This window comes from Schistocerca nitens, chromosome 2, assembly GCF_023898315.1.
Source record: "Schistocerca nitens isolate TAMUIC-IGC-003100 chromosome 2, iqSchNite1.1, whole genome shotgun sequence".
NCBI lineage: Eukaryota > Metazoa > Arthropoda > Insecta > Orthoptera > Acrididae > Schistocerca > Schistocerca nitens.
Window position 1 is genome coordinate 1,138,812,147 of NC_064615.1, and position 144,179 is coordinate 1,138,956,325.

Consider the following 144,179-nt stretch of genomic DNA (forward strand, 5'->3'; position numbering starts at 1 on the left):
TCCCTAGAAACGTATCTCGATTTAGAAGGACAATGCAGGGAATCCAGAGTATTTTGTATGGACGCAGATTGTGTGTTAATTCGTCAATGTGAGGGAGCGAGGGATGCAGTAAAGGAGGAATAATGCATCGGAAAAGAGATACTCGGAACCCCAAAGAAAATCCTATCGTTTCCGTAGAAACGTATCTTGATTTAGAAGGACAATACAGGGAATCCAGAGTATTTGATATGGACGCAAATTGTGTGTTAATTCGTCAATGTGAGGGAGCGAGGGATGCAGAAAAGGAGGAATAATGCATCGGAAAAGAGATACTCGGAACCCCAAAGAAAATCCTATCGTTTCCGTAGAAACGTATCTCGATTTAGAAGGACAATGCAGGGAATCCAGAGTATTTCATATGGACGCAAATTGTGTGTTAATTGGTCAATCTGAGGGAGCGAGGGATGCAGTAAAGGAGGAATAATGTATCGGAAAAGAGAGACTTGGAACCCCAAAGAAAATCCTATCGTTTCCGTAGAAACGTATCTCGATTTAGAAGGACAATGCAGGGAATCCAGAGTATTTCATATGGACGCAAATTGTGTGTTAATTCGTCAATGTGAGTGAGCGAGGGATGCAGTAAAGGAGGAATAATGCATCGGAAAGGAGATACTCGGAACCCCAAAGAAAATCCTATCGTTTCCGTAGAAACGAATCCCGATTTAGAAGGACAATGCAGGGAACACAGAGTATTTCATATGGACGCAATTTGTGTGTTAATTCGTCAATGTGAGGGAGCGAGGGATGCAGTAAAGGAGGAATAATGCATCGGAAAAGAGATACTCGGAACCCCAAAGAAAATCCTATCGTTTCCATAGAAACGTATCTCGATTTAGAAAGACAATGCAGGGAATCCAGAGTATTTCATATGGACGCAAAATGTGTGTTAATTCGTCAATGTGAGGGAGCGAGGGATGCAGTAAAGGAGGAATAATGCATCGGAAAAGAGATACTTGGAACCCCAAAGAAAATCCTATCGTTTCCGTAGAAACGTATCTAGATTTAGAAGGACATTGCAGGGAATCCAGAGTATTTCATATGGACGCAAATTGTGTGTTAATTCGTCAATGTGAGGAAGCGAGGGATGCAGTAAAGGAGGAATATTGCATCGGAAAAGAGATACTCGGAACCCCAAAGAAAATCCTATCGTTTCCGTAGAAACGTATCTCGATTTAGAAGGACAATGCAGGGAATCCAGAGTATTCCATATGGACGCAAATTGTGTGTTAATTCTTCAATGTGAGGGAGCGAGGGATGCAGTAAAGGAGGAATAATGCATCGGATAAGCGATACACGGAACCCCAAAGAAAATCCTATCGTTTCCGTGGAAACGTATCTCGATTTAGAAGGACAATGCAGGGAATCCAGAGTATTTCATATGGACGCAAATTGTGTGTTAATTCGTCAATGTGATGGAGCAAGAAATGCAGTAAAGGAGGAATAATGCATTGGAAAAGAGATCCTCGAAACCCCAAAGAAAATCCTATCGTTTCCGTAGAAACGTATCTCGGATTAGAAGGACAATGCAGGGAATCCAGAGTATATCATATGGACGCAAATTGTGTGTTAATTCGTCAATGTGAGGGAGCGAGGGATGCAGTAAAGGAGGAATAATGCATCGGAAAAGAGATACTCGACTCCCAAAAGAAAATCCTATCGTTTCCGTAGAAACGTATCTCGTTTTAGAAAGATAATGCAGGGAACCCCGAGTATTTCATATGCACGCAAATTGTGTGTTAATTCGGCAATGTGAGGTAGCGAGGGATGCAGTAAAGGAGGAATAATGCATCGGAAAATAGATACTCGGAACCCCAAAGAAAATCCTATCGTTTCCGTAGAAACGTATCTCGATTTAGAAGGACAATGCAAGGAAACCAGAGTATTTCACATGGACGCAAATTGTGTGTTAATTCGTCAATGTGAGGGAGCGAGGGATGCAGTAAAGGAGGAATAATGCATCGGAAAAGACATACTCGGAACCCCAAAGAAAATCCTATCGTTTCCGTAGAAACGTATCTCGATTTAGAAGGACAATGCAGGGAATCCAGAGTATTTCATATGGACGCAAATTGTGTGTTAATTCGTCAATGTGAGGGAGCGAGGGATGCAGTAAAGGAGGAATAATGCATCGGAAAAGAGATACGCGGAACCCCAAAGAAAATCCTATCGTTTCCGTAGAAACGTATCTCGATTTAGAAGGACAATCCAGGGAATCCAGAGTATTTTGTATGGACGCAGATTGTGTGTTAATTCGGCAATGTGAGGGAGCGAGGGATGCAGTAAACGAGGAATAATGCATCGGAAAAGAGATACTCGGAACCCCAAAGAAAATCCTATCGTTTCCGTAGAAACGAATATCGATTTAGAAGGACAATGCAGGGAATCCAGAGTATTTCATATGGACGCAAATTGTGTGTCAATTCGTCAATGTGAGGGAGCGAGGGATGTAGTAAAGGAGGAATAATGCATCGGAAAGGAGATACTCGGAACCCCAAAGAAAATCCTATCGTTTCCGTAGAAACGAATCCCGATTTAGAAGGACAATGCAGGGAACACAGAGTATTTCATATGGACGCAATTTGTGTGTTAATTCGTCAATGTGAGGGAGCGAGGGATGCAGTAAAGGAGGAATAATGCATCGGAAAAGAGATACTCGGAACCCCAAAGAAAATCCTATCGTTTACATAGAAACGTATCTCGATTTAGAAAGACAATGCAGGGAATCCAGAGTATTTCATATGGACGCAAAATGTGTGTTAATTCGTCAATGTGAGGGAGCGAGGGATGCAGTAAAGGAGGAATAATGCATCGGAAAAGAGATACTTGGAACCCCAAAGAAAATCCTATCGTTTCCGTAGAAACGTATCTAGATTTAGAAGGACATTGCAGGGAATCCAGAGTATTTCATATGGACGCAAATTGTGTGTTAATTCGTCAATGTGAGGAAGCGAGGGATGCAGTAAAGGAGGAATAATGCATCGGAAAAGAGATACTCGGAACCCCAAAGAAAATCCTATCGTTTCCGTAGAAACGTATCTCGATTTAGAAGGACAATGCAGGGAATCCAGAGTATTCCATATGGACGCAAATTGTGTGTTAATTCGTCAATGTGAGGGAGCGAGGGATGCAGTAAAGGAGGAATAATGCATCGGATAAGCGATACACGGAACCCCAAAGAAAATCCTATCGTTTCCGTGGAAACGTATCTCGATTTAGAAGGACAATGCAGGGAATCCAGAGTATTTCATATGGACGCAAATTGTGTGTTAATTCGTCAATGTGAGGGAGCGAGAAATGCAGTAAAGGAGGAATAATGCATCGGAGAAGAGATACTCGGAACCCCAAAGAAAATCCTATCGTTTCCGTAGAAACGTATCTTGATTTAGAAGGACAATACAGGGAATCCAGAGTATTTGATATGGACGCAAATTGTGTGTTAATTCGTCAATGTGAGGGAGCGAGGGATGCAGAAAAGGAGGAAAAATGCATCGGAAAAGAGATACTCGGAACCCCAAAGAAAATCCTATCGTTTCCGTAGAAACGTATCTCGATTTAGAAGGACAATGCAGGGAATCCAGAGTATTTCATATGGACGCAAATTGTGTGTTAATTGGTCAATCTGAGGGAGCGAGGGATGCAGTAAAGGAGGAATAATGTATCGGAAAAGAGAGACTTGGAACCCCAAAGAAAATCCTATCGTTTCCGTAGAAACGTATCTCGATTTAGAAGGACAATGCAGGGAATCCAGAGTATTTCATATGGACGCAAATTGTGTGTTAATTCGTCAATGTGAGGGAGCGAGGGATGCAGTAAAGGAGGAATAATGCATCGGAAAGGAGATACTCGGAACCCCAAAGAAAATCCTATCGTTTCCGTAGAAACGTATCTCGATTTAGAAGGACAATGCAGGGAACACAGAGTATTTCATATGGACGCAATTTGTGTGTTAATTCGTCAATGTGAGGGAGCGAGGGATGCAGTAAAGGAGGAATAATGCATCGGAAAAGAGATACTCGGAACCCCAAAGAAAATCCTATCGTTTCCATAGAAACGTATCTCGATTTAGAAAGACAATGCAGGGAATCCAGAGTATTTCATATGGACGCAAAATGTGTGTTAATTCGTCAATGTGAGGGAGCGAGGGATGCAGTAAAGGAGGAATAATGCATCGGAAAAGAGATACTTGGAACCCCTAAGAAAATCCTATCGTTTCCGTAGAAACGTATCTTAGATTTAGAAGGACATTGCAGGGAATCCAGAGTATTTCATATGGACGCAAATTGTGTGTTAATTCGTCAATGTGAGGAAGCGAGGGATGCAGTAAAGGAGGAATAATGCATCGGAAAAGAGATACTCGGAACCCCAAAGAAAATCCTATCGTTTCCGTAGAAACGTATCTCGATTTAGAAGGACAATGCAGGGAATCCAGAGTATTCCATATGGACGCAAATTGTGTGTTAATTCGTCAATGTGAGGGAGCGAGGGATGCAGTAAAGGAGGAATAATGCATCGGATAAGCGATACACGGAACCCCAAAGAAAATCCTATCGTTTCCGTGGAAACGTATCTCGATTTAGAAGGACAATGCATGGAATCCAGAGTATTTCATATGGACGCAAATTGTGTGTTAATTCGTCAATGTGAGGGAGCAAGAAATGCAGTAAAGGAGGAATAATGCATTGGAAAAGAGATCCTCGAAACCCCAAAGAAAATCCTATCGTTTCCGTAGAAACGTATCTCGGATTAGAAGGACAATGCAGGGAATCCAGAGTATATCATATGGACGCAAATTGTGTGTTAATTCGTCAATGTGAGGGAGCGAGGGATGCAGTAAAGGAGGAATAATGCATCGGAAAAGAGATACTCGACTCCCAAAAGAAAATCCTATCGTTTCCGTAGAAACGTATCTCGTTTTAGAAAGATAATGCAGGGAACCCCGAGTATTTCATATGCACGCAAATTGTGTGTTAATTCGGCAATGTGAGGTAGCGAGGGATGCAGTAAAGGAGGAATAATGCATCGGAAAATAGATACTCGGAACCCCAAAGAAAATCCTATCGTTTCCGTAGAAACGTATCTCGATTTAGAAGGACAATGCAAGGAAACCAGAGTATTTCACATGGACGCAAATTGTGTGTTAATTCGTCAATGTGAGGGAGCGAGGGATGCAGTAAAGGAGGAATAATGCATCGGAAAAGACATACTCGGAACCCCAAAGAAAATCCTATCGTTTCCGTAGAAACGTATCTCGATTTAGAAGGACAATGCAGGGAATCCAGAGTATTTCATATGGACGCAAATTGTGTGTTAATTCGTCAATGTGAGGGAGCGAGGGATGCAGTAAAGGAGGAATAATGCATCGGAAAAGAGATACGCGGAACCCCAAAGAAAATCCTATCGTTTCCGTAGAAACGTATCTCGATTTAGAAGGACAATCCAGGGAATCCAGAGTATTTTGTATGGACGCAGATTGTGTGTTAATTCGGCAATGTGAGGGAGCGAGGGATGCAGTAAACGAGGAATAATGCATCGGAAAAGAGATACTCGGAACCCCAAAGAAAATTCTATCGTTTCCGTAGAAACGAATATCGATTTAGAAGGACAATGCAGGGAATCCAGAGTATTTCATATGGACGCAAATTGTGTGTCAATTCGTCAATGTGAGGGAGCGAGGGATGTAGTAAAGGAGGAATAATGCATCGGAAAGGAGATACTCGGAACCCCAAAGAAAATCCTATCGTTTCCGTAGAAACGAATCCCGATTTAGAAGGACAATGCAGGGAACACAGAGTATTTCATATGGACGCAATTTGTGTGTTAATTCGTCAATGTGAGGGAGCGAGGGATGCAGTAAAGGAGGAATAATGCATCGGAAAAGAGATACTCGGAACCCCAAAGAAAATCCTATCGTTTCCATAGAAACGTATCTCGATTTAGAAAGACAATGCAGGGAATCCAGAGTATTTCATATGGACGCAAAATGTGTGTTAATTCGTCAATGTGAGGGAGCGAGGGATGCAGTAAAGGAGGAATAATGCATCGGAAAAGAGATACTTGGAACCCCAAAGAAAATCCTATCGTTTCCGTAGAAACGTATCTAGATTTAGAAGGACATTGCAGGGAATCCAGAGTATTTCATATGGACGCAAATTGTGTGTTAATTCGTCAATGTGAGGAAGCGAGGGATGCAGTAAAGGAGGAATAATGCATCGGAAAAGAGATACTCGGAACCCCAAAGAAAATCCTATCGTTTCCGTAGAAACGTATCTCGATTTAGAAGGACAATGCAGGGAATCCAGAGTATTCCATATGGACGCAAATTGTGTGTTAATTCGTCAATGTGAGGGAGCGAGGGATGCAGTAAAGGAGGAATAATGCATCGGATAAGCGATACACGGAACCCCAAAGAAAATCCTATCGTTTCCGTGGAAACGTATCTCGATTTAGAAGGACAATGCAGGGAATCCAGAGTATTTCATATGGACGCAAATTGTGTGTTAATTCGTCAATGTGAGGGAGCGAGAAATGCAGTAAAGGAGGAATAATGCATCGGAAAAGAGATACTCGGAACCCCAAAGAAAATCCTATCGTTTCCGTAGAAACGTATCTTGATTTAGAAGGACAATACAGGGAATCCAGAGTATTTGATATGGACGCAAATTGTGTGTTAATTCGTCAATGCGAGGGAGCGAGGGATGCAGAAAAGGAGGAATAATGCATCGGAAAAGAGATACTCGGAACCCCAAAGAAAATCCTATCGTTTCCGTAGAAACGTATCTCGATTTAGAAGGACAATGCAGGGAATCCAGAGTATTTCATATGGACGCAAATTGTGTGTTAATTGGTCAATCTGAGGGAGCGAGGGATGCAGTAAAGGAGGAATAATGTATCGGAAAAGAGAGACTTGGAACCCCAAAGAAAATCCTATCGTTTCCGTAGAAACGTATCTCGATTTAGAAGGACAATGCAGGGAATCCAGAGTATTTCATATGGACGCAAATTGTGTGCTAATTCGTCAATGTGAGGGAGCGAGGGATGCAGTAAAGGAGGAATAATGCATCGGAAAGGAGATACTCGGAACCCCAAAGAAAATCCTATCGTTTCCGTAGAAACGAATCCCGATTTAGAAGGACAATGCAGGGAACACAGAGTATTTCATATGGACGCAATTTGTGTGTTAATTCGTCAATGTGAGGGAGCGAGGGATGCAGTAAAGGAGGAATAATGCATCGGAAAAGAGATACTCGGAACCCCAAAGAAAATCCTATCGTTTCCATAGAAACGTATCTCGATTTAGAAAGACAATGCAGGGAATCCAGAGTATTTCATATGGACGCAAAATGTGTGTTAATTCGTCAATGTGAGGGAGCGAGCGATGCAGTAAAGGAGGAATAATGCATCGGAAAAGAGATACTTGGAACCCCAAAGAAAATCCTATCGTTTCCGTAGAAACGTATCTAGATTTAGAAGGACATTGCAGGGAATCCAGAGTATTTCATATGGACGCAAATTGTGTGTTAATTCGTCAATGTGAGGAAGCGAGGGATGCAGTAAAGGAGGAATAATGCATCGGAAAAGAGATACTCGGAACCCCAAAGAAAATCCTATCGTTTCCGTAGAAACGTATCTCGATTTAGAAGGACAATGCAGGGAATCCAGAGTATTCCATATGGACGCAAATTGTGTGTTAATTCGTCAATGTGAGGGAGCGAGGGATGCAGTAAAGGAGGAAAAATGCATCGGAAAAGAGATACTCGGAACCCCAAAGAAAATCCTATCGTTTCCGTGGAAACGTATCTCGATTTAGAAGGACAATGCATGGAATCCAGAGTATTTCATATGGACGCAAATTGTGTGTTAATTCGTCAATGTGAGGGAGCAAGAAATGCAGTAAAGGAGGAATAATGCATTGGAAAAGAGATCCTCGAAACCCCAAAGAAAATCCTATCGTTTCCGTAGAAACGTATCTCGGATTAGAAGGACAATGCAGGGAATCCAGAGTATATCATATGGACGCAAATTGTGTGTTAATTCGTCAATGTGAGGGAGCGAGGGATGCAGTAAAGGAGGAATAATGCATCGGAAAAGAGATACTCGACTCCCAAAAGAAAATCCTATCGTTTCCGTAGAAACGTATCTCGTTTTAGAAAGATAATGCAGGGAACCCCGAGTATTTCATATGCACGCAAATTGTGTGTTAATTCGGCAATGTGAGGTAGCGAGGGATGCAGTAAAGGAGGAATAATGCATCGGAAAATAGATACTCGGAACCCCAAAGAAAATCCTATCGTTTCCGTAGAAACGTATCTCGATTTAGAAGGACAATGCAAGGAATCCAGAGTATTTCACATGGACGCAAATTGTGTGTTAATTCGTCAATGTGAGGGAGCGAGGGATGCAGTAAAGGAGGAATAATGCATCGGAAAAGACATACTCGGAACCCCAAAGAAAATCCTATCGTTTCCGTAGAAACGTATCTCGATTTAGAAGGACAATGCAGGGAATCCAGAGTATTTCATATGGACGCAAATTGTGTGTTAATTCGTCAATGTGAGGGAGCGAGGGATGCAGTAAAGGAGGAATAATGCATCGGAAAAGAGATACTCGGAACCCCAAAGAAAATCCTATCGTTTCCGTGGAAACGTATCTCGATTTAGAAGGACAATGCATGGAATCCAGAGTATTTCATATGGACGCAAATTGTGTGTTAATTCGTCAATGTGAGGGAGCAAGAAATGCAGTAAAGGAGGAATAATGCATTGGAAAAGAGATCCTCGAAACCCCAAAGAAAATCCTATCGTTTCCGTAGAAACGTATCTCGGATTAGAAGGACAATGCAGGGAATCCAGAGTATATCATATGGACGCAAATTGTGTGTTAATTCGTCAATGTGAGGGAGCGAGGGATGCAGTAAAGGAGGAATAATGCATCGGAAAAGAGATACTCGACTCCCAAAAGAAAATCCTCTCGTTTCCGTAGAAACGTATCTCGTTTTAGAAAGATAATGCAGGGAACCCCGAGTATTTCATATGCACGCAAATTGTGTGTTAATTCGGCAATGTGAGGTAGCGAGGGATGCAGTAAAGGAGGAATAATGCATCGGAAAATAGATACTCGGAACCCCAAAGAAAATCCTATCGTTTCCGTAGAAACGTATCTCGATTTAGAAGGACAATGCAGGGAATCCAGAGTATTTCATATGGACGCAAATTGTGTGTTAATTCGTCAATGTGAGGGAGCGAGGGATGCAGTAAAGGAGGAATAATGCATCGGAAAGGAGATACTCGGAACCCCAAAGAAAATCCTATCGTTTCCGTAGAAACGAATCCCGATTTAGAAGGACAATGCAGGGAACACAGAGTATTTCATATGGACGCAATTTGTGTGTTAATTCGTCAATGTGAGGGAGCGAGGGATGCAGTAAAGGAGGAATAATGCATCGGAAAAGAGATACTCGGAACCCCAAAGAAAATCCTATCGTTTCCATAGAAACGTATCTCGATTTAGAAAGACAAAGCAGGGAATCCAGAGTATTTCATATGGACGCAAAATGTGTGTTAATTCGTCAATGTGAGAGAGCGAGCGATGCAGTAAAGGAGGAATAATGCATCGGAAAAGAGATACTTGGAACCCCAAAGAAAATCCTATCGTTTCCGTAGAAACGTATCTAGATTTAGAAGGACATTGCAGGGAATCCAGAGTATTTCATATGGACGCAAATTGTGTGTTAATTCGTCAATGTGAGGAAGCGAGGGATGCAGTAAAGGAGGAATAATGCATCGGAAAAGAGATACTCGGAACCCCAAAGAATATCCTATCGTTTCCGTAGAAACGTATCTCGATTTAGAAGGACAATGCAGGGAATCCAGAGTATTTCATATGGACGCAAATTGTGTGTGAATTCGTCAATGTGAGGGAGCGAGGGATGCAGTAAATGAGGAATAATGCATCGGAAAAGAGATACTCGGAACCCCAAAGAATATCCTATCGTTTCCGTAGAAACGTATCTCGATTTAGAAGGACAATGCAGGGAATCCAGAGTATTTCATATGGACGCAAATTGTGTGTTAATTCGTCAATGTGAGGGAGCGAGAAATGCAGTAAAGGAGGAATAATGCATTGGAAAAGAGATCCTCGGAACCCCAAAGAAAATCCTATCGTTTCCGTAGAAACGTATCTCGGATTAGAAGGACAATGCAGGGAATCCAGAGTATATCATATGGACGCAAATTGTGTGTTAATTCGTCAATGTGAGGGAGCGAGGGATGCAGTAAAGGAGGAATAATGCATCGGAAAAGAGATACTCGACTCCCAAAAGAAAATCCTATCGTTTCCGTAGAAACGTATCTCGGTTTAGAAAGATATTGCAGGGAACCCCGAGTATTTCATATGCACGCAAATTGTGTGTTAATTCGTCAATGTGAGGTAGCGAGGGATGCAGTAAAGGAGGAATAATGCATCGGAAAATAGATACTCGGAACCCCAAAGAAAATCCTATCGTTTCCGTAGAAACGTATCTCGATTTAGAAGGACAATGCAAGGAATCCAGAGTATTTCACATGGACGCAAATTGTGTGTTAATTCGTCAATGTGAGGGAGCGAGGGATGCAGTAAAGGAGGAATAATGCATCGGAAAAGACATACTCGGAACCCCAAAGAAAATCCTATCGTTTCCGTAGAAACGTATCTCGATTTAGAAGGACAATGCAGGGAATCCAGAGTATTTCATATGGACGCAAATTGTGTGTTAATTCGTGAATGTGAGGGAGCGAGGGATGCAGTAAAGGAGGAATAATGCATCGGAAAAGAGATACTCGGAACCCCAAAGAATATCCTATCGTTTCCGTAGAAACGTATCTCGATTTAGAAGGACAATGCAGGGAATCCGGAGTATTTCATATGGACGCAAATTGTGTGTGAATTCGTCAATGTGAGGGAGCGAGGGATGCAGTAAATGAGGAATAATGCATCGGAAAAGAGATACGCGGAACCTTAAAGAAAATCCTATCGTTTCCGTAGAAACGTATCTCGATTTAGAAGGACAATGCAGGGAATCCAGAGTATTTTATATGGACGCAAATTGTGTGTTAATTCGTCAATGTGAGGGAGCGAGGGATGCAGTAAAGGAGGAATAATGTATCGGAAAAGAGATACTCGGAACCCCAAAGAAAATCCTATCGTTTCCGTAGAAACGTATCTCGATTTAGAAGGACAATGCAGGGAATCCAGAGTATTTCATATGGACGCAAATTGTGTGTTAATTCGTCAGTGTGAGGAAGCGAGGGATGCAGTAAAGGAGGAATAACGCATCGGAAAAGAGATACTCGACTCCCAAAAGAAAATCCTATCGTTTCCGTAGAAACGTATCTCGTTTTAGAAAGATAATGCAGGGAACCCAGAGTATTTCATATGGACGCAATTTGTGTGTTAATTCGGCAATGTGAGGGAGCGAGGGATGCAGTAAAGGAGGAATAATGGATCGGAAAAGAGATACTCGGAACCCCAAAGAAAATCCTGTCGTTTCCGTAGAAACGAATCCCGATTTAGAAGGACAATGCAGGGAATCCAGAGTATTTCATATGGACGCAAATTGTGTGTTAATTCGTCAATGTGAGGGAGCGAGAAAAGCAGTAAAGCAGGAATAATGCATTGGAAAAGAGATCATCGGAACCCCAAAGAAAATCCTATCGTTTCCGTAGAAACGTATCTCGATTTAGAAGGACAATGCAGGGAATCCAGAGTATTTCATATGGACGCAAATTGTGTGTTAATTCGTCAATGTGAGGGAGCGAGGGATGAAGTAAAGGAGGAATAATGCATCGGAAAAGAGATACTCGGAACCCCAAAGAAAATCCTATCGTTTCCGTAGAAACGAATCTCGATTTAGAAGGACAATGCGGGGAATCCAGAGAATTTCATATTGACGCAAGTTGTGTGTTAATTTGTCAATGTGAGAGAGCAAGGTATGCAGTAAAAGAGGAATAATGGATCGGAAAAGAGATACTCGGAACCCCAAAGAAAATCCTATCGTTTCCGTAGAAACGTATCTCGATTTACAAGGACAATGCAGGGAATCCAGAGTATTTCATATGGACGAAAATTGTGTGTTAATTCGTCAATGTGAGGGAGCGAGGGATGCAGTAAAGGAGGAATAATGCATCGGGAAAGAGATACTCGGAACCCCAAGGAAAATCCTACCGTTTCCGTAGAAACGTATCTCGATTTAGAAGGACAATGCAGGGAATCCAGAGTATTTCATATAGACGCAAATTGTGTGTTAATTCTTCAATGTGAGGGAGCGAGGGATGCAGTAAATGAGGAATAATGCATCGGAAAAGAGATACTCGGAACCCCAAAGAAAATCCTATCGTTTCCGTAGAAACGTATCTCGATTTAGAAGGACAATGCAGGGAATCCAGAGTATTTCACATGGACGCAAATTGTGTGTTAATTCGTCAGTGTGAGGGAGCGAGGGATGCAGTAAAGGAGGAATAATGCATCGGAAAAGACATACTCGGAACCCCAAAGAAAATCCTATCGTTTCCGTAGAAACGTATCTCGATTTAGAAGGACAATGCAGGGAATCCAGAGTATTTCATATGGACGCAAATTGTGTGTTAATTCGTCAATGTGAGGGAGCGAGAAATGCAGTAAAGGAGGAATAATGCATTGGAAAAGAGATCCTCGGAACCCCAAAGAAAATCCTATCGTTTCCGTAGGAACGTATCTCGGTTTAGAAGGACAATGCAGGGAATCCAGAGTATATCATATGGACGCAAATTGTGTGTTAATTCGTCAATGTGAGGGAGCGAGGGATGCAGTAAAGGAGGAATAATGCATCGGAAAAGAGATACTCGACTCCCAAAAGAAAATCCTATCGTTTCCGAAGATACGTATCTCGTTTTAGAAAGATAATGCAGGGAACCCCGAGTATTTCATATGGACGCAAATTGTGTGTTAATTCGGCAATGTGAGGTAGCGAGGGATGCAGTAAAGGAGGAATAATGCATCGGAAAAGAGATACTCGGAACCCCAAAGAAAATCCTATCGTTTCCGTGGAAACGTATCTCGATTTAGAAGGGCAATGCAAGGAATCCAGAGTATTTCACATGGACGCAAATTGTGTGTTAATTCGTCAAAGTGAGGGAGCGAGGGATGCAGTAAAGGAGGAATAATGCATCGGAAAAGACAATCTCGGAACCCCAAAGAAAATCTTATCGTTTCCGTAGAAACGTATCTCGATTTAGAAGGACAATGCAGGGAATCCAGAGTATTTCATATGGACGCAAATTGTGTGTTAATTCGTCAATGTGAGGGAGCGAGGGATGCAGTAAAGGAGGAATAATGCATCGGAAAAGAGATACTCGGAACCCTAAAGAAAATCCAATCGTTTCCGTAGAAACGTATCTCGATTTAGAAGGACAATGCAGGGAATCCAGAGTATTTCATATGGACGCAAATTGTGTGTTAATTCGTCAATGTGAGGTAGCGAGGGATGCAGTAAAGGAGGAATAATGCATCGGAAAAGAGATACTCAACTCCCAAAAGAAAATCCTATCGTTTCCATAGAAACGTATCTCGTTTTAGAAAGATAATGCAGGGAACCCAGAGTATTTCATATGGACGCAATTTGTGTGTTAATTCGGCAATGTGAGGGAGCGAGGGATGCAGTAAAGGAGGAATAATGGATCGGAAAAGAGATACTCGTAAAGCCAAAGAAAATCCTATCGTTTCCGTAGAAACGAATCCCGATTTAGAAGGACAATGCAGGGAATCCAGAGTATTTCATATGGACGCAAATTGTGTGTTAATTCGTCAATGTGAGGGAGCGAGAAATGCAGTAAAGGAGGAATAATGCATTGGAAAAGAGATCCTCGGAACCCCAAAGAAAATCCTATCGTTTCCGTAGAAACGTATCTCGATTTAGAAGGACAATGCAGGGAATCCAGAGTATTTCATATGGACGCAAATTGTGTGTTAATTCGTCAATGTGAGGGAGCGAGGGATGCAGTAAAGGACGAATAATGCATCGGAAAAGAGATACTCGCAACCCCAAAGAAAATCCTATCGTTTCCGTAGAAACGAATCCCGATTTAGAAGGACAATGCGGGGAATCCAGAGAATTTCATATGGACGCAAGTTGTGTGTTAATTTGTCAATGTGAGAGAGCGAGGTATGCAGTAAAGGAGGAATAATGCATCGGAAAAGAGATACTCGGAACCCCAAAGAAAATCCTATCGTTTCCGTAGAAACGTTTCTCGATTTACAAGGACAATGCAGGGAATCCAGAGTATTTCATATGGACGCAAATTGTGTGTTAATTCGTCAATGTGAGGGAGCGAGGGATGCAGTAAAGGAGGAATAATGCATCGGGAAAGAGATACTCGGAACCCCAAGGGAAATCCTACCGTTTCCGTAGAAACGTATCTCGATTTAGAAGTACATTGCATGGAATCCAGAGTATTTCATATAGACGCAAATTGTGTGTTAATTCTTCAATGTGAGGGAGCGAGGGATGCAGTAAAGCAGGAATAATGCATAGGAAAAGAGATACTCGGAACCCCAAAGAAAATCCTATCGTTTCCGTAGAAACGTATCTCGATTTAGAAGGACAATGCAGGGAATCCAGAGTATTTCACATGGACGCAAATTGTGTGAAATTCGTCAATGTGATGGAGCGAGGAATGCAGTAAAGGAGGAATAATGCATCGGAAAAGACATACTCGGAACCCCAAAGAAAATCCTATCGTTTCCGTAGGAACGTATCTCGATTTAGAAGGACAATGCAGGGAATCCAGAGTATTTCATATGGACGCAAATTGTGTGTTAATTCGTCAATATGAGGGAGTGAGAAATGCAGTAAAGGAGGAATAATGCATCGGAAAAGAGATCCTCGGAACCCCAAAGAAAATCCTATCGTTTCCGTAGAAAGGTATCTCGGTTTAGAAGGACAATGCAGGGAATCCAGAGTATATCATATGGACGCAAATTGTGTGTTAATTCGTCAATGTGAGGGAGCGAGGGATGCAGTAAAGGGGGAATAATGCATCGGAAAAGAGATACTCGACTCCCAAAAGAAAATCCTATCGTTTCCATAGAAACGTATCTCGTTTTAGAAAGATAATGCAGGGAACCCCGAGTATTTCATATGGACGCAAATTGTGTGTTAATTCGGCAATGTGAGGTAGCGAGGGATGCAGTAAAGGAGGAATAATGCATCGGAAAAGAGATACTCGGAACCCCAAAGAAAATCTAATCGTTTCCGTAGAAACGTATCTCGATTTAGAAGGACAATGCAAGGAATCCAGAGTATTTCACATGGTCGCAAATTGTGTGTTAATTCGTCAATGTGAGGGATCGAGGGATGCAGTAAAGGAGGAATAATGCATCGGAAAAGACATACTCGGAACCCCAAAGAAAATCCTATCGTTTCCGTAGAAACGTATCTCGATTTAGAAAGACAATGCAGGGAATCCAGAGTATTTCATATGGACGCAAATTGTGTGTTAATTCGTCAATGTGAGGGAGCGAGGGATGGAGTAAAGGAGGAATAATGCATCGGAAAAGAGATACTCGGAACCCCAAAGAAAATCCTATCGTTTCCGTAGAAACGTATCTCGATTTAGAAGGACAATGCAGGGAATCCAGAGTATTTCATATGGACGCAAATTGTGTGTGAATTCGTTAATGTGAGGGAGCGAGGGATGCAGTAAAGGAGGAATAATGCATCGGAAAAGAGATACGCGGAACCCCAAAGAAAATCCTATCGTTTCCGTAGAAAAGTATCTCGATTTAAAAGGACAATGCAGGGAATCCAGAGTATTTTATATGGACCCAAATTGTGTGTTAATTCGTCAATGTGAGGGAGCGAGGGATGCAGTAAAGGGGGAATAATGCATCGGAAAAGAGATACTCGACTCCCAAAAGAAAATCCTATCGTTTCCATAGAAACGTATCTCGTTTTAGAAAGATAATGCAGGGAACCCCGAGTATTTCATATGGACGCAAATTGTGTGTTAATTCGGCAATGTGAGGTAGCGAGGGATGCAGTAAAGGAGGAATAATGCATCGGAAAAGAGATACTCGGAACCCCAAAGAAAATCTAATCGTTTCCGTAGAAACGTATCTCGATTTAGAAGGACAATGCAAGGAATCCAGAGTATTTCACATGGTCGCAAATTGTGTGTTAATTCGTCAATGTGAGGGATCGAGGGATGCAGTAAAGGAGGAATAATGCATCGGAAAAGACATACTCGGAACCCCAAAGAAAATCCTATCGTTTCCGTAGAAACGTATCTCGATTTAGAAAGACAATGCAGGGAATCCAGAGTATTTCATATGGACGCAAATTGTGTGTTAATTCGTCAATGTGAGGGAGCGAGGGATGGAGTAAAGGAGGAATAATGCATCGGAAAAGAGATACTCGGAACCCCAAAGAAAATCCTATCGTTTCCGTAGAAACGTATCTCGATTTAGAAGGACAATGCAGGGAATCCAGAGTATTTCATATGGACGCAAATTGTGTGTGAATTCGTTAATGTGAGGGAGCGAGGGATGCAGTAAAGGAGGAATAATGCATCGGAAAAGAGATACGCGGAACCCCAAAGAAAATCCTATCGTTTCCGTAGAAAAGTATCTCGATTTAAAAGGACAATGCAGGGAATCCAGAGTATTTTATATGGACCCAAATTGTGTGTTAATTCGTCAATGTGAGGGAGCGAGGGATGCAGTAAAGGAGGAATAATGCATCGGAAAAGAGATACTCGGAACCCCAAAGAAAATCCTATCGTCTCCGTAGAAACGTATCTCGATTTAGAAGGACAATGCAGGGAATCCAGAGTATTTCATATGGACGCAAATTGTGTGTTAAATCGTCAATGTGAGGGAGCGAGGGATGCAGTAAAGGAGGAATAATGCATCGGAAAAGAGATACTCGGAACCCCAAAGAAAATCCCATCGTTTCCGTAGAAACGAATCCCGATTTAGAAGGACAATGCGGGGAATCCAGAGAATTTCATATGGACGCTAGTTGTGTGTTAATTTGTCAATGTGAGAGAGCGAGGTATGCAGTAAAGGAGGAATAATGCATCGGAAAAGAGATACTCGGAACCCCAAAGAAAATCCTATCGTTCCCGTAGAAACGAATCTCGATTTACAAGGACAATGCAGGGAATCCAGAGTATTTCATATGGACGCAAATTGTGTGTTAATTCGTCAATGTGAGGGAGCGAGAAATGCAGTAAAGGAGGAATAATGCATTGGAAAAGAGATCCTCGGAACCCCAAAGAAAATCCTTCCGTAGAAACGTATCTCGGTTTAGAAGGACAATGCAGGGAATCCAGAGTATATCATATGGACGCAAATTGTGTGTTAATCGTCAATGTGAGTTAGCGAGGGATGCAGTAAAGGAGGAATAATGCATCGGAAAAGAGATACTCGACTCCCAAAAGAAAATCCTATCGTTTCCGTAGAAACGTATCTCGTTTTAGAAAGATAATGCAGGGAACCCCGAGTATTTCATATGGACGCAAATTGTGTGTTAATTCGGCAATGTGAGGTAGCGAGGGATGCAGTAAAGGAGGAATAATGCATCGGAAAAGAGATACTCGGAACCCCAAAGAAAATCCTATCGTTTCCAAAGAAACGTATCTCGATTTAGAAGGACAATGCAAGGAATCCAGAGTATTTCACATGGACGCAAATTGTGTGTTAATTCGTCAATGTGAGGGAGCGAGGGATGCAGTAAAGGGGGAATAATGCATCGGAAAAGACATACTCGGAACCCCAAAGAAAATCCTATCGTTTCCGTAGAAACGTATCTCGATTTAGAAGGACAATGCAGGGAATCCAGAGTATTTCATATGGACGCAAATTGTGTGTTAATTCGTCAATGTGAGGGAGCAAGGGATGCAGTAAAGGAGGAATAATGCATCGGAAAAGAGATACTCGGTACCCCAAAGAAAATCCTATCGTTTCCGTAGAAACGTATCTCGATTTAGAAGGACAATGCAGGGAATCCAGAGTATTTCATATGGACGCAAATTGTGTGTGAATTCGTCAATGTGAGGGAGCGAGGGATGCAGTAAAGGAGGAATAATGCATCGGAAAAGAGATACGCGGAACCCCAAAGAAAATCCTATCGTTTCCGTAGAAACGTATCTCGATTTAGAAGGACAATGCAGGGAATCCACAGTATTTTATATGGACGCAAATTGTGTGTTAATTCGTCAATGTGAGGGAGCGGGGGATGCAGTAAAGGAGGAATAATGCATCGGAAAAGAGATACTCGGAACCCCAAAGAAAATCCTATCGTCTCCGTAGAAACGTATCTCGATTTAGAAGGACAATGCAGGGAATCCAGAGTATTTCATATGGACGCAAATTGTGTGTTAATTCGTCAATGTGAGGGAGCGAGGGATGCAGTTAAGGAGGAATAATGTATCGGAAAACAGATACTCGGAACCCCAAAGAAAATCCTATCGTTTCCGTAGAAACGTATCTCGATTTAGAAGGACAATGCAGGGAATCCAGAGTATTTCATATGGACGCAAATTGTGTGTTAATTCGTCGATGTGAGGAAGCGAGGGATGCAGTAAAGGAGGAATAATGCATCGGAAAAGAGATACTCGACTCCCAAAAGAAAATCCTATCGTTTCCGTAGAAACGTATCTCGTTTCAGAAAGATAATGCAGGGAACCCAGAGTATTTCATATGGACGCAATTTGTGTGTTAATTCGGCAATGTGAGGGAGCGAGGGATGCAGTAAAGGAGGAATAATGGATCGGAAAAGAGATACTCGGAACCCCAAAGAAAATCCTATCGTTTCCGTAGAAATGAATCCCGATTTAGAAGGACAATGCAGGGAATCCAGAGTATTTCATATGGACGCAAATTGTGTGTTAATTCTTCAATGTGAGGGAGCGAGAAATGCAGTAAAGGAGGAATAATGCATTGGAAAAGAGATCCTCGGAACCCCAAAGAAAATCCTATCGTTTCCGTAGAAACGTATCTCGATTTAGAAGGACAATGCAGGGAATCCAGAGTATTTCATATGGACGCAAATTGTGTGTTAATTCGTCAATGTGAGGGAGCGAGGGATGCAGTAAAGGAGGAATAATGCATAGGAAAAGAGATACTCGGAACCCCAAAGAAAATCCTATCGTTTCCGTAGAAACGAATCCCGATTTAGAAGGACAATGCGGGGAATCCAGAGAATTTCATATGGACGCAAGTTGTGTGTTAATTTGTCAATGTGAGAGAGCGAGGTGTGAAGTAAAGGAGGAATAATGCATCGGAAAAGAGATACTCGGTACCCCAAAGAAAATCCTATCGTTTCCGTAGAAACGTATCTCGATTTAGGAGGACAATGCAGGGAATCCAGAGTATTTCATATGGACGCAAATTGTGTGTTAATTCGTCAATGTGAGGGAGCGAGGGATGCAGTAAAGGAGGAATAATGCATCGGGAAAGAGATACTCGGAACCCCAAGGAAAATCCTACCGTTTCCTTAGAAACGTATCTCGATTTAGAAGGACAATGCAGGGAATCCAGAGTATTTCATATAGACGCAAATTGTGTGTTAATTCTTCAATGTGAGGCAGCGAGGGATGCAGTAAAGGAATAATAATGCATCGGAAAAGAGATACTCGGAACCCCAAAGAAAATCCTATCGTTTCCGTAGAAACCTATCTCGATTTAGAAGGACAATGCAGGGAATCCAGAGTATTTCATATGGACGCAAATTGTGTGTTTATTGGTCAATGTGAGGGAGCGAGGGATGCAGTAAAGGAGGAATAATGTATCGGAAAAGAGATACTTGGAACCCCAAAGAAAATCCTATCGTTTCCGTAGAAACGTATCTCGATTTAGAAGGACAATGCAGGGAATCCAGAGTATTTCATATGGACGCAAATTGTGTGTTAATTCGTCAATGTGAGGGAGCGAGGGATGCAGTAAAGGAGGAATAATGCATCGGAAAGGAGATACTCGCAACCCCAAAGAAAATCCTATCGTTTCCGTAGAAACGAATCCCGATTTAGAAGTACAATGCAGGGAACACAGAGTATTTCATATGGACGCAATTTGTGTGTTAATTCGTCAATGTGAGGGAGCGAGGGATGCAGTAAAGGAGGAATAATGCATCGGAAAAGAGATACTCGGAACCCCAAAGAAAATCCTATCGTTTCCATAGAAACGTATCTCGATTTAGAAGGACAATGCAGGGAATCCAGAGTATTTCATATGGACGCTAAATGTGTGTTAATTCGTCAATGTGAGGGAGCGAGGGATGCAGTAAAGGAGGAATAATGCATCGGAAAAGAGATACTTGGAACCCCAAAGAAAATCCTATCGTTTCCGTAGTAACGTATATCGATTTAGAAGGACAATGCAGGGAATCCAGAGTATTTCATATGGACGCAAATTGTGTGTTAATTCGTCAATGTGAGGGAGCGAGGGATGCAGTAAAGGAGGAATAATGCATCGGAAAAGAGATACTCGGTACCCCAAAGAAAATCCTATCGTTTCCGTAGAAACGTATCTCGATTTAGAAGGACAATGCAGGGAATCCAGAGTATTTCATATGGACGCAAATTGTGTGTTAATTCGTCAATGTGAGGGAGCGAGGGATGCAGTAAAGGAGGAATAATGCATCGGATAAGCGATACACGGAACCCCAAAGAAAATCCTATCGTTTCCGTAGAAACGTATCTCGATTTAGAAGGAAAATGCAGGGAATCCAGAGTATTTCATATGGACGCAAGTTGTGTGTTAATTCGTCAATGTGAGGGAGCGAGAAATGCAGTAAAGGAGGAATAAGGCATTGGAAAAGAGATCCTCGGAACCCCAAAGAAAATCCTATCGTTTCCGTAGAAACGTATCTCGATTTAGAAGGACAATGCAGGGAATCCAGAGTATATCATATGGACGCAAATTGTGTGTTAATTCGTCAATGTGAGAGAGCGAGGGATGCAGTAAAGGAGGAATAATGCATCGGAAAAGAGATACTCGACTCCCAAAAGAAAAACCTATCTTTTCCGTAGAAACGTATCTCGATTTAGAAGGACAATGCAGGGAATCTAGAGTATTTTATATGGACGCAAATTGTATGTTAATTCGTCAATGTGATGGAGCGAGGGATGCAGTAAAGGAGGAATAATGCATCGGAAAAGAGATACTCGGAACCCCAAAAAAATCCTATCGTCTCCGTAGAAACGTATCTCGATTTAGAAGGACAATGCAGGGAATCCAGAGTATTTCATATGGACGCAAATTGTGTGTTAATTCGTCAATGTGAGGGAGCGAGGGATGCAGTAAAGGAGGACTAATGCATCGGAAAAGAGATACTCAGAACCCCAAAGAAAATCGTATCGTTTCCGTAGAAACGTATCTCGATTTAGAAGGACAATGCAGGGAATCCAGAGTATTTCATATGGACGCAAATTGTGTGTGAATTCGTCAATGTGAGGGAGCGAGGGATGCAGTAAAGGAGGAATAATGCATCGGAAAAGAGATACGCGGAACCCCAAAGAAAATCCTATCGTTTCCGTAGAAACGTATCTCGATTTAGAAGGACAATGCAGGGAATCCAGAGTATTTTATATGGACGCAAATTGTGTGTTAATTCGTCAATGTGAGGGATCGAGGGATGCAGTAAAGGAGGAATAATGCATCGGAAAAGAGATACTCGGAACCCCAAAGAAAATCCTATCGTCTCCGTAGAAACGTATCTCGATTAAGAACGACAATGCAGGGAATCCAGAGTATTTCAAATGGACGCAAATTGTGTGTTAATTCGTCAATGTGAGGGAGCGAGGGATGCAGTAAAGGAGGAATAATGTATCGGAAAAGAGATACTCGGAACCCCAAAGAAAATCCTATCGTTTCCGTAGAAACGTATCTCGATTTAGAAGGACAATGCAGGGAATCCAGAGTATTTCATATAGACGCAAATTGTGTGTTAATTCGTCAATGTGAGGAAGCGAGGGATGCAGTAAAGGATGAATAATGCATCGGAAAAGAGATACTCGACTCCCAAAAGAAAATCCTATCATTTCCGTAGAAACGTATCTCGTTTTAGAAAGATAATGCAGGGAACCCAGAGTATTTCATATGGACGCAATTTGTGTGTTAATTCGGCAATATGAGGGAGCGAGGGATGCAGTAAAGGAGGAATAATGCATCGGAACAGAGATACTCGGAACCCCAAAGAAAATCCTATCGTTTCCGTAGAAACGTATCTCGATTTAGAAGGAGAATGCAGGGAATCCAGAGTATTTCATATGGACGCAAATTGTGTGTTAATTGGTCAATGTGAGGGAGCGAGGGATGCAGTACAGGAGGAATAATGTATCGGAAAAGAGATACTTGGAACCCCAAAGAAAACCCTATCGTTTCCGTAGAAACGTATCTCGATTTAGAAGGACAATGCAGGGAATCCAGAGTATTTCATATGGACGCAAATTGTGTGTTAATTCGTCAATGTGAGGGAGCGAGGGATGCAGTAAAGGAGGAATAATGCATCGGAAAAGAGATACTCGGTACCCCAAAGAAAATCCTATCGTTTCCGTAGAAACGTATCTCGATTTAGAAGGATAATGCAGGGAATCCAGAGTATTTCATATGGACGCAAATTGTGTGTTAATTCGTCAATGTGAGGGAGCGCGGAATGCAGTAAAGGAGGAATAATGCATCGGAAAAGAGATACTCTTAACCCCAAAGAAAATCCTATCTTATCCGTAGAAACGTATCTCGATTTAGAAGGACAATGCAGGGAATCCAGAGTATTTCATATGGACGCAAATTGTGTGTTAATTCGTCAATGTGATAGAGCGAGGGATGCAGTAAAGGAGGAATAATGCATCGGAAAAGAGATACTCGGAACCCCAAAGAAAATCCTATCGTTTCCGTAGAAACGTATCTCGATTTAGAAGGATAATGCAGGGAATCCAGAGTATTTCATATGGACGCAAATTGTGTGTTAATTCGTCAATGTGAGGGAGCTAGGAATGCAGTAAAGGAGGAATAATGCATCGGAAAAGAGATACTCTTAACCCCAAAGATAATCCTATCTTATCCGTAGAAACGTATCTCGATTTAGAAGGACAATGCAGGGAATCCAGAGTATTTCATATGGACGCAAATTGTGTGTTAATTCGTCAATGTGGGGGAGCGAGGGATGCAGTAAACCAGGAATAATGCATCGGAAAAGAGATACTCGGAACCCCAAAGAAAATCCTATCGTTTCCGTAGAAACGTATCTCGATTTAGAAGGACAATGCAGGGAATCCAGAGTATTTCATATGGACACAAATTGTGTGTTAATTCGTCAATGTGAGGGAGCGAGGAATGCAGTAAAGGAGGAATAATGCATCGGAAAAGACATACTCTTAACCCCAAAGAAAATCCTATCTTATCCGTAGAAACGTGTCTCGATTTAGGAGGACAATGCAGGGAATCCAGAGTATTTCATATGGACGCAAATTGTGTGTTAATTCGTCAATGTGAGGGAGCGAGGGATGCAGTAAAGGAGGAATAATGCATCGGAAAAGAGATACTCGGAACCCCAAAGAAAATCCTATCGCTTCCGTAGAAACGTATCTCCATTTAGAAGGACAATGCAGGGAATCCAGAGTATTTCATATGGACGCAAATTGTGTGTTAATTCGTCAATGTGAGGGAGCGAGGGATGCAGTAAAGGAGGAATAATGCATCGGAAAAGAGATACTCGGAACCCCAAAGAAAATCCTTTCGTTTCCGTAGAAACGAATCCCGATTTAGACGGACAATGCAGGGAATCGAGAGAATTTCATATGGACGCAAATTGTGTGTTAATTTGTCAATGTGAGGGAGCGAGGTATGCAGTAAAGGAGGAATAATGCATCGGAAAAGAGATACTCGGAACCCCATAGAAAATCCTATCGTTTCCGTAGAAACGTATCTCGATTTACAAGGTAAATGCAGGGAATCCCAAGTATTTCATATGGACGCAAATTGTGTGTTAATTCGTCAATGAGAGGGAGCGAGGGATGCAGTAAAGGAGGAATAATGCATCGGAACAGAGATACTCGGAACCCCAAGGAAAATCCTACCGTGTCCGTAGAAACGTATCTCGATTAACAATGACAATGCAGGGAATCCAGAGTATTTCATATGGACGCAAATCGTGTGTTAATTCTTCAATGTGAGGGAGCGAGGGATGCAGTAAAGGAGGAATAATGCATCGGAAAAGAGATACTCGGAACCCCAAAGAAAATCCTATCGTTTCCGTAGAAACGTATCTCGAATTAGAAGGACAATGCAGGGAATCCAGACTATTTCATATGGACGCAAATTGTGTGTTAATTCGTCAATGTGAGGGAGCGAGGGATGCAGTAAAGGAGGAATAATGCATCGGAAAAGAGATACTCGGAACCCCAAAGAAAATCCTATCGTTTCCGTAGAAACGTATCTCGATTTAGAAGGATAATGCAGGGAATCCAGAGTATTTCATATGGACGCAAATTGTGTGCTAATTCGTCAATGTGAGGGAGCGAGGAATGCAGTAAAGGAGGAATAATGCATCGGAAAAGAGATACTCTTAACCCCAAAGAAAATCCTATCTATTGCGTAGAAACGTATCTCGATTTAGAAGGACAATGCAGGGAATCCAGAGTATTTCATATGGACGCAAATTGTGTGTTAATTCGTCAATGTGAGGGAGCGAGGGATGCAGTAAAGGAGGAATAATGCATCGGAAAAGAGATACTCGGAACCCCAAAGAAAATCCTATCGTTTCCGTAGAAACGTATCTCGATTTACAAGGACAATGCAGGGAATCCAGAGTATTTCATATGGACGCAAATTGTGTGTTAATTCGTCAATGTGAGGGAGCGAGGGATGCAGTAAAGGAGGAATAATGCATCGGAAAAGAGATACTCGGAACCCCAAGGAAACTCCTACCGTTTCCGTAGAAACGTATCTCGATTTAGAAGGACAATGCAGGGAATCCAGAGTATTTCATATAGACGCAAATTGTGTGTTAATTCCTCAATGTGAGGGAGCGAGGGATGCAGTAAAGGAGGAATAATGCATCGGAAAAAAGATACTCGGAACCCCAAAGAAAATCCTATCGTTTCTGTAGAAACGTATCTCAATTTAGAAGGACAATGCAGGGAATCCAGAGTATTTCATATGGACGCAAATTGTGTGTTAATTCCTCAATGTGAGGGAGCGAGGGATGCAGTAAAGGAGGAATAATGTATCGGAAAAGAGATACTCGGAACCCCAAAGAAAATCCTATCGCTTCCGTAGAAACGTATCTCGATTTAGAAGGACAATGCAGGGAATCCAGAGTATTTCATATGGACGCAAATTGTGTGTTAATTCGTCAATGTGAGGGAGCGAGGGATGCAGTAAAGGAGGAATAATGCATCGGAAAAGAGATACTCGGAACCCCAAAGAAAATCCTATCGTTTCCGTAGAAACGAATCCCGATTTAGACGGACAATGCAGGGAATCGAGAGAATTTCATATGGACGCAAATTGTGTGTTAATTTGTCAATGTGAGGGAGCGAGGTATGCAGTAAAGGAGGAATAATGCATCGGAAAAGAGATACTCGGAACCCCATAGAAAATCCTATCGTTTCCGTAGAAACGTATCTCGATTTACAAGGTAAATGCAGGGAATCCCAAGTATTTCATATGGACGCAAATTGTGTGTTAATTCGTCAATGTGAGGGAGCGAGGGATGCAGTAAAGGAGGAATAATGCATCGGAACAGAGATACTCGGAACCCCAAGGAAAATCCAACCGTGTCCGTAGAAACGTATCTCGATTAACAATGACAATGCAGGGAATCCAGAGTATTTTATATGGACGCAAATTGTGTGTTAATTCGTCAATGTGAGGGAGCGAGGAATGCAGTAAAGGAGGAATAATGCATCGGAAAAGAGATACTCTTAACCCCAAAGAAAATCCTATCTTATCCGTAGAAACGTATCTCGATTTAGAAGGACAATGCAGGGAATCCAGAGTATTTTATATGGACGCAAATTGTGTGTTAATTCGTCAATGTGGGGGAGCGAGGGATGCAGCAAACCAGGAATAATGCATCGGAAAAGAGATACTCGGAACCCCAAAGAAAATCCTATCGTTTCCGTAGAAACGAATCCCGATTTAGAAGGACAATGCAGGGAACACAGAGTATTTCATATGGACGCAATTTGTGTGTTAATTCGTCAATGTGAGGGAGCGAGGGATGCAGTAAAGGAGGAATAATGCATCGGAAAAGAGATACTCGGAACCCCAAGGAAACTCCTACCGTTTCCGTAGAAACGTATCTCGATTTAGAAGGACAATGCAGGGAATCCAGAGTATTTCATATAGACGCAAATTGTGTGTTAATTCTTCAATGTGAGGGAGCGAGGGATGCAGTAAAGGAGGAATAATGCATCGGAAAAAAGATACTCGGAACCCCAAAGAAAATCCTATCGTTTCTGTAGAAACGTATCTCAATTTAGAAGGACAATGCAGGGAATCCAGAGTATTTCATATGGACGCAAATTGTGTGTTAATTCCTCAATGTGAGGGAGCGAGGGATGCAGTAAAGGAGGAATAATGTATCGGAAAAGAGATACTTGGAACCCCAAAGAAAATCCTATCGTTTCCGTAGAAACGTATCTCGATTTAGAAGGACAATGCAGGGAATCCAGAGTATTTCATATGGACGCAAATTGTGTGTTAATTCGTCAATGTGAGGGAGCGAGGGATGCAGTAAAGGAGGAATAATGCATCGGAAAAGAGATACTCGGAACCCCAAAGAAAATCCTATCGTTTCCGTAGAAACGAATCCCGATTTAGAAAGACAATGCAGGGAATCCAGAGAATTTCATATGGACGCAAATTGTGTGTTAATTTGTCAATGTGAGGGAGCGAGGTATACAGTAAAGGAGGAATAATGCATCGGAAAAGAGATACTCGGAACCCCAAAGAAAATCCTAGCGTTTCCATAGAAACGTATCTCGATTTACAAGGACAATGCAGGGAATCCAGAGTATTTCATATGGACGCAAATTGTGTGTTAATTCGTCAATGTGAGGGAGCGAGGGATGCAGTAAAGGAGGAATAATGCATCGGAAAAGAGATACTCGGAACCCCAAGGAAACTCCTACCGTTTCCGTAGAAACGTATCTCGATTTAGAAGGACAATGCAGGGAATCCAGAGTATTTCATATAGACGCAAATTGTGTGTTAATTCTTCAATGTGAGGGAGCGAGGGATGCAGTAAAGGAGGAATAATGCATCGGAAAAAAGATACTCGGAACCCCAAAGAAAATCCTATCGTTTCTGTAGAAACGTATCTCAATTTAGAAGGACAATGCAGGGAATCCAGAGTATTTCATATGGACGCAAATTGTGTGTTAATTCCTCAATGTGAGGGAGCGAGGGATGCAGTAAAGGAGGAATAATGTATCGGAAAAGAGATACTTGGAACCCCAAAGAAAATCCTATCGTTTCCGTAGAAACGTATCTCGATTTAGAAGGACAATGCAGGGAATCCAGAGTATTTCATATGGACGCAAATTGTGTGTTAATTCGTCAATGTGAGGGAGCGAGGGATGCAGTAAAGGAGGAATAATGCATCGGAAAAGAGATACTCGGAACCCCAAAGAAAATCCTATCGTTTCCGTAGAAACGAATCCCGATTTAGAAGGACAATGCAGGGAACACAGAGTATTTCATATGGACGCAATTTGTGTGTTAATTCGTCAATGTGAGGGAGCGAGGGATGCAGTAAAGGAGGAATAATGCACCGGAAAAGAGATACTCGGAACCCCAAAGAAAATCCTATCGTTTCCGTAGAACCGTATCTCGATTTAGAAGGACAATGCAGGGAAACACAGTATTCCATATGGACGCAAATTGTGTGTTAATTCGTCAATGTGAGGGAGCGAGGGATGCAGTAAAGGAGGAATAATGCATCGGATAAGCGATACACGGAACCCCAAAGAAAATCCTATCGTTTCCGTAGAAACGTATCTCGATTTAGAAGGACAATGCAGGGAATCCAGAGTATTTCATATGGACGCAAATTGGTTGTTAATTCGTCAATGTGAGGGAGCGAGAAATGCAGTAAAGGAGGAATAATGCATTGGAAAAGAGATCCTCGGAACCCCAAAGAAAATCCTATCGTTTCCGTAGAAACGTATCTCGATTTAGAAGGACAATGCAGGGAATCCAGAGTATATCATATGGACGCAAATTGTGTGTTAATTCGTCAATGTGAGGGAGCGAGGGATGCAGTAAAGGAGGAATAATGCATCGGAAAAGAGATACTCGACTCCCAAAAGAAAATCCTATCGTTTCCGTAGAAACGTATCTCGTTTTAGAAAGATAATGCAGGGAACCCAGAGTATTTCATATGGACGCAAATTGTGTGTTAATTCGGCAATGTGAGGTAGCGAGGGATGCAGTAAAGGAGGAATAATGCATCGGAAAAGAGATACTCGGAACCCCAAAGAAAATCCTATCGTTTCCGTAGAAACGAATCCCGATTTTGAAGGACAATGCAGGGAACACAGAGTATTTCATATGGACGCGATTTGTGTGTTAATTCGTCAATGTGAGGGAGCAAGGGATGCAGTAAAGGAGGAATAATGCATCGGAAAAGAGATACTCGGAACCCCAAAGAAAATCCTATCGTTTCCATAGAAACGTATCTCGATTTAGAAGGACAATGCAGGGAATCCAGAGTATTTCATATGGACGCAAAATTTGTGTTAATTCGTCAATGTGAGGGAGCGAGGAATGCAGTAAAGGAGGAATAATGCATCGGAAAAGAGATACTCGGAACCCCAAAGAAAATCCTATCGTTTCCGTAGAAACGTATCTCGATTTAGAAGGACAATGCAGGGAATCCAGAGTATTTCATATGGACGCAAATTGTGTGTTAATTCGTCAATGTGAGGGAGCGAGGGATGCAGTAAAGGAGGAATAATGCATCGGAAAAGAGATACTTGGAACCCCAAAGAAAATCCTATCGTTTCCGTAGAAACGTATCTCGATTTAGAAGGACAATGCAGGGAAACAGAGTATTCCATATGGACGCAAGTTGTGTGTTAATTCGTCAATGTGAGGGAGCGAGGGATGCAGTAAAGGAGGAATAATGCATCGGATAAGCGATACACGGAACCCCAAAGAAAATCCTATCGTTTCCGTAGAAACGTATCTCGATTTAGAAGGACAATGCAGGGAATCCAGAGTATTTCATATGGACGCAAATTGTGTGTTAATTGGTCAATGTGAGGGAGCGAGGGATGCAGTAAAGGAGGAATAATGTATCGGAAAAGAGATACTTGGAACCCCAAAGAAAACCCTATCGTTTCCGTAGAAACGTATCTCGAATTAGAAGGACAATGCAGGGAATCCAGACTATTTCATATGGACGCAAATTGTGTGTTAATTCGTCAATGTGAGGGAGCGAGGGATGCAGTAAAGGAGGATTAATGCATCGGAAAAGAGATACTCGGAACCCCAAAGAAAATCCTATCGTTTCCGTAGAAACGTATCTCGATTTAGAAGGATAATGCAGGGAATCCAGAGTATTTCATATGGACGCAAATTGTGTGCTAATTCGTCAATGTGAGGGAGCGAGGAATGCAGTAAAGGAGGAATAATGCATCGGAAAAGAGATACTCTTAACCCCAAAGAAAATTCTATCTTATCCGTAGAAACGTATCTCGATTTAGAAGGACAATGCAGGGAATCCAGAGTATTTTATATGGACGCAAATTGTGTGTTAATTCGTCAATGTGGGGGAGCGAGGGATGCAGCAAACCAGGAATAATGCATCGGAAAAGAGATACTCGGAACCCCAAAGAAAATCCTATCGTTTCCGTAGAAACGTATCTCGATTTAGAAGGACAATGCAGGGAATCCAGAGTATTTCATATGGACGCAAATTGTGTGTTAATTCGTCAATGTGAGGGAGCGAGGGATGCAGTAAAGGAGGAATAATGCATCGGAAAAGAGATACTCGGAACCCCAAAGAAAATCCTATCGTTTCCGTAGAAACGAATCCCGATTTAGAAGGACAATGCAGGGAATCCAGAGAATTTCATATGGACGCAAATTGTGTGTTAATTTGTCAATGTGAGGGAGCGAGGTATACAGTAAAGGAGGAATAATGCATCGGAAAAGAGATACTCGGAACCCCAAAGAAAATCCTATCGTTTCCGTAGAAACGTATCTCGATTTACAAGGACAATGCAGGGAATCCAGAGTATTTCATATGGACGCAAGTTGTGTGTTAATTCGTCAATGTGAGGGCGCGAGGGATGCAGTAAAGGAGGAATAATGCATCGGAAAAGAGATACTCGGAACCCCAAGGAAACTCCTACCGTTTCCGTAGAAACGTATCTCGATTTAGAAGGACAATGCAGGGAATCCAGAGTATTTCATATAGACGCAAATTGTGTGTTAATTCTTCAATGTGAGGGAGCGAGGGATGCAGTAAAGGAGGAATAATGCATCGGAAAAAAGATACTCGGAACCCCAAAAAAAATCCTATCGTTTCTGTAGAAACGTATCTCAATTTAGAAGGACAATGCAGGGAATCCAGAGTATTTCATATGGACGCAAATTGTGTGTTAATTCCTCAATGTGAGGGAGCGAGGGATGCAGTAAAGGAGGAATAATGTATCGGAAAAGAGATACTTGGAACCCCAAAGAAAATCCTATCGTTTCCGTAGAAACGTATCTCGATTTAGAAGGACAATGCAGGGAATCCAGAGTATTTCATATGGACGCAAATTGTGTGTTAATTCGTCAATGTGAGGGAGCGAGGGATGCAGTAAAGGAGGAATAATGCATCGGAAAGGAGATACTCGGAACCCCAAAGAAAATCCTATCGTTTCCGTAGAAACGAATCCCGATTTAAAAGGACAATGCAGGGAACACAGAGTATTTCATATGGACGCAATTTGTGTGTTAATTCGTCAATGTGAGGGAGCGAGGGATGCAGTAGAGGAGGAATAATGCATCGGAAAAGAGATACTCGGAACCCCAAAGAAAATCCCATCCTTTCCATAGAAACGTATCTCGATTTAGAAGGACAATGCAGGGAATCCAGAGTATTTCATATGGACGCAAAATGTGTGTTAATTCGTCAATGTGAGGGAGCGAGGGATGCAGTAAAGGAGGAATAATGCATCGGAAAAGAGATACTCGGAACCCCAAAGAAAATCCTATCGTTTCCGTAGAAACGTATCTCGATTTAGAAGGACAATGCAGGGAATCCAGAGTATTTCATATGGACGCAAATTGTGTGTTAATTCGTCAATGTGAGGGAGCGAGGGATGCAGTAAAGGAGGAATAATGCATCGGAAATGAGATACTCGGAACCCCAAAGAAAATCCTATCGTTTCCGTAGAAACGTATCTCGATTTAGAAGGACAATGCAGGGAAACAGAGTATTCCATATGGACGCAAATTGTGTGTTAATTCGTCAATGTGAGGGAGCGAGGGATGCAGTAAAGGAGGAATAATGCATCGGATAAGCGATACACGGAACCCCAAAGAAAATCCTATCGTTTCCGTAGAAACGAATCCCGATTTAAAAGGACAATGCAGGGAACACAGAGTATTTCATATGGACGCAATTTGTGTGTTAATTCGTCAATGTGAGGGAGCGAGAAATGCAGTAAAGGAGGAATAATGCATTGGAAAGGAGATCCTCGGAACCCCAAAGAAAATCCTATCGTTTCCGTAGAAACGTATCTTGATTTAGAAAGACAATGCAGGGAATCCAGAGTATATCATATGGACGCAAATTGTGTGTTAATTCGTCAATGTGAGGGAGCGAGGGATGCAGTAAAGGAGGAATAATGCATCGGAAAAGAGATACTCAACTCCCAAAAGAAAATCCTATCGTTTCCGTAGAAACGTATCTCGTTTTAGAAAGATAATGCAGGGAACGCAGAGTATTTCATATGGACGCAAATTGTGTGTTAATTCGGCAATGTGAGGTAGCGAGGGATGCAGTAAAGGAGGAATAATGCATCGGAAAAGAGATACTCGGAACCCCAAAGAAAATCCTATCGTTTCCGTAGAAACGAATCCCGATTTAGAAGGACAATGCAGGGAACACAGAGTATTTCATATGGACGCAATTTGTGTGTTAATTCGACAATGTGAGGGAGCGAGGGATGCAGTAAAGGACGAATAATGCATCGGAAAAGAGATACTCGGAACCCCAAAGAAAATCCTATCGTTTCCATAGAAACGTATCTCGATTTAGAAGGACAATGCAGGGAATCCAGAGTATTTCATATGGACGCAAAATTTGTGTTAATTCGTCAATGTGAGGGAGCGAGGAATGCAGTAAAGGAGGAATAATGCATCGGAAAAGAGATACTCGGAACCCCAAAGAAAATCCTATCGTTTCCGTAGAAACGTATCTCGATTTAGAAGGACAATGCAGGGAATCCAGAGTATTTCATATGGACGCAAATTGTGTGTTAATTCGTCAATGTGAGGGAGCGAGGGATGCAGTAAAGGAGGAATAATGCATCGGAAAAGAGATACTCGGAACCCCAAAGAAAATCCTATCGTTTCCGTAGAAACGTATCTCGATTTAGAAGGACAATGCAGGGAAACAGAGTATTCCATATGGACGCAAATTGTGTGTTAATTCGTCAATGTGAGGGAGCGAGGGATGCAGTAAAGGAGGAATAATGCATCGGAAAAGAGATACTCGGAACCCCAAAGAAAATCCTATCGTCTCCGTAGAAACGTATCTCGATTTAGAAGGACAATGCAGGGAATCCAGAGTATTTCATATGGACGCAAATTGTGTGTTAATTCGTCAATGTGAGGGAGCGAGGGATGCAGTAAAGGAGGATTAATGTATCGGAAAAGAGATACTCGGAACCCCAAAGAAAATCCTATAGTTTCTGTAGAAACGTATCTCGATTTAGAAGGACAATGCAGGGAATCCAGAGTATTTCATATGGACGCAAATTGTGTGTTAATTCGTCAATGTGAGGGAGCGAGGGTTGCAGTAAAGGAGGAATAATGCATCGGAAAAGAGATACTCGACTCCCAAAAGAAAATCCTATCGTTTCCGTAGAAACGTATCTCGTTTTAGAAAGATAATGCAGGGAACCCAGAGTATTTCATATGGACGCAATTTGTGTGTTAATTCGTCAATGTGAGGGAGCGAGGGATGCAGTAAAGGAGGAATAATGGATCGGAAAAGAGATACTCGGAACCCCAAAGAAAATCCTATCGTTTCCGTAGAAACGAATCCCGATTTAGAAGGACAATGCAGGGAATCCAGAGTATTTCATATGGAGGCAAATTGTGTGTTAATTCGTCAATGTGAGGGAGCGAGAAATGCAGTAAAGGAGGAATAATGCATTGGAAAAGAGATCCTCGGAACCCCAAAGAAAATCCTATCGTTTCCGTAGAAACGTATCTCGATTTACAAGGACAATGTAGGGAATCCAGAGTATATCATATGGACGCAATTTGTGTGTTAATTCGTCAATGTGAGGCAGCGAGGGATGCAGTAAAGGAGGAATAATACATCGGAAAAGAGATACTCGACTCCCAAATGAAAATCCTATCGTTTCCGTAGAAACATATCTCGTTTTAGAAAGATAATGCAGGGAACCCAGAGTTTTTCATATGGACGCAAATTGTGTGTTAATTCGGCAATGTGAGGGAGCGAGGGATGCAGTAAAGGAGGAATAATGCATCGGAAAAGAGATACTCGGAACCCCAAAGAAAATCCTATCGTTTAAGTAGAAACGTATCTCGATTTAGAAGGACAATGCAAGGAATCCAGAGTATTTCATATGGACGCTAATTGTGTGTTAATTCGTCAATGTGAGGGAGCGAGGGATGCAGTAAAGGAGGAATAATGCATCGGAAAAGAGATACTCGGAACCTCAAAGAAAATCCTTTCGTTTCCGTAGAAACGTATCTCGATTTAGAAGGACAACGCAGGGAATCCAGAGTATTTCGTATGGACGCAAATTGTGTGTTAATTCGTCAATGTGAGGGAGCGAGGGATGCAGTAAAGGAGGAATAATGCATCGGAAACGAGATACGCGGAACCCCGAAGAAAATCCTATCGTTTCCGTAGAAACGTATCTCGATTTAGATGGACAATGCAGGGAATCCAGAGTATTTTGTATCGACGCAAATTGTGTGTTAATTCGTCAATGTGAGGGAGCGAGGGATGCAGTAAAGGAGGAATAACGCATCGGAAAAGAGATACTCGGAACCGCAAAGAAAATCCTATCGTTTCCATAGAAACGTATCTTGATTTAGAAGGACAATACAGGGAATCCAGAGTATTTGATATGGACGCAAATTGTGTGTTAATTCGTCAATGTGAGGGAGCGAGGGATGCAGTAAAGGAGGAATAATGCATCGGAAAAGAGATACTCGGAACCCCAAAGAAAATCCTATCGTTTCCATAGAAACGTATCTCGATTTAGAAGGACAATGCAGGGAATCCAGAGTATTTCATATGGACGCAAAATTTGTGTTAATTCGTCAATGTGAGGGAGCGAGGGATGCAGTAAAGGAGGAATAATGCATCGGAAAAGAGATACTCGGAACCCCAAAGAAAATCCTATCGTTTCCGTAGAAACGTATCTCGATTTAGAAGGACAATGCAGGGAATCCAGAGTATTTCATATGGACGCAAATTGTGTGTTAATTCGTCAATGTGAGGGAGCGAGGGATGCAGTAAAGGAGGAATAATGCATCGGAAAAGAGATACTCGGAACCCCAAAGAAAATCCTATCGTTTCCGTAGAAACGTATCTCGATTTAGAAGGACAATGCAGGGAAACAGAGTATTCCATATGGACGCAAATTGTGTGTTAATTCGTCAATGTGAGGGAGCGAGGGATGCAGTAAAGGAGGAATAATGCATCGGATAAGCGATACACGGAACCCCAAAGAAAATCCTATCGTTTCCGTAGAAACGTATCTCGATTTAGAAGGACAATGCGGGGAATCCAGAGTATTTCATATGGACGCAAATTGGTTGTTAATTCGTCAATGTGAGGGAGCGAGAAATGCAGTAAAGGAGGAATAATGCATTGGAAAAGAGATCCTCGGAACCCCAAAGAAAATCCTATCGTTTCCGTAGAAACGTATCTCGATTTAGAAGGACAATGCAGGGAATCCAGAGTATATCATATGGACGCAAATTGTGTGTTAATTCGTCAATGTGAGGGAGCGAGGGATGCAGTAAAGGAGGAATAATGCATCGGAAAAGAGATACTCGACTCCCAAAAGAAAATCCTATCGTTTCCGTAGAATCGTATCTCGTTTTAGAAAGATAATGCAGGGAACCCAGAGTATTTCATATGGACGCAAATTGTGTGTTAATTCGGCAATGTGAGGTAGCGAGGGATGCAGTAAAGGAGGAATAATGCATCGGAAAAGATATATTCGGAACCCCAAAGAAAATCCTATCGTTTCCGTAGAAACGTATCTCGATTTAGAAGGACAATGCAAGGAATCCAGAGTATTTCACATGGACGCAAATTGTGTGTTAATACGTCAATGTGAGGGAGCGAGGGATGCAGTAAAGGAGGAATAATGCATCGGAAAAGAGATACTCGGAACACCAAAGAAAATCCTATCGTTTCCGTAGTAACGTATCTCGATTTAGAAGGACAATGCAGGGAATCCAGAGTATTTCATATGGACGCAAATTGTGTGTTAATTCGTCAATGTGAGGGAGCGAGGGATGCAGTAAAGGAGGAATAATGCATCGGAAAAGAGATACTCGGAACCCCAAAGAAAATCCTATCGTTTCCGTAGAAACGTATCTCGATTTAGAAGGACAATGCAGGGAATCCAGAGTATTTCATATGGACGCAAATTGTGTGTGAATTCGTTAATGTGAGGGAGCGAGGGATGCAGTAAAGGAGGAATAATGCATCGGAAAAGAGATACGCGGAACCCCAAAGAAAATCCTATCGTTTCCGTAGAAATGTATCTCGATTTACAAGGACAATGCAGGGAATCCAGAGTATTTTATATGGACGCAAATTGTGTGTTAATTCGTCAATGTGAGGGAGCGAGGAATGCAGTAAAGGAGGAATAATGCATCGGAAAAGAGATACTCGGAACCCCAAAGAAAATCCTATCGTCTCCGTAGAAACGTATCTCGATTTAGAAGGACAATGCAGGGAATCCAGAGTATTTCATATGGACGCAAATTGTGTGTTAATTCGTCAATGTGAGGGAGCGAGGGATGCAGTAAAGGAGGAATAATGTATCGGAAAAGAGATACTCGGAACCCCAAAGAAAATCCTATAGTTTCCGTAGAAACGTATCTCGATTTAGAAGGACAATGCAGGGAATCCAGAGTATTTCATATGGACTCAAATTGTGTGTTAATTCGTCAATGTGAGGGAGCGAGGGATGCAGTAAAGGAGGAATAATGCATCGGAAAAGAGATACTCGACTCCCAAAAGAAAATCCTATCGTTCCCGTAGAAACGTATCTCGTTTTAGAAAGATAATGCAGGGAACCCAGAGTATTTCATATGGACGCAATTTGTGTGTTAATTCGTCAATGTGAGGGAGCGAGGGATGCAGTAAAGGAGGAATAATGGATCGGAAAAGAGATACTCGGAACCCCAAAGAAAATCCTATCGTTTCCGTAGAAACGAATCCCGATTTAGAAGGACAATGCAGGGAATCCAGAGTATTTCATATGGAGGCATATTGTGTGTTAATTCGTCAATGTGAGGGAGCGAGAAATGCAGTAAAGGAGGAATAATGCATTGGAAAAGAGATCCTCGGAACCCCAAAGAAAATCCTATCGTTTCCGTAGAAACGTATCTCGATTTACAAGGACAATGTAGGGAATCCAGAGTATATCATATGGACGCAATTTGTGTGTTAATTCGTCAATGTGAGGCAGCGAGGGATGCAGTAAAGGAGGAATAATACATCGGAAAAGAGATACTCGACTCCCAAATGAAAATCCTATCGTTTCCGTAGAAACATATCTCGTTTTAGAAAGATAATGCAGGGAAACCAGAGTATTTCATATGGACGCAAATTGTGTGTTAATTCGGCAATGTGAGGGAGCGAGGGATGCAGTAAAGGAGGAATAATGCATCGGAAAAGAGATACTCGGAACCCCAAAGAAAATCCTATCGTTTAAGTAGAAACGTATCTCGATTTAGAAGGACAATGCAAGGAATCCAGAGTATTTCATATGGACGCTAATTGTGTGTTAATTCGTCAATGTGAGGGAGCGAGGGATGCAGTAAAGGAGGAATAATGCATCGGAAAAGAGATACTCGGAACCTCAAAGAAAATCCTTTCGTTTCCGTAGAAACGTATCTCGATTTAGAAGGACAACGCAGGGAATCCAGAGTATTTCGTATGGACGCAAATTGTGTGTTAATTCGTCAATGTGAGGGAGCGAGGGATGCAGTAAAGGAGGAATAATGCATCGGAAACGAGATACGCGGAACCCCAAAGAAAATCCTATCGTTTCCGTAGAAACGTATCTCCATTTAGATGGACAATGCAGGGAATCCAGAGTATTTTGTATCGACGCAAATTGTGTGTTAATTCGTCAATGTGAGGGAGCGAGGGATGCAGTAAAGGAGGAATAACGCATCGGAAAAGAGATACTCGGAACCCCAAAGAAAATCCTATCGTTTCCATAGAAACGTATCTTGATTTAGAAGGACAATACAGGGAATCCAGAGTATTTGATATGGACGCAAATTGTGTGTTAATTCGTCAATGTGAGGGAGCGAGGGATGCAGTAAAGGAGGAATAATGCATCGGAAAAGAGATACTCGGAACCCCAAAGAAAATCCTATCGTTTCCGTAGAAACGTATCTCGATTTACAAGGACAATGCAGGGAATCCAGAGTATTTCATATGGACGCAAATTGTATGTTAATTGGTCAATGTGAGGGAGCGAGGGATGCAGTAAAGGAGGAATAATGTATCGGAAAAGAGATACTTGGAACCCCAAGGAAAATCCTACCGTTTCCGTAGAAACGTATCTCGATTTAGAAGGACAATGCAGGGAATCCAGAGTATTTCATATAGACGCAAATTGTGTTTTAATTCGTCAATGTGAGGGAGCGAGGGATGCAGTAAAGGAGGAATAATGCATCGGAAAGGAGATACTCGGAACCCCAAAGAAAATCCTATCGTTTCCGTAGAAACGAATCCCGATTTAGAAGGACAATGCAGGGAACACAGAGTATTTCAAATGGATGCAATTTGTGTGTTAATTCGTCAATGTGAGGGAGCGAGGGATGCAGTAAAGGAGGAATAATGCATCGGAAAAGAGATACTCGGAACCCCAAAGAAAATCCTATCGTTTCCATAGAAACGTATCTCGATTTAGAAAGACAATGCAGGGAATCCAGAGTATTTCATATGGACGCAAAATGTGTGTTAATTCGTCAATGTGAGGGAGCGAGGGATGCAGTAAATGAGGAATAATGCATCGGAAAAGAGATACTCGACTCCCAAAAGAAAATCCTATCGTTTCCGTAGACACGTATCTCGTTTTAGAAAGATAATGCAGGGAACCCCGAGTATTTCATATGGACGCAAAATGTGTGTTAATTCGTCAATGTGAGGGAGCGAGGGATGCAGTAAAGGAGGAATAATGCATCGGAAAAGAGATACTCGGAACCCCAAAGAAAATCCTATCGTTTCCGTAGAAACGTATCTCGATTTAGAAGGACAATGCAAGGAATCCAGAGTATTTCACATGGACGCAAAATGTGTGTTAATTCGTCAATGTGAGGGAGCGAGGGATGCAGTAAAGGAGGAATAATGCATCGGAAAAGACATACTCGGAACCCCAAAGAAAATCCTATAGTTTCCGTAGAAACGTATCTCGATTTAGAAGGACAATGCAGGGAATCCAGAGTATTTCATATGGACGCAAATTGTGTGTTAATTCGTCAATGTGAGGGAGCGAGGGATGCAGTAAAGGAGGAATAATGCATCGGAAAAGAGATACTCGGAACCCCAAAGAAAATCCTATCGTTTCCGTAGAAACGTATCTCGATTTAGAAGGACAATGCAGGGAGTCCAGAGTATTTCATATGGACGCAAATTGTGTGTGAATTCGTCAATGTGAGGGAGCGAGGGATGCAGTAAAGGAGGAATAATGCATCGGAAAAGAGATACGCGGAACCCCAAAGAAAATCCTATCGTTTCCGTAGAAACGTATCTCGATTTAGAAGGACAATGCAGGGAATCCAGAGTATTTTATATGGACGCAAAGTGTGTGTTAATTCGTCAATGTGAGGGGGCGAGGGATGCAGTAAAGGAGGAATAATGCATCGGAAAAGTGATACTCGACTCCCAAAAGAAAATCTTATCGTTTCTGTAGAAACGTATCTCGTTTTAGAAAGATAATGCAGGGAACCCAGAGTATTTCATATGGACGCAAATTGTGTGTTAATTCGTCAATGTGAGGGAGCGAGGGATGCAGTAAAGGAGGAATAATGCATCGGGAAAGAGATACTCGGAACCCCAAGGAAAATCCTACTGTTTCCGTAGAAACGTATCTCGATTTAGAAGGACAATGCAGGGAATCCAGAGTATTTCATATAGATGCATATTGTGTGTTAATTCTTCAATGTGAGGGAGCGAGGGATGCAGTAATGGAGGAATAATGCATCGGAAAAGAGATACTCGGACCCCAAAGAAAATCCTATCGTTTCCGTAGAAACGTATCTCGATTTAGAAGGACAATGGAGGGAATCCAGAGTATTTCATATGGACGCAAATTGTGTGTTAATTCGTCAATGTGAGGGAGCGAGGGATGCAGTAAAGGAGGAATAATGCATCGGAAAGGAGATACTCGGAACCCCAAAGAAAATCCTATCGTTTCCGTAGAAACGAATCCCGATTTAGAAGGGCAATGCAGGGAACACAGAATATTTCATATGGACGAAATTTGTGTGTTAATTCGTCAATGTGATTGAGCGAGGGATGCAGTAAAGGAGGAATAATGCATCGGAAAAGAGATACTCGGAACCCCAAAGAAAATCCTATCGTTTCCATAGAAACGTATCTCGATTTAGAAGGACAATGCAGGGAATCCAGAGTATTTCATATGGACGCAAAATGTGTGTTAATTCGTCAATGTGAGGGAGCGAGGGATGCAGTAAAGGAGGAATAATGCATCGGAAAAGAGATACTTGGAACCCCAAAGAAAATCCTATCGTTTCCGTAGAAACGTATATCGATTTAGAAGGACAATGCAGGGAATCCAGAGTATTTCATATGGACGCAAATTGTGTGTTAATTCGTCAATGTGAGGGAGCGAGGGATGCAGTAAAGGAGGAATAATGCATCGGAAAAGAGATACTCGGAACCCCAAAGAAAATCCTATCGTTTCCGTAGAAACGTATCTCGATTTAGAAGGACAATGCAGGGAATACAGAGTATTCCATATGGACGCAAATTGTGTGTTAATTCGTCAATGTGAGGGAGCGAGGGATGCAGTAAAGGAGGAATAATGCATCGGATAAGCGATACACGGAGCCCCAAAGAAGATCCTATCGTTTCCGTAGAATCGTATCTCGATTTAGAAGGACAATGCAGGGAATCCAGAGTATTTCATATGGACGCAAATTGTGTGTTAATTCGTCAATGTGAGGGAGCGAGGAATGCAGTAAAGGAGGAATAATACATCGGAAAAGATATACTCGGAACCCCAAGGAAAAGCCTACCGTTTCCGTAGAAACGTATCTCGATTTAGAAGGAAAATGCAGGGAATCCAGAGTATTTCATATAGACGCAAATTGTGTTTTAATTCTTCAATGTGAGGAAGCGAGGGATGCAGTAAAGGACGAATAATGCATCGGAAAAGAGATACTCGGAACCCCAAAGAAAATCCTATCGTTTCCGTAGAAACGTATCTCGATTTAGAAGGACAATGCAGGGAATCCAGAGTATTTCATATGGACGCAAATTGTGTGTTAATTGGTCAATGTGAGGGAGCGAGGGATGCAGTAAAGGAGGAATAATGTATCGGAAAAGAGATACTTGGAACCCCAAAGAAAATCCTATCGTTTCCGTAGAAACGTATCTCGATTTAGAAGGACAATGCAGGGAATCCAGAGTATTTCATATGGACGCAAATTGTGTGTTAATTCGTCAATGTGAGGGAGCGAGGGATGCAGTAAAGGAGGAATAATGCATCGGAAAGGAGATACTCGGAACCCCAAAGAAAATCCTATCGTTTCCGTAGAAACGAATCCCGATTTAGAAGGACAATGCAGGGAACACAGAGTATTTCATATGGATGCAATTTGTGTGTGAATTCGTCAATGTGAGGGAGCGAGGGATGCAGTAAAGGAGGAATAATGCATCGGAAAAGAGATACTCGGAACCCCAAAGAAAATCCTATCGTTTCCATAGAAACGTATCTCGATTTAGAAAGACAATGCAGGGAATCCAGAGTATTTCATATGGACGCAAAATGTGTGTTAATTCGTCAATGTGAGGGAGCGAGGGAAGCAGTAAATGAGGAATAATGCATCGGAAAAGAGATACTCGGTACCCCAAAGAAAATCCTATCGTTTCCGTAGAAACGTATCTCGACTTAGAAGGACAATGCAAGGAATCCAGAGTATTTCACATGGACGCAAAATGTGTGTTAATTCGTCAATGTGAGGGAGCGAGGGATGCAGTAAAGGAGGAATAATGCATCGGAAAAGACATACTCGGAACCCCAATGAGAATCCTATAGTTTCCGTAGAAACGTATCTCGATTTAGAAGGACAATGCAGGGAATCCAGAGTATTTCATATGGACGCAAATTGTGTGTTAATTCGTCAATGTGAGGGAGCGAGGGATGCAGTAAAGGAGGAATAATGCATCGGAAACGAGATACGCGGAACCCCAAAGAAAATCCTATCGTTTCCGTAGAAACGTATCTCGATTTAGATGGACAATGCAGGGAATCCAGAGTATTTTGTATCGACGCAAATTGTGTGTTAATTCGTCAATGTGAGGGAGCGAGGGATGCAGTAAAGGAGGAATAACGCATCGGAAAAGAGATACTCGGAACCCCAAAGAAAATCTTATCGTTTCCATAGAAACGTATCTTGATTTAGAAGGACAATACAGGGAATCCAGAGTATTTGATATGGACGCAAATTGTGTGTTAATTCGTCAATGTGAGGGAGCGAGGGATGCAGTAAAGGAGGAATAATGCATCGGAAAAGAGATACTCGGAACCCCAAAGAAAATCCTATCGTTTCCGTAGAAACGTATATCGATTTACAAGGACAATGCAGGGAATCCAGAGTATTTCATATGGACGCAAATTGTGTGTTAATTCGTCAATGTGAGGGAGCGAGGGATGCAGTAAAGGAGGAATAATACATCGGAAAAGATATACTCGGAACCCCAAGGAAAATCCTACCGTTTCCGTAGAAACGTATCTCGATTTAGAAGGACAATGCAGGGAATCCAGAGTATTTCATATAGACGCAAATTGTGTTTTAATTCTTCAATGTGAGGAAGCGAGGGATGCAGTAAAGGACGAATAATGCATCGGAAAAGAGATACTCGGAACCCAAAAGAAAATCCTATCGTTTCCGTAGAAACGTATCTCGATTTAGAAGGACAATGCAGGGAATCCAGAGTATTTCATATGGACGCAAATTGTGTGTTAATTGGTCAATGTGAGGGAGCGAGGGATGCAGTAAAGGAGGAATAATGTATCGGAAAAGAGATACTTGGAACCCCAAAGAAAATCCTATCGTTTCCGTAGAAACGTATCTCGATTTAGAAGGACAATGCAGGGAATCCAGAGTATTTCATATGGACGCAAATTGTGTGTTAATTCGTCAATGTGATGGAGCGAGGGATGCAGTAAAGGAGGAATAATGCATCGGAAAGGAGATACTCGGAACCCCAAAGAAAATCCTATCGTTTCCGTAGAAACGAATCCCGATTTAGAAGGACAATGCAGGGAACACAGAGTATTTCATATGGATGCAATTTGTGTGTTAATTCGTCAATGTGAGGGAGCGAGGGATGCAGTAAAGGAGGAATAATGCATCGGAAAAGAGATACTCGGAACCCCAAAGAAAATCCTATCGTTTCCATAGAAACGTATCTCGATTTAGAAAGACAATGCAGGGAATCCAGAGTATTTCATATGGACGCAAAATGTGTGTTAATTCGTCAATGTGAGGGAGCGAGGGATGCAGTAAATGAGGGATAATGCATCGGAAAAGAGATACTCGACTCCCAAAAGAAAATCCTATCGTTTCCGTAGACACGTATCTCGTTTTAGAAAGATAATGCAGGGAACCCCGAGTATTTCATATGGACGCAAATTGTGTGTTAATTCGGCAATGTGAGGTAGCGAGGGATGCAGTAAAGGAGGAATAATGCATCGGAAAAGAGATACTCGGAACCCCAAAGAAAATCCTATCGTTTCCGTAGAAACGTATCTCGATTTAGAAGGACAATGCAAGGAATCCAGAGTATTTCACATGGACGCAAAATGTGTGTTAATTCGTCAATGTGAGGGAGCGAGGGATGCAGTAAAGGAGGAATAATGCATCGGAAAAGACATACTCGGAACCCCAAAGAAAATCCTATAGTTTCCGTAGAAACGTATCTCGATTTAGAAGGACAATGCAGGGAATCCAGAGTATTTCATATGGACGCAAATTGTGTGTTAATTCGTCAATGTGAGGGAGCGAGGGATGCAGTAAAGGAGGAATAATGCATCGGAAAAGAGATACTCGGAACCCCAAAGAAAATCCTTTCGTTTCCGTAGAAACGTATCTCGATTTAGAAGGACAATGCAGGGAATCCAGAGTATTTCATATGGACGCAAATTGTGTGTGAATTCGTCAATGTGAGGGAGCGAGGGATGCAGTAAAGGAGGAATAATGCATCGGAAAAGAGATACGCGGAACCCCAAAGAAAATCCTATCGTTTCCGTAGAAACGTATCTCGATTTTGAAGGACAATGCAGGGAATCCAGAGTATTTTATATGGACGCAAATTGTGTGTTAATTCGTCAATGTGAGGGGGCGAGGGATGCAGTAAAGGAGGAATAATGCATCGGAAAAGAGATACTCGACTCCCAAAAGAAAATCTTATCGTTTCTGTAGAAACGTATCTCGTTTTAGAAAGATAATGCAGGGAACCCAGAGTATTTCATATGGACGCAAATTGTGTGTTAATTCGTCAATGTGAGGGAGCGAGGGATGCAGTAAAGGAGGAATAATGCATCGGGAAAGAGATACTCGGAACCCCAAGGAAAATCCAACCGTTTCCGTAGAAACGTATCTCGATTTAGAAGGACAATGCAGGGAATCCAGAGTATTTCATATAGATGCATATTGTGTGTTAATTCTTCAATGTGAGGGAGCGAGGGATGCAGTAATGGAGGAATAATGCATCGGAAAAGAGATACTCGGAACCCCAAAGAAAATCCTATCGTTTCCGTAGAAACGTATCTCGATTTAGAAGGACAATGCAGGGAATCCAGAGTATTTCATATGGACGCTAATTGTGTGTTAATTCGTCAATGTGAGGGAGCGAGGGATGCAGTAAAGGAGGAATAATGCTTCGGAAAAGAGATACTCGGAACCTCAAAGAAAATCCTTTCGTTTCCGTAGAAACGTATCTCGATTTAGAAGGACAACACAGGGAATCCAGAGTATTTCGTATGGACGCAAATTGTGTGTTAATTCGTCAATGTGAGGGAGCGAGGGATGCAGTAAAGGAGGAATAATGCATCGGAAACGAGATACGCGGAACCCCAAAGAAAATCCTATCGTTTCCGTAGAAACGTATCTCGATTTAGATGGACAATGCAGGGAATCCAGAGTATTTTGTATCGACGCAAATTGTGTGTTAATTCGTCAATGTGAGGGAGCGAGGGATGCAGTAAAGGAGGAATAACGCATCGGAAAAGAGATACTCGGAACCCCAAAGAAAATCCTATCGTTTCCATAGAAACGTATCTTGATTTAGAAGGACAATACAGGGAATCCAGAGTATTTGATATGGACGCAAATTGTGTGTTAATTCGTCAATGTGAGGGAGCGAGGGATGCAGTAAAGGAGGAATAATGCATCGGAAAAGAGATACTCGGAACCCCAAAGGAAATCCTATTGTTTCCGTAGAAACGTATCTCGATTTACAAGGACAATGCAGGGAATCCAGAGTATTTCATATGGACGTAAATTGGTTGTTAATTCGTCAATGTGAGGGAGCGAGAAATGCAGTAAAGGAGGAATAATGCATTGGAAAAGAGATCCTCGGAACCCCAAAGAAAATCCTATCGTTTCCGTAGAAACGTATCTCGATTTAGAAGGACAATGCAGGGAATCCAGAGTATATCATATGGACGCAAATTGTGTGTTAATTCGTCAATGTGAGGGAGCGAGAAATGCAGTAAAGGAGGAATAATGCATCGGAAAAGAGATACTCGACTCCCAAAAGAAAATCCTATCGTTTCCGTAGAAACGTATCTCGTTTTAGAAAGATAATGCAGGGAACCCAGAGTATTTCATATGGACGCAAATTGTGTGTTAATTCGGCAATGTGAGGTAGCGAGGGATGCAGTAAAGGAGGAATAATGCATCGGAAAAGAGATACTCGGAACCCCAAAGAAAATCCTATCGTTTCCGTAGAAACGAATCCCGATTTAGAAGGACAATGCAGGGAACACAGAGTATTTCATATGGACGCAATTTGTGTGTTAATTCGTCAATGTGAGGGAGCGAGTGATGCAGTAAAGGAGGAATAATGCATCGGGAAAGAGATACTCGGAACCCCAAAGAAAATCCTATCGTTTCCATAGAAACGTATCTCGATTTAGAAGGACAATGCAGGGAATCCAGAGTATTTCATATGGACGCAAAATTTGTGTTAATTCGTCAATGTGAGGGAGCGAGGGATGCAGTAAAGGAGGAATAATGCATCGGAAAAGAGATACTCGGAACCCCAAAGAAAATCCTATCCTTTCCGTAGAAACGTATCTCGATTTAGAAGGACAATGCAGGGAATCCAGAGTATTTCATATGGACGCAAATTGTGTGTTAATTCGTCAATGTGAGGGAGCGAGGGATGCAGTAAAGGAGGAATAATGCATCGGAAAAGAGATACTCGGAACCCCAAAGAAAATCCTATCGTTTCCGTAGAAACGTATCTCGATTTAGAAGGACAATGCAGGGAAACAGAGTATTCCATATGGACGCAAATTGTGTGTTAATTCGTCAATGTGAGGGAGCGAGGGATGCAGTAAAGGAGGAATAATGTATCGGATAAGCGATACACGGAACCCCAAAGAAAATCCTATCGTTTCCGTAGAAACGTATCTCGATTTAGAAGGACAATGCAGGGAATCCAGAGTATTTCATATGGACGCAAATTGGTTGTTAATTCGTCAATGTGAGGGAGCGAGGGATGCAGTAAAGGAGGAATAATGCATCGGAAAAGAGATACTCGGAACCCCAAAGAAAATCCTGTCGTCTCCGTAGAAACGTATCTCGATTTAGAAGGACAATGCAGGGAATCCAGAGTATTTCATATGGACGCAAATTGTGTGTTAATTCGTCAATGTGAGGGAGCGAGGGATGCAGTAAAGGAGGAATAATGTATCGGAAAAGAGATACTCGGAACCCCAAAGAAAATCCTATAGTTTCCGTAGAAACGTATCTCGATTTAGAAGGACAATGCAGGGAATCCAGAGTATTTCATATGGACTCAAATTGTGTGTTAATTCGTCAATGTGAGGGAGCGAGGGATGCAGTAAAGGAGGAATAATGCATCGGAAAAGAGATACTCGACTCCCAAAAGAAAATCCTATCGTTCCCGTAGAAACGTATCTCGTTTTAGAAAGATAATGCAGGGAACCCAGAGTATTTCATATGGACGCAATTTGTGTGTTAATTCGTCAATGTGAGGGAGCGAGGGATGCAGTAAAGGAGGAATAATGGATCGGAAAAGAGATACTCGGAACCCCAAAGAAAATCCTATCGTTTCCGTAGAAACGAATCCCGATTTAGAAGGACAATGCAGGGTATCCAGAGTATTTCATATGGAGGCAAATTGTGTGTTAATTCGTCAATGTGAGGGAGCGAGAAATGCAGTAAAGGAGGAATAATGCATTGGAAAAGAGATCCTCGGAACCCCAAAGAAAATCCTATCGTTTCCGTAGAAACGTATCTCGATTTACAAGGACAATGTAGGGAATCCAGAGTATATCATATGGACGCAATTTGTGTGTTAATTCGTCAATGTGAGGCAGCGAGGGATGCAGTAAAGGAGGAATAATACATCGGAAAAGAGATACTTGACTCCCAAATGAAAATCCTATCGTTTCCGTAGAAACATATCTCGTTTTAGAAAGATAATGCAGGGAAACCAGAGTATTTCATATGGACGCAAATTGTGTGTTAATTCGGCAATGTGAGGGAGCGAGGGATGCAGTAAAGGAGGAATAATGCATCGGAAAAGAGATACTCGGAACCCCAAAGAAAATCCTATCGTTTAAGTAGAAACGTATCTCGATTTAGAAGGACAATGCAAGGAATCCAGAGTATTTCATATGGACGCTAATTGTGTGTTAATTCGTCAATGTGAGGGAGCGAGGGAGCAGTAAAGGAGGAATAATGCATCGGAAAAGAGATACTCGGAACCTCAAAGAAAATCCTTTCGTTTCCGTAGAAACGTATCTCGATTTAGAAGGACAACGCAGGGAATCCAGAGTATTTCGTATGGACGCAAATTGTGTGTTAATTCGTCAATGTGAGGGAGCGAGGGATGCAGTAAAGGAGGAATAATGCATCGGAAACGAGATACGCGGAACCCCAAAGAAAATCCTATCGTTTCCGTAGAAACGTATCTCGATTTAGATGGACAATGCAGGGAATCCAGAGTATTTTGTATCGACGCAAATTGTGTGATAATTCGTCAATGTGAGGGAGCGAGGGATGCAGTAAAGGAGGAATAACGCATCGGAAAAGAGATACTCGGAACCCCAAAGAAAATCCTATCGTTTCCATAGAAACGTATCTTGATTTAGAAGGACAATACAGGGAATCCAGAGTATTTGATATGGACGCAAATTGTGTGTTACTTCGTCAATGTGAGGGAGCGAGGGATGCAGTAAAGGAGGAATAATGCATCGGAAAAGAGATACTCGGAACCCCAAAGAAAATCCTATCGTTTCCGTAGAAACGTATCTCGATTTACAAGGACAATGCAGGGAATCCAGAGTATTTCATATGGACGCAAATTGTATGTTAATTCGTCAATGTGAGGGAGCGAGGGATGCAGTAAAGGAGGAATAATACATCGGAAAAGATATACTCGGAACCCCAAGGAAAATCCTACCGTTTCCGTAGAAACGTATCTCGATTTAGAAGGACAATGCAGGGAATCCAGAGTATTTCATATAGACGCAAATTGTGTTTTAATTCTTCAATGTGAGGAAGCGAGGGATGCAGTAAAGGACGAATAATGCATCGGAAAAGAGATACTCGGAACCCCAAAGAAAATCCTATCGTTTCCGTAGAAACGTATCTCGATTTAGAAGGACAATGCAGGGAATCCAGAGTATTTCATATGGACGCAAATTGTGTGTTAATTGGTCAATGTGAGGGAGCGAGGGATGCAGTAAAGGAGGAATAATGTATCGGAAAAGAGATACTTGGAACCCCAAAGAAAATCCTATCGTTTCCGTAGAAACGTATCTCGATTTAGAAGGACAATGCAGGGAATCCAGAGTATTTCATATGGATGCAAATTGTGTGTTAATTCGTCAATGTGAGGGAGCGAGGGATGCAGTAAAGGAGGAATAATGCATCGGAAAGGAGATACTCGGAACCCCAAAGAAAATCCTATCGTTTCCGTAGAAACGAATCCCGATTTAGAAGGACAATGCAGGGAACACAGAGTATTTCAAATGGATGCAATTTGTGTGTTAATTCGTCAATGTGAGGGAGCGAGGGATGCAGTAAAGGAGGAATAATGCATCGGAAAAGAGATACTCGGAACCCCAAAGAAAATCCTATCGTTTCCATAGAAACGTATCTCGATTTAGAAAGACAATGCAGGGAATCCAGAGTATTTCATATGGACGCAAAATGTGTGTTAATTCGTCAATGTGAGGGAGCGAGGGATGCAGTAAATGAGGAATAATGCATCGGAAAAGAGATACTCGACTCCCAAAAGAAAATCCTATCGTTTCCGTAGACACGTATCTCGTTTTAGAAAGATAATGCAGGGAACCCCGAGTATTTCATATGGACGCAAATTGTGTGTTAATTCGGCAATGTGAGGTAGCGAGGGATGCAGTAAAGGAGGAATAATGCATCGGAAAAGAGATACTCGGAACCCCAAAGAAAATCCTATCGTTTCCGTAGAAACGTATCTCGATTTAGAAGGACAATGCAAGGAATCCAGAGTATTTCACATGGACGCAAAATGTGTGTTAATTCGTCAATGTGAGGGAGCGAGGGATGCAGTAAAGGAGGAATAATGCATCGGAAAAGACATACTCGGAACCCCAAAGAAAATCCTATAGTTTCCGTAGAAACGTATCTCGATTTAGAAGGACAATGCAGGGAATCCAGAGTATTTCATATGGACGCAAATTGTGTGTTAATTCGTCAATGTGAGGGAGCGAGGGATGCAGTAAAGGAGGAATAATGCATCGGAAAAGAGATACTCGGAACCCCAAAGAAAATCCTATCGTTTCCGTAGAAACGTATCTCGATTTAGAAGGACAATGCAGGGAGTCCAGAGTATTTCATATGGACGCAAATTGTGTGTGAATTCGTCAATGTGAGGGAGCGAGGGATGCAGTAAAGGAGGAATAATGCATCGGAAAAGAGATACGCGGAACCCCAAAGAAAATCCTATCGTTTCCGTAGAAACGTATCTCGATTTAGAAGGCCAATGCAGGGAATCCAGAGTATTTTATATGGACGCAAAGTGTGTGTTAATTCGTCAATGTGAGGGGGCGAGGGATGCAGTAAAGGAGGAATAATGCATCGGAAAAGTGATACTCGACTCCCAAAAGAAAATCTTATCGTTTCTGTAGAAACGTATCTCGTTTTAGAAAGATAATGCAGGGAACCCAGAGTATTTCATATGGACGCAAATTGTGTGTTAATTCGTCAATGTGAGGGAGCGAGGGATGCAGTAAAGGAGGAATAATGCATCGGGAAAGAGATACTCGGAACCCCAAGGAAAATCCTACCGTTTCCGTAGAAACGTATCTCGATTTAGAAGGACAATGCAGGGAATCCAGAGTATTTCATATAGATGCATATTGTGTGTTAATTCTTCAATGTGAGGGAGCGAGGGATGCAGTAATGGAGGAATAATGCATCGGAAAAGAGATACTCGGAACCCCAAAGAAAATTCTATCGTTTCCGTAGAAACGTATCTCGATTTAGAAGGACAATGCAGGGAATCCAGAGTATTTCATATGGACGCAAATTGTGTGTTAATTCGTCAATGTGAGGGAGCGAGGGATGCAGTAAAGGAGGAATAATGCATCGGAAAGGAGATACTCGGAACCCCAAAGAAAATCCTATCGTTTCCGTAGAAACTAATCCCGATTTAGAAGGGCAATGCAGGGAACACAGAATATTTCATATGGACGAAATTTGTGTGTTAATTCGTTAATTTGATTGAGCGAGGGATGCAGTAAAGGAGGAATAATGCATCGGAAAAGAGATACTCGGAACCCCAAAGAAAATCCTATCGTTTCCATAGAAACGTATCTCGATTTAGAAGGACAATGCAGGGAATCCAGAGTATTTCATATGGACGCAAAATGTGTGTTAATTCGTCAATGTGAGGGAGCGAGGGATGCAGTAAAGGAGGAATAATGCATCGGAAAAGAGATACTTGGAACCCCAAAGAAAATCCTATCGTTTCCGTAGAAACGTATATCGATTTAGAAGGACAATGCAGGGAATCCAGAGTATTTCATATGGACGCAAATTGTGTGTTAATTCGTCAATGTGAGGGAGCGAGGGATGCAGTAAAGGAGGAATAATGCATCGGAAAAGAGATACTCGGAACCCCAAAGAAAATCCTATCGTTTCCGTAGAAACGTATCTCGATTTAGAAGGACAATGCAGGGAATACAGAGTATTCCATATGGACGCAAATTGTGTGTTAATTCGTCAATGTGAGGGAGCGAGGGATGCAGTAAAGGAGGAATAATGCATCGGATAAGCGATACACGGAGCCCCAAAGAAGATCCTATCGTTTCCGTAGAATCGTATCTCGATTTAGAAGGACAATGCAGGGAATCCAGAGTATTTCATATGGACGCAAATTTTGTGTTACTTCGTCAATGTGAGGGAGCGAGAAATGCAGTAAAGGAGGAATAATGCATTGGAAAAGAGATCCTCGGAACCCCAAAGAAAATCCGATCGTTTCCGTAGAAACGTATCTCGATTTAGAAGGACAATGCAGGGAATCCAGAGTATATCATATGGACGCAAATTGTGTGTTAATTCGTCAATGTGAGGGAGCGAGGGATGCAGTAAAGGAGGAATAATGCATCGGAAAAGAGATACTCGGAACCCCAAAGAAAATCCTATCGTTTCCGTAGAAACGTATCTCGATTTACAAGGACAATGCAGGGAATCCAGAGTATTTCATATGGACGCAAATTGTGTGTTAATTCGTCAATGTGAGGGAGCGAGGAATGCAGTAAAGGAGGAATAATACATCGGAAAAGATATACTCGGAACCCCAAGGAAAAGCCTACCGTTTCCGTAGAAACGTATCTCGATTTAGAAGGAAAATGCAGGGAATCCAGAGTATTTCATATAGACGCAAATTGTGTTTTAATTCTTCAATGTGAGGAAGCGAGGGATGCAGTAAAGGACGAATAATGCATCGGAAAAGAGATACTCGGAACCCCAAAGAAAATCCTATCGTTTCCGTAGAAACGTATCTCGATTTAGAAGGACAATTCAGGGAATCCAGAGTATTTCATATGGACGCAAATTGTGTGTTAATTGGTCAATGTGAGGGAGCGAGGGATGCAGTAAAGGAGGAATAATGTATCGGAAAAGAGATACTTGGAACCCCAAAGAAAATCCTATCGTTTCCGTAGAAACGTATCTCGATTTAGAAGGACAATGCAGGGAATCCAGAGTATTTCATATGGACGCAAATTGTGTGTTAATTCGTCAATGTGAGGGAGCGAGGGATGCAGTAAAGGAGGAATAATGCATCGGAAAGGAGATACTCGGAACCCCAAAGAAAATCCTATCGTTTCCGTAGAAACGAATCCCGATTTAGAAGGACAATGCAGGGAACACAGAGTATTTCATATGGATGCAATTTGTGTGTGAATTCGTCAATGTGAGGGAGCGAGGGATGTAGTAAAGGAGGAATAATGCATCGGAAAAGAGATACTCGGAACCCCAAAGAAAATCCTATCGTTTCCATAGAAACGTATCTCGATTTAGAAAGACAATGCAGGGAATCCAGAGTATTTCATATGGACGCAAAATGTGTGTTAATTCGTCAATGTGAGGGAGCGAGGGAAGCAGTAAATGAGGAATAATGCATCGGAAAAGAGATACTCGGAACCCCAAAGAAAATCCTATCGTTTCCGTAGAAACGTATCTCGATTTAGAAGGACAATGCAAGGAATCCAGAGTATTTCACATGGACGCAAAATGTGTGTTAATTCGTCAATGTGAGGGAGCGAGGGATGCAGTAAAGGAGGAATAATGCATCGGAAAAGACATACTCGGAACCCCAATGAAAATCCTATAGTTTCCGTAGAAACGTATCTCGATTTAGAATGACAATGCAGGGAATCCAGAGTATTTCATATGGACGCAAATTGTGTGTTAATTCGTCAATGTGAGGGAGCGAGGGATGCAGTAAAGGAGGAATAATGCATCGGAAACGAGATACGCGGAACCCCAAAGAAAATCCTATCGTTTCCGTAGAAACGTATCTCGATTTAGATGGACAATGCAGGGAATCCGGAGTATTTTGTATCGACGCAAATTGTGTGTTAATTCGTCAATGTGAGGGAGCGAGGGATGCAGTAAAGGAGGAATAACGCATCGGAAAAGAGATACTCGGAACCCCAAAGAAAATCTTATCGTTTCCATAGAAACGTATCTTGATTTAGAAGGACAATACAGGGAATCCAGAGTATTTGATATGGACGCAAATTGTGTGTTAATTCGTCAATGTGAGGGAGCGAGGGATGCAGTAAAGGAGGAATAATGCATCGGAAAAGAGATACTCGGAACCCCAAAGAAAATCCTATCGTTTCCGTAGAAACGTATCTCGATTTACAAGGACAATGCAGGGAATCCAGAGTATTTCATATGGACGCAAATTGTGTGTTAATTCGTCAATGTGAGGGAGCGAGGGATGCAGTAAAGGAGGAATAATGCATCGGAAAAGATATACTCGGAACCCCATGGAAAATCCTACCGTTTCCGTAGAAACGTATCTCGATTTAGAAGGACAATGCAGGGAATCCAGAGTATTTCATATAGACGCAAATTGTGTTTTAATTCTTCAATGTGAGGAAGCGAGGGATGCAGTAAAGGACGAATAATGCATCGGAAAAGAGATACTCGGAACCCCAAAGAAAATCCTATCGTTTCCGTAGAAACGTATCTCGATTTAGAAGGACAATGCAGGGAATCCAGAGTATTTCATATGGACGCAAATTGTGTGTTAATTGGTCAATGTGAGGGAGCGAGGGATGCAGTAAAGGAGGAATAATGTATCGGAAAAGAGATACTTGGAACCCCAAAGAAAATCCTATCGTTTCCGTAGAAACGTATCTCGATTTAGAAGGACAATGCAGGGAATCCAGAGTATTTCATATGGACGCAAATTGTGTGTTAATTCGTCAATGTGAGGGAGCGAGGGATGCAGTAAAGGAGGAATAATGCATCGGAAAGGAGATACTCGGAACCCCAAAGAAAATCCTATCGTTTCCGTAGAAACGAATCCCGATTTAGAAGGACAATGCAGGGAACACAGAGTATTTCATATGGATGCAATTTGTGTGTGAATTCGTCAATGTGAGGGAGCGAGGGATGCAGTAAAGGAGGAATAATGCATCGGAAAAGAGATACTCGGAACCCCAAAGAAAATCCTATCGTTTCCATAGAAACGTATCTCGATTTAGAAAGACAATGCAGGGAATCCAGAGTATTTCATATGGACGCAAAATGTGTGTTAATTCGTCAATGTGAGGGAGCGAGGGATGCAGTAAATGAGGGATAATGCATCGGAAAAGAGATACTCGACTCCCAAAAGAAAATCCTATCGTTTCCGTAGACACGTATCTCGTTTTAGAAAGATAATGCAGGGAACCCCGAGTATTTCATATGGACGCAAATTGTGTGTTAATTCGGCAATGTGAGGTAGCGAGGGATGCAGTAAAGGAGGAATAATGCATCGGAAAAGAGATACTCGGAACCCCAAAGAAAATCCTATCGTTTCCGTAGAAACGTATCTCGATTTAGAAGGACAATGCAAGGAATCCAGAGTATTTCACATGGACGCAAAATGTGTGTTAATTCGTCAATGTGAGGGAGCGAGGGATGCAGTAAAGGAGGAATAATGCATCGGAAAAGACATACTCGGAACCCCAAAGAAAATCCTATAGTTTCCGTAGAAACGTATCTCGATTTAGAAGGACAATGCAGGGAATCCAGAGTATTTCATATGGACGCAAATTGTGTGTTAATTCGTCAATGTGAGGGAGCGAGGGATGCAGTAAAGGAGGAATAATGCATCGGAAAAGAGATACTCGGAACCCCAAAGAAAATCCTATCGTTTCCGTAGAAACGTATCTCGATTTAGAAGGACAATGCAGGGAATCCAGAGTATTTCATATGGACGCAAATTGTGTGTGAATTCGTCAATGTGAGGGAGCGAGGGATGCAGTAAAGGAGGAATAATGCATCGGAAAAGAGATACGCGGAACCCCAAAGAAAATCCTATCGTTTCCGTAGAAACGTATCTCGATTTAGAAGGACAATGCAGGGAATCCAGAGTATTTTATATGGACGCAAATTGTGTGTTAATTCGTCAATGTGAGGGGGCGAGGAATGCAGTAAAGGAGGAATAATGCATCGGAAAAGAGATACTCGACTCCCAAAAGAAAATCTTATCGTTTCTGTAGAAACGTATCTCGTTTTAGAAAGATAATGCAGGGAACCCAGAGTATTTCATATGGACGCAAATTGTGTGTTAATTCGTCAATGTGAGGCAGCGAGGGATGCAGTAAAGGAGGAATAATGCATCGGGAAAGAGATACTCGGAACCCCAAGGAAAATCCTACCGTTTCCGTAGAAACGTATCTCGATTTAGAAGGACAATGCAGGGAATCCAGAGTATTTCATATAGATGCATATTGTGTGTTAATTCTTCAATGTGAGGGAGCGAGGGATGCAGTATTGGAGGAATAATGCATCGGAAAAGAGATACTCGGAACCCCAAAGAAAATCCTATCGATTCCGTAGAAACGTATCTCGATTTAGAAGGACAATGCAGGGAATCCAGAGTATTTCATATGGACGCAAATTGTGTGTTAATTGGGCAATGTGAGGTAGCGAGGGATGCAGTAAAGGAGGAATAATGTATCGGAAAAGAGATACTTGGAACCCCAAAGAAAATCCTATCGTTTCCGTAGAAACGTATCTCGATTTAGAAGGACAATGCAGGGAATCCAGAGTATTTTGTATCGACGCAAATTGTGTGTTAATTCGTCAATGTGAGGGAGCGAGGGATGCAGTAAAGGAGGAATAATGCATCGGAAAGGAGATACTCGGAACCCCAAAGAAAATCCTATCGTTTCCGTAGAAACGAATCCCGATTTAGAAGGACAATGCAGGGAACACAGAGTATTTCATATGGTCGAAATTTGTGTGTTAATTCGTCAATGTGATTGAGCGAGGGATGCAGTAAAGGAGGAATAATGCATCGGAAAAGAGATACTCGGAACCCCAAAGAAAATCCTATCGTTTCCATAGAAACGTATCTCGATTTAGAAGGACAATGCAGGGAATCCAGAGTATTTCATATGGACGCAAAATGTGTGTTAATTCGTCAATGTGAGGGAGCGAGGGATGCAGTAAAGGAGGAATAATGCATCGGAAAAGAGATACTTGGAACCCCAAAGAAAATCCTATCGTTTCCGTAGAAACGTATATCGATTTAGAAGGACAATGCAGGGAATCCAGAGTATTTCATATGGACGCAAATTGTGTGTTAATTCGTCAATGTGAGGGAGCGAGGGATGCAGTAAAGGAGGAATAATGCATCGGAAAAGAGATACTCGGAACCCCAAAGAAAATCCTATCGTTTCCGTAGAAACGTATCTCGATTTAGAAGGACAATGCAGGGAATACGGAGTATTCCATATGGACGCAAATTGTGTGTTAATTCGTCAATGTGAGGGAGCGAGGGATGCAGTAAAGGAGGAATAATGCATCGGATAAGCGATACACGGAGCCCCAAAGAAGATCCTATCGTTTCCGTAGAATCGTATCTCGATTTAGAAGGACAATGCAGGGAATCCAGAGTATTTCATATGGACGCAAATTTTGTGTTAATTCGTCAATGTGAGGGAGCGAGAAATGCAGTAAAGGAGGAATAATGCATTGGAAAAGAGATCCTCGGAACCCCAAAGAAAATCCTATCGTTTCCGTAGAAACGTATCTCGATTTAGAAGGACAATGCAGGGAATCCAGAGTATATCATATGGACGCAAATTGTGTGTTAATTCGTCAATGTGAGGGAGCGAGGGATGCAGTGAAGGAGGAATAATGCATCGGAAAAGAGATACTCGACTCCCAAAAGAAAATCCTATCGTTTCCGTAGAAAGGTATCTCGATTTAGAAGGACAATGCAAGGAATCCAGAGTATTTCATATGGACGCAAATTGTGTGTTAATTCGTCAATGTGAGGAAGCGAGGGATGCAGTACAGGAGGAATAATGCATCGGAAAAGTGATACTCGACTCCCAAAAGAAAATCCTATCGTTTCCGTGGAAACGTATCTCGATTTAGAAGGACAATGCAGGGAATCCAGAGTATTTCATATGGACGCAAATTGTGTGTTAATTCGTCAATGTGAGGAAGCGAGGGATGCAGTACAGGAGGAATAATGCATCGGAAAAGTGATACTCGACTCCCAAAAGAAAATCCTATCGTTTCCGTAGAAACGTATCTCGTTTTAGAAAGATAATGCAGGGAACCCAGAGTATTTCATATGGACGCAATTTGTGTGTTAATTCGTCAATGTGAGGGAGCGAGGGATGCAGTAAAGGAGGAATAATGCATCGGAAAGGAGATACTCGGAACCCCAAAGAAAATCCTATCGTTTCCGTAGAAACGAATCCCGATTTAGAAGGACAATGCAGGGAACACAGAGTATTTCATATGGACGAAATTTGTGTGTTAATTCGTCAATGTGATTGAGCGAGGGATGCAGTAAAGGAGGAATAATGCATCGGAAAAGAGATACTCGGAACCCCAAAGAAAATCCTATCGTTTCCATAGAAACGTATCTCGATTTAGAAGGACAATGCAGGGAATCCAGAGTATTTCATATGGACGCAAAATGTGTGTTAATTCGTCAATGTGAGGGAGCGAGGGATGCAGTAAAGGAGGAATAATGCATCGGAAAAGAGATACTTGGAACCCCAAAGAAAATCCTATCGTTTCCGTAGAAACGTATATCGATTTAGAAGGACAATGCAGGGAATCCAGAGTATTTCATATGGACCCAAATTGTGTGTTAATTCGTCAATGTGAGGGAGCGAGGGATGCAGTAAAGGAGGAATAATGCATCGGAAAAGAGATACTCGGAACCCCAAAGAAAATCCTATCGTTTCCGTAGAAACGTATCTCGATTTAGAAGGACAATGCAGGGAATCCAGAGTATTCCATATGGACGCAAATTGTGTGTTAATTCGTCAATGTGAGGGAGCGAGGGATGCAGTAAAGGAGGAATAATGCATCGGATAAGCGATACACGGAGCCCCAAAGAAAATCCTATCGTTTCCGTAGAATCGTATCTCGATTTACAAGGACAATGCAGGGAATCCAGAGTATTTCATATGGACGCAAATTGTCTGTTAATTCGTCAATGTGAGGGAGCGAGAAATGCAGTAAAGGAGGAATAATGCATTGGAAAAGAGATCCTCGGAACCCCAAAGAAAATCCTATCGTTTCCGTAGAAACGTATCTCGATTTAGAAGGACAATGCAGGGAATCTAGAGTATATCATATGGACGCAAATTGTGTGTTAATTCGTCAATGTGAGGGAGCGAGGGATGCAGTAAAGGAGGAATAATGCATCGGAAAAGAGATACTCGACTCCCAAAAGAAAATCCTATCGTTTCCGTAGAAACGTATCTCGATTTAGAAGGACAATGCAAGGAATCCAGAGTATTTCATATGGACGCAAATTGTGTTTTAATTCTTCAATGTGAGGGAGCGAGGGATGCAGTAAAGGACGAATAATGCATCGGAAATGAGATGCTCGGAACCCCAAAGAAAATCCTATCGTTTCCGTAGAAACGTATCTCGATTTAGAAGGACAATGCAGGGAATACGGAGTATTCCATATGGACGCAAATTGTGTGTTAATTCGTCAATGTGAGGGAGCGAGGGATGCAGTAAAGGAGGAATAATGCATCGGATAAGCGATACACGGAGCCCCAAAGAAGATCCTATCGTTTCCGTAGAATCGTATCTCGATTTAGAAGGACAATGCAGGGAATCCAGAGTATTTCATATGGACGCAAATTTTGTGTTAATTCGTCAATGTGAGGGAGCGAGAAATGCAGTAAAGGAGGAATAATGCATTGGAAAAGAGATCCTCGGAACCCCAAAGAAAATCCTATCGTTTCCGTAGAAACGTATCTCGATTTAGAAGGACAATGCAGGGAATCCAGAGTATATCATATGGACGCAAATTGTGTGTTAATTCGTCAATGTGAGGGAGCGAGGGATGCAGTAAAGGAGGAATAATGCATCGGAAAAGAGATACTCGACTCCCAAAAGAAAATCCTATCGTTTCCGTAGAAACGTATCTCGATTTAGAAGGACAATGCAAGGAATCCAGAGTATTTCATATGGACGCAAATTGTGTGTTAATTCGTCAATGTGAGGAAGGGAGGGATGCAGTACAGGAGGAATAATGCATCGGAAAAGTGATACTCGACTCCCAAAAGAAAATCCTATCGTTTCCGTGGAAACGTATCTCGATTTAGAAGGACAATGCAGGGAATCCAGAGTATTTCATATGGACGCAAATTGTGTGTTAATTCGTCAATGTGAGGAAGCGAGGGATGCAGTACAGGAGGAATAATGCATCGGAAAAGTGATACTCGACTCCCAAAAGAAAATCCTATCGTTTCCGTAGAAACGTATCTCGTTTTAGAAAGATAATGCAGGGAACCCAGAGTATTTCATATGGACGCAATTTGTGTGTTAATTCGTCAATGTGAGGGAGCGAGGGATGCAGTAAAGGAGGAATAATGCATCGGAAAGGAGATACTCGGAACCCCAAAGAAAATCCTATCGTTTCCGTAGAAACGAATCCCGATTTAGAAGGACAATGCAGGGAACACAGAGTATTTCATATGGACGAAATTTGTGTGTTAATTCGTCAATGTGATTGAGCGAGGGATGCAGTAAAGGAGGAATAATGCATCGGAAAAGAGATACTCGGAACCCCAAAGAAAATCCTATCGTTTCCATAGAAACGTATCTCGATTTAGAAGGACAATGCAGGGAATCCAGAGTATTTCATATGGACGCAAAATGTGTGTTAATTCGTCAATGTGAGGGAGCGAGGGATGCAGTAAAGGAGGAATAATGCATCGGAAAAGAGATACTTGGAACCCCAAAGAAAATCCTATCGTTTCCGTAGAAACGTATATCGATTTAGAAGGACAATGCAGGGAATCCAGAGTATTTCATATGGACCCAAATTGTGTGTTAATTCGTCAATGTGAGGGAGCGAGGGATGCAGTAAAGGAGGAATAATGCATCGGAAAAGAGATACTCGGAACCCCAAAGAAAATCCTATCGTTTCCGTAGAAACGTATCTCGATTTAGAAGGACAATGCAGGGAATCCAGAGTATTCCATATGGACGCAAATTGTGTGTTAATTCGTCAATGTGAGGGAGCGAGGGATGCAGTAAAGGAGGAATAATGCATCGGATAAGCGATACACGGAGCCCCAAAGAAAATCCTATCGTTTCCGTAGAATCGTATCTCGATTTACAAGGACAATGCAGGGAATCCAGAGTATTTCATATGGACGCAAATTGTCTGTTAATTCGTCAATGTGAGGGAGCGAGAAATGCAGTAAAGGAGGAATAATGCATTGGAAAAGAGATCCTCGGAACCCCAAAGAAAATCCTATTGTTTCCGTAGAAACGTATCTCGATTTAGAAGGACAATGCAGGGAATCTAGAGTATATCATATGGACGCAAATTGTGTGTTAATTCGTCAATGTGAGGGAGCGAGGGATGCAGTAAAGGAGGAATAATGCATCGGAAAAGAGATACTCGACTCCCAAAAGAAAATCCTATCGTTTCCGTAGAAACGTATCTCGATTTAGAAGGACAATGCAAGGAATCCAGAGTATTTCATATGGACGCAAATTGTGTTTTAATTCTTCAATGTGAGGGAGCGAGGGATGCAGTAAAGGACGAAAAATGCATCGGAAATGAGATGCTCGGAACCCCAAAGAAAATCCTATCGTTTCCGTAGAAACGTATCTCGATTTAGAAGGACAATGCAGGGAATCCAGAGTATTTCATATGGACGCAAATTGTGTGTTAATTGGTCAATGTGAGGGAGCGAGGGATGCAGTAAAGGAGGAATAATGTATCGGAAAAGAGATACTTGGAACCCCAAATTAAACCCTATCGTTTCCGTAGAAACGTATCTCGATTTAGAAGGACAATGCAGGGAATCCAGAGTATTTCATATGGAGGCAAATTGTGTGTTAATTCGTCAATGTGAGGGAGCGACGGATGCAGTAAAGGAGGAATAATGCATCGGAAAGGAGATACTCGGAACCCCAAAGAAAATCCTATCGTTTCCGTAGAAACGAAACCCGATTTAGAAGGACAATGCAGGGAACACAGAGTATTTCATATGGATGCAATTTGTGTGTTAATTCGTCAATGTGAGGGAGCGAGGGATGCAGTAAAGGAGGATTAATGCATCGGAAAAGAGATACTCGGAACCCCAAAGAAAATCCTATCGTTTCCATAGAAACGTATCTCGATTTAGAAAGACAATGCAGGGAATCGAGAGTATTTCATATGGACGCAAAATGTGTGTTAATTCGTCAATGTGAGGGAGCGAGGGATGCAGTAAATGAGGAATAATGCATCGGAAAAGAGATACTCGACTCCCAAAAGAAAAACCTATCGTTTCCGTAGACACGTATCTCGTTTTAGAAAGATAACGCAGGGAACGCCGAGTATTCCATATGGACGCAAATTGTGTGTTAATTCGGCAATGTGAGGTAGCGAGGGATGCAGTAAAGGAGGAATAATGCATCGGAAAAGAGATACTCGGAACCCCAAAGAAAATCCTATCGTTTCCGTAGAAACGTATCTCGATTTAGAAGGACAATGCAAGGAATCCAGAGTATTTCACATGGACGCAAAATGTGTGTTAATTCGTCAATGTGAGGGAGCGAGGGATGCAGTAAAGGAGGAATAATGCATCGGAAAAGACATACACGGAACCCCAAAGAAAATCCTATAGTTTCCGTAGAAACGTATCTCGATTTAGAAGGACAATGCAGGGAATCCAGAGTATTTCATATGGACGCAAATTGTGTGTTAATTCGTCAATGTGGGGGAGCGAGGGATGCAGTAAACCAGGAATAATGCATCGGAAAAGAGATACTCGGAACGCCAAAGAAAATCCTATCGTTTCCGTAGAAACGTATCTCGATTTAGAAGGACAATGCAGGGAATCCAGAGTATTTCATATGGACGCAAATTGTGTGTGAATTCGTCAATGTGAGGGAGCGAGGGATGCAGTAAAGGAGGAATAATGCATCGGAAAAGAGATACGCGGAACCCTAAAGAAAATCCTATCGTTTCCGTAGAAACGTATCTCGATTTAGAAGGACAATGCAGGGAATCCAGAGTATTTTATATGGACGCAAATTGTGTGTTAATTCGTCAATGTGAGGGGGCGAGGGATGCAGTAAAGGAGGAATAATGCATCGGAAAAGAGATACTCGACTCCCAAAAGAAAATCTTATCGTTTCTGTAGAAACGTATCTCGTTTTAGAAAGATAATGCAGGGAACCCAGAGTATTTCATATGGACGCAAATTGTGTGTTAATTCGTCAATGTGAGGGAGCGAGGGATGCAGTAAAGGAGGAATAATGCATCGGGAAAGAGATACTCGGAACCCCAAGGAAAATCCTACCGTTTCCGTAGAAACGTATCTCGATTTAGAAGGACAATGCAGGGAATCCAGAGTATTTCATATAGATGCATATTGTGTGTTAATTCTTCAATGTGAGGGAGCGAGGGATGCAGTAATGGAGGAATAATGCATCGGAAAAGAGATACTTGGAACCCCAAAGAAAATCCTATCGTTTCCGTAGAAACGTATCTCGATTTAGAAGGACAATGCAGGGAATCCAGAGTATTTCATATGGACGCAAATTGTGTGTTAATTGGTCAATGTGAGGTAGCGAGGGATGCAGTAAAGGAGGAATAATGTATCGGTTAAGAGATACTTGGAACCCCAAAGAAAATCCTATCGTTTCCGTAGAAACGTATCTCGATTTAGAAGGACAATGCAGGGAATCCAGAGTATTTCATATGGACGCAAATTGTGTGTTAATTCGTCAATGTGAGGGAGCGAGGGATGCAGTAAAGGAGGAATAATGCATCGGAAAGGAGATACTCGGAATCCAAAGAAAATCCTATCGTTTCCGTAGAAACGAATCCCGATTTAGAAGGACAATGCAGGGAACACAGAGTATTTCATATGGACGAAATTTGTGTGTTATTTCGTCAATGTGATTGAGCGAGGGATGCAGTAAAGGAGGAATAATGCATCGGAAAAGAGATACTCGGAACCCCAAAGAAAATCCTATCGTTTCCATAGAAACGTATCTCGATTTAGAAGGACAATGCAGGGAATCCAGAGTATTTCATATGGACGCAAATTGTGTGTTAATTCGTCAATGTGAGGGAGCGAGGGATGCAGTAAAAAAGGAATAATGCATCGGAAAAGAGATACTTGGAACCCCAAAGAAAATCCTATCGTTTCCGTAGAAACGTATATCGATTTAGAAGGACAATGCAGGGAATCCAGAGTATTTCATATGGGCGCAAATTGTGTGTTAATTCGTCAATGTGAGGGAGCGAGGGATGCAGTAAAGGAGGAATAATGCATCGGAAAAGAGATACTCGGAACCCCAAAGAAAATCCTATCGTTTCCGTAGAAACGCGTCTCGATTTAGAAGGACAATGCAAGGAATCCAGAGTATTTCATATGGACGCAAATTGTGTGTTAATTCGTCAATGTGAGGGAGCGAGAAATGCAGTAAAGGAGGAATAATGCATTGGAAAAGAGATCCTCGGAACCCCAAAGAAAATCCTATCGTTTCCGTAGAAACGTATCTCGATTTAGAAGGACAATGCAGGGAATCTAGAGTATTTTATATGGACGCAAATTGTGTGTTAATTCGTCAATGTGAGGGAGCGAGGGATGCAGTAAAGGAGGAATAATGCATCGGAAAAGAGATACTCGACTCCCAAAAGAAAATCCTATCGTTTCCGTAGAAACGTATCTCGATTTAGAAGGACAATGCAGGGAATCCAGAGTATTTCATATGGATGCAATTTGTGTGTTAATTCGTCAATGTGAGGGAGCGAGGGATGCAGTAAAGGAGGAATAATGCATCGGAAAAGAGATACTCGGAACCCCAAAGAAAATCCTATCGTTTCCATAGAAACGTATCTCGATTTAGAAAGACAATGCAGGGAATCCAGAGTATTTCATATGGACGCAAAATGTGTGTTAATTCGTCAATGTGAGGGAGCGAGGGATGCAGTAAATGAGGAATAATGCATCGGAAAAGAGATACTCGACTCCCAAAAGAAAATCCTATCGTTTCCGTAGACACGTATCTCGTTTTAGAAAGATAATGCAGGGAACCCCGAGTATTTCATATGGACGCAAATTGTGTGTTAATTCGGCAATGTGAGGTAGCGAGGGATGCAGTAAAGGAGGAATAATGCATCGGAAAAGAGATACTCGGAACCCCAAAGAAAATCCTATCGTTTCCGTAGAAACGTATCTCGATTTAGAAGGACAATGCAAGGAATCCAGAGTATTTCACATGGACGCAAAATGTGTGTTAATTCGTCAATGTGAGGGAGCGAGGGATGCAGTAAAGGAGGAATAATGCATCGGAAAAGACATACACGGAACCCCAAAGAAAATCCTATCGTTTCCGTAGAAACGTATCTCGATTTAGAAGGACAATGCAGGGAATCCAGAGTATTTCATATGGACGCAAATTGTTTGTGAATTCGTCAATGTGAGGGAGCGAGGGATGCAGTAAAGGAGGAATAATGCATCGGAAAAGAGATACGCGGAACCCCAAAGAAAATCCTATCGTTTCCGTAGAAACGTATCTCGATTTAGAAGGACAATGCAGGGAATCCAGAGTATTTTATATGGACGCAAATTGTGTGTTAATTCGTCAATGTGAGGGGGCGAGGGATGCAGTAAAGGAGGAATAATGCATCGGAAAAGAGATACTCGACTCCCAAAAGAAAATCTTATCGTTTCTGTAGAAACGTATCTCGTTTTAGAAAGATAATGCAGGGAACCCAGAGTATTTCATATGGACGCAAATTGTGTGTTATTCGTCAATGTGAGGGAGCGAGGGATGCAGTAAAGGAGGAATAATGCATCGGGAAAGAGATACTCGGAACCCCAAGGAAAATCCTACCGTTTCCGTAGAAACGTATCTCGATTTAGAAGGACAATGCAGGGAATACAGAGTATTTCATATAGATGCATATTGTGTGTTAATTCTTCAATGTGAGGGAGCGAGGGATGCAGTAACGGAGGAATAATGCATCGGAAAAAGAGATACTTGGAACCCCAAAGAAAATCCTATCGTTTCCGTAGAAACGTATCTCGATTTAGAAGGACAATGCAGGGAATCCAGAGTATTTCATATGGACGCAAATTGTGTGTTAATTGGTCTATGTGAGGTAGCGAGGGATGCAGTAAAGGAGGAATAATGTATCGGAAAAGAGATACTTGGAACCCCAAAGAAAATCCTATCGTTTCCGTAGAAACGTATCTCGATTTAGAAGGACAATGCAGGGAATCCAGAGTATTTCATATGGACGCAAATTGTGTGTTAATTCGTCAATGTGAGGGAGCGAGGGATGCAGTAAAGGAGGAATAATGCATCGGAAAGGAGATACTCGGAACCCCAAAGAAAATCCTATCGTTTCCGTAGAAACGAATCCCGATTTAGAAGGACAATGCAGGGAACACAGAGTATTTCATATGGACGAAATTTGTGTGTTATTTCGTCAATGTGATTGAGCGAGGGATGCAGTAAAGGAGGAATAATGCATCGGAAAAGAGATACTCGGAACCCCAAAGAAAATCCTATCGTTTCCATAGAAACGTATCTCGATTTAGAAGGACAATGCAGGGAATCCAGAGTATTTCATATGGACGCAAAATGTGTGTTAATTCGTCAATGTGAGGGAGCGAGGGATGCAGTAAAGGAGGAATAATGCATCGGAAAAGAGATACTTGGAACCCCAAAGAAAATCCGATCGTTTCCGTAGAAACGTATATCGATTTAGAAAGACAATGCAGGGAATCCAGAGTATTTCATATGGACGCAAATTGTGTGTTAATTCGTCAATGTGAGGGAGCGAGGGATGCAGTAAAGGAGGAATAATGCATCGGAAAAGAGATACTCGGAACCCCAAAGAAAATCCTATCGTTTCCGTAGAAACGTATCTCGATTTAGAAGGACAATGCAGGGAATCCAGAGTATTCCATATGGACGCAAATTGTGTGTTAATTCGTCAATGTGAGGGAGCGAGAGATGCAGTAAAGGAGGAATAATGCATCGGATAAGCGATACACGGAGCCCCAAAGAAAATCCTATCGTTTCCGTAGAATCGTATCTCGATTTAGAAGGACAATGCAGGGAATCCAGAGTATTTCATATGGACGCAAATTGTGTGTTAATTCGTCAATGTGAGGGAGCGAGAAATGCAGTAAAGGAGGAATAATGCATTGGAAAAGAGATCCTCGGAACCCCAAAGAAAATCCTATCGTTTCCGTAGAAACGTATCTCGATTTAGAAGGACAATGCAGGGAATCCAGAGTATATCATATGGACGCAAATTGTGTGTTAAATCGTCAATGTGAGGGAGCGAGGGATGCAGTAAAGGACGAATAATGCATCGGAAAAGGGATACTCGACTCCCAAAAGAAAATCATATCGTTTCCGTAGAAACGTATCTCGATTTAGAAGGACAATGCAAGGAATCCAGAGTATTTCATATGGACGCAAATTGTGTGTTAATTCGGCAATGTGAGGGAGCGAGGGATGCAGTAAAGGAGGAATAATGCATCGGAAAAGAGATACTCGGAACCCCAAAGAAAATCCTATCGTCTCCGTAGAAACGTATCTCGATTTAGAAGGACAATGCAGGGAATCCAGAGTATTTCATATGGACGCAAATTGTGTGTTAATTCGTCAATGTGAGGGAGCGAGGGATGCAGTAAAGGAGGAATAATGTATCGGAAAAGAGATACTCGGAACCCCAAAGAAAATCCTATCGTTTCCGTAGAAACGTATCTCGATTTAGAAGGGCAATGCAGGGAATCTAGAGTATTTTATATGGACGCAAATTGTGTGTTAATTCGTCAATGTGAGGGAGCGAGGGATGCAGTAAAGGAGGAATAATGCATCGGAAAAGAGATACTCGACTCCCAAAAGAAAATCCTATCGTTTCCGTAGAAACGTATCTCGATTTAGAAGGACAATGCAAGGAATCCAGAGTATTTCATATGGACGCAAATTGTGTTTTAATTCTTCAATGTGAGGGAGCGAGGGATGCAGTAAAGGACGAATAATGCATCGGAAAAGAGATACTCGGAACCCCAAAGAAAATCCTATCGTTTCCGTAGAAACGTATCTCGATTTAGAAGGACAATGCAGGGAATCCAGAGTATTTCATATGGATGCAATTTGTGTGTTAATTCGTCAATGTGAGGGAGCGAGGGATGCAGTAAAGGAGGAATAATGCATCGGAAAAGAGATACTCGGAACCCCAAAGAAAATCCTATCGTTTCCATAGAAACGTATCTCGATTTAGAAAGACAATGCAGGGAATCCAGAGTATTTCATATGGACGCAAAATGTGTGTTAATTCGTCAATGTGAGGGAGCGAGGGATGCAGTAAATGAGGAATAATGCATCGGAAAAGAGATACTCGACTCCCAAAAGAAAATCCTATCGTTTCCGTAGACACGTATCTCGTTTTAGAAAGATAATGCAGGGAACCCCGAGTATTTCATATGGACGCAAATTGTGTGTTAATTCGGCAATGTGAGGTAGCGAGGGATGCAGTAAAGGAGGAATAATGCATCGGAAAAGAGATACTCGGAACCCCAAAGAAAATCCTATCGTTTCCGTAGAAACGTATCTCGATTTAGAAGGACAATGCAAGGAATCCAGAGTATTTCACATGGACGCAAAATGTGTGTTAATTCGTCAATGTGAGGGAGCGAGGGATGCAGTAAAGGAGGAATAATGCATCGGAAAAGACATACACGGAACCCCAAAGAAAATCCTATCGTTTCCGTAGAAACGTATCTCGATTTAGAAGGACAATGCAGGGAATCCAGAGTATTTCATATGGACGCAAATTGTGTGTGAATTCGTCAATGTGAGGGAGCGAGGGATGCAGTAAAGGAGGAATAATGCATCGGAAAAGAGATACGCGGAACCCCAAAGAAAATCCTATCGTTTCCGTAGAAACGTATCTCGATTTAGAAGGACAATGCAGGGAATCCAGAGTATTTTATATGGACGCAAATTGTGTGTTAATTCGTCAATGTGAGGGGGCGAGGGATGCAGTAAAGGAGGAATAATGCATCGGAAAAGAGATACTCGACTCCCAAAAGAAAATCTTATCGTTTCTGTAGAAACGTATCTCGTTTTAGAAAGATAATGCAGGGAACCCAGAGTATTTCATATGGACGCAATTTGTGTGTTAATTCGTCAATGTGAGGGAGCGAGGGATGCAGTAAAGGAGGAATAATGCATCGGGAAAGAGATACTCGGAACCCCAAGGAAAATCCTACCGTTTCCGTAGAAACGTATCTCGATTTAGAAGGACAATGCAGGGAATACAGAGTATTTCATATAGATGCATATTGTGTGTTAATTCTTCAATGTGAGGGAGCGAGGGATGCAGTAATGGAGGAATAATGCATCGGAAAAGAGATACTTGGAACCCCAAAGAAAATCCTATCGTTTCCGTAGAAACGTATCTCGATTTAGAAGGACAATGCAGGGAATCCAGAGTATTTCATATGGACGCAAATTGTGTGTTAATTGGTCTATGTGAGGTAGCGAGGGATGCAGTAAAGGAGGAATAATGCATCGGAAAAGAGATACTCGGAACCCCAAAGAAAATCCTATCGTTTCCGTAGAAACGTATCTCGATTTAGAAGGACAATGCAGGGAATCCAGAGTATATCATATGGACGCAAATTGTGTGTTAAATCGTCAATGTGAGGGAGCGAGGGATGCAGTAAAGGACGAATAATGCATCGGAAAAGGGATACTCGACTCCCAAAAGAAAATCCTATCGTTTCCGTAGAAACGTATCTCGATTTAGAAGGACAATGCAAGGAATCCAGAGTATTTCATATGGACGCAAATTGTGTGTTTATTCGGCAATGTGAGGGAGCGAGGGATGCAGTAAAGGAGGAATAATGCATCGGAAAAGAGATACTCGGAACCCCAAAGAAAATCCTATCGTCTCCGTAGAAACGTATCTCGATTTAGAAGGACAATGCAGGGAATCCAGAGTATTTCATATGGACGCAAATTGTGTGTTAATTCGTCAATGTGAGGGAGCGAGGGATGCAGTAAAGGAGGAATAATGTATCGGAAAAGAGATACTCGGAACCCCAAAGAAAATCCTATCGTTTCCGTAGAAACGTATCTCGATTTAGAAGGACAATGCAGGGAATCTAGAGTATTTTATATGGACGCACATTGTGTGTTAATTCGTCAATGTGAGGGAGCGAGGGATGCAGTAAAGGAGGAATAATGCATCGGAAAAGAGATACTCGACTCCCAAAAGAAAATCCTATCGTTTCCGTAGAAACGTATCTCGATTTAGAAGGACAATGCAAGGAATCCAGAGTATTTCATATGGACGCAAATTGTGTTTTAATTCTTCAATGTGAGGGAGCGAGGGATGCAGTAAAGGACGAATAATGCATCGGAAAAGAGATACTCGGAACCCCAAAGAAAATCCTATCGTTTCCGTAGAAACGTATCTCGATTTAGAAGGACAATGCAGGGAATCCAGAGTATTTCATATGGATGCAATTTGTGTGTTAATTCGTCAATGTGAGGGAGCGAGGGATGCAGTAAAGGAGGAATAATGCATCGGAAAAGAGATACTCGGAACCCCAAAGAAAATCCTATCGTTTCCATAGAAACGTATCTCGATTTAGAAAGACAATGCAGGGAATCCAGAGTATTTCATATGGACGCAAAATGTGTGTTAATTCGTCAATGTGAGGGAGCGAGGGATGCAGTAAATGAGGAATAATGCATCGGAAAAGAGATACTCGACTCCCAAAAGAAAATCCTATCGTTTCCGTAGACACGTATCTCGTTTTAGAAAGATAATGCAGGGAACCCCGAGTATTTCATATGGACGCAAATTGTGTGTTAATTCGGCAATGTGAGGTAGCGAGGGATGCAGTAAAGGAGGAATAATGCATCGGAAAAGAGATACTCGGAACCCCAAAGAAAATCCTATCGTTTCCGTAGAAACGTATCTCGATTTAGAAGGACAATGCAAGGAATCCAGAGTATTTCACATGGACGCAAAATGTGTGTTAATTCGTCAATGTGAGGGAGCGAGGGATGCAGTAAAGGAGGAATAATGCATCGGAAAAGACATACACGGAACCCCAAAGAAAATCCTATCGTTTCCGTAGAAACGTATCTCGATTTAGAAGGACAATGCAGGGAATCCAGAGTATTTCATATGGACGCAAATTGTGTGTGAATTCGTCAATGTGAGGGAGCGAGGGATGCAGTAAAGGAGGAATAATGCATCGGAAAAGAGATACACGGAACCCCAAAGAAAATCCTATCGTTTCCGTAGAAACGTATCTCGATTTAGAAGGACAATGCAGGGAATCCAGAGTATTTTATATGGACGCAAATTGTGTGTTAATTCGTCAATGTGACGGGGCGAGGGATGCAGTAAAGGAGGAATAATGCATCGGAAAAGAGATACTCGACTCCCAAAAGAAAATCTTATCGTTTCTGTAGAAACGTATCTCGTTTTAGAAAGATAATGCAGGGAACCCAGAGTATTTCATATGGACGCAATTTGTGTGTTAATTCGTCAATGTGAGGGAGCGAGGGATGCAGTAAAGGAGGAATAAAGCATCGGGAAAGAGATACTCGGAACCCCAAGGAAAATCCTACCGTTTCCGTAGAAACGTATCTCGATTTAGAAGGACAATGCAGGGAATACAGAGTATTTCATATAGATGCATATTGTGTGTTAATTCTTCAATGTGAGGGAGCGAGGGATGCAGTAATGGAGGAATAATGCATCGGAAAAGAGATACTTGGAACCCCAAAGAAAATCCTATCGTTTCCGTAGAAACGTATCTCGATTTAGAAGGACAATGCAGGGAATCCAGAGTATTTCATATGGACGCAAATTGTGTGTTAATTGGTCTATGTGAGGTAGCGAGGGATGCAGTACAGGAGGAATAATGCATCGGAAAAGAGATACTCGGAACTTGAAAGAAAATCCTATCGTTTCCGTAGAAACGTATCTCGATTTAGAAGGACAATGCAGGGAATCCAGAGTATTTCATATGGACGCAAATTGTGTGTTAATTCGTCAATGTGAGGGAGCGAGGGATGCAGTAAAGGAGGAATAATGCATCGGAAAGGAGATACTCGGAACCCCAAAGAAAATCCTATCGTTTCCGTAGAAACGAATCCCGATTTAGAAGGACAATGCAGGGAACACAGAGTCATTCATATGGACGAAATTTGTGTGTTATTTCGTCAATGTGATTGAGCGAGGGATGCAGTAAAGGAGGAATAATGCATCGGAAAAGAGATACTCGGAACCCCAAAGAAAATCCTATCGTTTCCATAGAAACGTATCTCGATTTAGAAGGACAATGCAGGGAATCCAGAGTATTTCATATGGACGCAAAATGTGTGTTAATTCGTCAATGTGAGGGAGCGAGGGATGCAGTAAAGGAGGAATAATGCATCGGAAAAGAGATACTTGGAACCCCAAAGAAAATCCTATCGTTTCCGTAGAAACGTATCTCGATTTAGAAGGACAATGCAGGGAATCCAGAGTATTCCATATGGACGCAAATTGTGTGTTAATTCGTCAATGTGAGGGAGCGAGGGATGCAGTAAAGGAGGAATAATGCATCGGATAAGCGATACACGGAGCCCCAAAGAAAATCCTATCGTTTCCGTAGAATCGTGTCTCGATTTAGAAGGACAATGCAGGGAATCCAGAGTATTTCATATGGACGCAAATTGTGTGTTAATTCGTCAATGTGAGGGAGCGAGAAATGCAGTAAAGGAGGAATAATGCATTGGAAAAGAGATCCTCAGAACCCCAAAGAAAATCCTATCGTTTCCGTAGAAACGTATCTCGATTTAGAAGGACAATGCAGGGAATCCAGAGTATATCATATGGACGCAAATTGTGTGTTAATTCGTCAACGTGAGGGATCGAGGGATGCAGTAAAGGAGGAATAATGCATCGGAAAAGAGATACTCGACTCCCAAAAGAAAATCCTATTGTTTCCGTAGAAACGTATCTCGATTTAGAAGGACAATGCAAGGAATCCAGAGTATTTCATATGGACGCAAATTGTGTGTTAATTCGGCAATGTGAGGGAGCGAGGGATGCAGTAAAGGAGGAATAATGCATCGGAAAAGAGATACTCGGAACCCCAAAGAAAATCCTATCGTCTCCGTAGAAACGTATCTCGATTTAGAAGGACAATGCAGGGAATCCAGAGTATTTCATATGTACGCAAATTGTGTGTTAATTCGTCAATGTGAGGGAGCGAGGGATGCAGTAAAGGAGGAATAATGTATCGGAAAAGAGATACTCGGAACCCCAAAGAAAATCCTATCGTTTCCGTAGAAACGTATCTCGATTTAGAAGGACAATGCAGGGAATCCAGAGTATTTCATATGGACGCAAATTGTGTGTTAATTCGTCAATGTGAGGAAGCGAGGGATGCAGTACAGGAGGAATAATGCATCGGAAAAGTGATACTCGACTCCCAAATGAAAATCCTATCGTTTCCGTAGAAACGTATCTCGTTTTAGAAAGATAATGCAGGGAACCCAGAGTATTTCATATGGACGCAATTTGTGTGTTAATTCGTCAATGTGAGGGAGCGAGGGATGCAGTAAAGGAGGAATAATGCATCGGAAAGGAGATACTCGGAACCCCAAAGAAAATCCTAACGTTTCCGTAGAAACGAATCCCGATTTAGAAGGACAATGCAGGGAACACAGAGTATTTCATATGGACGAAATTTGTGTGTTAATTCGTCAATGTGATTGAGCGAGGGATGCAGTAAAGGAGGAATAATGCATCGGAAAAGAGATACTCGGAACCCCAAAGAAAATCCTATCGTTTCCATAGAAACGTATCTCGATTTAGAAGGACAATGCAGGGAATCCAGAGTATTTCATATGGACGCAAAATGTGTGTTAATTCGCCAATGTGAGGGAGCGAGGGATGCAGTAAAGGAGGAATAATGCATCGGAAAAGAGATACTTGGAACCCCAAAGAAAATCCTATCGTTTCCGTAGAAACGTATATCGATTTACAAGGACAATGCAGGGAATCCAGAGTATTTCATATGGACGCAAATTGTGTGTTAATTCGACAATGTGAGGGAGCGAGGGATGCAGTAAAGGAGGAATAATGCATCGGAAAAGAGATACTCGGAACCCCAAAGAAAATCCTATCGTTTCCGTAGAAACGTATCTCGATTTAGAAGGACAATGCAGGGAATCCAGAGTAGTTTATATGGACGCAAATTGTGTGTTAATTCGTCAATGTGAGGGAGCGAGGAATGCAGTAAAGGAGGAATAATGCATCGGATAAGCGATACACGGAGCCCCAAAGAAAATCCTATCGTCTCCGTAGAAACGTACCTCGATTTAGAAGAACAATGCAGGGAATCCAGAGTATTTCATATGGACGCAAATTGTGTGTTAATTCGTCAATGTGAGGGAGCGAGGGATGCAGTAAAGGAGGAATAATGCATCGGAAAAGAGATACTCGGAACCCCAAAGAAAATCCTATCGTTTCCGTAGAAACGTATCTCGATTTAGATGGACAATGCAGGGAATCCAGAGTATTTCATATGGACGCAAATTGTGTGTTAATTCGTCAATGTGAGGAAGCGAGGGATGCAGTACAGGAGGAATAATGCATCGGAAAAGTGATACTCGACTCCCAAATGAAAATCCTATCGTTTCCGTAGAAACGTATCTCGTTTTAGAAAGATAATGCAGGGAACCCAGAGTATTTCATATGGACGCAATTTGTGTGTTAATTCGTCAATGTGAGGGAGCGAGGGATGCAGTAAAGGAGGAATAATGCATCGGAAAGGAGATACTCGGAACCCCAAAGAAAATCCTATCGTTTCCGTAGAAACGAATCCCGATTTAGAAGGACAATGCAGGGAACACAGAGTATTTCATATGGACGAAATTTGTGTGTTAATTCGTCAATGTGATTGAGCGAGGGATGCAGTAAAGGAGGAATAATGCATCGGAAAAGAGATACTCGGAACCCCAAAGAAAATCCTATCGTTTCCATAGAAACGTATCTCGATTTAGAAGGACAATGCAGGGAATCCAGAGTATTTCATATGGACGCAAAATGTGTGTTAATTCGCCAATGTGAGGGAGCGAGGGATGCAGTAAAGGAGGAATAATGCATCGGAAAAGAGATACTTGGAACCCCAAAGAAAATCCGATCGTTTCCGTAGAAACGTATATCGATTTAGAAGGACAATGCAGGGAATCCAGAGTATTTCATATGGACGCAAATTGTGTGTTAATTCGTCAATGTGAGGGAGCGAGGGATGCAGTAAAGGAGGAATAATGCATCGGAAAAGAGATACTCGGAACCCCAAAGAAAATCCTATCGTTTCCGTAGAAACGTATCTCGATTTAGAAGGACAATGCAGGGAATCCAGAGTATTCCATATGGACGCAAATTGTGTGTTAATTCGTCAATGTGAGGGAGCGAGGGATGCAGTAAAGGAGGAATAATGCATCGGATAAGCGATACACGGAGCCCCAAAGAAAATCCTATCGTTTCCGTAGAATCGTATCTCGATTTAGAAGGACAATGCAGGGAATCCAGAGTATTTCATATGGACGCAAATTGTGTGTTAATTCGTCAATGTGAGGGAGCGAGAAATGCAGTAAAGGAGGAATAATGCATTGGAAAAGAGATCCTCGGAACCCCAAAGAAAATCCTATCGTTTCCGTAGAAACGTATCTCGATTTAGAAGGACAATGCAGGGAATCCAGAGAATATCATATGGACGCAAATTGTGTGTTAATTCGTCAATGTGAGGGAGCGAGGGATGCAGTAAAGGAGGAATAATGCATCGGAAAAGAGATACTCGACTCCCAAAAGAGAATCCTATCGTTTCCGTAGAAACGTATCTCGATTTAGAAGGACAATGCAAGGAATCCAGAGTATTTCAAATGGACGCAAATTGTGTGTTAATTCGGCAATGTGAGGGAGCGAGGGATGCAGTAAAGGAGGAATAATGCATCGGAAAAGAGATACTCGGAACCCCAAAGAAAATCCTATCGTTTCCGTAGAAACGTACCTCGATTTAGAAGAACAATGCAGCGAATCCAGAGTATTTCATATGGACGCAAATTGTGTGTTAATTCGTCAATGTGAGGGAGCGAGGAATGCAGTAAAGGAGGAATAATGTATCGGAAAAGAGATACTCGGAACCCCAAAGAAAATCCTATCGTTTCCGTAGAAACGTATCTCGATTTAGATGGACAATGCAGGGAATCCAGAGTATTTCATATGGACGCAAATTGTGTGTTAATTCGTCAATGTGAGGAAGCGAGGGATGCAGTACAGGAGGAATAATGCATCGGAAAAGTGATACTCGACTCCCAAATGAAAATCCTATCGTTTCCGTAGAAACGTATCTCGTTTTAGAAAGATAATGCAGGGAACCCAGAGTATTTATATGGACGCAATTTGTGTGTTAATTCGTCAATGTGAGGGAGCGAGGGATGCAGTAAAGGAGGAATAATGCATCGGAAAGGAGATACTCGGAACCCCAAAGAAAATCCTATCGTTTCCGTAGAAACGAATCCCGATTTAGAAGGACAATGCAGGGAACACAGAGTATTTCATATGGACGAAATTTGTGTGTTAATTCGTCAATGTGATTGAGCGAGGGATGCAGTAAAGGAGGAATAATGCATCGGAAAAGAGATACTCGGAACCCCAAAGAAAATCCTATCGTTTCCATAGAAACGTATCTCGATTTAGAAGGACAATGCAGGGAATCCAGAGTATTTCATATGGACGCAAAATGTGTGTTAATTCGCCAATGTGAGGGAGCGAGGGATGCAGTAAAGGAGGAATAATGCATCGGAAAAGAGATACTTGGAACCCCAAAGAAAATCCTATCGTTTCCGTAGAAACGTATATCGATTTAGAAGGACAATGCAGGGAATCCAGAGTATTTCATATGGACGCAAATTGTGTGTTAATTCGACAATGTGAGGGAGCGAGGGATGCAGTAAAGGAGGAATAATGCATCGGAAAAGAGATACTCGGAACCCCAAAGAAAATCCTATCGTTTCCGTAGAAACGTATCTCGATTTAGAAGGACAATGCAGGGAATCCAGAGTATTTTATATGGACGCAAATTGTGTGTTAATTCGTCAATGTGAGGGAGCGAGGAATGCAGTAAAGGAGGAATAATGCATCGGATAAGCGATACACGGAGCCCCAAAGAAAATCCTATCGTCTCCGTAGAAACGTACCTCGATTTAGAAGAACAATGCAGGGAATCCAGAGTATTTCATATGGACGCAAATTGTGTGTTAATTCGTCAATGTGAGGGAGCGAGGAATGCAGTAAAGGAGGAATAATGTATCGGAAAAGAGATACTCGGAACCCCAAAGAAAATCCTATCGTTTCCGTAGAAACGTATCTCGATTTAGATGGACAATGCAGGGAATCCAGAGTATTTCATATGGACGCCAATTGTGTGTTAATTCGTCAATGTGAGGAAGCGAGGGATGCAGTAAAGGAGGAATAATGCATCGGAAAAGTGATACTCGACTCCCAAAAGAAAATCCTATCGTTTCCGTAGAAACGTATCTCGTTTTAGAAAGATAATGCAGGGAACCCAGAGTATTTCATATGGACGCAATTTGTGTGTTAATTCGGCAATATGAGGGAGCGAGGGATGCAGTAAAGGAGGAATAATGGATCGGAAAAGAGATACTCGGAACCCCAAAGAAAATCCTATCGTTTCCGTAGAAACGAATCCCGATTTAGAAGGACAATGCAGGGAATCCAGAGTATTACATATGGACGCAAATTGTGTGCTAATTCGTCAATGTGAGGGAGCGAGAAATGCAGTAAAGGAGGAATAATGCATTGGAAAAGAGATCCTCGGAACCCCAAAGAAAATCCTATCGTTTCCGTAGAAACGTATCTCGATTTAGAAGGACAATGCAGGGAATCCAGAGTATATCATATGGACGCAAATTGTGTGTTAATTCGTCAATGTGAGGCAGCGAGGGATGCAGTAAAGGAGGAATAATGCATCGGAAAAGAGATACTCCACTCCCAAATGAAAATCCTATCGTTTCCGTAGAAACGTATCTCGTTTTAGAAAGATAATGCAGGGAACCCAGAGTATTTCATATGGACGCAAATTGTGTGTTAATTCGGCAATGTGAGGGGGCGAGGGATGCAGTAAAGGAGAAATAATGCATCGGAAAAGAGATACTCGGAACCCCAAAGAAAATCCTATCGTTTCCGTAGAAACGTATCTCGATTTAGAAGGACAATGCAGGGAATCCTGAGTATTTCATATGGACGCAAATTGTGTGTTAATTCGTCAATGTGAGGGAGCGAGGGATGCAGTAAAGGAGGAATAATGCATCGGAAAAGAGATACTCGGAACCCCAAAGAAAATCCTATCGTTTCCGTAGAAACGTATCTCGATTTAGAAGGACAATGCAGGGAATCCAGAGAATTTCATATGGACGCAAATTGTGTGTTAATTCGTCAATGTGAGGGAGCGAGGGATGCAGTAAAGGAGGAATAATGCATCGGAAAAGAGATACTCGGAACCCCAAAGAAAATCCTATCGTTTCCGTAGAAACGTATCTCGATTTAGAAGGACAATGCAGGGAATCCAGAGTATTTCATATGGACGCAAATTGTGTGTTAATTCGTCAATGTGAGGGAGCGAGGGATGCAGTAAAGGAGGAATAATGTATCGGAAAAGAGATACGCGGAACCCCAAAGAAAATCCTATCGTTTCCGTAGAAACGTATCTCGATTTAGAAGGACAATGCAGGGAATCCAGAGTATTTCATATGGACGCAAATTGTGTGTTAATTCGTCAATGTGAGGGAGCGAGGGATGCAGTAAAGGAGGAATAATGCATCGGAAAGGAGATACTCGGAACCCCAAAGAAAATCCTATCGTTTCCGTAGAAACGAATCCCGATTTAGAAGGACAATGCAGGGAACACAGAGTATTTCATATGGATGCAATTTGTGTGTTAATTCGTCAATGTGAGGGAGCGAGGGATGCAGTAAAGGAGGAATAATGCATCGGAAAAGAGATACTCGGAACCCCAAAGAAAATCCTATCGTTTCCATAGAAACGTATCTCGATTTAGAAAGACAATGCAGGGAATCCAGAGTATTTCATATGGACGCAAAATGTGTGTTAATTCGTCAATGTGAGGGAGCGAGGGATGCAGTAAATGAGGAATAATGCATCGGAAAAGAGATACTCGACTCCCAAAAGAAAATCCTATCGTTTCCGTAGAAACGTATATCGATTTAGAAGGACAATGCAGGGAATCCAGAGTATTTCATATGGACGCAAATTGTGTGTTAATTCGACAATGTGAGGGAGCGAGGGATGCAGTAAAGGAGGAATAATGCATCGGAAAAGAGATACTCGGAACCCCAAAGAAAATCCTATCGTTTCCGTAGAAACGTATCTCGATTTAGAAGGACAATGCAGGGAATCCAGAGTATTTTATATGGACGCAAATTGTGTGTTAATTCGTCAATGTGAGGGAGCGAGGAATGCAGTAAAGGAGGAATAATGCATCGGATAAGCGATACACGGAGCCCCAAAGAAAATCCTATCGTCTCCGTAGAAACGTACCTCGATTTAGAAGAACAATGCAGGGAATCCAGAGTATTTCATATGGACGCAAATTGTGTGTTAATTCGTCAATGTGAGGGAGCGAGGAATGCAGTAAAGGAGGAATAATGTATCGGAAAAGAGATACTCGGAACCCCAAAGAAAATCCTATCGTTTCCGTAGAAACGTATCTCGATTTAGATGGACAATGCAGGGAATCCAGAGTATTTCATATGGACGCCAATTGTGTGTTAATTCGTCAATGTGAGGAAGCGAGGGATGCAGTAAAGGAGGAATAATGCATCGGAAAAGTGATACTCGACTCCCAAAAGAAAATCCTATCGTTTCCGTAGAAACGTATCTCGTTTTAGAAAGATAATGCAGGGAACCCAGAGTATTTCATATGGACGCAATTTGTGTGTTAATTCGGCAATATGAGGGAGCGAGGGATGCAGTAAAGGAGGAATAATGGATCGGAAAAGAGATACTCGGAACCCCAAAGAAAATCCTATCGTTTCCGTAGAAACGAATCCCGATTTAGAAGGACAATGCAGGGAATCCAGAGTATTACATATGGACGCAAATTGTGTGCTAATTCGTCAATGTGAGGGAGCGAGAAATGCAGTAAAGGAGGAATAATGCATTGGAAAAGAGATCCTCGGAACCCCAAAGAAAATCCTATCGTTTCCGTAGAAACGTATCTCGATTTAGAAGGACAATGCAGGGAATCCAGAGTATATCATATGGACGCAAATTGTGTGTTAATTCGTCAATGTGAGGCAGCGAGGGATGCAGTAAAGGAGGAATAATGCATCGGAAAAGAGATACTCCACTCCCAAATGAAAATCCTATCGTTTCCGTAGAAACGTATCTCGTTTTAGAAAGATAATGCAGGGAACCCAGAGTATTTCATATGGACGCAAATTGTGTGTTAATTCGGCAATGTGAGGGGGCGAGGGATGCAGTAAAGGAGAAATAATGCATCGGAAAAGAGATACTCGGAACCCCAAAGAAAATCCTATCGTTTCCGTAGAAACGTATCTCGATTTAGAAGGACAATGCAGGGAATCCTGAGTATTTCATATGGACGCAAATTGTGTGTTAATTCGTCAATGTGAGGGAGCGAGGGATGCAGTAAAGGAGGAATAATGCATCGGAAAAGAGATACTCGGAACCCCAAAGAAAATCCTATCGTTTCCGTAGAAACGTATCTCGATTTAGAAGGACAATGCAGGGAATCCAGAGAATTTCATATGGACGCAAATTGTGTGTTAATTCGTCAATGTGAGGGAGCGAGGGATGCAGTAAAGGAGGAATAATGCATCGGAAAAGAGATACTCGGAACCCCAAAGAAAATCCTATCGTTTCCGTAGAAACGTATCTCGATTTAGAAGGACAATGCAGGGAATCCAGAGTATTTCATATGGACGCAAATTGTGTGTTAATTCGTCAATGTGAGGGAGCGAGGGATGCAGTAAAGGAGGAATAATGTATCGGAAAAGAGATACGCGGAACCCCAAAGAAAATCCTATCGTTTCCGTAGAAACGTATCTCGATTTAGAAGGACAATGCAGGGAATCCAGAGTATTTCATATGGACGCAAATTGTGTGTTAATTCGTCAATGTGAGGGAGCGAGGGATGCAGTAAAGGAGGAATAATGCATCGGAAAGGAGATACTCGGAACCCCAAAGAAAATCCTATCGTTTCCGTAGAAACGAATCCCGATTTAGAAGGACAATGCAGGGAACACAGAGTATTTCATATGGATGCAATTTGTGTGTTAATTCGTCAATGTGAGGGAGCGAGGGATGCAGTAAAGGAGGAATAATGCATCGGAAAAGAGATACTCGGAACCCCAAAGAAAATCCTATCGTTTCCATAGAAACGTATCTCGATTTAGAAAGACAATGCAGGGAATCCAGAGTATTTCATATGGACGCAAAATGTGTGTTAATTCGTCAATGTGAGGGAGCGAGGGATGCAGTAAATGAGGAATAATGCATCGGAAAAGAGATACTCGACTCCCAAAAGAAAATCCTATCGTTTCCGTAGACACGTATCTCGTTTTAGAAAGATAATGCAGGGAACCCCGAGTATTTCATATGGACGCAAATTGTGTGTTAATTCGGCAATGTGAGGTAGCGAGGGATGCAGTAAAGGAGGAATAATGCATCGGAAAAGAGATACTCGGAACCCCAAAGAAAATCCTATCGTTTCCGTAGAAACGTATCTCGATTTAGAAGGACAATGCAAGGAATCCAGAGTATTTCACATGGACGCAAAATGTGTGTTAATTCGTCAATGTGAGGGAGCGAGAGATGCAGTAAAGGAGGAATAATGCATCGGAAAAGACATACTCGGAACCCCAAAGAAAATCCTATCGTTTCCATAGAAACGAATCCCGATTTAGAAGGACAATGCAGGGAATCCAGAGTATTTCATATGGACGCAAATTGTGTGTTAATTCGTCAATGTGAGGGAGCTAGAAATGCAGTAAAGGAGGAATAATGCATTGGATAAGAGATCCTCGGAACCCCAAAGAAAATCCTATCGTTTCCGTAGAAACGTATCTCGATTTAGAAGGACAATGCAGGGAATCCAGAGTATTTCATATGGACGCAAATTGTATGTTAATTCGTCAATGTGAGGGAGCGAGGGATGCAGTAAAGGAGGAATAATGCATCGGAAAAGAGATACTCGGAACCCCAAAGAAAATCCTATCGTTTCCGTAGAAACGAATCCCGATTTAGAAGGACAATGCGGGGAATCCAGAGAATTTCATATGGACGCAAGTTGTGTGTTAATTTGACAATGTGAGAGAGCGAGGTATGCAGTAAAGGAGGAATAATGCATCGGAAAAGAGATACTCGGAACCCCAAAGAAAATCCTATCGTTTCCGTAGAAACGTATCTCGATTTACAAAGACAATGCAGGGAATCCAGAGTATTTCATATGGACGCAAATTGTGTGTTAATTTGTCAATGTGAGGGAGCGAGGGATGCAGTAAAGGAGGAATAATGCATCGGGAAAGAGATACTCGGAACCCCAAGGAAAATCCTACCGTTTCCGTAGAAACGTATCTCGATTTAGAAGGACAATGCAGGGAATCCAGAGTATTTCATATAGATGCATATTGTGTGTTAATTCTTCAATGTGAGGGAGCGAGGGATGCAGTAATGGAGGAATAATGCATCGGAAAAGAGATACTCGGGACCCCAAAGAAAATCCTATCGTTTCCGTAGAAACGTATCTCGATTTAGAAGGACAATGCAGGGAATCCAGAGTATTTCATATGGACGCAAATTGTGTGTTAATTGGTCAATGTGAGGGAGCGAGGGATGCAGTAAAGGAGGAATAATGTATCGGAAAAGAGATACTTGGAACCCCAAAGAAAATCCTATCGTTTCCGTAGAAACGTATCTCGATTTAGAAGGACAATGCAGGGAATCCAGAGTATTTCATATGGACGCAAATTGTGTGTTAATTCGTCAAGGTGAGGGAGCGAGGGATGCAGTAAAGGAGGAATAATGCATCGGAAAGGAGATACTCGGAACCCCAAAGAAAATCCTATCGTTTCCGTAGAAACGAATCCCGATTTAGAAGGACAATGCAGGGAACACAGAGTATTTCATATGGACGAAATTTGTGTGTTAATTCGTCAATGTGATTGAGCGAGGGATGCAGTAAAGGAGGAATAATGCATCGGAAAAGAGATACTCGGAACCCCAAAGAAAATCCTATCGTTTCCATAGAAACGTATCTCGATTTAGAAGGACAATGCAGGGAATCCAGAGTATTTCATATGGACGCAAAATGTGTGTTAATTCGTCAATGTGAGGGAGCGAGGGATGCAGTAAAGGAGGAATAATGCATCGGAAAAGAGATACTTGGAACCCCAAAGAAAATCCTATCGTTTCCGTAGAAACGTATATCGATTTAGCAGGACAATGCAGGGAATCCAGAGTATTTCATATGGACGCAAATTGTGTGTTAATTCGTCAATGTGAGGGAGCGAGGGATGCAGTAAAGGAGGAATAATGCATCGGAAAAGAGATACTCGGAACCCCAAAGAAAATCCTATCGTTTCCGTAGAAACGTATCTCGATTTAGAAGGACAATGCAGGGAATCCAGAGTATTCCATATGGACGCAAATTGTGTGTTAATTCGTCAATGTGAGGGAGCGAGGGATGCAGTAAAGGAGGAATAATGCATCGGATAAGCGATACACGGAGCCCCAAAGAAAATCCTATCGTTTCCGTAGAATCGTATCTCGATTTAGAAGGACAATGCAGGGAATCCAGAGTATTTCATATGGACGCAAATTGTGTGTTAATTCGTCAATGTGAGGGAGCGAGAAATGCAGTAAAGGAGGAATAATGCATTGGAAAAGAGATCCTCGGAACCCCAAAGAAAATCCTATCGTTTCCGTAGAAACGTATCTCGATTTAGAAGGACAATGCAGGGAATCCAGAGTATATCATATGGACGCAAATTGTGTGTTAATTCGTCAATGTGAGGGAGCGAGGGATGCAGTAAAGGAGGAATAATGCATCGGAAAAGAGATACTCGACTCCCAAAAGAAGATCCTATCGTTTCCGTAGAAACGTATCTCGATTTAGAAGGACAATGCAAGGAATCCAGAGTATTTCATATGGACGCAAATTGTGTGTTAATTCGGCAATGTGAGGGAGCGAGGGATGCAGTAAAGGAGGAATAATGCATCGGAAAAGAGATACTCGGAACCCCAAAGAAAATCCTATCGTCTCCGTAGAAACGTATCTCGATTTAGAAGGACAATGCAGGGAATCCAGAGTATTTCATATGGACGCAAATTGTGTGTTAATTCGTCAATGTGAGGGAGCGAGGGATGCAGTAAAGGAGGAATAATGTATCGGAAAAGAGATACTCGGAACCCCAAAGAAAATCCTATCGTTTCCGTAGAAACGTATCTCGATTTAGAAGGACAATGCAGGGAATCCAGAGTATTTCATATGGACGCAAATTGTGTGTTAATTCGTCAATGTGAGGAAGCGAGGGATGCAGTAAAGGAGGAATAATGCATCGGAAAAGTGATACTCGACTCCCAAAAGAAAATCCTATCGTTTCCGTAGAAACGTATCTCGTTTTAGAAAGATAATGCAGGGATCCCAGAGTATTTCATATGGACGCAATTTGTGTGTTAATTCGGCAATATGAGGGAGCGAGGGATGCAGTAAAGGAGGAATAATGGATCGGAAAAGAGATACTCGGAACCCCAAAGAAAATCCTATCGTTTCCGTAGAAACGAATCCCGATTTAGAAGGACAATGCAGGGAATCCAGAGTATTTCATATGGACGCAAATTGTGTGCTGATTCGTCAATGTGAGGGAGAGAGAAATGCAGTAAAGGAGGAATAATGCATTGGAAAAGAGATCCTCGGAACCCCAAAGAAAATCCTATCGTTTCCGTAGAAACGTATCTCGATTTAGAAGGACAATGCAGGGAATCCAGAGTATATCATATGGACGCAAATTGTGTGTTAATTCGTCAATGTGAGGCAGCGAGGGATGCAGTAAAGGAGGAATAATGCATCGGAAAAGAGATACTCCACTCCCAAATGAAAATCCTATCGTTTCCGTAGAAACGTATCTCGTTTTAGAAAGATAATGCAGGGAACCCAGAGTATTTCATATGGACGCAAATTGTGTGTTAATTCGGCAATGTGAGGGAGCGAGGGATGCAGTAAAGGAGAAATAATGCATCGGAAAAGAGATACTCGGAACCCCAAAGAAAATCCTATCGTTTCCGTAGAAACGTATCTCGATTTAGAATGACAATGCAAAGAATCCAGAGTATTTCATATGGACGCAAATTGTGTGTTAATTCGTCAATGTGAGGGAGCGAGGGATGCAGTAAAGGAGGAATAATGCATCGGAAAAGAGATACTCGGAACCCCAAAGAAAATCCTATCGTTTCCGTAAAAACGTATCTCGAATTAGAAGGACAACGCAGGGAATCCAGAGTATTTCATATGGACGCAAATTGTGTGTTAATTCGTCAATGTGAGGGAGCGAGGGATGCAGTAAAGGAGGAATAATGCATCGGAAAAGAGATACTCGGAACCCCAAAGAAAATCCAATCGTTTCCGTAGAAACGTATCTCGATTTAGAAGGACAATGCAGGGAATCCAGAGTATTTCATATGGACGCAAATTGTGTGTTAATTCGTCAATGTGAGGGAGCGAGGGATGCAGTAAAGGAGGAATAATGCATCGGAAAAGAGATACTCGGAACCCCAAAGAAAATCCTATCGTTTCCGTAGAAACGAATCCCGATTTAGAAGGACAATGCAGGGAATCCAGAGTATTTCATATGGACGCAAATTGTGTGCTAATTCGTCAATGTGAGGGAGCGAGAAATGCAGTAAAGGAGGAATAATGCATCGGAAAAGAGATACTCGGAACCCCAAAGAAAATGCTATCGTTTCCGTAGAAACGTATCTCGATTTAGAAGGACAATGCAGGGAATCCAGAGTATATCATATGGGCGCAAATTGTGTGTTAATTCGTCAATGTGAGGCAGCGAGGGATGCAGTAAAGGAGGAATAATGCATCGGAAAAGAGATACTCCACTCCCAAATGAAAATCCTATCGTTTCCGTAGAAACGTATCTCGTTTTAGAAAGATAATGCAGGGACCCCAGAGTATTTCATATGGACGCAAATTGTGTGTTAATTCGGCAATGTGAGGGAGCGAGGGATGCAGTAAAGGAGAAATAATGCATCGGAAAAGAGATACTCGGAACCCCAAAGAAAATCCTATCGTTTCCGTAGAAACGTATCTCGATTTTGAAGGACAATGCAAAGAATCCAGAGTATTTCATATGGACGCAAATTGTGTGTTAATTCGTCAATGTGAGGGAGCGAGGGATGCAGTAAAGGAGGAATAATGCATCGGAAAAGAGATACTCGGAACCCCAAAGAAAATCCTATCGTTTCCGTAGAAACGTATCTCGATTTAGAAGGACAACGCAGGAAATCCAGAGTATTTCATATGGACGCAAATTGTGTGTTAATTCGTCAATGTGAGGGAGCGAGGGATGCAGTAAAGGAGGAATAATGCATCGGAAAAGAGATACTCGGAACCCCAAAGAAAATCCTATCGTTTCCGTAGAAACGTATCTCGATTTAGAAGGACAATGCAGGGAATCCAGAGTATTTCATATGGACGCAAATTGTGTGTTAATTCGTCAATGTGAGGGAGCGAGGGATGCAGTAAAGGAGGAATAATGCATCGGAAAAGAGATACGCGGAACCCCAAAGAAAATCCTATCGTTTCCGTAGAAACGTATCTCGACTTAGAAGGACAATGCAGGGAATCCAGAGTATTTTATATGGACGCAAATTGTGTGTTAATTCGTCAATGTGAGGGAGCGAGGGATGCAGTAAAGGAGGAATAATGCATCGGAAAAGAGATACTCGGAACCCCAAAGAAAATCCTACCGTTTCCGTAGAAACGTATCTTGATTTAGAAGGACAATGCAGGGAATCCAGAGTATTTCATATGGACGCAAATTGTGTGTTATTTCGTCAATGTGAGGGAGCGAGGGATGCAGTAAAGGAGGAATAATGCATCGGAAAAGAGATACTCGGAACCCCAAAGAAAATCCTATCGTTTCCGTAGAAACGTATCTTGATTTAGAAGGACAATACAGGGAATCCAGAGTATTTCATATGGACGCAAATTGTGTGTTAATTCGTCAATGTGAGGGAGCGAGGGATGCAGTAAAGGAGGAATAATGCATCGGAAAAGAGATACTCGGAACCCCAAAGAAAATCCTATCGTTTCCGTAGAAACGTATCTCGATTTAGAAGGACAATGCAGGGAATCCAGAGTATTTCATATGGACGCAAATTGTGTGTTAATTCGTCAATGTGAGGGAGCGAGGGATGCAGTAAAGGAGGAATAATGCATCGGAAAAGAGATACTCGGAACCCCAAAGAAAATCCTATCGTTTCCGTAGAAACGTATCTCGATTTAGAAGGACAATGCAGGGAATCCAGAGTATTTCATATGGACGCAAATTGTGTGTTAATTCGTCAATGTGAGGGAGCGAGGGATGCAGTAAAGGAGGAATAATGCATCGGAAAAGAGATACACGACTCCCAAAAGATAATCCTATCGTTTCCGTAGAAACGTATCTCGTTTTTGAAAGATAATGCAGGGAACCCAGAGTATTTCATATGGACGCAATTTGAGTGTTAATTCGGCAATGTGAGGGAGCGAGGGATGCAGTAAAGGAGGAATAATGCATCGGAAAAGAGATACTCGGAACCCCAAAGAAAATCCTATCGTTTCCGTAGAAACGAATATCGATTTAGAAGGACAATGCAGGGAATCCAGAGTATTTCATATGGACGCAAATTGTGTGTCAATTCGTCAATGTGAGGGAACGAGGGATGCAGTAAAGGAGGAATAATGCATCGGAAAAGAGATACCCGACTCCCAAAAGAACATCCTATCGTTTCCGTAGAAACGTATCTCGTTTCGAAAGATAATGCAGGGAACCCAGAGTATTTCATATGGACGCAAATTGTGTGTTAATTCGTCAATGTGAGGGAGCGAGGGATGCAGTAAAGGAGGAATACTGCATCGGAAAAGAGATACTCGGAACCCCAAAGAAAATCCTATCGTTTCCGTAGAAACGTATCTCGATTTAGAAGGACAATGCAGGGAATCCAGAGTATTTCATATGGACGCAAATTGTGTGTTATTTCGTCAATGTGAGGGAGCGAGGGATGCAGTAAAGGAGGAATAATGCATCGGAAAAGAGATACTCGGAACCCCAAAGAAAATCCTATCGTTTCCGTAGAAACGAGTCCCGATTTAGAAGGACAATGCAGGGAATCCAGAGTATTTCATATGGACGCAAATTGTGTGCTAATTCGTCAATGTGAGGGAGCGAGAAGTGCAGTAAAGGAGGAATAATGCATTTTAAAAGAGATCCACGGAACCCCAAAGAAAATCCTATCGTTTCTGTAGAAACGTATCTCGATTTAGAAGGACAATGCAGGGAATCCAGAGTATATCATATGGACGCAAATTGTGTGTTAATTCGTCAATGTGAGGCAGCGAGGGATGCAGTAAAGGAGGAATAATGCATCGGAAAAGAGATACTCCACTCCCAAATGAAAATCCTATCGTTTCCGTAGAAACGTATCTCGTTTTAGAAAGATAATGCAGGGAACCCATAGTATTTCATATGGACGCAAATTGTGTGTTAATTCGTCAATGTGAGGGAGCGAGGGATGCAGTAAAGGAGAAATAATGCATCGGAAAAGAGATACTCGGAACCCCAAAGAAAATCCTATCGTTTTCGTAGAAACGTATCTCGATTTAGAAGGACAATGCAAAGAATCCAGAGTATTTCATATGGACGCAAATTGTGTGTTAATTCGTCAATGTGAGGGAGCGAGGGATGCAGTAAAGGAGGAATAATGCATCGGAAAAGAGATACTCGGAACCCCAAAGAAAATCCTATCGTTTCCGTAGAAACGTATCTCGATTTAGAAGGACAACGCAGGAAATCCAGAGTATTTCATATGGACGCAAATTGTGTGTTAATTCGTCAATGTGAGGGAGCGAGGGATGCAGTAAAGGAGGAATAATGCATCGGAAAAGAGATACTCGGAACCCCAAAGAAAATCCTATCGTTTCCGTAGAAACGTATCTCGATTTAGAAGGACAATGCAGGGAATCCAGAGTATTTCATATGGACGCAAATTGTGTGTTAATTCGTCAATGTGAGGGAGCGAGGGATGCAGTAAAGGAGGAATAATGCATCGGAAAAGAGATACGCGGAACCCCAAAGAAAATCCTATCGTTTCCGTAGAAACGTATCTCGATTTAGAAGGACAATGCACGGAATCCAGAGTATTTTATATGGACGCAAATTGTGTGTTAATTCGTCAATGTGAGGGAGCGAGGGATGCAGTAAAGGAGGAATAATGCATCGGAAAAGAGATACTCGGAACCCCAAAGAAAATCCTATCGTTTCCGTAGAAACGTATCTTGATTTAGAAGGACAATGCAGGGAATCCAGAGTATTTCATATGGACGCAAATTGTGTGTTAATTCGTCAATGTGAGGGAGCGAGGGATGCAGTAAAGGAGGAATAATGCATCGGAAAAGAGATACTCGGAACCCCAAAGAAAATCCTATCGTTTCCGTAGAAACGTATCTCGATTTAGAAGGACAATGCAGGGAATCCAGAGTATTTCATATGGACGCAAATTGTGTGTTAATTCGTCAATGTGAGGGAGCGAGGGATGCAGTAAAGGAGGAATAATGCATCGGAAAAGAGATACTCGACTCCCAAAAGAAAATCCTATCGTTTCCGTAGAAACGTATCCCGTTTTAGAAAGATAATGCAGGGAACCCAGAGTATTTCATATGGACGCAATTTGAGTGTTAATTCGGCAATGTGTGGGAGGGAGGGATGCTGTAAAGGAGGAATAATGCATCGGAAAAGAGATACTCGGAACCCCAAAGAAAATCCTATCGTTTCCGTAGAAACGTATCTTGATTTAGAAGGACAATACAGGGAATCCAGAGTATTTCATATGGACGCAAATTGTGTGTTAATTCGTCAATGTGAGGGAGCGAGGGATGCAGTAAAGGAGGAATAATGCATCGGAAAAGAGATACTCGGAACCCCAAAGAAAATCCTATCGTTTCCGTAGAAACGTATCTCGATTTAGAAGGACAATGCAGGGAATCCAGAGTATTTCATATGGACGCAAATTGTGTGTTAATTCGTCAATGTGAGGGAGCGAGGGATGCAGTAAAGGAGGAATAATGCATCGGAAAAGAGATACTCGACTCCCAAAAGAAAATCCTATCGTTTCCGTAGAAACGTATCTCGTTTTTGAAAGATAATGCAGGGAACCCAGAGTATTTCATATGGACGCAATTTGAGTGTTAATTCGGCAATGCGAGGGAGCGAGGGATGCAGTAAAGGAGGAATAATGCATCGGAAAAGAGATACTCGGAACCCCAAAGAAAATCCTATCGTTTCCGTAGAAACGAATATCGATTTAGAAGGACAATGCAGGGAATCCAGAGTATTTCATATGGACGCAAATTGTGTGTCAATTCGTCAATGTGAGGGAACGAGGGATGCAGTAAAGGAGGAATAATGCATCGGAAAAGAGATACCCGACTCCCAAAAGAAAATCCTATCGTTTCCGTAGAAACGTATCTCGTTTCGAAAGATAATGCAGGGAACCCAGAGTATTTCATATGGACGCAAATTGTGTGTTAATTCGTCAATGTGAGGGAGCGAGGGATGCAGTAAAGGAGGAATAATGCATCGGAAAAGAGATACTCGAAACCCCAAAGAAAATCCTATCGTTTCCGTAGAAACGTATCTCGATTTAGAAGGACAATGCAGGGAATCCAGAGTATTTCATATGGACGCAAATTGTGTGTTAATTCGTCAATATGAGGGAGCGAGGGATGCAGTAAAGGAGGAATAATGCATCGGAAAAGAGATACAGGGAACCCCAAAGAAAATCCTATCGTTTCCGTAGAAACGTATCTCGATTTAGAAGGACCATGCAGGGAATCCAGAGTATTTCATATGGACGCAAATTGTGTGTTAATTCGTCAATGTGAGGGAGCGAGGGATGCAGTAAAGGAGTAATAATGCATCGGAAAAGAGATACTCGGAACCCCAAAGAAAATCCTATCGTCTCCATAGAAACGTATCTCGATTTAGAAGGACAATGCAGGGAATCCAGAGTATTTGATATGGACGCAAAATGTGTGTTAATTCGTCAATGTGAGGGAGCGAGGGATGCAGTAAAGGAGGAATAATGTATCGGAAAAGAGATACTCGGAACCCCAAAGAAAATCCTATCGTTTCCGTAGAAACGTATCTCGATTTAGAAGGACAATGCAGGGAATCCAGAGTATTTCATATGGACGCAAAATGTGTGTTAATTCGTCAATGTGAGGGAGCGAGGGATGCAGTAAAGGAGGAATAATGCATCGGAAAAGAGATACTCGACTCCCAAAAGAAAATCCTATCGTTTCCGTAGAAACGTATCTCGTTTTAGAAAGATAATGCAGGGAACCCAGAGTATTTCATATGGACGCAAATTATGTGTTAATTCGGCAATGTGAGGGAGCGAGGGATGCAGTAAAGGAGGAATAATGCATCGGAAAAGAGATACTCGAATCCCCAAAGAAAATCCTATCGTTTCCGTAGAAACGTATCCCGTTTTAGAAAGATAATGCAGGGAACCCAGAGTATTTCATATGGACGCAATTTGAGTGTTAATTCGGCAATGTGTGGGCGGGAGGGATGCTGTAAAGGAGGAATAATGCATCGGAAAAGAGATACTCGGAACCCCAAAGAAAATCCTATCGTTTCCGTAGAAACGTATCTTGATTTAGAAGGACAATACAGGGAATCCAGAGTATTTCATATGGACGCAAATTGTGTGTTAATTCGTCAATGTGAGGGAGCGAGGGAAGCAGTAAGGGAGGAATAATGCATCGGAAAAGAGATACTCGGAACCCCAAAGAAAATCCTATCGTTTCCGAAGAAACGTATCTCGATTTAGAAGGACAATGCAGGGAATCCAGAGTATTTCATATGGACGCAAATTGTGTGTTAATTCGTCAATGTGAGGGAGCGAGGGATGCAGTAAAGGAGGAATAATGCATCGGAAAAGAGATACTCGACTCCCAAAAGAAAATCCTATCGTTTCCGTAGAAACGTATCTCGTTTTTGAAAGATAATGCAGGGAACCCAGAGTATTTCATATGGACGCAATTTGAGTGTTAATTCGGCAATGTGAGGGAGCGAGGGATGCAGTAAAGGAGGAATAATGCATCGGAAAAGAGATACTCGGAACCCCAAAGAAAATCCTATCGTTTCCGTAGAAACGAATATCGATTTAGAAGGACAATGCAGGGAATCCAGAGTATTTCATATGGACGCAAATTGTGTGTCAATTCGTCAATGTGAGGGAACGAGGGATGCAGTAAAGGAGGAATAATGCATCGGAAAAGAGATACTCGGAACCCCATAGAAAATCCTATCGTTTCCGTAGAAACGTATCTCGATTTAGAAGGACAATGCAGGGAATCCAGAGTATTTCATATGGACGCAAATTGTGTGTTAATTCGTCAATGTGAGGGAGCGAGGGATGCAGTAAAGGAGGAATAATGCATCGGAAAAGAGATACTCGACTCCCAAAAGAAAATCCTATCGTTTCCGTAGAAACGTATCCCGTTTTAGAAAGATAATGCAGGGAACCCAGAGTATTTCATATGGACGCAATTTGAGTGTTAATTCGGCAATGTGTGGGAGGGAGGGATGCTGTAAAGGAGGAATAATGCATCGGAAAAGAGATACTCGGAACCCCAAAGAAAATCCTATCGTTTCCGTAGAAACGTATCTTGATTTAGAAGGACAATACAGGGAATCCAGAGTATTTCATATGGACGCAAATTGTGTGTTAATTCGTCAATGTGAGGGAGCGAGGGATGCAGTAAAGGAGGAATAATGCATCGGAAAAGAGATACTCGGAACCCCAAAGAAAATCCTATCGTTTCCGTAGAAACGTATCTCGATTTAGAAGGACAATGCAGGGAATCCAGAGTATTTCATATGGACGCAAATTGTGTGTTAATTCGTCAATGTGAGGGAGCGAGGGATGCAGTAAAGGAGGAATAATGCATCGGAAAAGAGATACTCGACTCCCAAAAGAAAATCCTATCGTTTCCGTAGAAACGTATCTCGTTTTTGAAAGATAATGCAGGGAACCCAGAGTATTTCATATGGACGCAATTTGAGTGTTAATTCGGCAATGTGAGGGAGCGAGGGATGCAGTAAAGGAGGAATAATGCATCGGAAAAGAGATACTCGGAACCCCAAAGAAAATCCTATCGTTTCCGTAGAAACGAATATCGATTTAGAAGGACAATGCAGGGAATCCAGAGTATTTCATATGGACGCAAATTGTGTGTCAATTCGTCAATGTGAGGGAACGAGGGATGCAGTAAAGGAGGAATAATGCATCGGAAAAGAGATACCCGACTCCCAAAAGAAAATCCTATCGTTTCCGTAGAAACGTATCTCGTTTCGAAAGATAATGCAGGGAACCCAGAGTATTTCATATGGACGCAAATTGTGTGTTAATTCGTCAATGTGAGGGAGCGAGGGATGCAGTAAAGGAGGAATAATGCATCGGAAAAGAGATACAGGGAACCCCAAAGAAAATCCTATCGTTTCCGTAGAAACGTATCTCGATTTAGAAGGACCATGCAGGGAATCCAGAGTATTTCATATGGACGCAAATTGTGTGTTAATTCGTCAATGTGAGGGAGCGAGGGATGCAGTAAAGGAGTAATAATGCATCGGAAAAGAGATACTCGGAACCCCAAAGAAAATCCTATCGTCTCCATAGAAACGTATCTCGATTTAGAAGGACAATGCAGGGAATCCAGAGTATTTGATATGGACGCAAAATGTGTGTTAATTCGTCAATGTGAGGGAGCGTGGGATGCAGTAAAGGAGGAATAATGTATCGGAAAAGAGATACTCGGAACCCCAAAGAAAATCCTATCGTTTCCGTAGAAACGTATCTCGATTTAGAAGGACAATGCAGGGAATCCAGAGTTTTTCATATGGACGCAAATTGTGTGTTAATTCGTCAATGTGAGGGAGCGAGGGATGCAGTAAAGGAGGAATAATGCATCGGAAAAGAGATACTTGACTCCCAAAAGAAAATCCTATCGTTTCCGTAGAAACGTATCTCGTTTTGGAAAGATAATGCAGGGAACCCAGAGTATTTCATATGGACGCAAATTATGTGTTAATTCGGCAATGTGAGGGAGCGAGGGATGCAGTAAAGGAGGAATAATGCATCGGAAAAGAGATACTCGGATCCCCAAAGAAAATCCTATCGTTTCCGTAGAAACGTATCCCGTTTTAGAAAGATAATGCAGGGAACCCAGAGTATTTCATATGGACGCAATTTGAGTGTTAATTCGGCAATGTGTGGGAGGGAGGGATGCTGTAAAGGAGGAATAATGCATCGGAAAAGAGATACTCGGAACCCCAAAGAAAATCCTATCGTTTCCGTAGAAACGTATCTTGATTTAGAAGGACAATACAGGGAATCCAGTGTATTTCATATGGACGCAAATTGTGTGTTAATTCGTCAATGTGAGGGAGCGAGGGATGCAGTAAGGGAGGAATAATGCATCGGAACAGAGATACTCGGAACCCCAAAGAAAATCCTATCGTTTCCGTAGAAACGTATCTCGATTTAGAAGGACAATGCAGGGAATCCAGAGTATTTCATATGGACGCAAATTGTGTGTTAATTCGTCAATGTGAGGGAGCGAGGGATGCAGTAAAGGAGGAATAATGCATCGGAAAAGAGATACTCGACTCCCAAAAGAAAATCCTATCGTTTCCGTAGAAACGTATCTCGTTTTTGAAAGATAATGCAGGGAACCCAGAGTATTTCATATGGACGCAAATTGTGTGTTAATTCGTGAATGTGAGGGAGCGAGGGATGCAGTAAAGGAGGAATAATGCATCGGAAAAGAGATAGTCGAAACCCCAAAGAAAATCCTATCGTTTCCGTAGAAACGTATCTCGATTTAGAAGGACAATGCAGGGAATCCAGAGTATTTCATATGGACGCAAATTGTGTGTTAATTCGGCAATGTGAGGGAGCGAGGGATGCAGTAAAGGAGGAATAATGCATCGGAAAAGAGATACACGGAACCCCAAACAAAATCCTATCGTTTCCGTAGAAACGTATCTCGATTTAGAAGGACCATGCAGGGAATCCAGAGTATTTCATATGGACGCAAATTGTGTGTTAATTCGTCAATTTGAGGGAGCGAGGGATGCAGTAAAGGAGGAATAATGCATCGGAAAAGAGATACTCGGAACCCCAAAGAAAATCCTATCGTTTCCGTAGAAACGTATCTCGATTTAGAAGGACAATGCAGGGAATCCAGAGTATTTCATATGGACGCAAATTGTGTGTTAATTCGTCAATGTGAGGGAGCGAGGGATGCAGTAAAGGAGGAATAATGCATCGGAAAAGAGATACTCGACTCCCAAAAGAAAATCCTATCGTTTCCGTAGAAACGTATCTCGTTTTAGAAAGATAATGCAGGGAACCCAGAGTATTTCATACGGACGCAAATTATGTGTTAATTCGGCAATGTGAGGGAGCGAGGGATGCAGTAAAGGAGGAATAATTCATCGATAAAGAGATACTCGGATCCCCAAAGAAAATCCTATCGTTTCCGTAGAAACGTATCTCGATTTAGAAGGACAATGCAAGGAATCCAGAGTATTTCATATGGACGCAAATTGTGTGTTAATTCGTCAATGTGAGGGAGCGAGGGATGCAGTACAGGAGGAATAATGCATCGGAAAAGAGATACTCGGAACCCCAAAGAAAATCCCATCGTTTCCGTAGAAACGTATCTCGATTTAGAAGGACCATGCAGGGAATCCAGAGTATTTCATATGGACGCAAATTGTGTGTTAATTCGTCAATGTGAGGGAGCGAGGGATGCAGTAAAGGAGTAATAATGCATCGGAAAAGAGATACTCGGAACCCCAAAGAAAATCCTATCGTCTCCATAGAAACGTATCTCGATTTAGAAGGACAATGCAGGGAATCCAGAGTATTTGATATGGACGCAAAATGTGTGTTAATTCGTCAATGTGAGGGAGCGTGGGATGCAGTAAAGGAGGAATAATGTATCGGAAAAGAGATACTCGGAACCCCAAAGAAAATCCTATCGTTTCCGTAGAAACGTATCTCGATTTAGAAGGACAATGCAGGGAATCCAGAGTTTTTCATATGGACGCAAATTGTGTGTTAATTCGTCAATGTGAGGGAGCGAGGGATGCAGTAAAGGAGGAATAATGCATCGGAAAAGAGATACTCGACTCCCAAAAGAAAATCCTATCGTTTCCGTAGAAACGTATCTCGTTTTGGAAAGATAATGCAGGGAACCCAGAGTATTTCATATGGACGCAAATTATGTGTTAATTCGGCAATGTGAGGGAGCGAGGGATGCAGTAAAGGAGGAATAATGCATCGGAAAAGAGATACTCGGATCCCCAAAGAAAATCCTATCGTTTCCGTAGAAACGTATCCCGTTTTAGAAAGATAATGCAGGGAACCCAGAGTATTTCATATGGACGCAATTTGAGTGTTAATTCGGCAATGTGTGGGAGGGAGGGATGCTGTAAAGGAGGAATAATGCATCGGAAAAGAGATACTCGGAACCCCAAAGAAAATCCTATCGTTTCCGTAGAAACGTATCTTGATTTAGAAGGACAATACAGGGAATCCAGTGTATTTCATATGGACGCAAATTGTGTGTTAATTCGTCAATGTGAGGGAGCGAGGGATGCAGTAAGGGAGGAATAATGCATCGGAACAGAGATACTCGGAACCCCAAAGAAAATCCTATCGTTTCCGTAGAAACGTATCTCGATTTAGAAGGACAATGCAGGGAATCCAGAGTATTTCATATGGACGCAAATTGTGTGTTAATTCGTCAATGTGAGGGAGCGAGGGATGCAGTAAAGGAGGAATAATGCATCGGAAAAGAGATACTCGACTCCCAAAAGAAAATCCTATCGTTTCCGTAGAAACGTATCTCGTTTTTGAAAGATAATGCAGGGAACCCAGAGTATTTCATATGGACGCAAATTGTGTGTTAATTCGTCAATGTGAGGGAGCGAGGGATGCAGTAAAGGAGGAATAATGCATCGGAAAAGAGATACTCGAAACCCCAAAGAAAATCCTATCGTTTCCGTAGAAACGTATCTCGATTTAGAAGGACAATGCAGGGAATCCAGAGTATTTCATATGGACGCAAATTGTGTGTTAATTCGGCAATGTGAGGGAGCGAGGGATGCAGTAAAGGAGGAATAATGCATCGGAAAAGAGATACACGGAACCCCAAACAAAATCCTATCGTTTCCGTAGAAACGTATCTCGATTTAGAAGGACCATGCAGGGAATCCAGAGTATTTCATATGGACGCAAATTGTGTGTTAATTCGTCAATTTGAGGGAGCGAGGGATGCAGTAAAGGAGGAATAATGCATCGGAAAAGAGATACTCGGAACCCCAAAGAAAATCCTATCGTCTCCGTAGAAACGTATCTCGATTTAGAAGGACAATGCAGGGAATCCAGAGTATTTGATATGGACGCAAAATGTGTGTTAATTCGTCAATGTGAGGGAGCGAGGGATGCAGTAAAGGAGGAATAATGTATCGGAAAAGAGATACTCGGAACCCCAAAGAAAATCCTATCGTTTCCGTAGAAACGTATCTCGATTTAGAAGGACAATGCAGGGAATCCAGAGTATTTCATATGGACGCAAATTGTGTGTTAATTCGTCAATGTGAGGGAGCGAGGGATGCAGTAAAGGAGGAATAATGCATCGGAAAAGAGATACTCGACTCCCAAAAGAAAATCCTATCGTTTCCGTAGAAACGTATCTCGTTTTAGAAAGATAATGCAGGGAACCCAGAGTATTTCATACGGACGCAAATTATGTGTTAATTCGGCAATGTGAGGGAGCGAGGGATGCAGTAAAGGAGGAATAATTCATCGATAAAGAGATACTCGGATCCCCAAAGAAAATCCTATCGTTTCCGTAGAAACGTATCTCGATTTAGAAGGACAATGCAAGGAATCCAGAGTATTTCATATGGACGCAAATTGTGTGTTAATTCGTCAATGTGAGGGAGCGAGGGATGCAGTACAGGAGGAATAATGCATCGGAAAAGAGATACTCGGAACCCCAAAGAAAATCCCATCGTTTCCGTAGAAACGTATCTCGATTTAGAAGGACAACGCAGGGAATCCAGAGTATTTCATATGGACGCAAATTGCGTGTTAATTCGTCAATGTGAGGGAGCGAGGGATGCAGTAAAGGAGGAATAATGCATCGAAAAGAGATACTCGGAACCCCAAAGAAAATCCTATCGTTTCCGTAGAAACGTATCTCGATTTGGAAGGACAATGCAGAGAATCCATAGTATTTCATATGGACGCAAATTGTGTGTTAATTCGTCAATGTGAGGGAGCGAGGGATGCAGTAAAGGAGGAATAATGCATCGGAAAAGAGATACTCGGAACCGCAAAGAAAATCCTATCGTTTCCGTAGAAACGAATATCGATTTAGAAGGACAATGCAGGGAATCCAGAGTATTTCATATGGACGCAAATTGTGTGTCAATTCGTCAATGTGAGGGAACGAGGGATGCAGTAAAGGAGGAATAATGCATCGGAAAAGAGATACCAGACTCCCAAAAGAAAATCCAATCGTTTCCGTAGAAACGTATCTCGTTTCGAAAGATAATGCAGGGAACCCAGAGTATTTCATATGGACGCAAATTGTGTGTTAATTCGTCAATGTGAGGGAGCGAGGGATGCAGTAAAGGAGGAATAATGCATCGGAAAAGAGATACTCGAAACCCCAAAGAAAATCCTATCGTTTCCGTAGAAACGTATCTCGATTTAGAAGGACAATGCAGGGAATCCAGAGTATTTCATATGGACGCAAATTGTGTGTTAATTCGTCAATGTGAGGGAGCGAGGGATGCAGTAAAGGAGGAATAATGCATCGGAAAAGAGATACTCGGAACCCCAAAGAAAATCCTATCGTTTCCGTAGAAACGTATCTCGATTTAGTAGGACCATGCAGGGAATCCAGAGTATTTCATATGGACGCAAATTGTGTGTTAATTCGTCAATGTGAGGGAGCGAGGGATGCAGTAAAGGAGTAATAATGCATCGGAAAAGAGATACTCGGAACCCCAAAGAAAATCCTATCGTCTCCATAGAAACGTATCTCGATTTAGAAGGACAATGCAGGGAATCCAGAGTATTTCATATGGACGCAAAATGTGTGTTAATTCGTCAATGTGAGGGAGCGAGGGATGCAGTAAAGGAGGAATAATGTATCGGAAAAGAGATACTCGGAACCCCAAAGAAAATCCTATCGTTTCCGTAGAAACGTATCTCGATTTAGAAGGACAATGCAGGGAATCCAGAGTTTTTCATATGGACGCAAATTGTGTGTTAATTCGTCAATGTGAGGGAGCGAGGGATGCAGTAAAGGAGGAATAATGCATCGGAAAAGAGATACTCGACTCCCAAAAGAAAATCCTATCGTTTCCGTAGAAACGTATCTCGTTTTAGAAAGATAATGCAGGGAACCCAGAGTATTTCATATGGACGCAAATTATGTGTTAATTCGGCAATGTGAGGGAGCGAGGGATGCAGTAAAGGAGGAATAATGCATCAGAAAAGAGATACTCGGATCCCCAAAGAAAATCCTATCGTTTCCGTAGAAACGTATCCCGTTTTAGAAAGATAATGCAGGGAACCCAGAGTATTTCATATGGACGCAATTTGAGTGTTAATTCGGCAATGTGTGGGAGGGAGGGATGCTGTAAAGGAGGAATAATGCATCGGAAAAGAGATACTCGGAACCCCAAAGAAAATCCTATCGTTTCCGTAGAAACGTATCTTGATTTAGAAGGACAGTACAGGGAATCCAGAGTATTTCATATGGACGCAAATTGTGTGTTAATTCGTCAATGTGAGGGAGCGAGGGATGCAGTAAGGGAGGAATAATGCATCGGAAAAGAGATACTCGGAACCCCAAAGAAAATCCTATCGTTTCCGTAGAAACGTATCTCGATTTAGAAGGACAATGCAGGGAATCCAGAGTATTTCATATGGACGCAAATTGTGTGTTAATTCGTCAATGTGAGGGAGCGAGGGATGCAGTAAAGGAGGAATAATGTATCGGAAAAGAGATACTCGACTCCCAAAAGAAAATCCTATCGTTTCCGTAGAAACGTATCTCGTTTTTGAAAGATAATGCAGGGAACCCAGAGTATTTCATATGGACGCAATTTGAGTGTTAATTCGGCAATGTGAGGGAGCGAGGGATGCAGTAAAGGAGGAATAATGCATCGGAAAAGAGATACTCGAAACCCCAAAGAAAATCCTATCGTTTCCGTAGAAACGAATATCGATTTAGAAGGACAATGCAGGGAATCCAGAGTATTTCATATGGACGCAAATTGTGTGTCAATTCGTCAATGTGAGGGAACGAGGGATGCAGTAAAGGAGGAATAATGCATCGGAAAATAGATACCCGACTCCCAAAGGAAAATCCTATCGTTTCCGTAGAAACGTATCTCGTTTCGAAAGATAATGCAGGGAACCAAGAGTATTTCATATGGACGCAAATTGTGTGTTAATTCGTCAATGTGAGGGAGCGAGGGATGCAGTAAAGGAGGAATAATGCATCGGAAAAGAGATACTCGAAACCCCAAAGAAAATCCTATCGTTTCCGTAGAAACGTATCTCGATTTAGAAGGACAATGCAGGGAATCCAGAGTATTTCATATGGACGCAAATTGTGTGTTAATTCGGCAATGTGAGGGAGCGAAGGATGCAGTAAAGGAGGAATAATGCATCGGAAAAGAGATACACGGAACCCCAAAGAAAATCCTATCGTTTCCGTAGAAACGTATCTCGATTTAGAAGGACCATGCAGGGAATCCAGAGTATTTCATATGGACGCAAATTGTGTGTTAATTCGTCAATGTGAGGGAGCGAGGGATGCAGTAAAGGAGGAATAATGCATCGGAAAAGAGATACTCGGAACCCCAAAGAAAATCCTATCGTCTCCGTAGAAACGTATCTCGATTTAGAAGGACAATGCAGGGAATCCAGAGTATTTGATATGGACGCAAAATGTGTGTTAATTCGTCAATGTGAGGGAGCGAGGGATGCAGTAAAGGAGGAATAATGTATCGGATAAGAGATACTCGGAACCCCAAAGAAAATCCTATCGTTTCCGTAGAAACGTATCTCGATTTAGAAGGACAATGCAGGGAATCCAGAGTATTTCACATGGACGCAAATTGTGTGTTAATTCGTCAATGTGAGGGTGCGAGGGATGCAGTAAAGGAGGAATAATGCATCGGAAAAGAGATACTCGACTCCCAAAAGAAAATCCTATCGTTTCCGTAGAAACGTATCTCGTTTTAGAAAGATAATGCAGGGAACCCAGAGTATTTCATATGGACGCAAATTATGTGTTAATTCGGCAATGTGAGGGAGCGAGGGATGCAGTAAAGGAGGAATAATTCATCGAAAAAGAGATACTCGGATCCCCAAAGAAAATCCTATCGTTTCCGTAGAAACGTATCTCGATTTAGAAGGACCATGCAGGGAATCCAGAGTATTTCATATGGACGCAAATTGTGTGTTAATTCGTCAATGTGAGGGAGCGAGGGATGCAGTAAAGGAGGAATAATGCATCGGAAAAGAGATACTCGGAACCCCAAAGAAAATCCTATCGTCTCCGTAGAAACGTATCTCGATTTAGAAGGACAATGCAGGGAATCCAGAGTATTTGATATGGACGCAAAATGTGTGTTAATTCGTCAATGTGAGGGAGCGAGGGATGCAGTAAAGGAGGAATAATGTATCGGAAAAGAGATACTCGGAACCCCAAAGAAAATCCTATCGTTTCCGTAGAAACGTATCTCGATTTAGAAGGACAATGCAGGGAATCCAGAGTATTTCATATGGACGCAAATTGTGTGTTAATTCGTCAATGTGAGGGAGCGAGGGATGCAGTAAAGGAGGAATAATGCATCGGAAAAGAGATACTCGACTCCCAAAAGAAAATCCTATCGTTTCCGTAGAAACGTATCTCGTTTTAGAAAGATAATGCAGGGAACCCAGAGTATTTCATATGGACGCAAATTATGTGTTAATTCGGCAATGTGAGGGAGCGAGGGATGCAGTAAAGGAGGAATAATTCATCGAAAAAGAGATACTCGGATCCCCAAAGAATATCCTATCGTTTCTGTAGAAACGTATCTCGATTTAGAAGGACAATGCAAGGAATCCAGAGTATTTCATATGGACGCAAATTGTGTGTTAATTCGGCAATGTGAGGGAGCGAGGGATGCAGTAAAGGAGGAATAATGCATCGGAAAAGAGATACTCGGAACCCCAAAGAAAATCCCATCGTTTCCGTAGAAACGTATCTCGATTTAGAAGGACAACGCAGGGAATCCAGAGTATTTCATATGGACGCAAATTGTGTGTTAATTCGTCAATGTGAGGGAGCGAGGGATGCAGTAAAGGAGGAATAATGCATCGAAAAGAGATACTCGGAACCCCAAAGAAAATCCTATCGTTTCCGTAGAAACGTATCTCGATTTGGAAGGACAATGCAGAGAATCCATAGTATTTCATATGGACGCAAATTGTGTGTTAATTCGTCAATGTCAGGGAGCGAGGGATGCAGTAAAGGAGGAATAATGCATCGGAAAAGAGATACTCGACTCCCAAAAGAAAATCCTATCGTTTCCGTAGAAACGTATCCCGTTTTAGAAAGATAATGCAGGGAACCCAGAGTATTTCATATGGACGCAATTTGAGTGTTAATTCGGCAATGTGAGGGAGCGAGGGATGCAGTAAAGGAGGAATAATGCATCGGAAAAGAGATCCTCGGAACCCCAACAAAAATCCTATCGTTTCCGTAGAAACGTATCTTGATTTAGAAGGACAATACAGGGAATCCAGAGTATTTCATATGGACGCTAATTGTGTGTTAAATCGTCAATGTGAGGGAGCGAGGGATGCAGTAAAGGAGGAATAATGCATCGGAAAAGAGATACTCGGAACCCCAAAGAAAATCCTATCGTTTCCGTAGAAACGTATCTCGATTTAGAAGGACAATGCAGGGAATCCAGAGTATTTCATATGGACGCAAATTGTGTGTTAATTCGTCAATGTGAGGGAGCGAGGGATGCAGTAAAGGAGGAATAATGCATCGGAAAAGAGATACTCGACTCCCAAAAGAAAATCCTACCGTTTCCGTAGAAACGTATCTCGTTTTAGAAAGATAATGCAGGGAACCCAGAGTATTTCATATGGACGCAATTTGAGTGTTAATTCGGCAATGTGAGGGAGCGAGGGATGCAGTAAAGGAGGAATAATGCATCGGAAAAGAGATACTCGGAACCCCAAAGAAAATCCTATCGTTTCCGTAGAAACGAATCCCGATTTAGAAGGACAATGAAGGGAATCCAGAGTATTTCATATGGACGCAAATTGTGTGTCAATTCGTCAATGTGAGGGAACGAGGGATGCAGTAAAGGAGGAATAATGCATCGGAAAAGAGATACCCGACTCCCAAAAGAAAATCCTATCGTTTCCATAGAAACGTATCTCGTTTTAGAAAGATAATGCAGGGAACCCAGAGTATTTCATATGGACGCAAATTGTGTGTTAATTCGTCAATGTGAGGGAGCGAGGGATGCAGTAAAGGAGGAATAATGCATCGGAAAAGAGATACTCGGAACCCCAAAGAAAATCCTATCGTTTCCGTAGAAACGTATCTCGATTTAGAACGACAATGCAGGGAATCCAGAGTATTTCATATGGACGCAAATTGTGTGTTATTTCGTCAATGTGAGGGAGCGAGGGATGCAGTAAAGGAGGAATAATGCATCGGAAAAGAGATACTCGGAACAACAAAGAAAATCCTATCGTTTCCGTAGAAACGTATCTCGATTTAGAAGGACAATGCAGGGAATCCAGAGCATTTCATATGGACGCAAATTGTGTGTTAATTCGTCAATGTGAGGGAGTGAGGGATGCTGTAAATGAGGAATAATGCATCGGAAAAGAGATACGCGGAACCCCAAAGAAAATCCTATCGTTTCCGTAGAAACGTATCTCGATTTAGAAGGACAATGCAGGGAATCCAGAGTATTTCATATGGACGCAAATTGTGTGTTAATTCGTCAATGTGAGGGAGCGAGGGATGCAGTAAAGGAGGAACAATGCATCGGATAAGAGATACTCGGAACCCCAAAGAAAATCCTATCGTTTCCGTAGAAACGTATCTTGATTTAGAAGGACAATACAGGGAATCCAGAGTATTTTATATGGACGCAAATTGTGTGTTAATTCGTCAATGTGAGGAAGCGAGGGATGCAGTAAAGGAGGAATAATGCATCGGAAAATAGATACTCGGAACCCCAAAGAAAATCCTATCGTTTCCGTAGAAACGTATCTCGATTTAGAAGGACAATGCAGGGAATCCAGAGTATTTCATATGGACGCAAGTTGTGTGTTAATTCGTCAATGTGAGGGAGCGAGGGATGCAATAAAGGAGGAATAATGCATCGGAAAAGAGATACTCGACTCCCAAAAGAAAATCCTATCGTTTCCGTAGAAACGTATCTCGTTTTAGAAAGATAATGCAGGGAATCCAGAGTATTTCATATGGACGCAATTTGAGTGTTAATTCGGCAATGTGAGGGAGCGAGGGATGCAGTAAAGGAGGAATAATGCGTCGGAAAAGAGATACTCGGAACCCCAAAGAAAATCCTATCGTTTCCGTAGAAACGAATCCCGATTTAGAAGGACAATGCAGGGAATCCAGAGTATTTCATATGGACGCAAATTGTGTGTCAATTCGTCAATGTGAGGGAACGACGGATGCAGTAAAGGAGTAATAATGCATCGGAAAAGAGATACCCGACTCCCAAAAGAAAATCCTATCGTTTCCGTAGAAACGTATCTCGTTTTAGAAAGATAATGCAGGGAACCCAGAGTATTTCATATGGACGCAAATTGTGTGTTAATTCGTCAATGTGAGGGAGCGAGGGATGCAGTAAAGGAGGAATAATGCATCGGAAAAGAGATACTCGGAACCCCAAAGAAAATCCTTTCGTTTCCGTAGAAACGTATCTCGATTTAGAAGGACTATGCAAGGAATCCAGAGTATTTCATATGGACGCAAATTGTGTGTTAATTCGTCAATGTGAGGGAGCGAGGGATGCAGTAAAGGAGGAATAATGCATCGAAAAAGAGATACTCGGAACCTCAAAGAAAATCATATCGTTTCCGTAGAAACGTATCTCGATTTAGAAATACGATGCAGGGAATCCAGAGTATTTCATATGGACGCAAATTGTGTGTTAATTCGTCAATGTGAGGGAGCGAGGGATGCAGTAAAGGAGGAATAATGCATCGGAAAAGAGATACTCGAAACCCCAAAGAAAATCCTATCGTTTCCGTAGAAACGTATCTCGATTTAGAAGGACAATGCAGGGAATCCAGAGTATGTCATATGGACGCAAATTGTGTGTTAATTCGTCAATGTGAGGGAGCGAGGGATGCAGTAAAGGAGGAATAATGCATCGGAAAAGAGATACACGGAACCCCAAAGAAAATCCTATCGTTTCCGTAGAAACGTATCTCGATTTAGAAGGACAATGCAGGGAATCCAGAGTATTTCATATGGACGCAAATTGTTTGTGAATTCGTCAATGTGAGGGAGCGAGGGATGCAGTAAAGGAGGAATAATGCATCGGAAAAGAGATACGCGGAACCCCAAAGAAAATCCTATCGTTTCCGTAGAAACGTATCTCGATTTAGAAGGACAATGCAGGGAATCCAGAGTATTTTATATGGACGCAAATTGTGTGTTAATTCGTCAATGTGAGGGAGCGAGGGATGCAGTAAAGGAGGAATAATGCATTGGAAAAGAGATACTCGGAACCCCAAAGAAAATCCTATCGTCTCCGTAGAAACGTATCTCGATTTAGAAGGACAATACAGGGAATCCAGAGTATTTGATATGGACGCAAATTGTGTGTTAATTCGTCAATGTGAGGGAGCGAGGGATGCAGTAAAGGAGGGATAATGTATCGGAAAAGAGATACTCGGAACCCCTAAGAAAATCCTATCGTTTCCGTAGAAACGTATCTCGATTTAGAAGGACAATGCAGGGAATCCAGAGTATTTCATATGGACGCAAATTGTGTGTTAATTCGTCAATGTGAGGGAGCGAGGGATGCAGTAAAGGAGGAATAATGCATCGGAAAAGAGATACTCGACTCCCAAAAGAAAATCCTATCGTTTCCGTAGAAACGTATCTCGTTTTAGAAAGATAATGCAGGGAACCCAGAGTATTTCATATGGACGCAAATTATGTGTTAATTCGGCAATGTGAGGGAGCGAGGGATGCAGTAAAGGAGGAATAATTCATCGAAAAAGAGATACTCGGATCCCCAAAGAATATCCTATCGTTTCTGTAGAAACGTATCTCGATTTAGAAGGACAATGCAAGGAATCCAGAGTATTTCATATGGACGCAAATTGTGTGTTAATTCGGCAATGTGAGGGAGCGAGGGATGCAGTAAAGGAGGAATAATGCATCGGAAAAGAGATACTCGGAACCCCAAAGAAAATCCCATCGTTTCCGTAGAAACGTATCTCGATTTAGAAGGACAACGCAGGGAATCCAGAGTATTTCATATGGACGCAAATTGTGTGTTAATTCGTCAATGTGAGGGAGCGAGGGATGCAGTAAAGGAGGAATAATGCATCGAAAAGAGATACTCGGAACCCCAAAGAAAATCCTATCGTTTCCGTAGAAACGTATCTCGATTTGGAAGGACAATGCAGAGAATCCATAGTATTTCATATGGACGCAAATTGTGTGTTAATTCGTCAATGTCAGGGAGCGAGGGATGCAGTAAAGGAGGAATAATGCATCGGAAAAGAGATACTCGACTCCCAAAAGAAAATCCTATCGTTTCCGTAGAAACGTATCCCGTTTTAGAAAGATAATGCAGGGAACCCAGAGTATTTCATATGGACGCAATTTGAGTGTTAATTCGGCAATGTGAGGGAGCGAGGGATGCAGTAAAGGAGGAATAATGCATCGGAAAAGAGATCCTCGGAACCCCAACAAAAATCCTATCGTTTCCGTAGAAACGTATCTTGATTTAGAAGGACAATACAGGGAATCCAGAGTATTTCATATGGACGCTAATTGTGTGTTAAATCGTCAATGTGAGGGAGCGAGGGATGCAGTAAAGGAGGAATAATGCATCGGAAAAGAGATACTCGGAACCCCAAAGAAAATCCTATCGTTTCCGTAGAAACGTATCTCGATTTAGAAGGACAATGCAGGGAATCCAGAGTATTTCATATGGACGCAAATTGTGTGTTAATTCGTCAATGTGAGGGAGCGAGGGATGCAGTAAAGGAGGAATAATGCATCGGAAAAGAGATACTCGACTCCCAAAAGAAAATCCTACCGTTTCCGTAGAAACGTATCTCGTTTTAGAAAGATAATGCAGGGAACCCAGAGTATTTCATATGGACGCAATTTGAGTGTTAATTCGGCAATGTGAGGGAGCGAGGGATGCAGTAAAGGAGGAATAATGCATCGGAAAAGAGATACTCGGAACCCCAAAGAAAATCCTATCGTTTCCGTAGAAACGAATCCCGATTTAGAAGGACAATGAAGGGAATCCAGAGTATTTCATATGGACGCAAATTGTGTGTCAATTCGTCAATGTGAGGGAACGAGGGATGCAGTAAAGGAGGAATAATGCATCGGAAAAGAGATACCCGACTCCCAAAAGAAAATCCTATCGTTTCCATAGAAACGTATCTCGTTTTAGAAAGATAATGCAGGGAACCCAGAGTATTTCATATGGACGCAAATTGTGTGTTAATTCGTCAATGTGAGGGAGCGAGGGATGCAGTAAAGGAGGAATAATGCATCGGAAAAGAGATACTCGGAACCCCAAAGAAAATCCTATCGTTTCCGTAGAAACGTATCTCGATTTAGAACGACAATGCAGGGAATCCAGAGTATTTCATATGGACGCAAATTGTGTGTTATTTCGTCAATGTGAGGGAGCGAGGGATGCAGTAAAGGAGGAATAATGCATCGGAAAAGAGATACTCGGAACAACAAAGAAAATCCTATCGTTTCCGTAGAAACGTATCTCGATTTAGAAGGACAATGCAGGGAATCCAGAGCATTTCATATGGACGCAAATTGTGTGTTAATTCGTCAATGTGAGGGAGTGAGGGATGCTGTAAATGAGGAATAATGCATCGGAAAAGAGATACGCGGAACCCCAAAGAAAATCCTATCGTTTCCGTAGAAACGTATCTCGATTTAGAAGGACAATGCAGGGAATCCAGAGTATTTCATATGGACGCAAATTGTGTGTTAATTCGTCAATGTGAGGGAGCGAGGGATGCAGTAAAGGAGGAACAATGCATCGGATAAGAGATACTCGGAACCCCAAAGAAAATCCTATCGTTTCCGTAGAAACGTATCTTGATTTAGAAGGACAATACAGGGAATCCAGAGTATTTTATATGGACGCAAATTGTGTGTTAATTCGTCAATGTGAGGAAGCGAGGGATGCAGTAAAGGAGGAATAATGCATCGGAAAATAGATACTCGGAACCCCAAAGAAAATCCTATCGTTTCCGTAGAAACGTATCTCGATTTAGAAGGACAATGCAGGGAATCCAGAGTATTTCATATGGACGCAAGTTGTGTGTTAATTCGTCAATGTGAGGGAGCGAGGGATGCAATAAAGGAGGAATAATGCATCGGAAAAGAGATACTCGACTCCCAAAAGAAAATCCTATCGTTTCCGTAGAAACGTATCTCGTTTTAGAAAGATAATGCAGGGAATCCAGAGTATTTCATATGGACGCAATTTGAGTGTTAATTCGGCAATGTGAGGGAGCGAGGGATGCAGTAAAGGAGGAATAATGCGTCGGAAAAGAGATACTCGGAACCCCAAAGAAAATCCTATCGTTTCCGTAGAAACGAATCCCGATTTAGAAGGACAATGCAGGGAATCCAGAGTATTTCATATGGACGCAAATTGTGTGTCAATTCGTCAATGTGAGGGAACGACGGATGCAGTAAAGGAGTAATAATGCATCGGAAAAGAGATACCCGACTCCCAAAAGAAAATCCTATCGTTTCCGTAGAAACGTATCTCGTTTTAGAAAGATAATGCAGGGAACCCAGAGTATTTCATATGGACGCAAATTGTGTGTTAATTCGTCAATGTGAGGGAGCGAGGGATGCAGTAAAGGAGGAATAATGCATCGGAAAAGAGATACTCGGAACCCCAAAGAAAATCCTTTCGTTTCCGTAGAAACGTATCTCGATTTAGAAGGACTATGCAAGGAATCCAGAGTATTTCATATGGACGCAAATTGTGTGTTAATTCGTCAATGTGAGGGAGCGAGGGATGCAGTAAAGGAGGAATAATGCATCGAAAAAGAGATACTCGGAACCTCAAAGAAAATCATATCGTTTCCGTAGAAACGTATCTCGATTTAGAAATACGATGCAGGGAATCCAGAGTATTTCATATGGACGCAAATTGTGTGTTAATTCGTCAATGTGAGGGAGCGAGGGATGCAGTAAAGGAGGAATAATGCATCGGAAAAGAGATACTCGAAACCCCAAAGAAAATCCTATCGTTTCCGTAGAAACGTATCTCGATTTAGAAGGACAATGCAGGGAATCCAGAGTATGTCATATGGACGCAAATTGTGTGTTAATTCGTCAATGTGAGGGAGCGAGGGATGCAGTAAAGGAGGAATAATGCATCGGAAAAGAGATACACGGAACCCCAAAGAAAATCCTATCGTTTCCGTAGAAACGTATCTCGATTTAGAAGGACAATGCAGGGAATCCAGAGTATTTCATATGGACGCAAATTGTTTGTGAATTCGTCAATGTGAGGGAGCGAGGGATGCAGTAAAGGAGGAATAATGCATCGGAAAAGAGATACGCGGAACCCCAAAGAAAATCCTATCGTTTCCGTAGAAACGTATCTCGATTTAGAAGGACAATGCAGGGAATCCAGAGTATTTTATATGGACGCAAATTGTGTGTTAATTCGTCAATGTGAGGGAGCGAGGGATGCAGTAAAGGAGGAATAATGCATTGGAAAAGAGATACTCGGAACCCCAAAGAAAATCCTATCGTCTCCGTAGAAACGTATCTCGATTTAGAAGGACAATACAGGGAATCCAGAGTATTTGATATGGACGCAAATTGTGTGTTAATTCGTCAATGTGAGGGAGCGAGGGATGCAGTAAAGGAGGGATAATGTATCGGAAAAGAGATACTCGGAACCCCTAAGAAAATCCTATCGTTTCCGTAGAAACGTATCTCGATTTAGAAGGACAATGCAGGGAATCCAGAGTATTTCATATGGACGCAAATTGTGTGTTAATTCGTCAATGTGAGGGAGCGAGGGATGCAGTAAAGGAGGAATAATGCATCGGAAAAGAGATACTCGACTCCCAAAAGAAAATCCTATCGTTTCCGTAGAAACGTATCTCGTTTTAGAAAGATAATGCAGGGAACCCAGAGTATTTCATATGGACACAAATTATGTGTTAATTCGGCAATGTGAGGGAGCGAGGGATGCAGTAAAGGAGGAATAATTCATCGAAAAAGAGATACTCGGATCCCCAAAGAAAATCCTATCGTTTCCGTAGAAACGTATCTCGATTTAGAAGGACAATGCAAGGAATCCAGAGTATTTCATATAGACGCAAATTGTGTGTTAATTCGTCAATGTGAAGGAGCGAGGGATGCAGTAAAGGAGGAATAATGCATCGGAAAAGAGATACTCGGAACCCCAAAGAAAATCCTATCGTTTCCGTAGAAACGTATCTCGATTTAGAAGGACAACGCAGGGAATCCAGAGTATTTCATATGGACGCAAATTGTGTGTTAATTCGTCAATGTGAGGGAGCGAGGGATGCAGTAAAGGAGGAATAATGCATCGGAAAAGAGATACTCGGAACCCCAAAGAAAATCGTATCGTTTCCGTAGAAACGTATCTCGATTTAGAAGGACAATGCAGGGAATCCAGAGTATTTCATATGGACGCAAATTGTGTGTTAATTCGTCAATGTGAGGGAGCGAGGGATGCAGTAAAGGAGGAATAATGCATCGGAAAAGAGATACGCGGAATCCCAAAGAAAATCCAATCGATTCCGTAGAAACGTATCTCGATTTAGAAGGACAATGCAGGGAATCCAGAGTATTTTATATGGACGCAAATTGTGTGTTAATTCGTCAATGTGAGGGAGCGAGGGATGCAGTAAAGGAGGAATAATGCATCGGAAAGGAGATACTCGGAACCCCAAAGAAAATACTACCGTTTCCGTAGAAACGTATCTTGATTTAGAAGGACAATGCAGGGAATCCAGAGTATTTCATATGGACGCAAATTGTGTGTCAATTCGTCAATGTGAGGGAACGAGGGATGCAGTAAAGGAGGAATAATGCATCGGAAAAGAGATACCCGACTCCCAAAAGAAAATCCTATCGTTTCCGTAGAAACGTATCTCGTTTTAGAAAGATAATGCAGGGAACCCAGAGTATTTCATATGGACGCAAATTGTGTGTTAATTCGTCAATGTGAGGGAGCGAGGGATGCAGTAAAGGAGGAATAATGCATCGGAAAAGAGATACTCGGAACCCCAAAGAAAATCCTATCGTTTCCGTAGAAACGTATCTCGATTTAGAAGGACTATGCAAGGAATCCAGAGTATTTCATATGGACGCAAATTGTGTGTTAATTCGTCAATGTGAGGGAGCGAGGGATGCAGTAAAGGAGGAATAATGCATCGAAAAAGAGATACTCGGAACCTCAAAGAAAATCATATCGTTTCCGTAGAAACGTATCTCGATTTAGAAATACGATGCAGGGAATCCAGAGTATTTCATATGGACGCAAATTGTGTGTTAATTCGTCAATGTGAGGGAGCGAGGGATGCAGTAAAGGAGGAATAATGCATCGGAAAAGAGATACCCGACTCCCAAAAGAAAATCCTATCGTTTCCGTAGAAACGTATCTCGTTTTAGAAAGATAATGCAGGGAACCCAGAGTATTTCATATGGACGCAAATTGTGTGTTAATTCGGCAATGTGAGGGAGCGAGGGATGCAGTAAAGGAGGAATAATGCATCGGAAAAGAGATACTCGGAACCCCAAAGAAAATCCTATCGTTTCCGTAGAAACGTATCTCGATTTAGAAGGACTATGCAAGGAATCCAGAGTATTTCATATGGACGCAAATTGTGTGTTAATACGTCAATGTGAGGGAGCGAGGGATGCAGTAAAGGAGGAATAATGCATCGGAAAAGAGATACTCGGAACCTCAAAGAAAATCCTATCGTTTCCGTAGAAACGTATCTCGATTTAGAAATACGATGCAGGGAATCCAGAGTATTTCATATGGACGCAAATTGTGTGTTAATTCGTCAATGTGAGGGAGCGAGGGATGCAGTAAAGGAGGAATAATGTATCGGAAAAGAGATACTCGGAACCCCAAAGAAAATCCTATCGTTTCCGTAGAAACGTATCTCGATTTAGAAGGACAATGCAGGGAATCCAGAGTATTTCATATGGACGCAAATTGTGTGTTAATTCGTCAATGTGAGGGACCGAGGGATGCAGTAAAGGAGGAATAATGCATCGGAAAAGAGATACTCGACTCCCAAAAGAAAATCCTATCGTTTCCGTAGAAACGTATCTCGTTTTAGAAAGATAATGCAGGGAACCCAGAGTATTTCATATGGACGCAAATTATGTGTTAATTCGGCAATGTGAGGGAGCGAGGGATGCAGTAAAGGAGGAATAATTCATCGAAAAAGAGATACTCGGATCCCCAAAGAAAATACTATCGTTTCCGTAGAAACGTATCTCGATTTAGAAGGACAATGCAAGGAATCCAGAGTGTTTCATATAGACGCAAATTGTGTGTTAATTCGTCAATGTGAAGGAGCGAGGGATGCAGTAAAGGAGGAATAATGCATCGGAAAAGAGATACTCGGAACCCCAAAGAAAATCCTATCGTTTCCGTAGAAACGTATCTCGATTTAGAAGGACAACGCAGGGAATCCAGAGTATTTCATATGGACGCAAATTGTGTGTTAATTCGTCAATGTGAGGGAGCGAGGGATGCAGTAAAGGAGGAATAATGCATCGGAAAAGAGATACTCGGAACCCCAAAGAAAATCGTATCGTTTCCGTAGAAACGTATCTCGATTTAGAAGGACAATGCAGGGAATCCAGAGTATTTCATATGGACGCAAATTGTGTGTTAATTCGTCAATGTGAGGGAGCGAGGGATGCAGTAAAGGAGGAATAATGCATCGGAAAAGAGATACTCGGAATCCCAAAGAAAATCCAATCGTTTCCGTAGAAACGTATCTCGATTTAGAAGGACAATGCAGGGAATCCAGAGTATTTTATATGGACGCAAATTGTGTGTTAATTCGTCAATGTGAGGGAGCGAGGGATGCAGTAAAGGAGGAATAATGCATCGGAAAGGAGATACTCGGAACCCCAAAGAAAATACTATCGTTTCCGTAGAAACGTATCTTGATTTAGAAGGACAATGCAGGGAATCCAGAGTATTTCATATGGACGCAAATTGTGTGTCAATTCGTCAATGTGAGGGAACGAGGGATGCAGTAAAGGAGGAATAATGCATCGGAAAAGAGATACCCGACTCCCAAAAGAAAATCCTATCGTTTCCGTAGAAACGTATCTCGTTTTAGAAAGATAATGCAGGGAACACAGAGTATTTCATATGGACGCAAATTGTGTGTTAATTCGTCAATGTGAGGGAGCGAGGGATGCAGTAAAGGAGGAATAATGCATCGGAAAAGAGATACTCGGAACCCCAAAGAAAATCCTATCGTTTCCGTAGAAACGTATCTCGATTTAGAAGGACTATGCAAGGAATCCAGAGTATTTCATATGGACGCAAATTGTGTGTTAATTCGTCAATGTGAGGGAGCGAGGGATGCAGTAAAGGAGGAATAATGCATCGAAAAAGAGATACTCGGAACCTCAAAGAAAATCCAATCGTTTCCGTAGAAACGTATCTCGATTTAGAAGGACAATGCAGGGAATCCAGAGTATTTTATATGGACGCAAATTGTGTGTTAATTCGTCAATGTGAGGGAGCGAGGGATGCAGTAAAGGAGGAATAATGCATCGGAAAGGAGATACTCGGAACCCCAAAGAAAATACTATCGTTTCCGTAGAAACGTATCTTGATTTAGAAGGACAATGCAGGGAATCCAGAGTATTTCATATGGACGCAAATTGTGTGTTAATTCGTCAATGTGAGGGAGCGAGGGATGCAGTAAAGGAGGAATAATGCATCGGAAAAGAGATACTCGGAACCCCAAAGAAAATCCTATCGTTTCCGTAGAAACGTATCTCGATTTAGAAGGACTATGCAAGGAATCCAGAGTATTTCATATGGACGCAAATTGTGTGTTAATTCGTCAATGTGAGGGAGCGAGGGATGCAGTAAAGGAGGAATAATGCATCGAAAAAGAGATACTCGGAACCTCAAAGAAATTCATATCGTTTCCGTAGAAACGTATCTCGATTTAGAAATACGATGCAGGGAATCCAGAGTATTTCATATGGACGCAAATTGTGTGTTAATTCGTCAATGTGAGGGAGCGAGGGATGCAGTAAAGGAGGAATAATGCATCGGAAAAGAGATACCCGACTCCCAAAAGAAAATCCTATCGTTTCCGTAGAAACGTATCTCGTTTTAGAAAGATAATGCAGGGAACCCAGAGTATTTCATATGGACGCAAATTGTGTGTTAATTCGGCAATGTGAGGGAGCGAGGGATGCAGTAAAGGAGGAATAATGCATCGGAAAAGAGATACTCGGAACCCCAAAGAAAATCCTATCGTTTCCGTAGAAACGTATCTCGATTTAGAAGGACTATGCAAGGAATCCAGAGTATTTCATATGGACGCAAATTGTGTGTTAATACGTCAATGTGAGGGAGCGAGGGATGCAGTAAAGGAGGAATAATGCATCGGAAAAGAGATACTCGGAACCTCAAAGAAAATCCTATCGTTTCCGTAGAAACGTATCTCGATTTAGAAATACGATGCTGGGAATCCAGAGTATTTCATATGGACGCAAATTGGGTGTTAATTCGTCAATGTGAGGGAGCGAGGGATGCAGTAAAGGAGGAATTATGCATCGGAAAAGAGATACTCGAAACCCCAAAGAAAATCCTATCGTTTCCGTAGAAACGTATCTCGATTTAGAAGGACAATGCAGGGAATCCAGAGTATTTCATATGGACGCAAATTGTGTGTTAATTCGTCAATGTGAGGGAGCGAGGGATGCAGTAAAGGAGGAATAATGCATCGGAAAAGAGATACTCGGAACCCCAAAGAAAATCCTATCGTCTCCGTAGAAACGTATCTCGATTTAGAAGGACAATGCAGGGAATCCAGAGTATTTGATATGGACGCAAAATGTGTGTTAATTCGTCAATGTGAGGGAGCGAGGGATGCAGTAAAGGAGGAATAATGTATCGGAAAAGAGATACTCGGAACCCCAAAGAAAATCCTATCGTTTCCGTAGAAACGTATCTCGATTTAGAAGGACAATGCAGGGAATCCTGAGTATTTCATATGGACGCAAATTGTGTGTTAATTCGTCAATGTGAGGGAGCGAGGGATGCAGTAAAGGAGGAATAATGCATCGAAAAGAGATACTCGGAACCCCAAAGAAAATCCTATCGTTTCCGTAGAAACGTATCTCGATTTGGAAGGACAATCCAGAGAATCCATAGTATTTCATATGGACGCAAATTGTGTGTTAATTCGCCAATGTGAGGGAGCGAGGGATGCAGTAAAGGAGGAATAATGCATCGGATAAGAGATACTCGAAACCCCAAAGAAAATCCTATCGTTTCCGTAGAAACGTATCTCGATTTAGAAGGACAATGCAGGGAATCCAGAGTATGTCATATGGACGCAAATTGTGTGTTAATTCGTCAATGTGAGGGAGCGAGGGATGCAGTAAAGGAGGAATAATGCATCGGAAAAGAGATACACGGAACCCCAAAGAAAATCCTATCGTTTCCGTAGAAACGTATCTCGATTTAGAAGGACAATGCAGGGAATCCAGAGTATTTCATATGGACGCAAATTGTTTGTGAATTCGTCAATGTGAGGGAGCGAGGGATGCAGTAAAGGAGGAATAATGCATCGGAAAAGAGATACGCGGAACCCCAAAGAAAATCCTATCGTTTCCGTAGAAACGTATCTCGATTTAGAAGGACAATGCAGGGAATCCAGAGTATTTTATATGGACGCAAATTGTGTGTTAATTCGTCAATGTGAGGGAGCGAGGGATGCAGTAAAGGAGGAATAATGCATTGGAAAAGAGATACTCGGAACCCCAAAGAAAATCCTATCGTCTCCGTAGAAACGTATCTCGATTTAGAAGGACAATACAGGGAATCCAGAGTATTTGATATGGACGCAAATTGTGTGTTAATTCGTCAATGTGAGGGAGCGAGGGATGCAGTAAAGGAGGAATAATGTATCGGAAAAGAGATACTCGGAACCCCTAAGAAAATCCTATCGTTTCCGTAGAAACGTATCTCGATTTAGAAGGACAATGCAGGGAATCCAGAGTATTTCATATGGACGCAAATTGTGTGTTAATTCGTCAATGTGAGGGAGCGAGGGATGCAGTAAAGGAGGAATAATGCATCGGAAAAGAGATACTCGACTCCCAAAAGAAAATCCTATCGTTTCCGTAGAAACGTATCTCGTTTTAGAAAGATAATGCAGGGAACCCAGAGTATTTCATATGGACACAAATTATGTGTTAATTCGGCAATGTGAGGGAGCGAGGGATGCAGTAAAGGAGGAATAATTCATCGAAAAAGAGATACTCGGATCCCCAAAGAAAATCCTATCGTTTCCGTAGAAACGTATCTCGATTTAGAAGGACAATGCAAGGAATCCAGAGTATTTCATATAGACGCAAATTGTGTGTTAATTCGTCAATGTGAAGGAGCGAGGGATGCAGTAAAGGAGGAATAATGCATCGGAAAAGAGATACTCGGAACCCCAAAGAAAATCCAATCGTTTCCGTAGAAACGTATCTCGATTTAGAAGGACAACGCAGGGAATCCAGAGTATTTCATATGGACGCAAATTGTGTGTTAATTCGTCAATGTGAGGGAGCGAGGGATGCAGTAAAGGAGGAATAATGCATCGGAAAAGAGATACTCGGAACCCCAAAGAAAATCGTATCGTTTCCGTAGAAACGTATCTCGATTTAGAAGGACAATGCAGGGAATCCAGAGTATTTCATATGGACGCAAATTGTGTGTTAATTCGTCAATGTGAGGGAGCGAGGGATGCAGTAAAGGAGGAATAATGCATCGGAAAAGAGATACGCGGAATCCCAAAGAAAATCCAATCGATTCCGTAGAAACGTATCTCGATTTAGAAGGACAATGCAGGGAATCCAGAGTATTTTATATGGACGCAAATTGTGTGTTAATTCGTCAATGTGAGGGAGCGAGGGATGCAGTAAAGGAGGAATAATGCATCGGAAAGGAGATACTCGGAACCCCAAAGAAAATACTACCGTTTCCGTAGAAACGTATCTTGATTTAGAAGGACAATGCAGGGAATCCAGAGTATTTCATATGGACGCAAATTGTGTGTCAATTCGTCAATGTGAGGGAACGAGGGATGCAGTAAAGGAGGAATAATGCATCGGAAAAGAGATACCCGACTCCCAAAAGAAAATCCTATCGTTTCCGTAGAAACGTATCTCGTTTTAGAAAGATAATGCAGGGAACCCAGAGTATTTCATATGGACGCAAATTGTGTGTTAATTCGTCAATGTGAGGGAGCGAGGGATGCAGTAAAGGAGGAATAATGCATCGGAAAAGAGATACTCGGAACCCCAAAGAAAATCCTATCGTTTCCGTAGAAACGTATCTCGATTTAGAAGGACTATGCAAGGAATCCAGAGTATTTCATATGGACGCAAATTGTGTGTTAATTCGTCAATGTGAGGGAGCGAGGGATGCAGTAAAGGAGGAATAATGCATCGAAAAAGAGATACTCGGAACCTCAAAGAAAATCATATCGTTTCCGTAGAAACGTATCTCGATTTAGAAATACGATGCAGGGAATCCAGAGTATTTCATATGGACGCAAATTGTGTGTTAATTCGTCAATGTGAGGGAGCGAGGGATGCAGTAAAGGAGGAATAATGCATCGGAAAAGAGATACCCGACTCCCAAAAGAAAATCCTATCGTTTCCGTAGAAACGTATCTCGTTTTAGAAAGATAATGCAGGGAACCCAGAGTATTTCATATGGACGCAAATTGTGTGTTAATTCGGCAATGTGAGGGAGCGAGGGATGCAGTAAAGGAGGAATAATGCATCGGAAAAGAGATACTCGGAACCCCAAAGAAAATCCTATCGTTTCCGTAGAAACGTATCTCGATTTAGAAGGACTATGCAAGGAATCCAGAGTATTTCATATGGACGCAAATTGTGTGTTAATACGTCAATGTGAGGGAGCGAGGGATGCAGTAAAGGAGGAATAATGCATCGGAAAAGAGATACTCGGAACCTCAAAGAAAATCCTATCGTTTCCGTAGAAACGTATCTCGATTTAGAAATACGATGCAGGGAATCCAGAGTATTTCATATGGACGCAAATTGTGTGTTAATTCGTCAATGTGAGGGAGCGAGGGATGCAGTAAAGGAGGAATAATGCATCGGAAAAGAGATACTCGACTCCCAAAAGAAAATCCTATCGTTTCCGTAGAAACGTATCTCGTTTTAGAAAGATAATGCAGGGAACCCAGAGTATTTCATATGGACGCAAATTATGTGTTAATTCGGCAATGTGAGGGAGCGAGGGATGCAGTAAAGGAGGAATAATTCATCGAAAAAGAGATACTCGGATCCCCAAAGAAAATACTATCGTTTCCGTAGAAACGTATCTCGATTTAGAAGGACAATGCAAGGAATCCAGAGTGTTTCATATAGACGCAAATTGTGTGTTAATTCGTCAATGTGAAGGAGCGAGGGATGCAGTAAAGGAGGAATAATGCATCGGAAAAGAGATACTCGGAACCCCAAAGAAAATCCTATCGTTTCCGTAGAAACGTATCTCGATTTAGAAGGACAACGCAGGGAATCCAGAGTATTTCATATGGACGCAAATTGTGTGTTAATTCGTCAATGTGAGGGAGCGAGGGATGCAGTAAAGGAGGAATAATGCATCGGAAAAGAGATACTCGGAACCCCAAAGAAAATCGTATCGTTTCCGTAGAAACGTATCTCGATTTAGAAGGACAATGCAGGGAATCCAGAGTATTTCATATGGACGCAAATTGTGTGTTAATTCGTCAATGTGAGGGAGCGAGGGATGCAGTAAAGGAGGAATAATGCATCGGAAAAGAGATACTCGGAATCCCAAAGAAAATCCAATCGTTTCCGTAGAAACGTATCTCGATTTAGAAGGACAATGCAGGGAATCCAGAGTATTTTATATGGACGCAAATTGTGTGTTAATTCGTCAATGTGAGGGAGCGAGGGATGCAGTAAAGGAGGAATAATGCATCGGAAAGGAGATACTCGGAACCCCAAAGAAAATACTATCGTTTCCGTAGAAACGTATCTTGATTTAGAAGGACAATGCAGGGAATCCAGAGTATTTCATATGGACGCAAATTGTGTGTCAATTCGTCAATGTGAGGGAACGAGGGATGCAGTAAAGGAGGAATAATGCATCGGAAAAGAGATACCCGACTCCCAAAAGAAAATCCTATCGTTTCCGTAGAAACGTATCTCGTTTTAGAAAGATAATGCAGGGAACACAGAGTATTTCATATGGACGCAAATTGTGTGTTAATTCGTCAATGTGAGGGAGCGAGGGATGCAGTAAAGGAGGAATAATGCATCGGAAAAGAGATACTCGGAACCCCAAAGAAAATCCTATCGTTTCCGTAGAAACGTATCTCGATTTAGAAGGACTATGCAAGGAATCCAGAGTATTTCATATGGACGCAAATTGTGTGTTAATTCGTCAATGTGAGGGAGCGAGGGATGCAGTAAAGGAGGAATAATGCATCGAAAAAGAGATACTCGGAACCTCAAAGAAAATCCAATCGTTTCCGTAGAAACGTATCTCGATTTAGAAGGACAATGCAGGGAATCCAGAGTATTTTATATGGACGCAAATTGTGTGTTAATTCGTCAATGTGAGGGAGCGAGGGATGCAGTAAAGGAGGAATAATGCATCGGAAAGGAGATACTCGGAACCCCAAAGAAAATACTATCGTTTCCGTAGAAACGTATCTTGATTTAGAAGGACAATGCAGGGAATCCAGAGTATTTCATATGGACGCAAATTGTGTGTTAATTCGTCAATGTGAGGGAGCGAGGGATGCAGTAAAGGAGGAATAATGCATCGGAAAAGAGATACTCGGAACCCCAAAGAAAATCCTATCGTTTCCGTAGAAACGTATCTCGATTTAGAAGGACTATGCAAGGAATCCAGAGTATTTCATATGGACGCAAATTGTGTGTTAATTCGTCAATGTGAGGGAGCGAGGGATGCAGTAAAGGAGGAATAATGCATCGAAAAAGAGATACTCGGAACCTCAAAGAAATTCATATCGTTTCCGTAGAAACGTATCTCGATTTAGAAATACGATGCAGGGAATCCAGAGTATTTCATATGGACGCAAATTGTGTGTTAATTCGTCAATGTGAGGGAGCGAGGGATGCAGTAAAGGAGGAATAATGCATCGGAAAAGAGATACCCGACTCCCAAAAGAAAATCCTATCGTTTCCGTAGAAACGTATCTCGTTTTAGAAAGATAATGCAGGGAACCCAGAGTATTTCATATGGACGCAAATTGTGTGTTAATTCGGCAATGTGAGGGAGCGAGGGATGCAGTAAAGGAGGAATAATGCATCGGAAAAGAGATACTCGGAACCCCAAAGAAAATCCTATCGTTTCCGTAGAAACGTATCTCGATTTAGAAGGACTATGCAAGGAATCCAGAGTATTTCATATGGACGCAAATTGTGTGTTAATACGTCAATGTGAGGGAGCGAGGGATGCAGTAAAGGAGGAATAATGCATCGGAAAAGAGATACTCGGAACCTCAAAGAAAATCCTATCGTTTCCGTAGAAACGTATCTCGATTTAGAAATACGATGCTGGGAATCCAGAGTATTTCATATGGACGCAAATTGGGTGTTAATTCGTCAATGTGAGGGAGCGAGGGATGCAGTAAAGGAGGAATTATGCATCGGAAAAGAGATACTCGAAACCCCAAAGAAAATCCTATCGTTTCCGTAGAAACGTATCTCGATTTAGAAGGACAATGCAGGGAATCCAGAGTATTTCATATGGACGCAAATTGTGTGTTAATTCGTCAATGTGAGGGAGCGAGGGATGCAGTAAAGGAGGAATAATGCATCGGAAAAGAGATACTCGGAACCCCAAAGAAAATCCTATCGTCTCCGTAGAAACGTATCTCGATTTAGAAGGACAATGCAGGGAATCCAGAGTATTTGATATGGACGCAAAATGTGTGTTAATTCGTCAATGTGAGGGAGCGAGGGATGCAGTAAAGGAGGAATAATGTATCGGAAAAGAGATACTCGGAACCCCAAAGAAAATCCTATCGTTTCCGTAGAAACGTATCTCGATTTAGAAGGACAATGCAGGGAATCCTGAGTATTTCATATGGACGCAAATTGTGTGTTAATTCGTCAATGTGAGGGAGCGAGGGATGCAGTAAAGGAGGAATAATGCATCGGAAAAGAGATACCCGACTCCCAAAAGAAAATCCTATCGTTTCCGTAGAAACGTATCTCGTTTTAGAAAGATAATGCAGGGAACCCAGAGTATTTCATATGGACGCAAATTGTGTGTTAATTCGGCAATGTGAGGGAGCGAGGGATGCAGTAAAGCAGGAATAATGCATCGGAAAAGAGATACTCGGAACCCCAAAGAAAATCCTATCGTTTCCGTAGAAACGTATCTCGATTTAGAAGGACTATGCAAGGAATTCAGAGTATTTCATATGGACGCAAATTGTGTGTTAATTCGTCAATGTGAGGGAGCGAGGGATGCAGTAAAGGAGGAATAATGCATCGGAAAAGAGATCCTCGGAACCTCAAAGAAAATCCTATCGTTTCCGTAGAAACGTATCTCGATTTAGAAATACGATGCAGGAAATCCAGAGTATTTCATATGGACGCAAATTGTGTGTTAATTCGTCAATGTGAGGGAGCGAGGGATGCAGTAAAGGAGGAATAATGCATCGGAAAAGAGATACTCGAAACCCCAAAGAAAATCCTATCGTTTCCGTAGAAACGTATCTCGATTTAGAAGGACAATGCAGGGAATCCAGAGTATTTCATATGGACGCAAATTGTGTGTTAATTCGTCAATGTGAGGGAGCGAGGGATGCAATAAAGGAGGAATAATGCATCGGAAAAGAGATACTCGACTCCCAAAAGAAAATCCTATCGTTTCCGTAGAAACGTATCTCGTTTTAGAAAGATAATGCAGGGAATCCAGAGTATTTCATATGGACGCAATTTGAGTGTTAATTCGGCAATGTGAGGGAGCGAGGGATGCAGTAAAGGAGGAATAATGCGTCGGAAAAGAGATACTCGGAACCCCGAAGAAAATCCTATCGTTTCCGTAGAAACGAATCCCGATTTAGAAGGACAATGCAGGGAATCCAGAGTATTTCATATGGACGCAAATTGTGTGTCAATTCGTCAATGTGAGGGAACGAGGGATGCAGTAAAGGAGTAATAATGCATCGGAAAAGAGATACCCGACTCCCAAAAGAAAATCCTATCGTTTCCGTAGAAACGTATCTCGTTTTAGAAAGATAATGCAGGGAACCCAGAGTATTTCATATGGACGCAAATTGTGTGTTAATTCGTCAATGTGAGGGAGCGAGGGATGCAGTAAAGGAGGAATAATGCATCGGAAAAGAGATACTCGGAACCCCAAAGAAAATCCTATCGTTTCCGTAGAAACGTATCTCGATTTAGAAGGACTATGCAAGGAATCCAGAGTATTTCATATGGACGCAAATTGTGTGTTAATTCGTCAATGTGAGGGAGCGAGGGATGCAGTAAAGGAGGAATAATGCATCGAAAAAGAGATACTCGGAACCTCAAAGAAAATCATATCGTTTCCGTAGAAACGTATCTCGATTTAGAAATACGATGCAGGGAATCCAGAGTATTTCATATGGACGCAAATTGTGTGTTAATTCGTCAATGTGAGGGAGCGAGGGATGCAGTAAAGGAGGAATAATGCATCGGAAAAGAGATACTCGAAACCCCAAAGAAAATCCTATCGTTTCCGTAGAAACGTATCTCGATTTAGAAGGACAATGCAGGGAATCCAGAGTATGTCATATGGACGCAAATTGTGTGTTAATTCGTCAATGTGAGGGAGCGAGGGATGCAGTAAAGGAGGAATAATGCATCGGAAAAGAGATACACGGAACCCCAAAGAAAATCCTATCGTTTCCGTAGAAACGTATCTCGATTTAGAAGGACAATGCAGGGAATCCAGAGTATTTCATATGGACGCAAATTGTTTGTGAATTCGTCAATGTGAGGGAGCGAGGGATGCAGTAAAGGAGGAATAATGCATCGGAAAAGAGATACGCGGAACCCCAAAGAAAATCCTATCGTTTCCGTAGAAACGTATCTCGATTTAGAAGGACAATGCAGGGAATCCAGAGTATTTTATATGGACGCAAATTGTGTGTTAATTCGTCAATGTGAGGGAGCGAGGGATGCAGTAAAGGAGGAATAATGCATTGGAAAAGAGATACTCGGAACCCCAAAGAAAATCCTATCGTCTCCGTAGAAACGTATCTCGATTTAGAAGGACAATACAGGGAATCCAGAGTATTTGATATGGACGCACATTGTGTGTTAATTCGTCAATGTGAGGGAGCGAGGGATGCAGTAAAGGAGGAATAATGTATCGGAAAAGAGATACTCGGAACCCCAAAGAAAATCCTATCGTTTCCGTAGAAACGTATCTCGATTTAGAAGGACAATGCAGGGAATCCAGAGTATTTCATATGGACGCAAATTGTGTGTTAATTCGTCAATGTGAGGGAGCGAGGGATGCAGTAAAGGAGGAATAATGCATCGGAAAAGAGATACTCGACTCCCAAAAGAAAATCCTATCGTTTCCGTAGAAACGTATCTCGTTTTAGAAAGATAATGCAGGGAACCCAGAGTATTTCATATGGACACAAATTATGTGTTAATTCGGCAATGTGAGGGAGCGAGGGATGCAGTAAAGGAGGAATAATTCATCGAAAAAGAGATACTCGGATCCCCAAAGAAAATCCTATCGTTTCCGTAGAAACGTATCTCGATTTAGAAGGACAATGCAAGGAATCCAGAGTATTTCATATAGACGCAAATTGTGTGTTAATTCGTCAATGTGAAGGAGCGAGGGATGCAGTAAAGGAGGAATAATGCATCGGAAAAGAGATACTCGGAACCCCAAAGAAAATCCTATCGTTTCCGTAGAAACGTATCTCGATTTAGAAGGACAACGCAGGGAATCCAGAGTATTTCATATGGACGCAAATTGTGTGTTAATTCGTCAATGTGAGGGAGCGAGGGATGCAGTAAAGGAGGAATAATGCATCGGAAAAGAGATACTCGGAACCCCAAAGAAAATCGTATCGTTTCCGTAGAAACGTATCTCGATTTAGAAGGACAATGCAGGGAATCCAGAGTATTTCATATGGACGCAAATTGTGTGTTAATTCGTCAATGTGAGGGAGCGAGGGATGCAGTAAAGGAGGAATAATGCATCGGAAAAGAGATACGCGGAATCCCAAAGAAAATCCAATCGTTTCCGTAGAAACGTATCTCGATTTAGAAGGACAATGCAGGGAATCCAGAGTATTTTATATGGACGCAAATTGTGTGTTAATTCGTCAATGTGAGGGAGCGAGGGATGCAGTAAAGGAGGAATAATGCATCGGAATGGAGATACTCGGAACCCCAAAGAAAATACTATCGTTTCCGTAGAAACGTATCTTGATTTAGAAGGACAATGCAGGGAATCCAGAGTATTTCATATGGACGCAAATTGTGTGTTAATTCGTCAATGTGAGGGAGCGAGGGATGCAGTAAAGGAGGAATAATGCATCGGAAAAGAGATACTCGACTCCCAAAAGAAAATCCTATCGTTTCCGTAGAAACGTATCTCGTTTTAGAAAGATAATGCAGGGAACCCAGAGAATTTCATATGGACGCAAATTATGTGTTAATTCGGCAATGTGAGGGAGCGAGGGATGCAGTAAAGGAGGAATAATTCATCGAAAAAGAGATACTCGGATCCCCAAAGAAAATACTATCGTTTCCGTAGAAACGTATCTCGATTTAGAAGGACAATGCAAGGAATCCAGAGTATTTCATATAGACGCAAATTGTGTGTTAATTCGTCAATGTGAAGGAGCGAGGGATGCAGTAAAGGAGGAATAATGCATCGGAAAAAAAGATACTCGGAACCCCAAAGAAAATCCTATCGTTTCCGTAGAAACGTATCTCGATTTAGAAGGACAACGCAGGGAATCCAGAGTATTTCATATGGACGCAAATTGTGTGTTAATTCGTCAATGTGAGGGAGCGAGGGATGCAGTAAAGGAGGAATAATGCATCGGAAAAGAGATACTCGGAACCCCAAAGAAAATCGTATCGTTTCCGTAGAAACGTATCTCGATTTAGAAGGACAATGCAGGGAATCCAGAGTATTTCATATGGACGCAAATTGTGTGTTAATTCGTCAATGTGAGGGAGCGAGGGATGCAGTAAAGGAGGAATAATGCATCGGAAAAGAGATACTCGGAATCCCAAAGAAAATCCAATCGTTTCCGTAGAAACGTATCTCGATTTAGAAGGACAATGCAGGGAATCCAGAGTATTTTATATGGACGCAAATTGTGTGTTAATTCGTCAATGTGAGGGAGCGAGGGATGCAGTAAAGGAGGAATAATGCATCGGAAAGGAGATACTCGGAACCCCAAAGAAAATACTATCGTTTCCGTAGAAACGTATCTTGATTTAGAAGGACAATGCAGGGAATCCAGAGTATTTCATATGGACGCAAATTGTGTGTCAATTCGTCAATGTGAGGGAACGAGGGATGCAGTAAAGGAGGAATAATGCATCGGAAAAGAGATACCCGACTCCCAAAAGAAAATCCTATCGTTTCCGTAGAAACGTATCTCGTTTTAGAAAGATAATGCAGGGAACCCAGAGTATTTCATATGGACGCAAATTGTGTGTTAATTCGTCAATGTGAGGGAGCGAGGGATGCAGTAAAGGAGGAATAATGCATCGGAAAAGAGATACTCGGAACCCCAAAGAAAATCCTATCGTTTCCGTAGAAACGTATCTCGATTTAGAAGGACTATGCAAGGAATCCAGAGTATTTCATATGGACGCAAATTGTGTGTTAATTCGTCAATGTGAGGGAGCGAGGGATGCAGTAAAGGAGGAATAATGCATCGAAAAAGAGATACTCGGAACCTCAAAGAAAATCCAATCGTTTCCGTAGAAACGTATCTCGATTTAGAAGGACAATGCAGGGAATCCAGAGTATTTTATATGGACGCAAATTGTGTGTTAATTCGTCAATGTGAGGGAGCGAGGGATGCAGTAAAGGAGGAATAATGCATCGGAAAGGAGATACTCGGAACCCCAAAGAAAATACTATCGTTTCCGTAGAAACGTATCTTGATTTAGAAGGACAATGCAGGGAATCCAGAGTATTTCATATGGACGCAAATTGTGTGTCAATTCGTCAATGTGAGGGAACGAGGGATGCAGTAAAGGAGGAATAATGCATCGGAAAAGAGATACCCGACTCCCAAAAGAAAATCCTATCGTTTCCGTAGAAACGTATCTCGTTTTAGAAAGATAATGCAGGGAACCCAGAGTATTTCATATGGACGCAAATTGTGTGTTAATTCGTCAATGTGAGGGAGCGAGGGATGCAGTAAAGGAGGAATAATGCATCGGAAAAGAGATACTCGGAACCCCAAAGAAAATCCTATCGTTTCCGTAGAAACGTATCTCGATTTAGAAGGACTATGCAAGGAATCCAGAGTATTTCATATGGACGCAAATTGTGTGTTAATTCGTCAATGTGAGGGAGCGAGGGATGCAGTAAAGGAGGAATAATGCATCGAAAAAGAGATACTCGGAACCTCAAAGAAAATCATATCGTTTCCGTAGAAACGTATCTCGATTTAGAAATACGATGCAGGGAATCCAGAGTATTTCATATGGACGCAAATTGTGTGTTAATTCGTCAATGTGAGGGAGCGAGGGATGCAGTAAAGGAGGAATAATGCATCGGAAAAGAGATACCCGACTCCCAAAAGAAAATCCTATCGTTTCCGTAGAAACGTATCTCGTTTTAGAAAGATAATGCAGGGAACCCAGAGTATTTCATATGGACGCAAATTGTGTGTTAATTCGGCAATGTGAGGGAGCGAGGGATGCAGTAAAGGAGGAATAATGCATCGGAAAAGAGATACTCGGAACCCCAAAGAAAATCCTATCGTTTCCGTGGAAACGTATCTCGATTTAGAAGGACTATGCAAGGAATCCAGAGTATTTCATATGGACGCAAATTGTGTGTTAATACGTCAATGTGAGGGAGCGAGGGATGCAGTAAAGGAGGAATAATGCATCGGAAAAGAGATACTCGGAACCTCAAAGAAAATCCTATCGTTTCCGTAGAAACGTATCTCGATTTAGAAATACGATGCTGGGAATCCAGAGTATTTCATATGGACGCAAATTGTGTGTTAATTCGTCAATGTGAGGGAGCGAGGGATGCAGTAAAGGAGGAATTATGCATCGGAAAAGAGATACTCGAAACCCCAAAGAAAATCCTATCGTTTCCGTAGAAACGTATCTCGATTTAGAAGGACAATGCAGGGAATCCAGAGTATTTCATATGGACGCAAATTGTGTGTTAATTCGTCAATGTGAGGGAGCGAGGGATGCAGTAAAGGAGGAATAATGCATCGGAAAAGAGATACTCGGAACCCCAAAGAAAATCCTATCGTCTCCGTAGAAACGTATCTCGATTTAGAAGGACAATGCAGGGAATCCAGAGTATTTGATATGGACGCAAAATGTGTGTTAATTCGTCAATGTGAGGGAGCGAGGGATGCAGTAAAGGAGGAATAATGTATCGGAAAAGAGATACTCGGAACCCCAAAGAAAATCCTATCGTTTCCGTAGAAACGTATCTCGATTTAGAAGGACAATGCAGGGAATCCTGAGTATTTCATATGGACGCAAATTGTGTGTTAATTCGTCAATGTGAGGGAGCGAGGGATGCAGTAAAGGAGGAATAATGCATCGAAAAGAGATACTCGGAACCCCAAAGAAAATCCTATCGTTTCCGTAGAAACGTATCTCGATTTGGAAGGACAATCCAGAGAATCCATAGTATTTCATATGGACGCAAATTGTGTGTTAATTCGTCAATGTGAGGGAGCGAGGGATGCAGTAAAGGAGGAATAATGCATCGGAAAAGAGATACTCGAAACCCCAAAGAAAATCCTATCGTTTCCGTAGAAACGTATCTCGATTTAGAAGGACAATGCAGGGAATCCAGAGTATTTCATATGGACGCAAATTGTGTGTCAATTCGTCAATGTGAGGGAGCGAGGGATGCAGTAAAGGAGGAATAATGCATCGGAAAAGAGATACACGGAACCCCAAAGAAAATCCTATCGTTTCCGTAGAAACGTATCTCGTTTTAGAAAGATAATGCAGGGAACCCAGAGTATTTCATATGGACGCAAATTGTGTGTTAATTCGGCAATGTGAGGGAGCGAGGGATACAGTAAAGGAGGAATAATGCATCGGAAAAGAGATACTCGGAACACCAAAGAAAATCCTATCGTTTCCGTAGAAACGTATCTCGATTTAGAAGGACAATGCAGGGAATACAGAGTATTTCATATGGACGCAAATTGTGTGTGAATTCGTCAATGTGAGGGAGCGAGGGATGCAGTAAAGGAGGAATAATGCATCGGAAAAGAGATACGCGGAACCCCAAAGAAAATCCTATCGTTTCCGTAGAAACGTATCTCGATTTAGAAGGACAATGCAGGGAATCCAGAGTATTTTATATGGACGCAAATTGTGTGTTAATTCGTCAATGTGAGGGAGCGAGGGATGCAGTAAAGGAGGAATAATGCATTGGAAAAGAGATACTCGGAACCCCAAAGAAAATCCTATCGTCTCCGTAGAAACGTATCTCGATTTAGAAGGACAATGCAGGGAATCCAGAGTATTTGATATGGACGCAAATTGTGTGTTAATTCGTCAATGTGAGGGAGCGAGGGATGCAGTAAAGGAGGAATAATGCATCGGAAAAGAGATACGCGGAATCCCAAAGAAAATCCAATCGTTTCCGTAGAAACGTATCTCGATTTAGAAGGACAATGCAGGGAATCCAGAGTATTTTATATGGACGCAAATTGTGTGTTAATTCGTCAATGTGAGGGAGCGAGGGATGCAGTAAAGGAGGAATAATGCATCGGAAAGGAGATACTCGGAACCCCAAAGAAAATACTATCGTTTCCGTAGAAACGTATCTTGATTTAGAAGGACAATGCAGGGAATCCAGAGTATTTCATATGGACGCAAATTGTGTGTTAATTCGACAATGTGAGGGAGCGAGGGATGCAGTAAAGGAGGAATAATGCATCGGAAATTAGATACTCGGAACCCCAAAGAAAATCCTTTCGTTTCCGTAGAAACGTATCTCGATTTAGAAAGACAAAGCAGGGAATCCAGAGTATTTCATATGGACGCAAATTGTGTGTTAATTCGTCAATGTGAGGGAGCGAGGGATGCAGTAAAGGAGGAATAGTACATCGGAAAAGAGATACTCGACTCCCAAAAGAAAATCCTATCGTTTCCGTAGAAACGTATCTCGTTTTAGAAAGATAATGCAGGGAACCAAGAGTATTTCATATGGACGCAATTTGAGTGTTAAATCGGCAATGTGAGGGAGCGAGGGATGCAGTAAAGGAGGAATAATGCATCGGAAAAGAGATACTCGGAACCCCAAAGAAAATCCTATCGTTTCCGTAGAAACGAATCCCGATTTAGAAGGACAATGCAGGGAATCCAGAGTATTTCATATGGACGCAAATTGTGTGTCAATTCGTCAATGTGAGGGAACGAGGGATGCAGTAAAGGAGGAATAATGCATCGGAAAAGAGATACCCGACTCCCAAAAGAAAATCCTATCGTTTCCGTAGAAACGTATCTCGTTTTAGAAAGATAATGCAGGGAACCCAGAGTATTTCATATGGACGCAAATTGTGTGTTAATTCGGCAATGTGAGGGAGCGAGGGATGCAGTAAAGGAGGAATAATGCATCGGAAAAGAGATACTCGGAACCCCAAAGAAAATCCTATCGTTTCCGTAGAAACGTATCTCGATTTAGAAGGACTATGCAAGGAATTCAGAGTATTTCATATGGACGCAAATTGTGTGTTAATTCGTCAATGTGAGGGAGCGAGGGATGCAGTAAAGGAGGAATAATGCATCGGAAAAGAGATCCTCGGAACCTCAAAGAAAATCCTATCGTTTCCGTAGAAACGTATCTCGATTTAGAAATACGATGCAGGAAATCCAGAGTATTTCATATGGACGCAAATTGTGTGTTAATTCGTCAATGTGAGGGAGCGAGGGATGCAGTAAAGGAGGAATAATGCATCGGAAAAGAGATACTCGAAACCCCAAAGAAAATCCTATCGTTTCCGTAGAAACGTATCTCGATTTAGAAGGACAATGCAGGGAATCCAGAGTATTTCATATGGACGCAAATTGTGTGTTAATTCGTCAATGTGAGGGAGCGAGGGATGCAGTAAAGGAGGAATAATGCATCGGAAAGAGATACACGGAACCCCAAAGAAAATCCTATCGTTTCCGTAGAAACGTATCTCGATTTAGAAGGACAATGCAGGGAATCCAGAGTATTTCATATGGACGCAAATTGTGTGTGAATTCGTCAATGTGAGGGAGCGAGGGATGCAGTAAAGGAGGAATAATGCATCGGAAAAGAGATACGCGGAACCCCAAAGAAAATCCTATCGTTTCCGTAGAAACGTATCTCGATTTAGAAGGACAATGCAGGGAATCCAGAGTATTTTATATGGACGCAAATTGTGTGTTAATTCGTCAATGTGAGGGAGCGAGGGATGCAGTAAAGGAGGAATAATGCATCGGAAAGGAGATACTCGGAACCCCAAAGAAAATACTATCGTTTCCGTAGAAACGTATCTTGATTTAGAAGGACAATGCAGGGAATCCAGAGTATTTCATATGGACGCAAATTGTGTGTTAATTCGACAATGTGAGGGAGCGAGGGATGCAGTAAAGGAGGAATAATGCATCGGAAATTAGATACTCGGAACCCCAAAGAAAATCCTTTCGTTTCCGTAGAAACGTATCTCGATTTAGAAAGACAATGCAGGGAATCCAGAGTATTTCATATGGACGCAAATTGTGTGTTAATTCGTCAATGTGAGGGAGCGAGGGATGCAGTAAAGGAGGAATAGTGCATCGGAAAAGAGATACTCGACTCCCAAAAGAAAATCCTATCGTTTCCGTAGAAACGTATCTCGTTTTAGAAAGATAATGCAGGGAAATCAGAGTATTTCATATGGACGCAATTTGAGTGTTAAATCGGCAATGTGAGGGAGCGAGGGATGCAGTAAAGGAGGAATAATGCATCGGAAAAGAGATACTCGGAACCCCAAAGAAAATCCTATCGTTTCCGTAGAAACACATCCCGATTTAGAAGGACAATGCAGGGAATCCAGAGTATTTCATATGGACGCAAATTGTGTGTCAATTCGTCAATGTGAGGGAACGAGGGATGCAGTAAAGGAGGAATAATGCATCGGAAAAGAGATACCCGGCTCCCAAAAGAAAATCCTATCGTTTCCGTAGAAACGTATCTCGTTTTAGAAAGATAATGCAGGGAACCCAGAGTATTTCATATGGACGCAAATTGTGTGTTAATTCGGCAATGTGAGGGAGCGAGGGATGCAGTAAAGGAGGAATAATGCATCGGAAAAGAGATACTCGGAACCCCAAAGAAAATCCTATCGTTTCCGTAGAAACGTATCTCGATTTAGAAGGACTATGCAAGGAATCCAGAGTATTTCATATGGACGCAAATTGTGTGTTAATTCGTCAATGTGAGGGAGTGAGGGATGCAGTAAAGGAGGAATAATGCATAGGAAAAGAGATCCTCGGAACCTCAAAGAAAATCCTATCGTTTCCGTAGAAACGTATCTCGATTTAGAAATACGATGCAGGGAATCCAGAGTATTTCATATGGACGCAAATTGTGTGTTAATTCGTCAATGTGAGGGAGCGAGGGATGCAGTAAAGGAGGAATAATGCATCGGAAAAGAGATACTCGAAACCCCAAAGAAAATCCTATCGTTTCCGTAGAAACGTATCTCGATTTAGAAGGACAATGCAGGGAATCCAGAGTATTTCATATGGACGCAAATTGTGTGTTAATTCGGCAATGTGAGGGAGCGAGGGATGCAGTAAAGGAGGAATAATGTATCGGAAAAGAGATACTCGGAACCCCAAAGAAAATCCTATCGTTTCCGTAGAAACGTATCTCGATTTAGAAGGACAATGCAGGGAATCCAGAGTATTTCATATGGACGCAAATTGTGTGTTAATTCGTCAATGTGAGGGAGCGAGGGATGCAGTAAAGGAGGAATAATGCATCGGAAAAGAGATACTCGACTCCCAAAAGAAAATCCTATCGTTTCCGTAGAAACGTATCTCGTTTTAGAAAGATAATGCAGGGAACCCAGAGTATTTCATACGGACGCAAATTATGTGTTAATTCGGCAATGTGAGGGAGCGAGGGATGCAGTAAAGGAGGAATAATTCATCGATAAAGAGATACTCGGATCCCCAAAGAAAATCCTATCGTTTCCGTAGAAACGTATCTCGATTTAGAAGGACAATGCAAGGAATCCAGAGTATTTCATATGGACGCAAATTGTGTGTTAATTCGTCAATGTGAGGGAGCGAGGGATGCAGTACAGGAGGAATAATGCATCGGAAAAGAGATACTCGGAACCCCAAAGAAAATCCCATCGTTTCCGTAGAAACGTATCTCGATTTAGAAGGACAACGCAGGGAATCCAGAGTATTTCATATGGACGCAAATTGCGTGTTAATTCGTCAATGTGAGGGAGCGAGGGATGCAGTAAAGGAGGAATAATGCATCGAAAAGAGATACTCGGAACCCCAAAGAAAATCCTATCGTTTCCGTAGAAACGTATCTCGATTTGGAAGGACAATGCAGAGAATCCATAGTATTTCATATGGACGCAAATTGTGTGTTAATTCGTCAATGTGAGGGAGCGAGGGATGCAGTAAAGGAGGAATAATGCATCGGAAAAGAGATACTCGGAACCGCAAAGAAAATCCTATCGTTTCCGTAGAAACGAATATCGATTTAGAAGGACAATGCAGGGAATCCAGAGTATTTCATATGGACGCAAATTGTGTGTCAATTCGTCAATGTGAGGGAACGAGGGATGCAGTAAAGGAGGAATAATGCATCGGAAAAGAGATACCAGACTCCCAAAAGAAAATCCAATCGTTTCCGTAGAAACGTATCTCGTTTCGAAAGATAATGCAGGGAACCCAGAGTATTTCATATGGACGCAAATTGTGTGTTAATTCGTCAATGTGAGGGAGCGAGGGATGCAGTAAAGGAGGAATAATGCATCGGAAAAGAGATACTCGAAACCCCAAAGAAAATCCTATCGTTTCCGTAGAAACGTATCTCGATTTAGAAGGACAATGCAGGGAATCCAGAGTATTTAATATGGACGCAAATTGTGTGTTAATTCGTCAATGTGAGGGAGCGAGGGATGCAGTAAAGGAGGAATAATGCATCGGAAAAGAGATACTCGGAACCCCAAACAAAATCCTATCGTTTCCGTAGAAACGTATCTCGATTTAGAAGGACCATGCAGGGAATCCAGAGTATTTCATATGGACGCAAATTGTGTGTTAATTCGTCAATTTGAGGGAGCGAGGGATGCAGTAAAGGAGGAATAATGCATCGGAAAAGAGATACTCGGAACCCCAAAGAAAATCCTATCGTCTCCGTAGAAACGTATCTCGATTTAGAAGGACAATGCAGGGAATCCAGAGTATTTGATATGGACGCAAAATGTGTGTTAATTCGTCAATGTGAGGGAGCGAGGGATGCAGTAAAGGAGGAATAATGTATCGGAAAAGAGATACTCGGAACCCCAAAGAAAATCCTATCGTTTCCGTAGAAACGTATCTCGATTTAGAAGGACAATGCAGGGAATCCAGAGTATTTCATATGGACGCAAATTGTGTGTTAATTCGTCAATGTGAGGGAGCGAGGGATGCAGTAAAGGAGGAATAATGCATCGGAAAAGAGATACTCGACTCCCAAAAGAAAATCCTATCGTTTCCGTAGAAACGTATCTCGTTTTAGAAAGATAATGCAGGGAACCCAGAGTATTTCATACGGACGCAAATTATGTGTTAATTCGGCAATGTGAGGGAGCGAGGGATGCAGTAAAGGAGGAATAATTCATCGATAAAGAGATACTCGGATCCCCAAAGAAAATCCTATCGTTTCCGTAGAAACGTATCTCGATTTAGAAGGACAATGCAAGGAATCCAGAGTATTTCATATGGACGCAAATTGTGTGTTAATTCGTCAATGTGAGGGAGCGAGGGATGCAGTACAGGAGGAATAATGCATCGGAAAAGAGATACTCGGAACCCCAAAGAAAATCCCATCGTTTCCGTAGAAACGTATCTCGATTTAGAAGGACAACGCAGGGAATCCAGAGTATTTCATATGGACGCAAATTGCGTGTTAATTCGTCAATGTGAGGGAGCGAGGGATGCAGTAAAGGAGGAATAATGCATCGAAAAGAGATACTCGGAACCCCAAAGAAAATCCTATCGTTTCCGTAGAAACGTATCTCGATTTGGAAGGACAATGCAGAGAATCCATAGTATTTCATATGGACGCAAATTGTGTGTTAATTCGTCAATGTGAGGGAGCGAGGGATGCAGTAAAGGAGGAATAATGCATCGGAAAAGAGATACTCGGAACCGCAAAGAAAATCCTATCGTTTCCGTAGAAACGAATATCGATTTAGAAGGACAATGCAGGGAATCCAGAGTATTTCATATGGACGCAAATTGTGTGTCAATTCGTCAATGTGAGGGAACGAGGGATGCAGTAAAGGAGGAATAATGCATCGGAAAAGAGATACCAGACTCCCAAAAGAAAATCCAATCGTTTCCGTAGAAACGTATCTCGTTTCGAAAGATAATGCAGGGAACCCAGAGTATTTCATATGGACGCAAATTGTGTGTTAATTCGTCAATGTGAGGGAGCGAGGGATGCAGTAAAGGAGGAATAATGCATCGGAAAAGAGATACTCGAAACCCCAAAGAAAATCCTATCGTTTCCGTAGAAACGTATCTCGATTTAGAAGGACAATGCAGGGAATCCAGAGTATTTAATATGGACGCAAATTGTGTGTTAATTCGTCAATGTGAGGGAGCGAGGGATGCAGTAAAGGAGGAATAATGCATCGGAAAAGAGATACTCGGAACCCCAAAGAAAATCCTATCGTTTCCGTAGAAACGTATCTCGATTTAGTAGGACCATGCAGGGAATCCAGAGTATTTCATATGGACGCAAATTGTGTGTTAATTCGTCAATGTGAGGGAGCGAGGGATGCAGTAAAGGAGTAATAATGCATCGGAAAAGAGATACTCGGAACCCCAAAGAAAATCCTATCGTCTCCATAGAAACGTATCTCGATTTAGAAGGACAATGCAGGGAATCCAGAGTATTTGATATGGACGCAAAATGTGTGTTAATTCGTCAATGTGAGGGAGCGAGGGATGCAGTAAAGGAGGAATAATGTATCGGAAAAGAGATACTCGGAACCCCAAAGAAAATCCTATCGTTTCCGTAGAAACGTATCTCGATTTAGAAGGACAATGCAGGGAATCCAGAGTTTTTCATATGGACGCAAATTGTGTGTTAATTCGTCAATGTGAGGGAGCGAGGGATGCAGTAAAGGAGGAATAATGCATCGGAAAAGAGATACTCGACTCCCAAAAGAAAATCCTATCGTTTCCGTAGAAACGTATCTCGTTTTAGAAAGATAATGCAGGGAACCCAGAGTATTTCATATGGACGCAAATTATGTGTTAATTCGGCAATGTGAGGGAGCGAGGGATGCAGTAAAGGAGGAATAATGCATCAGAAAAGAGATACTCGGATCCCCAAAGAAAATCCTATCGTTTCCGTAGAAACGTATCCCGTTTTAGAAAGATAATGCAGGGAACCCAGAGTATTTCATATGGACGCAATTTGAGTGTTAATTCGGCAATGTGTGGGAGGGAGGGATGCTGTAAAGGAGGAATAATGCATCGGAAAAGAGATACTCGGAACCCCAAAGAAAATCCTATCGTTTCCGTAGAAACGTATCTTGATTTAGAAGGACAATACAGGGAATCCAGAGTATTTCATATGGACGCAAATTGTGTGTTAATTCGTCAATGTGAGGGAGCGAGGGATGCAGTAAGGGAGGAATAATGCATCGGAAAAGAGATACTCGGAACCCCAAAGAAAATCCTATCGTTTCCGTAGAAACGTATCTCGATTTAGAAGGACAATGCAGGGAATCCAGAGTATTTCATATGGACGCAAATTGTGTGTTAATTCGTCAATGTGAGGGAGCGAGGGATGCAGTAAAGGAGGAATAATCTATCGGAAAAGAGATACTCGACTCCCAAAAGAAAATCCTATCGTTTCCGTAGAAACGTATCTCGTTTTTGAAAGATAATGCAGGGAACCCAGAGTATTTCATATGGACGCAATTTGAGTGTTAATTCGGCAATGTGAGGGAGCGAGGGATGCAGTAAAGGAGGAATAATGCATCGGAAAAGAGATACTCGAAACCCCAAAGAAAATCCTATCGTTTCCGTAGAAACGAATATCGATTTAGAAGGACAATGCAGGGAATCCAGAGTATTTCATATGGACGCAAATTGTGTGTCAATTCGTCAATGTGAGGGAACGAGGGATGCAGTAAAGGAGGAATAATGCATCGGAAAATAGATACCCGACTCCCAAAGGAAAATCCTATCGTTTCCGTAGAAACGTATCTCGTTTCGAAAGATAATGCAGGGAACCAAGAGTATTTCATATGGACGCAAATTGTGTGTTAATTCGTCAATGTGAGGGAGCGAGGGATGCAGTAAAGGAGGAATAATGCATCGGAAAAGAGATACTCGAAACCCCAAAGAAAATCCTATCGTTTCCGTAGAAACGTATCTCGATTTAGAAGGACAATGCAGGGAATCCAGAGTATTTCATATGGACGCAAATTGTGTGTTAATTCGGCAATGTGAGGGAGCGAAGGATGCAGTAAAGGAGGAATAATGCATCGGAAAAGAGATACACGGAACCCCAAAGAAAATCCTATCGTTTCCGTAGAAACGTATCTCGATTTAGAAGGACCATGCAGGGAATCCAGAGTATTTCATATGGACGCAAATTGTGTGTTAATTCGTCAATGTGAGGGAGCGAGGGATGCAGTAAAGGAGGAATAATGCATCGGAAAAGAGATACTCGGAACCCCAAAGAAAATCCTATCGTCTCCGTAGAAACGTATCTCGATTTAGAAGGACAATGCAGGGAATCCAGAGTATTTGATATGGACGCAAAATGTGTGTTAATTCGTCAATGTGAGGGAGCGAGGGATGCAGTAAAGGAGGAATAATGTATCGGATAAGAGATACTCGGAACCCCAAAGAAAATCCTATCGTTTCCGTAGAAACGTATCTCGATTTAGAAGGACAATGCAGGGAATCCAGAGTATTTCATATGGACGCAAATTGTGTGTTAATTCGTCAATGTGAGGGTGCGAGGGATGCAGTAAAGGAGGAATAATGCATCGGAAAAGAGATACTCGACTCCCAAAAGAAAATCCTATCGTTTCCGTAGAAACGTATCTCGTTTTAGAAAGATAATGCAGGGATCCCAGAGTATTTCATATGGACGCAAATTATGTGTTAATTCGGCAATGTGAGGGAGCGAGGGATGCAGTAAAGGAGGAATAATTCATCGAAAAAGAGATACTCGGATCCCCAAAGAAAATCCTATCGTTTCCGTAGAAACGTATCTCGATTTAGAAGGACCATGCAGGGAATCCAGAGTATTTCATATGGACGCAAATTGTGTGTTAATTCGTCAATGTGAGGGAGCGAGGGATGCAGTAAAGGAGGAATAATGCATCGGAAAAGAGATACTCGGAACCCCAAAGAAAATCCTATCGTCTCCGTAGAAACGTATCTCGATTTAGAAGGACAATGCAGGGAATCCAGAGAATTTGATATGGACGCAAATTGTGTGTTAATTCGTCAATGTGAGGGAGCGAGGGATGCAGTAAAGGAGGAATAATGCATCGGAAAAGAGATACTCGACTCCCAAAAGAAAATCCTATCGTTTCCGTAGAAACGTATCTCGTTTTAGAAAGATAATGCAGGGAACCCAGAGTATTTCATATGGACGCAAATTATGTGTTAATTCGGCAATGTGAGGGAGCGAGGGATGCAGTAAAGGAGGAATAATTCATCGAAAAAGAGATACTCGGATCCCCAAAGAAAATCCTATCGTTTCTGTAGAAACGTATCTCGATTTAGAAGGACAATGCAAGGAATCCAGAGTATTTCATATGGACGCAAATTGTGTGTTAATTCGGCAATGTGAGGGAGCGAGGGATGCAGTAAAGGAGGAATAATGCATCGGAAAAGAGATACTCGGAACCCCAAAGAAAATCCCATCGTAACCGTAGAAACGTATCTCGATTTAGAAGGACAACGCAGGGAATCCAGAGTATTTCATATGGACGCAAATTGTGTGTTAATTCGTCAATGTGAGGGAGCGAGGGATGCAGTAAAGGAGGAATAATGCATCGAAAAGAGATACTCGGAACCCCAAAGAAAATCCTATCGTTTCCGTAGAAACGTATCTCGATTTGGAAGGACAATGCAGAGAATCCATAGTATTTCATATGGACGCAAATTGTGTGTTAATTCGTCAATGTGAGGGAGCGAGGGATGCAGTAAAGGAGGAATAATGCATCGGAAAAGAGATACTCGACTCCCAAAAGAAAATCCTATCGTTTCCGTAGAAACGTATCCCGTTTTAGAAAGATAATGCAGGGAACCCAGAGTATTTCATATGGACGCAATTTGAGTGTTAATTCGGCAATGTGAGGGAGCGAGGGATGCAGTAAAGGAGGAATAATGCATCGGAAAAGAGATCCTCGGAACCCCAACAAAAATCCTATCGTTTCCGTAGAAACGTATCTTGATTTAGAAGGACAATACAGGGAATCCAGAGTATTTCATATGGACGCTAATTGTGTGTTAAATCGTCAATGTGAGGGAGCGAGGGATGCAGTAAAGGAGGAATAATGCATCGGAAAAGAGATACTCGGAACCCCAAAGAAAATCCTATCGTTTCCGTAGAAACGTATCTCGATTTAGAAGGACAATGCAGGGAATCCAGAGTATTTCATATGGACGCAAATTGTGTGTTAATTCGTCAATGTGAGGGAGCGAGGGATGCAGTAAAGGAGGAATAATGCATCGGAAAAGAGATACTCGACTCCCAAAAGAAAATCCTACCGTTTCCGTAGAAACGTATCTCGTTTTAGAAAGATAATGCAGGGAACCCAGAGTATTTCATATGGACGCAATTTGAGTGTTAATTCGGCAATGTGAGGGAGCGAGGGATGCAGTAAAGGAGGAATAATGCATCGGAAAAGAGATACTCGGAACCCCAAAGAAAATCCTATCGTTTCCGTAGAAACGAATCCCGATTTAGAAGGACAATGAAGGGAATCCAGAGTATTTCATATGGACGCAAATTGTGTGTCAATTCGTCAATGTGAGGGAACGAGGGATGCAGTAAAGGAGGAATAATGCATCGGAAAAGAGATACCCGACTCCCAAAAGAAAATCCTATCGTTTCCATAGAAACGTATCTCGTTTTAGAAAGATAATGCAGGGAACCCAGAGTATTTCATATGGACGCAAATTGTGTGTTAATTCGTCAATGTGAGGGAGCGAGGGATGCAGTAAAGGAGGAATAATGCATCGGAAAAGAGATACTCGGAACCCCAAAGAAAATCCTATCGTTTCCGTAGAAACGTATCTCGATTTAGAACGACAATGCAGGGAATCCAGAGTATTTCATATGGACGCAAATTGTGTGTTATTTCGTCAATGTGAGGGAGCGAGGGATGCAGTAAAGGAGGAATAATGCATCGGAAAAGAGATACTCGGAACAACAAAGAAAATCCTATCGTTTCCGTAGAAACGTATCTCGATTTAGAAGGACAATGCAGGGAATCCAGAGCATTTCATATGGACGCAAATTGTGTGTTAATTCGTCAATGTGAGGGAGTGAGGGATGCTGTAAATGAGGAATAATGCATCGGAAAAGAGATACGCGGAACCCCAAAGAAAATCCTATCGTTTCCGTAGAAACGTATCTCGATTTAGAAGGACAATGCAGGGAATCCAGAGTATTTTATATGGACGCAAATTGTGTGTTAATTCGTCAATGTGAGGGAGCGAGGGATGCAGTAAAGGAGGAACAATGCATCGGATAAGAGATACTCGGAACCCCAAAGAAAATCCTATCGTTTCCGTAGAAACGTATCTTGATTTAGAAGGACAATACAGGGAATCCAGAGTATTTTATATGGACGCAAATTGTGTGTTAATTCGTCAATGTGAGGAAGCGAGGGATGCAGTAAAGGAGGAATAATGCATCGGAAAATAGATACTCGGAACCCCAAAGAAAATCCTATCGTTTCCGTAGAAACGTATCTCGATTTAGAAGGACAATGCAGGGAATCCAGAGTATTTCATATGGACGCAAGTTGTGTGTTAATTCGTCAATGTGAGGGAGCGAGGGATGCGATAAAGGAGGAATAATGCATCGGAAAAGAGATACTCGACTCCCAAAAGAAAATCCTATCGTTTCCGTAGAAACGTATCTCGTTTTAGAAAGATAATGCAGGGAATCCAGAGTATTTCATATGGACGCAATTTGAGTGTTAATTCGGCAATGTGAGGGAGCGAGGGATGCAGTAAAGGAGGAATAATGCGTCGGAAAAGAGATACTCGGAACCCCAAAGAAAATCCTATCGTTTCCGTAGAAACGAATCCCGATTTAGAAGGACAATGCAGGGAATCCAGAGTATTTCATATGGACGCAAATTGTGTGTCAATTCGTCAATGTGATTGAACGAGGGATGCAGTAAAGGAGTAATAATGCATCGGAAAAGAGATACCCGACTCCCAAAAGAAAATCCTATCGTTTCCGTAGAAACGTATCTCGTTTTAGAAAGATAATGCAGGGAACCCAGAGTATTTCATATGGACGCAAATTGTGTGTTAATTCGTCAATGTGAGGGAGCGAGGGATGCAGTAAAGGAGGAATAATGCATCGGAAAAGAGATACTCGGAACCCCAAAGAAAATCCTATCGTTTCCGTAGAAACGTATCTCGATTTAGAAGGACTATGCAAGGAATCCAGAGTATTTCATATGGACGCAAATTGTGTGTTAATTCGTCAATGTGAGGGAGCGAGGGATGCAGTAAAGGAGGAATAATGCATCGAAAAAGAGATACTCGGAACCTCAAAGAAAATCATATCGTTTCCGTAGAAACGTATCTCGATTTAGAAATACGATGCAGGGAATCCAGAGTATTTCATATGGACGCAAATTGTGTGTTAATTCGTCAATGTGAGGGAGCGAGGGATGCAGTAAAGGAGGAATAATGCATCGGAAAAGAGATACTCGAAACCCCAAAGAAAATCCTATCGTTTCCGTAGAAACGTATCTCGATTTAGAAGGACAATGCAGGGAATCCAGAGTATGTCATATGGACGCAAATTGTGTGTTAATTCGTCAATGTGAGGGAGCGAGGGATGCAGTAAAGGAGGAATAATGCATCGGAAAAGAGATACACGGAACCCCAAAGAAAATCCTATCGTTTCCGTAGAAACGTATCTCGATTTAGAAGGAAAATGCAGGGAATCCAGAGTATTTCATATGGACGCAAATTGTTTGTGAATTCGTCAATGTGAGGGAGCGAGGGATGCAGTAAAGGAGGAATAATGCATCGGAAAAGAGATACGCGGAACCCCAAAGAAAATCCTATCGATTCCGTAGAAACGTATCTCGATTTAGAAGGACAATGCAGGGAATCCAGAGTATTTTATATGGACGCAAATTGTGTGTTAATTCGTCAATGTGAGGGAGCGAGGGATGCAGTAAAGGAGGAATAATGCATTGGAAAAGAGATACTCGGAACCCCAAAGAAAATCCTATCGTCTCCGTAGAAACGTATCTCGATTTAGAAGGACAATACAGGGAATCCAGAGTATTTGATATGGACGCAAATTGTGTGTTAATTCGTCAATGTGAGGGAGCGAGGGATGCAGTAAAGGAGGAATAATGTATCGGAAAAGAGATACTCGGAACCCCTAAGAAAATCCTATCGTTTCCGTAGAAACGTATCTCGATTTAGAAGGACAATGCAGGGAATCCAGAGTATTTCATATGGACGCAAATTGTGTGTTAATTCGTCAATGTGAGGGAGCGAGGGATGCAGTAAAGGAGGAATAATGCATCGGAAAAGAGATACTCGACTCCCAAAAGAAAATCCTATCGTTTCCGTAGAAACGTATCTCGTTTTAGAAAGATAATGCAGGGAACCCAGAGTATTTCATATGGACACAAATTATGTGTTAATTCGGCAATGTGAGGGAGCGAGGGATGCAGTAAAGGAGGAATAATTCATCGAAAAAGAGATACTCGGATCCCCAAAGAAAATCCTATCGTTTCCGTAGAAACGTATCTCGATTTAGAAGGACAATGCAAGGAATCCAGAGTATTTCATATAGACGCAAATTGTGTGTTAATTCGTCAATGTGAAGGAGCGAGGGATGCAGTAAAGGAGGAATAATGCATCGGAAAAGAGATACTCGGAACCCCAAAGAAAATCCTATCGTTTCCGTAGAAACGTATCTCGATTTAGAAGGACAACGCAGGGAATCCAGAGTATTTCATATGGACGCAAATTGTGTGTTAATTCGTCAATGTGAGGGAGCGAGGAATGCAGTAAAGGAGGAATAATGCATCGGAAAAGAGATACTCGGAACCCCAAAGAAAATCGTATCGTTTCCGTAGAAACGTATCTCGATTTAGAAGGACAATGCAGGGAATCCAGAGTATTTCATATGGACGCAAATTGTGTGTTAATTCGTCAATGTGAGGGAGCGAGGGATGCAGTAAAGGAGGAATAATGCATCGGAAAAGAGATACGCGGAATCCCAAAGAAAATCCAATCGTTTCCGTAGAAACGTATCTCGATTTAGAAGGACAATGCAGGGAATCCAGAGTATTTTATATGGACGCAAATTGTGTGTTAATTCGTCAATGTGAGGGAGCGAGGGATGCAGTAAAGGAGGAATAATGCATCGGAAAGGAGATACTCGGAACCCCAAAGAAAATACTACCGTTTCCGTAGAAACGTATCTTGATTTAGAAGGACAATGCAGGGAATCCAGAGTATTTCATATGGACGCAAATTGTGTGTCAATTCGTCAATGTGAGGGAACGAGGGATGCAGTAAAGGAGGAATAATGCATCGGAAAAGAGATACCCGACTCCCAAAAGAAAATCCTATCGTTTCCGTAGAAACGTATCTCGTTTTAGAAAGATAATGCAGGGAACCCAGAGTATTTCATATGGACGCAAATTGTGTGTTAATTCGTCAATGTGAGGGAGCGAGGGATGCAGTAAAGGAGGAATAATGCATCGGAAAAGAGATACTCGAAACCCCAAAGAAAATCCTATCGTTTCCGTAGAAACGTATCTCGATTTAGAAGGACTATGCAAGGAATCCAGAGTATTTCATATGGACGCAAATTGTGTGTTAATTCGTCAATGTGAGGGAGCGAGGGATGCAGTAAAGGAGGAATAATGCATCGAAAAAGAGATACTCGGAACCTCAAAAAAAAACCTTTCGTTTCCGTAGAAACGTATCTCGATTTAGAAATACGATGCAGGGAATCCAGAGTATTTCATATGGACGCAAATTGTGTGTTAATTCGTCAATGTGAGGGAGCGAGGGATGCAGTAAATGAGGAATAATGCATCGGAAAAGAGATACCCGACTCCCAAAAGAAAATCCTATCGTTTCCGTAGAAACGTATCTCGTTTTAGAAAGATAATGCAGGGAACCCAGAGTATT